The sequence below is a fragment of the Rissa tridactyla genome, chromosome W (genome assembly GCF_028500815.1).
Source record: "Rissa tridactyla isolate bRisTri1 chromosome W, bRisTri1.patW.cur.20221130, whole genome shotgun sequence".
In the NCBI taxonomy this organism is placed as follows: domain Eukaryota; kingdom Metazoa; phylum Chordata; class Aves; order Charadriiformes; family Laridae; genus Rissa; species Rissa tridactyla.
The window spans coordinates 29,425,065-29,569,243 of NC_071496.1; the positions used below are offsets into that span (position 1 = coordinate 29,425,065).

The following is a 144,179-nucleotide window of genomic DNA, read 5'->3' on the forward strand; positions in this document are numbered from 1 at the left end:
GAACATTTTCGAATCTCGGACAAAGAATAGGGCTAAGTATTCTAATATGCTGAATAAGATAGGGTGTTGGGCAAGTAAACAGATAAACCTCACAACTGAAATCATATCTAGCTTGCTTACTGATGCTGATAGCATTCGGCATGCTATGTTGCAAAATCGAGCGGCTATTGATTTTTTGCAGTTAGCTCAGGGTCATGGATGTGAAGATTTTGAAGGTATGTGTTGTACGAACATTTCCGACCACTCATCATCCATTCATAAGCAGTTACGGGAGCTGAAGGATAACACGTCCAAATTAAAAGCGGTCAAAAACGGTTTCGATGATTGGTTAAGCCCATGGGGTATAACGGGATGGTTATCAGACTTACTAAAGCAAGGGCTCATGCTATTGTTGGTTATATTATTATTGGTTATGGTACCCTCGTGTGTTCTCCGCAAAGTGACTGACATGATAGAAAATGCCATGCATAAGGTCTGGCTGGCTCAAGAAGAAAAAGGGGGTATTGTAGGAATGTGTCTGAGAGAAAATGGCCATGTGAGCCAGCCTCCCTACTATGAGAGATTAGATTAAGAGCAAAACAGGTGGTAGAAGATGGAATTAGTACATGGGAAAAACGGGAACTGAGAAGGTAGAAAACATGTTGTGCTAATGACTAAGCAATTGACTATGCGAATTCTTGTAACCAATCTGATGTGTGAACGAACTGCATGGACAGCGCGTGGACAGTGTAACTAGCTAATCAGAAATAAGCGAGTGGCGTGTACGGCTACAACGCAGGGTATAAAAGATGATGATCTGTGCTTAATAAACGGCTTCTGTTGATTCACATTGGATCGTCTGGAGTCCAGTTATTTCTCCTCATCTGAACTATGGTCCAAGTGTCTTCTCTGCCGACAGTGCTGCCTCTTGTGGCGTTGATCTCTCTATAAGGCTGGTTATCAACAGCAGGATTTAGCTCATGATGTTTCATGTGGTGTTTGCTGAGATGTGAGCCTGTGTCCATCATACAGGTTCACCATCCACTGCCCGTACATTATTGCTTACCTGAGGTTGAGACAACTGGTATCTAAATGAGCTGCTTACGATTAGATGCAGGTAACAGGCAGCAATCATTGCACATGCCCTATACATTCATAAGGGGTAGACCCACAAAGAAAGCTGGAGCATATTTACCTTGGGATACACATCAGGCACAGAGAATCCTGACTCAGGAGGTGAAATGACTTTTTTTCCCAACACTGCCAAGTCCCACTGTCCAGCAGCCCTGCAAATAAGACCATCATCCCTAAGATTTTGGGAATGTTAACCTGGAGCAAGCAGAGCATCCAATGTAATCCCCAGGGATGAGGCTCAGCATGTCTGGAAAATGCCAGCCTTACCCACAGAGCCTGAGTAGATAATAAACAAGAAAATAAACAATTTCTAGCAAAGGTGCTTGATGCCATTTTGTTTTTCCTATGATACTGCCACTCTGTCTGGTTACAAGAAAGAAAAGCAAGCATTATATAGTCCTCTGCCTCTCTACAGCATGGCCACCCTTGGGACATGCTGTTCCTTGTAGGATTAGGAGCAAAAACCATGCAATGTTCCTAATTAAGGTAATGCCACCAGGAAAGCCTTGGTTACAAGTAATCCCAGTCTGACTGGGAAAGTTTCTGCTGTTTCTAAGCAGCGCCTGTGATGGCTTGATCAAAGCCATTCTTCAAATCATTTGGGGATGGGTTGCTCCTTTTAAAGGCTCTGCAGAGGGAAGGGGTAAGTCAGAGCCAAGCAAGTGCAGGTTTCCAAAACACTCCAGGTCACCCAGGATCCTCAGCATTGGCTTTGGCCTCTTTTTGCTCTCCCCAGTGAGGTTCCTAACTCTTTGCAAAATACTTTAATTAACTCAATTTCTCTTGCCAAGTGGGTGATTTCTGTAGGGAGAAGATGACCACTGAGTCACAGTCAGGAATTTACCTTTTCCTGCCTCTACCTGTCCTCGATGGCAGGCATCTATCTGGGGCAGCCATGGTACTTCCCATAGGCCCAGGAGAGCTCCCAAATGTGGTTGTTCTTGGGTACCACCATATAACAGCGGGTCATCCCAAGTCATCCAGGCAGAGGCAACAGTGGCTTGGAGAAATGTCTCCAAGCTGTCTCTGCTGCTTCCATCCAAAATGAACATAGCACATGGGGTACATGCACCATAGCTAGGAAATCTTGGAGTCAGCAGTGCCACAGCCTGAGTTATGGTGAGACAAGCCAGAGTTTCCTGCTCAGGTTAATTTGCCTCCTGTGTCTGCATCTGTGGGAGATCATATCTTCTCCATGGAGCATGCACCAGCAGAGACTGACCCACACTGTTCTTGTATGTGTTACACATTTGCCTCCTTGCATAACTCACCCTGAATATCAACTCTCCCAGGATTTAGGGTCCTCTTGTCTTGTTGGAATACTGCTGCAGTTCAAGGGGCATTGGATGACAAGAGGTTTGGAAGACTCCCATCCTCTCAAGTTGCCGTGCCAGCAATTTTGGTCTCTGTCCTAGCTCTAAAAACAGCTGTGAGGGACTCCAACTCCTACCAGAAATGACCCCAGTCCAAAAGAGTAAAAATTAACCAGAGAACTTGGGGAAAGCCATCGTTAGCTGCTCAGACACTGTGGTGATGGGGACAACATTGCTCCCTACCCTGGTACTGATTATTAGACCCTCTCCCTTCAGGGAAGCACAGCATCTAACCTCCCCTGCCCTCACTGCTGGGCCACGTGCTGGTACTGCAGAGCTACCACCCTTTTCTATCCAGACCCCTTATCAGGATTCAAATTCAGGACTAAATGTAGAGTGGGGCTTTTGTAGCACATCTACAAAACCAGACAGTCTAGAAAGACATTGGATGAAGGCAGAAGGGACTTTCGTGTGACTAGCACAGGCACAATTTGCTGTGATGGCCTGAAGTTATCATATCCTGCCATGAGCAAGAACACAGCCAAATGTCTCTTCTGAACAGGAAGGGAAGCTGTTTCTGTGCTGACCTGGGCCCCAGGGCCAGGCAGGCTGTTTCTACCTCCTGCAGAGGGTCAGGACCAGATAGAAATGAGAAGATGCAGTGTCAAAAAGAGGGAAGCTCCCAGTTAAGGCAGGAGGGTTCCCCATGCAGATGGAGCTTGGTGCAAGATGTTGCCCAGTAAGATCACTTGTAGGAACATTACATTGAATCTAAATAAAGCAAGCAGCTTGAGATGCTGTCGCGTATGGACAAACAAGGCTCTGAATAAGTGAACAGGAGCAGACTTGAATGCAGCTCAGCAATAACTCCTTCTTATGAAAAGATCTCCCTCCATCCAAAGGAGCAAGTCCCTCTCTGCTGCCAGCACAGGACACCAGCCCAGGGCCATGGGATGAGGAAATTAAGAACAGCTAGAAGACACTTGCTGTTGTAAGAGGGGTGTGATGACCCAGATGTGTTTGGTCAAAGGCAGGAAATCCAGATGTGCACAGGGAAGCAGAGAGATTGGCACTCTGTTGTCTGTTTTGCCTGACTTCATGCCCAAGACCAGCATGGCAGGAGGTCAGATTTGGGGTTTTTTGCAAAACAAACTGTTGACTAGAACCAACATTAGCTTTATTTTGCCCTGGTCCTCCCTCAAGCTATGATCGTGCGTACTTGGATGTAAAGTTCAGGGACACAAATTTCCATGACGGGTCAGTGGATGTGGCCAGTCTTCCTATGGAGAGGAGGGAGTAGAACAGGCAGAACTGGAGCTGGGTGAGAAGCTACCTGGCAACTGGGAGCTCTGGGTTTATGGAAGCACAATTTCCATCATTTCGGACAACAGATCAGCTCTTATCAAGCTGTGTCATTTTTATAGAGAAGTTAACAAAGCCTACTGGTAACTGCCAGTAATTAGATGGCGAACAACTTGTCAGTGCAAGTACTCAATTGCAAATGCTTCTTGGTCTACACTCAGATTACTTTCCAGTAGCATGGCTCTCCAAGAGTAGTTCCCAGCTGTTGCTTCTGGCAACCACATTGGCCTGTGTTTTTTTTCCCAACCATTGCTGTTTTCTTGAGAATATCTTGGTTTTGGTTGACCAACAAGGCTTCATAGCTTTCTATGTTACTCCGAGGTCCACTTCTGACCAAGTATCTCAGCAAAGGCCTCCAAGGGAGCAGAGCAGCCATAGGAGAAGAAGAAAGGTTTCAGCATGGAAAAACACATGGGCAAATGGTGGGAAGCAGGGGAGATCAGTGAGGTCAACACAAAGCTGATGCATATGGGGAAAACCAGTCCCTGGGGGGGTTATGATGGAGGTCTATAAAATCCAGAGAGGCCTGGAAGAGGATGGATAGGGGCTGACTGGTCAGGGACTGGTCCCAGATGGGACACCAAGGGAAGGCTCACAGTGTGCAGGAGGTGGCTTTGTGCACAGCAGCTGTGCATCCTTGCTGCCAGGGAGAGCCTGCGCAAGCCAAGGGAGGAGATCTGATAGCCACTGAAGAGTTAAACACACCAGGGTCAGGAAATCCCCTGATCAGAAAATAGTTGGAGGCTGGAAAAGTATATAGAGAAATATCAATGAGCTTGGCCTTTCTGCCTCTTCCATGCAAGATGCTTCGGGCTGCCTTAGGAGAGCAGAGCGTGAGGAGTCAGGGAGCAGCCAGCAGCTGTTGGGAGCTGATACATCTCCTGTGTTTCTCCTCCTAGCCTTTCTATCCATTTCACACAAGGGAAACTGAGGCTGTGATCTGCCCAAAGGCATGAAGGCTGTCTCTGAGCTCCCAAATCCCAGATTTCTCCAAATCCACTGGATTGCAGTTGCTTTTTGACACCTAGAAAGCCTTTCCCTGTACGTGCCAGGAAGGTGTCCTTCTCCGAGGGACGGCTCCAGCGCAGGTACGTCTGCAAGGGAGCGGGGGTTCACGGCAAAAAAAGGGCTTTTTACTGAGCTTTCCAGAGCCGGGGAAAGACCGGGAGAGCACAGGCAGCCCGCGAGAGCCGGAAGCTCGCACGAGGGTTGCTGACGAGGCGGGGGCGGGGCCAGCAGTAACAGTGCCCCCCCCACTCCCACAAAAAAGCGGGCAAACAGAGCGTGGTGCGTTAGATAGAGAGCGGCGCGGCAGTTTGTGCTGAAGGGCGTGCTGAAGGGTTGTACCAGCTTGACCAGGGAGCCATGGTATCCACCCGGCAGAAGGCCTTGACCTCCCCAAGCGCTGCGCCCAGCAGGACTGAGGCAGCTTCCCAGACGGAACTCTCGTGGAAGCACGCTGCCGCCCAGGTGTCAGGCTGCAGGGTGTGCTCTACCCTTATGCCAGTATCAGATGGCAGCAGTGAGCATGTCTGTGGGAGGTGCGCGCAGACAGAGGAACTCCTCTGCCTAGTGATGGAGCTCTGGGAGGAGCTAAGTAGATTGAGAACCATCAGGGTGTGCGAGAGGGAGATAGACTGCTGGAGTCTACCTTCCCTGGACCAGGCCCAACAGGCAGGAAGGCCACATGATACAGAGGATTCCCTGTCCTCTCTCTGCCCAGCTGAACAAGGTAACTTAGAGGATAGGGGGCTGTGGGAACATGTTCCTGCCTGGCGAAGCAGATCTGTCTCCCTAGTAACTCCCCCAACTTCCCAGGTACCCTTACAAAATAGGTATGAGGCTCTGCAAGGGGAACCCAATCATGCCAAGGAAGATAATTCAATGTCCACGGAGGTGTTGCTAAGGTTAAGTCAAACCACACCCTGCATCAAAACATCTTCAGTTAAGAAAAAAAGACGGGTCATTGTCGTAGGTGACTCCATCCTGAAGGGAGTGGAAGGCCCAATATGCAGACCAGACCCGCTTCCTGGGGAAGTCTGCTGCCTCCCTGAGGCACAGGTTAAAGATATAAAAAGAAAACTTCCCTCCCTGGTAAGCCCTTCAGATTACTACCCGCTACTAATTTTTCAGATAGGCAGAGATGATCTGTTAACAAGAAACCTGAGGGCGATCAAGACAGACTTCTGGGCTTTGGGATGACTGTTTAAGGGGTCAGGAGTGCAAGTAGTGTCCTCCTCTGTCATTCCAGTCGCAGGGAAGGATGAGGGAAGCAACAAGAAGAGCCAGCAGATCAATACCTGGCTCTGAGCCTGGTGTCAGCGGCAGGACTTTGTTTTTTTTTGATCACAGGATGGTTTATATCACACCAGGCCTGCTGGAGACGGATGGGGTACACCTGTCTCAAAGGGGGAAAAGGATATTTGCACAGGAGTTGGCAGGGCTCGTCGAACAGGCTTTAAACTAGATTTGAAGGAGGAAGGGGATGAAACCAGGCTCTTCGGAGATAAGCCTGGGGGTGGTGCACCAATGTCTGTGGGACAGGATGCAAGTGAGGTCCCTTGGTCTGATGACTCAGTGAAGGCAGGGGATGGAGATTGATGCAGCAGCAGAGACGCAAGGGTCATTGATGGATTAAAACCTATGGCTGCGCCTGGGAATGGACAGGTAGGAGTTAAGGCTTCTCCCAGCAAAAAGGTGGCAGGACCAGTAGCCCATCTGAAGTGCTTCCACACTAATGCACGCAGCATGGGCAACAAACAGGGGGAGCTATGGAAAGCTATGATGTAGTTGCCATCACAGAAACGTGGTGGGATGACTCGCATGACTGTAGTGCTGCGTTAGATGGCTACAAACTCTTCAGAAGGGATAGGCAAGGAAGGAGAGGAGGTGGGGTGGCTCTGTAGGTTAGGGAGTGTTATGAATGTCAAGAGCTTAATGATGGTGACAATAGGGTTGAGTGTTTATGGGTAAGAATCAGGGGGAGGGCCAACAAGGCAGATCTCATGGTGGGAGTCTGTTATAGACCCCCCAACCAGGATGTAGAGGCAGATGAAATATTCTACAAGCAGCTGGGAGAAATCTCAAGATCACTGGCCCTTGTCCTGGTGGGAGGCTTCAACCTATCAGATATCAGCTGGGAACACAATACAGCTGAGAGGGAACAGTCCAGGAGGTTCCTGGAGTGTGTTGGGGAAAACTTCCTGACGCAGCTGGTGAGGGAACCGACTAGGGAAGGAGCCCTGCTGGACCTGCTGTTTGTAAACAGAGAAGGACTTGTGGGGGATGTGACAGCTGGAAGCCATCTTGGGCATAGTGATCATGAAATGATAGAGTTTTCAATTCTCAGAGAAGCAAGGAGGAGGGTCAGCAGAACTGCCACCTTGGACCTCTGGAGGGAGGACTTTGGTCTATTCAGGACTTGGGAGGCAGTCCTGAAGGGCAAAGGAGTCCGGGAAGGCTGGATGTTTTTCAAGAAGGAAGTCTTAAAGGTGCAGGAGCAGGCTGTCCCCATGTGCAGAAAAACGAACCGTCAGGGGAAAAAGACCAGCCTGGCTGAACAGAGAGATAGGGTTACAACTCAGGGAAAAAAAGGAGAGTTTATGGCCTTTGGAAAAAGGGGCAGGCCATTCAGGAAGTCTACAAAGATGTTGTGAGGCTATGTAGGGAGAAAATTAGAAGGGCCAAAGCCCAACTAGAACTTAACCTGGCTTCGGATGTTAAGAACAACAAAAAAAGTTTCTATAAATACATTATTAGTAACAAAAGGAGGACTAATGAGAATCTCCATCATTTATTAGATAGGGGCAGTAACATGGTGACAAAGGATGAGGAGAAGGCTGAGGTACTTAATGCCGCCTTTGCCTCAGTCTTTAGTAGTAGAGTCGGTTGTTCCCTGAGTACCCAGACTCCTGAGCTAGTAGATAGGGGCGGGGAGCAGAATGAAGCCCCTGTAATCCAAAGGGAGATGGTGAGGGACCTGATATAGCACCTGGACATACACAAGTCTATGGGGCCAGATGGGATCCATCCAAGGGTACTGAGGGAGGTGGCAGAAGTGCTCACCGAGACACTTTCCATCATTTACTAGCAGTCCTGGCAAACCATGAAGGTCCCAGTTGACTGGCGTCTAGCAAGTGTGACACCCATCCACAAGAAGGGCTGGAAGGAGGATCCAGGGAACTACAGGCCTGTCATTCTGACCTCGGTGCCTGGGAAGGTCATGGAACAGATCATCCTGAGTGCCACTATGTGGCACATGAAGGACAACCAGACGATCAGGCCCAGTCAGCATGGGTTCATGAAAGGCAGGTCCTGCTTGACAAACCTGATCTCCTTCTATGACAAGGTGGTGGATGAAGGCAAGGCTGTGGATGTTGTGTACCTGGATTTTAGTAAGGCCTTTGATACAGTTTCCCACAGCATTCTCCTGGAGAAACTGGCTGCTCATGGCTTGGATGGGAGTACTCTTTGCTGGGTAAAAAAACTGGCTGGAGGGCTGGGCCCAGAGAGTGGTGGTAAACAGAGTTAAATCCAGCTGGCAGCTGGTCACGAGTGGCGTTCCCCAGGGCTCGGTATTGGGGACAGTTCTCTTTAATATCTTTATCAATGATCTAGATGAGGGGAGTGAGTGCACCCTCAGTAAGTTTGCAGACGACACCAAGACAGGCTGGATCAATGGGCCAAGGCCAATGGTATGAGGTTCAACAAGGCCAAGTGCCGGGTCCTGCACTTGGGTCACAACAACCCCATGCAACACTACAGGCTTGGGGAAGAGTGGCTAGAGAGCTGCCTGGCAGAAAAGGACCTGGGGGTGTTGGTCGACTGCCATCTGAATATGAGCCAGCAGTGTGCCCAGGTGGCCAAGAAGGCCAACAGCATCCTGGCCTGAATCAGGAACGGTGTGGTGAGTAGGACTAGGGAAGTGATCATCCCCCTGTACTTGACACGGTGAGGCCCCACCTTGAGTACTGTGGTCAGTTTTGGGCCTCTCACTACAAGAAAGACATTGAGGTGCTGGAGTGTGTCCAGAGAAGGGCAACGAAGCTGGTGAGGGGTCTGGAGCACAAGTCTTATGAGGAGCGGCTGAGAGAGCTGGTGTTGTTTAGCCTGGAGAAGAGGAGGCTGAGGGGAGACCTTATCGCTCTCTACAACTACCTGAAAGGAGGTTGTAGAGAGGTGGGGGTTGGTCTCTCCTCCCAAGGAACAGGTAATAGGACAAGAGGAAACGGCCTCAAGTTGTGCCAGGGGAGGTTTAGATTAGATGTTAGGAAAAATTTTTACACTGAAAGGGTTATAGAATCACAGAATCAGTCATAGAATGGTTTGGGTTGGAAGGGACCTTAAAGATCATCTGGTTCCAACCCCCTGCCATGGGCAGGGACACCTCCCACTGGTCCAGGTTGCTCAAAGCCCCATCCAGCCTGGCCTTGAATGTCTCAAGGGATGGGGCCTCAACAACTTCCCTGGGCAACCTGTTCCAGTGCCTCACCACCCCCACAGTAAAGAATTTCTTCCTAATATCCAATCTAAATCTACCCTCTTCCAGTTTGAAGCCATTACCCCTCATCCTGTCTCTACATGCCCTTTTAAAAAGTCCCTCTCCAGCTTTCTTGTAGGCCCCCTTCAGGTACTGGAAGGCTGCTATAAGGTCTCCCTGGAGCCTTCTCTTCTCCAGGCTGAGCAAACCCCAACCCTCTCAGCCTGTCCTCATAGCAGAGGTGCTCCAGCCCTCTGATCATCTTCATGGCCCTCCTCTGGACCTGTTCCAACAGGTCCATGTCCTTCTTGTGCTGAGGACTCCAGAGTTGCACGCAGTACTCCAGGTGGGGTCTCACCAGTGCAGAGTAGAGGGGCAGAATCACCTCCCTCGACCTGCTGGCCGTGATTCTTTTGATGCAGCCCAGGATGCGGTTGGCTTTCTGGGCTGCGAGCGCACGTTGCCGGCTCATGTTGAGTTTCTCGTCCACCAACACCCCCAAGTCCTTCTCCTCAGGGCTGCTCTCAAGCCATTCTCCATGCAGCCTGTATTTGTGCCTGGGATTGCCATGACCCATGTGCAGGACCTTGCACTTGGCCTGGTTGAACTTCATGAGGTTTGCATGGGCCCACCTCTCAATCCTGTCCAGGTCCCTCTGGATAGCATCCCTGCCGTCCAGCGTGTTGACCATGCCACACAGCTTGGCATTGTCAGCAAACTTGCTGAGGGTGCACTCAATCCCACTGTCCATGTCAGCAGCAAAGATGTTAAACAGCACCGCTCCCAGTACTGACCCCTGAGGAACGCCATTCATCACCAGTCACCACTTGGACATTGAGCCATTGACCGCAACCCTTTGAGTGCAGCCATCTAGGCAGTTCCTTATCCACCGAGTGGTCCATCCATCAAATCCATGCCTTTCCAATTTAGAGACCAGGATGTCATGCGGGACAGTGTCAAATGCTTTGCCTAAGTCCAGGTAAATGATGTCCGTTGCTCTCCCCTTATCTACTAATGCTGTGGCAACATCATAGAAGGCCACCAAATTTGTCAGGCATGACTTGCCCTTGGTGAAGCCATGTAGGCTGTCACCAATCACCTCCTTATTTTCCATGTGCCTTAGCAGAGATTCCAGGAGAATCTGCTCCATGATCTTGCCAGGCACAGAGGTGACACTGACTGGCCTTTAGTTCCCTGGGTCTTCCTTTTTTTCTCTTTTTGAAAATGGGGGTTATGTTTCCCCTTTTCCAGTCCATGGGAACTTCACCAGACTGCCACGACTTTTTAAACATAATGGAAAGCAGCTTAGCAATTTCATCCGCCTGCTCCCTCAAGCATTGTAACAGGCTGCCCAGGGAAGTGGTTGAGTCACCATCCCTGGAGGTATTTAAGAGACGTGTAGATGTGGTGACCAGTGGGTTATCTCCATATCCACGCAGTAGCACTTTACTGTATCTTTGGGCTTCACCATCTGGATGAAGAAGTTCAGCAGCCGCCTGCCTGACCACGTGCAGCAAAAAATCTCGCCCTCCTTAGATCACAACTCCAGGTCGAGGTTGCCCGAGCAGAAGGCCAGCCAGAAGACCACCTCCCCATGCTGGTTCCTGATGATGAAGCCATCTTCCCACAGGTCCATCAGCTGTCTTGAGCTGCGCTTCCACCTCCTTTCACAGTGACACCATGTAGTAGCAGCAGGTCACCGCCACGGCAATGAACAGGATGAGGCCCAGCACTATAGCCCCAAGCATGGGCCTCTGCTCTTTGGAGGGCTTTTGCTTCACTGGCGTGAAGTTCTCAGGCAGGAAGGTGTAGATGATGCTCTCTTTTTCTCTAGCACTTTTTGCAGAGGAGTGGGAAGAAAGTCTTTGCAGCAAGTCAGGTTCTCTCAGGAGAAGAAAACAGACTGTTAGGAGAGTTCCCACCTCTACCGAGTCCCGGAGCACCTGTCTCTGAAAAAGAAAAGGATATAAATAGTCTCAGAAGAACCTCTGAATCAGGAGACTGCTTGTCATCCCTTTATTGTCTCAATTGCAGCAGCTATTCCTGTCCCACTGCCACTGTGCTGTGACATGCCAGGTGCTGTATGCAGACTACCAGACACCATCTCCAATTACCCCAGGCAGACAACACATGTGGAGAACACCCTGAGACCTACGCGGAGAACAACCCCAGGGCAATAAGTGCTAAATCATTGCCATAATTATTATTTTGGGGGAGAAAGAGGTTCAGCAAGGTAAGAGCGGAGACTGGGAGGGGGCAGCAGGAGTCTAACCAGGAGCTGGATCAGCTCACCAACAGCCTCTTTAATGGACAGGGCTAATTAAGAGCTGTAAAAGACACCACATAATGAATTTCCAGGCAATTTTGATCAAACTGCCTTCCTGGCAGATTTAATTCAGCTCATCTGCAGCGCTGTTCCCTCCTCATCCCCTGCATGCCCTGGCTGCTCCAGCTCAGGGATGCTTCGCAGCGAAGGTGGATAAATCCAAGCTTCTCCTCAGCCCCTGGATGGCCAAATAGGGCCAGGGTAACAGTGGCTTGTGGCCAGTTTTGGGAGGCATGTAGGGGGTGTGCTGTGCAGCAAAGCATGGCTGCAGGAGGTACCACACCAGCAGCCCTGGGCAGGAGGATAGCGTCTTGCTCCTGCCATGCATGCAGAGCCCTGCGACGGCTCTGGGCAGGAGAAAGGCTAATTTTGTTGGGAGTGAGCGGTGCAGGACCTCCATCCAGCATGGACCCAGGCTGCATTTCGGCTCCAGCCTGCTCCCCTCTGTGTGGCCCCAGGGAAGAGGGCTGTGTCAAGAGCCTAATGGCTTTTCCCTGACTGTGGGCTGGCTGGGCTCGGCCAAGCACAGCACCAGGGATCCAGAGGGGAAAAGTAAAGTAAGGACACAGGAGAGTGAGAAACAAACCCGACCATGGGAGGAAGAGGAGCTGCAGATCCACAGATCAGCTGGCTGGTACCTGCTTATCTTCAGAAACCTTGGGCATGCCACCTCCCCAAGCCCTGGGGCTGTAAGGCTGCCGGCTCTGGGGCAAATCGGAGGAAAAACACCATTTTGGGCATGAACAAAGCTGGTTGCATCGATTCCCTCTAAAGGGGTTGGTTTGCTTTTAACAAAAAAGAAAGAAAAAGATCCAAAATGAATACCGAACCCTCTCCCTGCCGCAGGCATGACAAGCTGGAGAACACTTTCCTCTGCACTTTGAACAGATCTTAATCCCCAAAAAAGGACAGGAAAAGCAGAAGGGGGTCCTGAGCACCACCTAAACCCTGCTGTTCCACTATGGGGATGCCTAGGTGTAAACCCAGAACAACACCTGGGCATAGGCTCAAAAAAACATACAGCATTTTTTAATTCATCTTGGGCCAGATGCTGCAGCCTGGGGGACCATTTCATTGCTGGCCAGGTCATTTTAACCTTCCCCTGGGAGCCAGTAACTTTCTAGGCGGCCAGTTGCTTTAAATGGGATTACGGCAGCATTAGGAAGCAATTAGCCTAAACAGGCAACAGGTTTAGCTAAATGGCTTGTCCCCTGGCCAAGTCCCACAGAGCCCTCACTTGCCAGCAGGGACCTCCAGCATGGGATGGGGGCGGCTCTGACCACCCCAACTGATCCTGCCAGATCCTGCCCCCGCCAGGCCGGGAACGGGGCCCTCACCCACCAGCATGTGTGATGCGAGGCTGGCAGAGTCCAGCAAAAATCAGGTATTAAAGGCAGGGAGGAGACGGTGGTGGGTTTGTGTTTGGGTTAAACCTTCATCTCCTCTGTCAATCCCACCTTGGCTTTAGGGTGAACCAGAAGCAGGGCAGGATTGTACCAGGGACAGGGTGGGGAAAAGTTTGCAGAAGGGTCCTGGCCAAAAACAAGAATGATGCTGCAAGTGGCAGGATGCTTCTGGAAATACAGACTGGTATGCTGAGCCCAAACGAGCTCCCTCCCACTTGGCACTGGGAATTTTTGGAATACCAGCAAGAGAGATGCAAATACCTACTGCTACCAGAGTGTCCTGGTTTAGCCTCAGACGGCAACAAAGAACCACGTGACGCTCGCTCGGGCCTTCCCAATTGTTGCGTGAAAAGGGGCAAAGCGATTTTGGCAGAAAATAAACCCCCTTGTGTTCTAACACTCCTCACCGAGGTGGGAGGCCAGGTGCAGCTAGGTTTAAATTCTGAGCGATGCCCAATCCAGCACTATCAGCCCAGTCGCGTTTAATATGTATGAAACTGTTACGATTTGGATACACTAATAGTGGACTGCACCTTCAGTCTAGTCGTGCTCCTGAACTAGCACGGCCACTCTCCAGTCTTTGGTCGCGTTCAGTGAGAAACCGAAACGACTAGCTACTGAAACAGTGCAGTTTATTTGAACAACAGATATACAGGTTCTTAGGATTGCCGGTGATAAATACACTGTCTGCAAAGCACGTGCAAATGAAAGTATTGTTACAGATACAAAACGCGCGACAAAGTTATAAACGATACAGCCTGGCTCTAAATGTAGAAAAGAGAGTCTCTAGAGAAATTTCTAAGTTTCCCGAGGAAGCACTCGGTATAATCTAAGTCTTACCCAAAGGCGTCCCTATGAGGGGGAAGAGAGGCTCAGCCCGTCGACTGACCCCAGAAGTCAGTGATGTATTTCTTTATGATGGTGTCTTCCCTGGGTATCCCCCCTCTCTTGGGCTATTTTTATACTATTTGTTATCTTCAAGGTGGAGTTTGAGTGACTTTAGTCATACATACTTTTACCATGATCGGTGTAAATTTCTCTCGCTTCACAATTAAAGGTATAGTTTATGAGAAATTCAGGGCGCAGACTCAAGAAGGAGTGGTCGCACCATGGAGGCGGGTAGCCTTCGGGACGGAGGTGTGTTTTGGTATTATAATGACATTATAATGAGCAAAGTTCGCACAAAGGACAGCATTTCATCAAAATTTGACAAAATGTTGGCTCTGAGCATCGAGCAGGCAGCTAATTGGCAGCTTATCTGTTTCATGGTACCATCCCATTCCCGTATCTGCTATACATCATAAGGTAAAGCCGCGGAATAATTGCATCCCGTCCCATACCTCATGTAGCTTATCAGGGAACCACAGGTGTTGTCCCCTTCATGCCAGCTGTGGCTATTTTCTACCTCAGAAGCCTCTTGATTTTATACTTTTCCTTAATGTGTGAACAATGCTGTACTTTTGTATTTTTAGCCAATTTAGTATTTATTCCACACCAATACAGGAAGAATCAGAAGAAAAAGGCAGAAGTCTTGGGTTGAGACAAAGGCAGTTTAACAGAACAGCAAAGGGAACAGGCAAACAACAACAATAACACGGATAGATGAATATACAAACACGATTACGGAACCACAGCTCCCTGCCACTCACCGACCATACCTGGGATGCCCCAGCCCACTCCAAGCATCGACTTCCTGCCCCCTCCCCCAGCAGCTCAGGGTGGGCATGGCTCACATGGCATGGAATACCTGTGTCCTGGGGAGAATTAACCTTGTCCCCGCTGGAACCAGGACATTATCCACCCCTTATTCCATACCATTTTTGCCATGCCCAGATCTTACAGGTTCCAATGAATCGCCACCACTTTCCCCTGTCATGTATATATATACACATATATATTCATACAGATATAATGCCCTTAGTCTATGGGCCATCCCTCCAAAGTGTCCGGTGAGTTCTTGTAATCCATGGCTCTGGGCTCCATCTGTTAGAACAGTCTCTCAGGGCAGGCGAGATGCTGGGTGGTGCTGGACTGTTGCATGCTGCATTTTCGGAGCTTGCAGCTGATGTATCCAGTGTGGCTCATGCACACAGTCCGTGGGCTGAAGATGTAGATCTTGAGGAAGTTGCTGGGCACCAGCTGCTGAGGTCAGTGCTGATCCCATCACCGCTGTGCTTTACTCAACTTTTCATCAAAGTCCACCTGTCCTTACTTTGGGTGATTCTTACTGTAATACAGCTGATAGCAATTATAGTAACGAGGGCATACAGTGACAGGGTTATTTAGCAATCAATAATACACAATTTGATTCATTGGCTATTCTCACCCAAAATCAGATCCCCATGAGGTACACATCGGACTTCCCCATCCTTCCACATCACCCACCAAGTGCACCCAGGTCCTTGGGCAAAAGCAATCCCACGGATGGGTTTGCCTTTGCCTGAGGCAGGACTAACCCAGACTGTCTTCCCTGACATATTCTTCATGTGCACTACGGGGACTTTATCCCCTTCTACGGTACGTGGAAGTTTTGATTGGGCAGGGCCAGCCCGATTGGTAGATCCCCTGGTGTTAACTAGCCAGGTAGCCTTTGCTAAATGTGCATCCCAGTGTTTAAACTCCCACCACCCATTGCTCTCAGTGTAGTTTTTAACAGCCCATTGTATCGTTCTGTCTTCCCAGAGGCTGGTGCGTGACAGGGGATGTGATGTACCCACTCAATGCCATGCTCTTTGGCCCAGGTGTCTATGAGGCTGTTTCGGAAATGAGTCCCGTTGTCCGACTCAATTCTCTCTGGGGTACCATGTCGCCACAGGACTTGCTTTTCAAGGCCCAGGATAGTGTTCCGGGCAGTGGCATGGGGCACAGGGTATGTTTCCAGCCATCCAGTGGTTGCTTCCACCATTGTGAGCACATATCACTTGCCTTGACGGGTTTGTGGCAGTGTGATATAATCAATCTGCCAGGCCTCCCCAGATTTATATTTCAGCCATCGTCCTCCATACCAGAGAGGCTTCAAACGCTTGGCTTGCTTGATTGCAGCGCATGTCTCACATTCATGGATGATCTGTGCAATAGTGTCCATGGTCAAGTCCACCCCTCGGTCACGAGCCCATCTATATGTCACATCTCTCCCTTGATGGCCTGAGGAGTCATGGGCCCACCGAGCTATGAATAATTCACCCTTATGTTGCCAGTCCAGATCCACCTGAGCCACTTCAATCCTAGCGGCCTGATCCACCTGCTGGTTGTTCTGATGTTCCTCCGTGGCCCGATTCTTCCCTACATTGGCATCTACGTGGCGTACTTTCACAACCAGATTCTCTATCCGGGCAGCAATATCTTGCCATAGGTCAGCAGCCCAGATGGGTTTGCCTCTGCGCTGCCAGTTGCCCTGCTTCCACTGCTGTAACCACCCCCACAGAGCATTTGCCACCCTCCATGAGTCAGTGTAGAGATCAAGTACTGGCCATTTTTCTCGCTCGGCAATGTCCAAAGCCAGCTGGATGGCTGTCACCTCTGCAAACTGGCTCGATTCACCTTGTCCTTCACTGGCTTCTGCAACTTGTTGTGTAGGACTCCACACAGCAGCCTTCCACTTTCAATGCTTTCCCACAATCCGGCAGGACCCATCAGCGAAAAGGGCATATTTCTTCTCATTTTCTGGCAGTTTATTATATGGTGGGGCCTCTTCTGCACGCGTCACCTCCTCCTCTGGTGACACTCTAAAATCCTTGCCTTCTGGCCAGTCCATGATCACTTCCAGAATTCCTGGGCGACTGGGGTTTCCCATTCGAGTTCGCTGTGTGATCAGTGCAATCCACTTACTCCATGTAGCATCAGTTGCATGATGTGTGGTGGGGACCCTTTCTTTGACCATCCAGCCCAGCACCGGCAGTCGAGGTGCTAAGAGGAGCTGTGCTTCTGTGCCAACCACTTCCGAAGCAGCTCGAACCCCTTCATATGCTGCCAATATCTTTTTCTGTTGGAGTGTAGCGGGCTTCGGATCCTCTGTATCCCTGACTCCAAAACCTTGGGGTCTCCCTTGGGTCTCCCCTGGTGCTTTCTGCCAGAGGCTCCAGGTAGGGCCATTCTCCTCGGCTGCAGTGTTTCCCCATACAATGATGTCATCAATGTATTGCAGATGTTCTGGAGCTTCACCCTGTTCCAGTGCAGTCTGGATCAGTCCATGGCAAATGGTGGGGCTGTGTTTCCACCCCTGGGGCAGTCGATGCCAGGTGTACTGGACGCCCCTCCAAGTGAAAGCAAACTGTGGCCTGCACTCTGCTGCATTCGCTATATCAGCTGTGGCATACCACTTGGCTGCCTTGGACTCCAGTTCATACTGCAGTTCTAGCATGTCCGGCACGGCAGCGCTCAGCGGTGGTGTGACTTCATTCAGGCCACAATAGCCTACAGTTAGCCTCCACTCTCCATTAGATTTTCGCACTGGCCATATGGGACTGTTAAAGGGGGAGCGAGTCTTGCTGATCACTCCTTGAACCTCTAGGTGACGAATCAGCTCATGGATGGGAATCAGAGAGTCTCGGTTAGTGCGATACTGCCGCCGATGCACCGTTGTGGTAGCAATCGGCACCTGCTGTTCTTCGACCCTCAACAACCCCACAACAGCAGAGTCCTCTGAGAGACCAGGCAAGGTAGACAACTGTTTAACTTCCTCCGTCTCCAAGGCAGCTATGCCAAAGGCCCACCGGTACCCTTTTGGGTCCTTAAAATACCCTCTCCTGAGGTAATCTATGCCAAGGATGCATGGAGCCTCTGGGCCAGTCACAATGGGGTGCTTTTGCCACTCATTCCCAGTTAGGCTCACTTCCGCCTCCAGTACAGTCAACTCTTGGGATCCCCCTGTCACCCCAGCAATACAGATGGGTTCTGCCCCTCTATAGCTTGATGGTATTAGGGTGCACTGTGCACCCGTGTCCACTAGAGCCTCATACTCCTGTGGGTCTGATGTGCCAGGCCATCGAATCCACACTGTCCAATAAACCCGGTTGTCCCTTTCCCCACCTGGCATATGAAACCATGGCTGGGTTTGTTTCTCACTCTCCTGTGTCCTTACTTTACTTTTCCCCTCTGGATCCCTGGCGCTGTGCTTGGCCGAGCCCAGCCAGCCCACAGTCAGGGAAAAGACATTAGGCTCTTGGCACAGCCCTCTTCCCTGGGGCCACACAGAGGGGAGCAGGCTGGAGCCAAATGCATTATATCTGCATGAATATATATTTGTGTATATATATACATGACAGGGGAAAGTGGTGGCAATTCATTGGAACCCATAAGATCTGGACATGGCAAAAATGGTATGGAATAAGGGGTGGATAATGTCCTGATTCCGGCAGGGCAGGGTTAATTCTTCCCAGGCTCCGGCAGGGACACAGGTATTCCATGCCATGTGAGCCATGCCCACTCTGAGCTGCCGGGGGAGGGGGCAGGAAGTCGCTGCTTGGAGTGGGCTGGGGCGTTTTGGGTCTGCTGGGGAGCGGCAGGGAGCTGCAGTTCCGTAATCGTGTCTGTATATTCCTCTATCCATGTTATTGTTTCCTTGTTCCCTTTGCTGTTCTGTTAAACTGCCTTTGTCTCAACCCAAGAGTTTTGCCTCTTTCTTCTGATTCTTCCTGTATTGGGAAGGCCCAAGCGAGCGGCACGTGGTTCTTTGTTGCCGTCTGAGGCTAAACCATGACAATCCGTTACTCACTTCTTGCAGAAATGACTTGGAAGTTCCTTCAGGAGGATCAGAAGCAAGATCAGGCCTTCTGCTCTGTCTGGGGAACTGCCCCCTGGAAACTGGGGCAGCCCTTTTCCTGGAAGAATCCCCTTTTGTGGTTGTCCTTCCTTGCAGCTCCTGTACCCGTGTCCGCAGGATCCAAGTAGATTGTCCATCCCACTTCCTCACGTCCTCCCCATGGTCACGCAGGTAGAACCACAGGGTTCCTCATGGTGTGTACTCTCTGTACTCTCTCTCTTGAGTGGGGAAATGCCTGCTTCTAATAGCTGAGACGCTGGCCCGTGCAGGTGGGGAGTAGGAGATATTCTCTTCAAGTTGCTGGACCTTCCGCGACAGTTTCTCCACAGCTGAGACAAGGGGGGAAGAGAGACTTTCTTCATATCGCCAGAGCCGGCCAGCCACCTCATCCACCGTTGGTCCCTCTTCGCCTTTCCATTCCATTACTGCCAGGGAGTTGGCATATGACAGTGGTGCGCTCCGTACAAACTTCCGCCACATGGGCCTTGTGCACTGCACCTCATCAGGGTCTGTGGGTAAGTCTGCATTGTCCAAGTCATAATAAATCATCTCCCGCACGGCTAATTCTCTCAGGTACTGGATACCTCTTTCCATGGTAGTCCACTTGCTTGGGTGACATACAACATCCTCACTGAAGGGGTACCTCTCCCTCACGCCTGACAGGAGTCGTTTCCAGAGGCTGAGGGCTTGGGTCTTCTTCCCAATTGCCTTGTCAATGCTGCCTTCCCTAGACAGGGATCCCAGCTGCCTGGCTTCCCTACCCTCTAATTCCAGGCTACTGGCCCCATTATCCCAGCACTGGAGCAGCCAGGTGACAATGTGCTCGCCTGGAAGTCGGCTAAAATCTTTTCGCATATCCCGCAGCTCACTCAGGGATAGGGATCGGGTAATTATCTCTGGTTCTGCCTCTTCCTCCTGCTCTCGTGATGACCCTGGTTCATCATCATCTCTTACTAAGCGAACTGATTTCTTTGTGTATTTCTTCTTCTGTATGGGGGCAACTGATACTGGCATGGGTTGGTTCCCTGGTTCAGCGGCAGTGGCTGCCACAGAGGTTGGAGTAGCCGCAGTGTCTGTCGCAGGGGTTGCAGTAGCTGCAGTGTCTGTCGGTCTGGTCTCCATCTCTTTCCGCTGAAGGTGCTGCATAACATTGAGCAGTGCCTGGTAGATACTGGCCAGGGCCCAGCACAGCGCGGTGAGTTGTGCCTCTCTGGAGCAGCCACAGCATTTTCCCTTCAGATATTCTACCACTTTATCAGGGTCCTGTAATTGTTCAGGGGTGAAGTCCCAGACCATTGGAGGTGAGAAGTTCTCTAGGTACCTGCCCATGTTCTCCCACATGCCATGCCACCCCTGACTATCCAGCCTCGGGGCAGATCTCCGGGTGGTAGTCTTAAATAGCTGTTTAACCCTAAACAAGACCTGGAACACATTCAGCAGACATAACAATAGGACCAGGCTGGTTTGAGCATCCCAAGGATATTCAAAATTCTCAAAAGCTGTCATACCTGACCCGAAGGAGAAAAGGGAGGCAAAAGAGCTGGGGAAAGTGTCCCCCCCTGTTTCCCCCACAGACTGGGTGTGATTATTAATAAATTCTGAGAGACGGTGCCCAAGGTACGGACAGGACAGCAACACCACATAAACGCCCCAAAGTAACTGTCTAACAAGTGATGTTATCATCTCATAAGCCGATATCGCACAGGACAGCAGAATGATAAGCCTCATCCCTCTCCCAGAAGTAACAAACATCATTGCGGGGAGTACATAAGCCATATAGGAATTCACATAACCCAGCCATGAGAACAAACCAAGCAACATGGTGACCAGCGACTATTTGCCTAAAGGCAGTTTAACAGAACAGCAAAGGAAACAAGAAAACAACAACAATAACATGGATAGAGGAATATACAAACACGATTACGGAACCGCTGCTCCCCACCGCTCATCGACCGGACCCGGGATGCCCCCGCCCCCACCCACTCCAATCGGCGACTTCCTGCCCCCTCCCCCGGCAGCTCAGGGTGGGCATGGCTCACATGGCATGGAATACCTGTGTCCTGGGGAGAATTAACCCTATCCCCACTGGAACCAGGACACAGAGACACGTCTATGTCTCGTTCATGTCTTATCTTGTGCTGGGAAGCTCAAGGAAGGAGAAAAGAAAATACAGCTGCCCACTGAGCAGGGCTTGCAAATTATTTGGGAAAATAATTTTTTAAAGTTTTCATGTTTTCTGAAAAAAGCTCTCATCTAGGGTTTTGTGCTGGTTTTGGCTGGGACAGAGTTAATTTTCTTCATAGTAGCTAGTATGGGGCTATGTTTTTGGATTTTGCTGGAAACAGGGTTGATAGTACAGGGATGTTTTCGTTATTGCTGAGCAGTGCTTACACAGAGTCAAGGCCTTTTCTGCACCTCACACCACCCCACCAGCGAATAGGCTGGGGGTGCACAAGAAGTTGGGAGGGGACACAGACAGGACCAGATGACCCCAACTGACCAAAGGGATATTCCATACCATATGACATTATGCTCAGCAATAAAACTGGGGGAAAGTTAGTGGGGGGGGCACTGCTCTGGGACTGGTTGGGCATCGGTTGGTTGGTGGTGAGCAATTGTTTTCATTTGCATCACTTGGCTTTCTTGGGTTTTATTTATCGCTCTTTGGCATTTTCCTTTTCATTACAATTTGTGATGATGATTTTTATTATTTTATTTTATTTTATTTTATTTTATTTTATTTTATTTTTTAAACTGTTTTTATCTCAACCCATGAGTTTTCTTACTTTTGCCCTTCGATTCTCTCCCCCATCCCACTGTGTGGGTGCAAGCAAGCAGCTGTGTGGTGCTTAGTTGCCGGCCGGGGTTAAACCACGACACCATCACAAGAAAAACTTGCGAGGCCCCTACACCGTGGAAGGAAGGCTTATATGCCAAAGGTCAGGGTGCAGGTTTGCACTGACAGCACCCCCATCCCCCCCCCCCCGCCGCGGGCCTTTGCGAGCAGGCAGACACCTGCCTCCTCCTGCTGTCGGCTGCAGCCTGGGGTCTGCGAGACAGGGCACCACCCTGCCCTCCTCCAGCTTCCCCGCCCCTCCGGGAGCCCGCTCATCTCCCCCCATGCCGGGGAATGCACACCCCAAACCTGCCCCCGGAGGCTGCAGCATCCTTTCCCGGGGGGCAGCCCCGGGAGCCGGCAAACTTACTGGCGATGCCGGGCCACGGCTGTGCTCTGCTCGACACCGAGGACAAAGCGAGGAGCACCGGGGTTGAGTGCACCAGGAGCGGGCCTGTGCGCACCCAGCGGCCCACAGCAGTTCCGGGGTTGGGCGCATACCACCGCCCCAGCCTGGACACCCCCGGCCCAGCGCTATGCGTGGGGAGATGTAGTTCGGCCCCAGCCTGCTCCCCCGGCGGCAGCAGCACCATCCCGGGCTGGTGGTGGCAAGACCACTCCAGGGGGTTGGAGCTGATGGTGCTCCCCGGGGTTTGGTACCACTGGGGATGCCCAGGTGCCCTTAGGGGTTGGTACCCCTGGGGCTGTGCTGGGAGCACTTGGAGTTTGGCGGTGGTAGGCCTGCACTGGGATGCCCTGGGTCATCCAGCTGCCTCATGGCTTTCCCTGCCCCATGTGGGGTTCAGGTGCAGCTCAGGGTGGGCAGAGCTTGGCAGCAGTGCTGCCACATGGGGACATGGAGACTCAGATGGCTCCATGCTGGAGCATCCCTCCCCTGAGGACCACAGCCCTGTGGATTTATGATCCAAAGCATATGTGGGAGGCCCTGGGTGGTGTTCCCTGCTGACACGGCTCCCAGACCTTCCTCTGAGAAGGGCATTTCATGCCTTCATTAATTATGTGCTGCTTTCAAATCCCCCTCCTTATTTGGCCTATGTCAGTGCTCAGCCTCCCAGATCATAGAATTGCCCAGGTTGGAAGGGATCTTTAAGATCATCGAGTCCAACCATTAACCTAACGCTGCCAAAACCACCACCAAACCATGTCCCTAAGCACCACACCTACTCGTCTTTTAAATTCCTCCAGGGATGATGATTCCACCATTTCCCTGGGCAGCCTGTTCCAATGCTTGATAACCCTTTCGGTGAATAAATTTTTCCTAATATCCATCCTAAAGTTTCCCCGGCGCAACTTGAGGCCATTTCCTCTTGTCCTATTGCTTGTTACTTGGGAGAAGAGACCAACCCCCACCTCGCTACAACCTCCTTTCCGGTAGTTGTAGAGAGCGATAAGGTCTCCCCTCAGCCTCCTTTACTCCAGGCTAAGCCACCCCAGTTCCCTCAGCCGCTCCTCATAAGCCTTGTGCTCCAGACCCCTCACCAGCTCCGTTGCCCTTCTCCGGACACGCTCCAGCACCTCAATGTCTTTCCTATAGTGGGGGGCCCAAAAATGAACACAGTACTCTAAGTGGGGCTTTACCAGTGCCAAGGACCAGGACAGTCTCAGTGCGGGGATAGGGATGGGTGGCTGCGGCAATGCCACAAATACAGATGCTGACAGAGGGTCCCTTCACCACTGTGAGGGGGAACACAGGATGCAAAAGGGGGGATGAACAGAGCCACTCCCACTACCCTCAGGCCCCTGTCCCCATGGCCCATGGGGATGTGCCCTGTGTGATGCTGGAGGGGATGGTTGGGACCTCAGCAATACCTGGTCCAGCCAGCGGGGTCGATGGCATTCCTGCAGTACTCTTGCATTGCTGCCTTAATCATCTGCTTGGGCTGACCTTGGCCCCCCAGATTTTGCACCAGGGGTATTCCTAATCCCTAGAGACAGCAGTGAGAGGGTAGAGATGCTCAGGCCATGAGGCAGTGCCTGCCTTTGCAGGTGTTGGGGCACACAGTAAAGCCAATTACTGGGCAGGGTTTAACACTGGAGACCTGCTGCAAGTGCCAAGCCCCACTCCTCTGCAGTGGGTGGTCATGGGGGTTGTAAAAGCACCATGATTTCCTGCAGCCCTCCCAAAAGCTTCCCACTTGCCCAAAACCGGGGGACAGAGGATGGCCAGGCATTGCTGGCTCCTTTCCTCCTGCACCCATAGGCATCTGGGTGCTTTGCATAGCAGGAGATGGGCTGGGTACACCGTGGCTGCCAGGTGTGGGGCCAGCAGAGGTTGAGAAGGTAGTTACAGGATGTAGCCAATCTCCTGCAGCTGACAAAGACCAAGAGGGCTGAGGTCTTGCTGGGCAGACAAGCGCCCTGGTTGCATGAGCCATTTCTGTCCCTGCACAGCAGTGACATCCCCCTCCATGCTTTCTGCTGGCTCCCTCATTATAATGCACAGGCTAATGAGGCTGCAAGAGATGAGCTGGATTGCAGCGTGCTTCGCATCAGAGCCTGCATGCTTGTTAGCCCATGTAGGGAGAGCTGCACGTCCACAGCATTGTCACGTCCTACTCTCGGGAAAGGGGGGAGGGTAAGTGACTCAGATTTGTAAATCCCCAACAGTGCAGACTAAGGTGAGACAAATTTCAAGGTCCATACACAAACATTTATTAGATTACTAACTAGGTCCACAATAATTGGTTAGGCATATAACAAATTATGGCAAATGGTGAGCCATGCATTGCATTACTTAGCAACAGGTATGCAATGAATTATGGCAAGCGGTATGGTATGCCTTGTGTTACTTAACAACTCTAACCATTACTTAACAACTCTAAGAGAAAAAAGAAACCAAGGGATAGAGAAAGGAAAAGATGGAGAAAAAGACAGAGATAAAGAGATCAGAGATCACCAGTCCTGGTTCCATCGTCTTTTTCAGGGAATCTTCCCAGGCATAATCTTCTTCTTTCTTGGGAAAAGTCTTCCCAGGCACGGTCATCTTCTTTGTTTCTCTTTGTTCTCTCTCTAGGGGCACTTATTTTCCCCTTTTATGTTTGCTGAATTAGTACAGTCAAGGACAGCCTCATCTCAGGTTTCTCCCTTCTCCCAGGTGACGCGTAGCATGATTTGGGTGGAGAGACGAGTGCCACAGTCATACATGTTTAGCATGATCTCTATAATCTTCATTAGCATATGCAGGGGTGTGCGCTTTCATATGCATTTCCTGGATAATGAAGCAAAGGTCACTTATGGACACAATGGTCTTGAGAACAGAGAACTAGCAAGCTCACCACACGAGTGGCAGAACTATCTTGTCTTCACAAGACAGTCCTCCCACTGCTTTTCAGGTGCCTTTTAGCCTTATCAGTTCTTCGAAGACCAGGCCTGCATTATTTATTTCCTTGTGAGTGTTTGAGGCATTCCACTGAAGGCTTGGAGGGCCTTCTCCCCTTCATTGGGGAATTTACAGGCCATCTCTCACAAGCATACGTGCTATGTCCCACGGACACCCCCCCCCCACACACATAGTGAGGCCTCAGCTCAGGGATTCCTCCAGGACCAGGGCTGGAGGCCTCCCTCCAGGGCTGGAGGCCTCCAGGACTGGCCTCCCCCCCAGCCCCCACAAGGTCCCCCTGGCACAGAGGCCCCCTCCTAGTAAGAGCTGAGCCAAGCATACAAGCTGTGTGTTGGAGCAGCTCTCAGAGCCACCTAATCTGCTCCCCCATCACCATTGTGTCATGCGTCAGCCCTGGGCCGAGCCCTGTGCTGCTTCAGTTTCCCCTTCCTCATCAAGATCCTGTCCCCTGCACACTCTGAAACCTACTGATGGACAGGGGTGACATGTGAGAACTTGTACTGGTGACTGTCTGCCCTGCAAGCCCAAAGCCACTGCAGGGTGCAGCTCCAGGGAACAAGAAGCCAGCAAGCACAGGCCATGGGGCGTCAAATGCTTTGCTAACCAGGGAACATGACCCCTCCTCCTTCCCCCCATACAGCAAGGCACCCCATGAGTCCTCATGCCACCTGCCCAGCACCAAGCATCCACAAATGGGTTGAGGTAGAAACCCCAAGGTTTCCTCCTCCCGTGGCATTTACCTGTGTTACAAACTTGTTTTCTTTCCAAAGCTGCAGTGGAGCCTTCTCTTGGATGGTCTTTTTAACAGAGCATGGCAGGCAGTAGGAGTCAGTATAAGTGCTGATGAGGGTCTTGGGTTTTTGGGCAAAGAGGAACATGGTGCAGCAGCCCACTGGAACAGGAGCACTCAAAGTCCTGGAGGGTCCCAGGGTGCCTCACTGGACCAGCAGCACTGCGTGGGGTTGGAGGCTCCCAGCCTACTCAGGAAAGGGAAGGGAACATGGCTCTGGTGCCACTGCTCTGCCAGCCCAAGGCGGTACTTATGCCATTGATGATGTCGTAGTGTGAGAGCAGGGAAATGTGGTGGCTGTCAGCCTGTAGCTGCACTCCCAAGAACAGCAGGTCCCAGGCTAGGACACAACAACTGCTGCCTGCATTACTGCCTACATCACTCCATAAGCACAGCTGCACCCTCCTGGCTTTGTCCTGGCTCTGGGTTTCCTCCCCTCTTGCAGGCAATTAGCTTAACAAAGGTAGGAGACAGATTCAGCTGGTTCTAGTCAAAATAATTTTATTTTGGGAGGTGCAGGGCCAGCAATTGTTGCTTTTCCATCCCCTCTCTCCCATATTTCCTTGGAAATCCTACAGTGACCCAGCTGTGTGCACATAGCACAGCACCTGTACAGCCAGTGCCCAGGCCACAGCACCAGGCACTGCTGGCCCAGCCTGCTGGGGTAGCAAGGGGAATTACCGCCTGCTCTGTCTGCTCTTTTTAATTAAAAAGCTGGGTTTAGGTGACCCTGTGTGGCTTGTTTGCTCTCTCTCCTCTTGAGTGCTGTGATGGGCTCTGCAGTTGGAGTGAGCAATCATCATCTATCTCAGGGCAGAGGCAGCTGGGTTATGCCAGGGAGAAATTTGCATGAGCCGTGTTTGCTTTTCTATGAGACAGGGAGCTGAGCAGAAACCTTGCTCTGGCTTGCCCTGTTACACAGTACTGATTCAGAGCTCAACTCTGCTCCCAGCTCTAGCCCCGTGAGGGCTCTCAGAAGCTTAACACCTCTGCTGCCACGTTTTTGGGGATGGCTAATGGTCTGAGGTTCAACAAGGCCAAGTGCTGGGTCCTGCACGCTACAGGCTTGGGGAAGAGTGGCTGGAAAGCTGCCCGGCAGAAAAGAGCCTGGGGGTATTGGTAGACAGCCGTCTGAATGTGAGCCAACAGTGTGCCCAGGTGGCCAAGGCAGCCAACAGCATCCTGGCCTGTATCAGGAATAGCGTAGCGAGCAGGACTGGGGAAGCGACTGTCCCCCTGTACTCAGCACCGCTGAGGCCGCACCTCGAATACTGTGTTCAGTTTTGGGCCTCTCACCACAAAAAAGACATTGAGGTGCTGGAGCGTGTCCAGAGAAGGGTAACAAAGCTGGTGAGGGGTCTGGAGCACAAGGCTTATGAGGAGCGGCTGAGGGAACTGGGGTGGCTTAGCCTGGAGTAAAGGAGGCTGAGGGGAGACCTTATCGCGCTCTACAACTACCTGAAAGGAGGTTGTAGCGAGGCAGGGGTTGGTCTCTTCTCCCAAGTAACAAGCAATAGGACAAGAGGAAATGGCCTCGAGTTGTGCCAGGGGAGGTTTAGACTGGATATTAGGAAAACTTTTTACACCGAAAGGGTTATTAAGCATTGGAACAGGCTGCCCAGGGAAGTGGTAGGGTCACCATCCCTGGAGGTATTTATAAGACGGGTAGACATAGTGCTTAGAAATATGGTTTAGTGATGGTTTTTGTCAGAGTTAGGTTGATGGTTGGACTCGATGATCTGAAAGGTCCCTTCCAACCTAGGCAATTCTATGATTCTATGACCCGTATCCATCTTGGCATGGTGCATGCCAGCCCATCCACCTGAAGGCTGCTGAGCCCTGCTCTTTTTGTTGCAGGGGACAATGGGGCTGGGCAGCCTGAGGCACCTGAATGCATCCAGGCAAATGTGATTAATGTGCCATTGAAATGAAGAAAACAAGTTGCCATTGATTTTTACAGCCCCGCTGGTCTCTATTGAGCCAGGCTCAGGCTCTCCATCAGCCCTGTCCCCTCCTGGGAGCCAGTGGGAGGCTGGGGGTGGGAGGGTGGACACGAGGATGTCAGTGATGTCTCCCCCTCCACCCCCATGGCCTCAGAGCACCCTGGGGCACAGATCTGGGGAGCACCACTCTGCAGAGAGGTGGGGTCTGAGCCTCTTGGTTGGAGGGGGGCTCACCCTGCACTGGGTCAGCTGCCAGTGTGAGCCAGTGGCCCCCCGTGGCTGTCCCCTGTCCCCAGCAGTCCCTGGGGTTTCCAGCTGCTGATGTTGGACTCTAAAATCAGTGCTCAGCTCTCGTGCCAACAGCTTTAAAGGGAAATGGCTGCAAGGCTGGAGAAAAGATTATTTCATCCATTGATGTTGTATAGACACAGCACTTCCTTCTGCTTCTGTCACTGTCAGGAGGAGAAGCATAGCCCAGATGCAGGGGCTGGGTCCTGCCTGATGTGTCTTGCCGCTGCCTTGAGGAGAAGCCTTCCCAAATGCTGGCTGGGGGCTGGCCAGCCCTGGCGGGTTTAACTGTGCCGTATGGCACAGCTCCACACCAGCTGCTTCTACTGGGCCCAAGCAGGCTGGTATTGGCCATGGTGTGAAGGGTGGCACCCCCTGATTTCAGTATCTGTGATTGCTGGGGACTCAGAGGAGATGGTGTGGTTCATACCGTCTCACCAGGGTTCACTCCAATGACAGTCTGGCAGGCTGGTTTTCATATGTATGCTTTTTAATATTAATTCTGTTACACTACACACAAGCAGTAACAATGATAAATACTGCAATGGAAATGTTAAAAAAATATTATACATGTTTCATGTTTTTCAAAAAAACCCACATTTTAAAATAAATTAATGCATAAAACTGATGGTAGAAAAAAGAAAATCCAAAACAAACCACAACACAACTGATCTGTTTAAGGCAATACTCTATGTGGACGAGAACGGAAGTACAACAGCATGCTACATGTTCTGAACAGGAAAAAAGAAAGAAAAAAACACCCCATACAAGATGCAGATTGATGCTTTGTGAGTGAAAAAACTCCCAAACCCAGATAATAAAACCAATGGCCAGGTTAAGTGCAGCATCAATACACTCTGCATATCAAATGATTAGCAGGTTCCTAACATGGACTAAGGTTAAGCTACAACAAATTTATCTTCTTAATTAAAAGGTTATTCAGATCAAACCCTACATTTAACTGTACTTTGCATTTGGCTGTTTCAGCTATGTTTCACTATATGCAAGGACAGCTGGAAATTCATCTCCTGCACTGAGATTAACGCAAAGGTCAGGAGGTCTTTCCTCCTGTAAGTTATTTCCATTAAATACATCCAAAAAGGATCTCACTTTCAGTGACCCCCAAACGCCTCCTGCCATCCCCTCCCCTGGGGTGCCAGGCACCACATGGGGAAAGGAGACCTGGGAAGCATTTGCTTGGGTTGAGTTTTTTCCAAGCTGAGGACACAAAATGGAAGTGCAGCTTTGATCTGGACTCTGAGGAGTGCTATTTCCCTGTCTGCCAGAAATGGCTATCTGGAGTATGCTGAAAGCACTTTGCCACCACAGGCAAAACCCATCTCGTATCCAGGCTCTGGATATAGTCACGGTGTTTGCTATTAAGGTTGGTGTGAAGCTCCATACCCGCCCAGACAGCCAATTAACCCCAGTTATTAATGCAGCCCAGAACTTGGACACTGGAAGGTGGACAATACTCATAATGCCAAAAAAAATCCCCCCCCCCTCAAAAAATAAAAGAAAGGGGACAGTAGCCACTTCCTGCCAGCTTCCCCTGGTGGATCCCCATCAGCTGCCACCTATGCAAGATTGGCAGTGCCAGATCTCACCAGCATTGACCCAGTACATTCCCAGTAAGGTGCATGTCTGCAAGGTGCTGCCAGGGGGCAAAGAAGCTTCTCGGGACATGGTTGGAGCCTCCTGTACTGCCCTGCTAAAGTGCATGGGGAGGAAGCTATGGTACATGAGGAAAGAAACCCAAGTGGAATTACTAAAAATTAAGACTTGTAATGGCCAACAACTGTCCGGACTGCCTTGGGTTCGGGTGGGAGAGGGGGATGCAGAACTGGGTTGAGTCACTTCGGTGCAACTGCCTCTGATGCTCATTACTAGTGCATGGGGCGGGGGAAGACAATAGCTGCTTTGAGAAAAGAGGAGTGGAAGGAGGACATGTGCAGTATAACAAGGCTTCTGATTCTAGAACTAGTCACTGGACACAGATACTGAAGTTTACCTGTGACACCTAGCTATCCTTCTATTGTCACTGCTGCTTTTCCCCCCTTCCTGGTCTGATTCTTCTTCGGTTTGGAAAGCTGTGGCTGTTTGACATGACAGTCAGTGCTGACTCTCCCATTCAGTCTCCACAATGTACATGGTGACTCAACTACAGGATATACAATGAGGTCTGGAAGTTGCATGTTAGGCACAGACCAGCTCTGCATGCAAGTGGTGCCTGCTTTCAGAACCCTTCAGAAAGCTATTTAATGGTAGCTCATTTCCTTCTTTATTAAACTGAAGGTTCAGTAACCCCTGTGGAAGGAGTAAAAATGGTTTAAAATGTGCAAAAGGGGGGAGAAAAAAAACTTTCTGAATTTTCTCCCTTGCAAAGACTTCATCCTCTGCAAGAGTCTTTCTCCCTGCACAACTACAGCCCTACCATTGCGTCTCACAGTGCCTTGCCCCAGGATGGCAAGGGCACAGCCGACAGGCTTCCCACCTGTGCCTCTGCTGCAGGTCTCCAGTCTATTTGCACATGGGCTGGCAGGCCTGGGACCTGGTGCTTGGGTCCTAGACCTCCCACAGCACTGAGCCTGGGAGGGTAAAGGTGGCTGGCTCGGCTTGCTGGATCACACCAAGGTTTTACACTAGCCTGGCTAACCCTCAGCCCCACTGCCTTCAGGTGGGTGAAGAGAAATCCCAGCCTGCTCTCTGTCTCACCCACTATTGCAGTTGTTGGATCTCTTGCTGGTCTGATGTTTGCCTTGGGTTTGTCTCAGGACAGAGGCAGCTACAAGCCGAACTCAGCTGCTATCCCAGCTTTTCCGTGAGAAAAACTGAGCAGAGAAATCAGTGATCTGGGGATGGAGATGAAGGTGATAAAAAAATAGAAGGGCTGTTGTAAAGAGAGCTTGTCCAAGTTTTCCAGCTCTCTCCATGGGTCTGTATTACATCTCCCAACAAACTACACATCTCCCAAATCATGCGGGCTCAAGGAAGGTGGGTAACAAATGGAGTCACAGCTCTTTTGGGACTAGTGCAGAAGGGAGAAGGCAACCCAGGTGGAGAGCAGTTCTTCCTGGTGAGCTCATCTGGGGCAGCTGGATGGGCAACTAGGGGAGAAATGCTGCTTCAGGAGGGCAAACATCTCAGCAGATAATGGGACTTAGCACAGCCTTTCGGTGGCCTTTTCTTTTCATGGTGCCTACTGTGCTGGTTTCCAGTGACATGTCTGAGGCAGTCACATTTTAATAAGGCTGCTTTTGTACTTTCCACTCCCTGATGCAATCCTACCATCTGTATCCCCATTTGTTACTATGGAATGGCTCCGCAGACCAGGCACAACCAGTGAGATGGTCTCCTTCCAGGAGCCAATCCATTTTTTGCTGGAGCAGCTTTTTACAAAAAGAGAAAGGCTTGGAGCCACCACCAGTTTCTGCTGGCAATGGGTTTGGGGAGCAATGGGAAGAGCTGCTCTCTGCAGGCACCAGGGAAAGCTGCAACCTGTCCTGCTGGTGTCCACACCGTTCTGCAATGTGGCTTGCTGCATGGTCGCATGAGCCACAGTGCTCTGCTCCATGTAATCTCAAATAGTCCTTGGCCTTTGCCTTCTCAGCAAGCTGTCAAAGGAGTGCTCAGCCAGGCAGCATTTAGCTGCCGTGATCCTGGGATTGCCACCAATGTCAAAGGAGCCAAAGGAGGGGATGTAGCTGTAATTTTTTGGAAGCAATGCAGCAGCTCAGCTGCACAATACAGGGACTTAAAATATGGATGCCAGCCCCTGTGAGAAACCTGGTTAGTCTGGCATTAATCTTCTGTAGGTAATCCCAGGTCACAACCTCTTTTTCTATGCTAAGTTGCTGGCCCTTCTGCTTCAGGGCTTGTGTGGCTCTGTAACAGAGGTAGTTTTGTCTGATGAGATGTGGTTCAAGGTTTGGAGCAATCCTTCAAACAGGAAAGCCTTGAAAGGAAGTGACAAGGATGCCATGTTCTCCTAGAGGTGAAAAGCACCTTAAAATGAACACTTTCCCATGCCTTCCCCTAAGGCTCAACCTAGCCCAGCTTTCCCTGTGGCACTGCCCATCTATGCAGATGTTTCTTTTGAGACATAGGAAGTAGAAATAGGAGGGTGATGTGAAAAGTCAGCTTTGAAGGGTGTTAGAGGTCAAAGCCAGGGTATATTTACAGTGGCACATGCAGCCTGTGCTTGCTGAGCCAAGCAGCAGCCAGGTGACAAAGCCTGCTGCATTCTAGGTAAGAGTGGCCATACCCATGTGAGCTTTAAGGGAGAATGGTAAAGGAAGAGCCCAGGCAAAAGTGTCAGTTTATACCCTCAGATCATTACATGGATGATAAAAGTAAGAGCATGAAACTGCTGTGGGAATATCCCAAAGGAGTCCTTCAATGCTCTCTTCCCTCCCATCAGCACTCACTATCCCAGTTGAACTCCTAAGTTCCTTAACTCCACTAGCAGGGGATGGTGCTGTTGGGCCACCAAATCTTCTTACACATTCCCTGTGGCAGCATGCAGATTGAGAAGCCAGTTGTGCAAGAGCCAGCTGCCAAATAACTGGGAAACACATCCTTGCCAAACATCTGCCCCCAAAGCTGTTTAATCTCTCTACCAACCTCCACCCTGCAGCCTTCTGGCACATGCAAGCAACATCAGAAGGTGGTAAACAGAGGGAAAGCAGAGTTGTGCTGCTGTTCTTTGTAGTACTTTGAAAATACACATAAAACTTCTATAGTATGCTTTTTGCATCTTGCTTGCAGAGCTATCCTATCAATGGTGCCTGCCACACACTTGGCAACATCCATTAGATGCCCGTTAGAGCAAATGTAGTATGTGCCAACAGCAGCAAGGGACCCCAGATCTCATTTCTGTGCTCTAACAGTCCAGCAGACTCTCCACAGTAGTATTTGGCTGTGGTGCCAACTCAGGGACACAGCGTTTCTGGTGTGTGCATCTGAAAGTGAGCTTTGCTCCCTGCTGGTATCAGCGCTGTACTGAGATAGATTAATTTGAACAACTGGGATCTGCCCTAGGCCAAGACAGTACTTGGCAACCTTTCTAGTTACTGCTTGTTTTCCTTTTCCTGTCATTCCATCTGGTGCCCAGCTGGGTCCTTCCTTTCTTCAAAAGCATCTTCATGTTTCTGTTGAGTCACATACAGGGCGCTGTACTTTTCAAGCCTCCTGCATGCCATCGTATGGCTTGCAGGCCAGACCAAGGGCAGACTCTGCATAGAGAGGAAAGAATTCTACTCAGGATCACAGACCAATGTGTCAGCCAGCACACAGCTGAGCCTCCTTTTGAGAAAGAAGCCAGAGAGCCAAACCAGAAGCAGCTGAATCCATCCTGTCCGTGGGGGAACACAGCATCCTGAAGTCCCTTTCGAAGTCCGTACAGCAGGCTTGGCTGCCTGCTTTTGCAGTTGCAAGGCATCTGCAGGCAAGACAGCCAGAATAGAATAGCAGACCCAATGGCCAAGCATACACGTTGAGGTCATGCAGCAATGTCAGATATGATCCAGTGGCTCTTCCAAGGGTTGGCTTCAAGATATGTCTGATAAGACATCAAATGAGCCTTTGAGATGGTCATCTGGATCTCAGCCTTATTTCAGCCAAAGGTTATTATACGACCACCAGAAAAGCAGACTAGACCATCCTATCTAGAGACCTTCCTCAACACTAGGAGGATATTCCCCCTCACACAGACATCTGGAAATAGGGAGTTTGTGGACTGACTGCAGAGACAGAGTTGAGTGCTGAGACCCTTGAGTCCAAAGTCAGCTCACATTAAAGGGCAAAATTAACATCTGATAAAAGGAAAGGATTTGCTTAAACTCAGGTAATTTGGTGACTAAAATTACATAAAATCCTAACAAAAAGCTTTAGGAGGCATCAAATGCAAATTCCTTTGTGGAGGCACCAAATGCAAATTCCTTTGTGGAGGCACCAGCATCAATATAAGGAAGCTATCCTATTTGCAGGGTAATTTAGATGGGCAGTGGTGCAGCCTTTCATATTCCGTGGCGCTCCTCCCCTTAGTATTCTGTATGACTTTGGACTGAAAATGGGGCCTGAGAAGATCATCTGGTTTGGTGCATGACTGGAGCAAGGAATGATTTGCTTTATTGTAAGCAATCTGCAGTTAGGAGAGTGCCCAGCAGCTCTGCAGATTTTAGGACTTTATAAAGCTGTCACAGAGAGTCAGGGTCTGTGCTCTTTCCTTCTCTTCTCTGGGCCATAGCAGCAGAGACTGGTTTAAAGAGAGCAGTGCCAGAATGGCCACATATCTGTACACCTTCCTGGGAAGTCACCACAGCATAACCTCTAATGAGGGCACAAGCAAAGGTCTGAACATGAGACCAGATAGGGAAAGCCAGCCCAATCTGTGGTTAATACATACCATCAGACTGTCCATCATATTTCATAACAAGCCAACAAACATGCCCCATGGTCATAACCTTCTTAAGGGACTGTGTTTCAGAAGGGTTAGTGTATTGCCTTAATCCATTCAGCCTTCCTGATAATGACCCTAAACAGGTAACTACTTTTCCCCACCCTTTCTACTTTATTCCTCTAATAAAATATATAAACACAAAGCTTAGAGAGGAGAAGCCAAAAAATTGCCATTTTATGGTCCTGTACTGCCATGCCCAAACAGCTATTTGTGCAATCAACTCCTCCTGTGTGCAGTGAAAAACACTTGGCTTGTGCTTCTGTCTGTATTTGGAAGAAGCACTGGGTGTAGTTAACATTTAAATTCATCTCCCTCCCAGGGACCCTAAAGGGTTGTGCTGGAAGCAGGTGCACATCACACAATGCAAAGGGCTGAGGGCACCTGTAGGGTTGGGGAATGCCTCAGGGCACATGGCAGGCAAAAACCAGCAATAGGGGCAATAAAAGGACTTGGTTGTGGTGCCATGGGGCAGTGGTTATCAGGGAAGGTCTGTCCTTCATAGGGGAGGCATTAGCCCTGGGAGATACAGTCTCAGCAAGCTTCATTCTGTCTTTGACTGAACATGATAGTAGCATGACGGAGACCTGTGAGACCTGCAGTCTCCTATGGCTGATCCATGTAAACAGATGCCTCGTTGCTCTAGCAGGCACACTGAAATGCTCTGAGCTCCTGAGCAAGGGCTGTGGGAAAGGCTGAGTATGTGCAGCCCAGCTGGAAAGCACAGAGACTGACCCAGGAGGATAAATGCGATAAAGTTGTTGCATGGCACCAATGCTGAACTGCAAAGTCCTGCTTTAGAAGAGTGAACATTTAAAGAGAGTTGGCCATGTCCTACAGGATTTGGTTTGACCATGGGGTTTCTGTTAGGTTTTGACTACATTCTCCATTTAAAAAAAAAGACTCATTTTCCCCTTTTATCTTTTCTCCCTACACAGTGCTGTTAGAGCTCTTCTCCCCCCTCCAGACAAGTTGCTAACCTCACACCTGAGCTGGAGAGGAAAGCAGGCACACAAAGGAAGAAGCGAAGACTTGGGGACCTGATGCTTTGTGCTTCTTTAGAAACATTTTGGAAATATTCTCAGCATTACCAAGCAATGAGAAGGGGAGAGGAATTCAATTGAGAAACGCTCTTCCTAGAGGAGTTGGCAAATTAACCAGCACTTCTGCACAAGGAGGCAGGGATGCTCAGTAAACAGCACCACTCAGTACTCTTTCTGTGGCCTGGAGCCAGGGTGGCAGTGCCCTGTTTTAGGGAGAGGGGGCAAACACAGCTTTAATGTTGCCCACAGCTAGATAGTGAATAATAAAGCCCAGGAGTCCTCTGTGCCTGCTCTTTTGCTCATGCTGTGGATGACACTGTGCCTTGCGCTGAACACAGTGAAAACCCACGATGTTAAATCCTCCTAATCACAAAGAGGACTTCTTAAAGACTCAGCTCACTATGTGAAGATTTCAGACAGGGGATCTGTCCTTCAGGGTGGAGCTCAGGCTCTGTCTTGCAACTCAGGGGAATTCTGATGGGAAGCTCAGAATTGCCCTCACTTTCTCCTTTTCCCAGGCTCTAAAGCAAGTGCTTATGTAAGGCAGGCGGTCCTTCCTCCTGGCAGAGCAGGAAAACACACAGTTGTGCCTGTGGCAAAAGATTTTATCTCCAAGAAAAATGCCAGGCCATTCATCACCTGAGTCCTGTGTATGCTGAAGCCAGCAGTGTATAACTGGCCAGGGAGAGGATGTTTCCTAATTCCAGAAATAATTTTGCATTCAAAACAATCTGCTGGTGAACTGTCAATTCAGTCCAGCCACCTAATGTAACACCAGGTTTCCCGACTATTCCAGCACCAAATAAACACAATTGCTCCTGACGTGGGACATCTCTAACACAGACCAAGCCTGGTTCACAAGTGGGCAGAGATGGGATAAACATTAGTTTCCTCTCATGGTTTTTTTTCAGCTGAAGCTGTTCATAATCCTGCTATTGATGAACTTCCCCCCTAAAGTCTGACACCACCACAGAGATGCCTTCAGCATTAACAAATCTCTCCCACAGGCACCAAGAGACGCAGCGTCAAGAGGATATCAACAGCCAAGATCTGTAAAAATGTGCTTTCTTTAACTAGCTTTTCTGGCACTGACCTTCAGACTGCACAGCTCTAGTCCTGTCTTGTGCAGGACTCAGTTTTTCTTAGTTGAACAAACTTTAAGATTTTTGGAAGCAGATGGGTCTCACAGGAATGAAATATAGGCTGAAGTCAGTATATGTGACTGGACTGAACTCAGGAGTATGTTATTCTCAGGCAAGGACTGAATCCCTGAAGAGCATGGATGGATTGCAGATCGAATCTGATGTGTTTGCTGATAATTTAATGTGGAGCTAAGGATAGGTTGCATTGGATATGTGACACAACAGCTCTAGCTAGTACTGACTCACAGTGAAATGTCACCTATTTGTCCTCTTCGCAAGTGAATGAATTGTGTCATGCTAGTCATGGCTAGCCTTGCCATATGAAAGGATGCCCTGCTCTGTTCCCATTCCTGTGCCCTGGTTATGGTATAATTTTGGTTACACAAACGAATCAGGTTTAGTGAATGAATGAAGAACTGACCTCCTCCCACAGGTAAAACCCCCTAACACCTCAAACTCACCCCTGATCTTGTAGATGGATTGGTTTCAGTGAGCAGGAGTAACTGCAGCCCCATCTGACCCTTTCCATTCTGGAACAGACACCTTACAAAACACAAATCAAGGAGGTATCTCTGGACCCTCCTGCATTTGCTCTCCAGACCAGTCAGTTCTGCCAGGCACTGCCTGGCACTTTGATCAACTTCTCTTTTGTTTAACCATAGTTTAAAATAACTTCTTAACCAATCATAAAATTAATTTTTTGGTTTCTCCTGGCTCCATGAACACAAAGAGGTGCACGTCCTACCATAGGAGGAAGCAATGGCTGTTAAGTTTTACAGTTATAGTGGAAAGCACTGATCACAGCCTGCCAGCCTCACTACTGGATGTGACAGGCGGTAGAGGAGGTGGCTTGGCAACACATGCAGGTAGGGTTGACTGATTTAGGGGGGATTAGGTCGAGGTCCTCGTCATCGGGGATCTCATCTAACCGGTACCCATCCTTTAGCAGCTGGATGTTCAAGTCTTGGTTGATCTGCTACAGACAGAGAGACAAACAGATCAATGAAAGAGTCCCAGTTTTTGACCACAGGTGAGGGCTTCCTTCTGTTGTTCTAACTTCTTCCAAAATAGGAATATCTAGAGTGAGATATTCCAGAGTAGCAAGTCGATACACTATTTTATTTTGGAATAATCTTTCCATGAAGACAAGTCCTCATTTAAAGTCATGTAATAATAATGATAATAAACTGACTGGCAGCTGGGCAGTCCCTCCTCTCAGTCTGGGGCACTATAGCAGTTGAAAGGTGGGTAAAGCCTATTGGCTTTTGTAATCTCAGATTCAAGTGCTGTCTAGCCAGATCTGGATGAACAACACTTCATCAGGGCCCAGAGATGGCCCAGATCATTTGATCCGGTCCTTGCTCTTGGCCGTTTTTTTGCATTTCAGAGGTATTTTGCCCAAGGACGGGATAAAAGGGGGAAGAGTTCCCAGTGGCTTGTGTGCAGAATGGCTGCTCAGCACCCTGGATGTAAAATCAGATCCCGCAGAAGCAGTAGCCAGAGTCTGAACAACTAATTCACAAGAGAGCTTGGGAATATATTCAGAAACAATGCAGAGGGATTAACAGGCCTGAGCTTCCCTGCCTTTTCTCTTTGAAAGGGCAAGAGTTCATATCTGCAAGTCCTCCCTGGAATTTCTGGTGTTCCAAGTAAACACGCACTGGGTGACTCTGACCCCCCCAAGAACCGGAAATCACAGCACATCCTCAGAGCCTTTATTTGTGTCCTTGGCAAGTAGACGGTTGCTGAGCTGCCATGACAGACAAGTTGATGCTTTTGCATCACATGGGCCAACACTGCAGGACTGAGCAGAACTGGGAAAAGCTTGAGTGAAGCCAAAGGTATCTGTGAAAACAGCCAACGGGCAGATCTGTGTCTGTGTCATGGAAGTGTGGGGACAGAGCCAACTGGATCACCATGAAAGAAAGAAACATGACACAGTTTCTGCCATGGCCCCTTCCAGGCTCACAGAGTCTACACCACTGGTAAATTCCTTGTGGAGCTGTTTCTGGCAGCACAATGCCACTCTAAATCATTTCTGGCTGCTCTACTATTAGCATTCACGGCAAGGATGGCAGCAAACTCACCTCAGCTGAAGAGTATCCCGAGGAAGTATATCTGGACATGTCAAAGTCATCATCACTACAGGGAAGGACAAGATACAGCAAAGAAGGAAACAACAATTAGAGAGACCTGTATTCCCTGTTTAGCCCCATCTTTCTTGTGCCATGAAGCTGTACCTTAGGAACAGAGAAGTTACGACAAGGGAGTCTAGAGAGCAACTTTTATCTGTGACCCTCAGACCTTTCCATCAAAGTGCTCTTTACTCACGTCTCTTCCTACTTGTTTACACACATATGCCACTACGGCATATGCCGAAGGGCACAGCAAAGATGAGTGCGAGTGGCCTGAAAGAGTAGTTTTAGCAGGAATTAGCTTCAGTGCTTCACTCTGGCATGAAAACTTGCTTGCACCGTAATATATATCATCTTATTAACACTTTGCATACCTGTCCGTATCCAGGGCTACCAGTGGCTTTTCATCTGGACTCTGATCTAATGATGAATAGCCCTTATTGGGAACGACGAGCCTGAAATAATTAAATGTTGCCCATTAACCACACAGTAAAGCTCAGTACCACACATACTCTAGAGCAAAACCATATGATAGTTAGGCTTTCCGCATTTAACTTCCTTGCAAGTCCTCCCTTATTGGTGAAGACATTTAAATGGGTGCAATTCAGAGGAAGCAGGCTGTGTCTCTGGGTAGTTCAGAGCAGTTTCACAGGGACGAACACTGGACATGCCTTGGGAACACACTCCTCCCTGGAAGAAAAAACAGTTGGGACACTCCACACTTCATTCTGGTGAACCTGTTCAGATAGCACTGCTTGTCATATTTGATTGCTCATTTTTGTGTTGCTTCTTTTCCCTAGCAATAAGTACATGACACTAGCAATAAGTAAATGGGAGGAGGCTAAGGGAAGGCAGAGGCTCAGTGCTCCTACTATTCTACTGTTGGAAATCAGGGATTTGGTCTTTCTGTATGAGTCCCTACCCAGCCCCTACAACATAGCACTTTTGAGATCTCACTCCTAAATTTAGTAATATGAGAAATATGAGCTGGTGGGTGCAGCGTAAGAGTCCAGTCAGACTAGCACTTTTAAAATCCCATTATTTTATAATGACTTTCACTTCATCAGAAGTATTACAAAGGCTGACGATGACTTTGCATCTTTAATTGCCTGAGAGAATTTGTGTAATGGAATACAGGCTTCAGAGCTTCTAGGATAAGGAAAATACATTAATTCAATGGTATCCAGTTCACAACAGAGTTCTTTTATACACAAAACTGCACAAAGACTTTGGTTCATATTTAAAATAAGATCAACCAAACCAAGCAAATGGAAGAAGATTCTACATTCAGCAGGTGGAAACAGTAAGAATGATGAAAATCTCCTCGTTCAGTGAGTTAACTCAGGTTTTCTCCCAAATGAAGAACTGGTCTTTAACAACACAATGATGCTTCACAAAGAGTTTAGAAAATATAAATCTAAAGATGATAATCCATCTCATCCACGCTCCAACTGCACTCTAACTACCTGCAATGTTCTTCTGCTTCTGCTCAGAAAATTTCAGGAAGCCATTACAATTTTAGTGATACAAAGGCCTGCAGGCTCAGGGAGAGTAAAATATATCAAATGTTATCACAAAGCAGATGTATAGGCTCACGACTAGTTGTATTTTCTTATTGTGTTCATTGAAACACAAGATTAAAGAAATTAATTGTAAAACTGATGCAGAATTTCCCACCTGCAGCACCAGGGAACTGGAGAAAATAGGATCCACTTGCAAAATTCAATACCTCTTCCCATAGCACTGAGACACTGCTCCTAAAGCATATAGGAAGGAAGTCAAGAAGATGTCTGGAACTAAAACTGAAGCTGTGATCTGGCAGCAGCAGCTTGTTCACACACATAAGTACTGACTTCCATGCTCATTCTCCAGTTTTCAAGTCAGTGCTCCATATATACTCACTGACAGTTGTTACTATATCATGAGTGAACAAAGCACCATCAGGGGATCTAGAAGAGCCCTTTGTGGTGCTATTTAATTGATTAAAAAAATATTACTACATATTTTTCTTGAGAAATGTATTTTTTCTTAATAACACAGAACTTCATTTTTTCTGCAACAGACAAAAACTGTGATAATGTCTTTGCCCCTGATCTATATCTTTCCCTTGCATCCTGATTGTCCTTATTTTTGCTTCCCACTGTCCTTGGAACAAAGCCAGATTGCAGACATAGCTGCTTTCATCTGCAGGTGTCCTAGTATGAGCTTCTTGTCTTGGTGGTTTTGCTCACTTAACATGAAATATGTTATGACAAAATCTGAGTTTAGGTTATCCTCAGAGTGGGCTACAATATCTGGCTGTGTGGAAGTGGTGCGGATGGTGTTGTAGGCTCTGCCTGTGCTCATAGTGAGTATGCCAGCAGCACCCCAACCTTGTTCATATTTTATTTGCTCTTTGGGAGACTGAGCATGTTATGGATTCAGATCCTTTCACCTCTAAAGCTGGCTGTGCCCCTGCCCCAGGAGAAGACTGAATAGCGAAGGCAACCTGGTACTAGAGGCTGGATGTCAGAAATTCATACAGGTAATACAGAAGAACAGAAGCCTTGGGGAAGGAGGGGGAGGGGGAGTAGAGACTAGGAGAGGCAATGTAGCTTGCCTGAACGAAGGAAAACATATTTGATGAGAAGAGCAGAACTGTTAAAAAAGTGGAAATGGCTTTAGCTTATTCTCCTCTTGCAGAGACCAGAGGAAGCCAACAGTTCAGACTTAAAGAACTACCATAACCTGGATGTTTTGCAGTGTATCCCACTAGAGTATCTCCCATTGTACTGCAGCCGTTATCTTGTGAAAATAAGTTGCTTGAACAAGGTTGTGGCATTTCTGCCTTCCCAGGGTTGCCCTGTCTGTGGCAAGACAGATCAAACCATTCTAAGGTATTACTAAGGCTGTGCTTGTGGTGCTGCTTGGTTCCCAGAAAGACAAGGGAACTGGGAGATGAAGAGACATGGGCCAGTGAGACCCTGTGCCAGACACCTCCCAGCCACATGGGAACAATGGAGCTTGGCTACATCTGTTATTAAAGCAATGGCTGCAAACCTCTGTTTTGCAGATCCCAAGGGATGCTTCTAAAAGCTTTGTGAAAAGTAACTAAGAAAAGCAAGTCTACTGCCAGCAGGCTTTGCTTGGCTGTGGAGGCATATACATGTCCTCTGAACAGTGCTCAGGTGTCCACAAATGGAATAAAACTGAGATGGTTGTTTGAAAGTTTTTGTCAATGGGTGTCACTACTCTGCCCTTCCCCACCCAAATTACTCTTCTTTCCATTGGCAGCTCGGAAAGAGCAGTCTCTCCAAGCAGAAGTCACTAATTTTACAGGTAGGCACCTGTACTTATCCCATCTTCTCTCCCTTACCATCTTCCTCCACTAATTTAAGTGTTTCTAAATTTGTCAAGCAGCAAATCTGCTACCATTCCTTTTGAGAAGCTAGCGTGCAGCCTATTGCCAAAAGAAACCAAGTTTTTCCAGCTTGTATTTGTAAGACAAGGAGAAGCATGGAAAAGCCAGCTGAGAACATCTGCTGAATTTCTTGCTGCCACTAAGAGCCTGGCCCCTTTATATGGTCTCAACAACTAAACACAGAGCTGTGACCAATGCAGTGTATTCCAACAACATTGCAAGGGCTTACAAATAAAACTTGACAAAGTCCTGGCATGATTTATGACTACTATTGTGGGTTTGGGGAATTAATGTGAACAAGGAACCTCATCTGTCAGATGTATTGCATACAGAGAGGCTCTGACCTGCAGCTCCTGTTCTACTTAATATATGGCAATCCATGCAACTTTCTCATTCATCAATAAACACCCATCATTCATGCAGATTCTGCTGTCATTCTAAGTGAGGTCCTCCACTAAAAACTTCCACCTTTCTAGTAGCATGCAATCCCATGGACTCAGGGGAGTTCCTTCCTCCTGAATGCGAGTGATACACTGGTGTACTGAAGCTTGCATGGAAAAAATAGAAATACTCTAAAGGAAAGTATTCAGCCAAGAACATCTTTTTTTACAGCGGTTTGTAGCACTGTCTGATACTGTCAAACAGAGATGTACCAAAGCAGCTCCAGCAAAGTATGACCATGCTGTTCAAAGTGCAGAGGAGGTGTATAGCAAAGCACACAGAGATGGATTATTCACGAGCCTTTGTTAAGTCAATCAGTATGGGGAAGAGGTCATCATCAAAAAGGAAAAGGGGAACTACTGGGATAAAAGCAGCCAAGGCAGAACTAAGCTCTAAACCAGTTTGCGTTACATGAAGCAGCATCGTACACTCTCCTGCTGGCAGGATTATATGTTATGTGAGGCTACCCAGAACATGCAAGACAGCCATATTGAACCCCTGATTTTGACCAGGCTGGGCTGTCTCTGCCTCCTTCAGGCTGCACTGTCACCAGTCCTGAGCCCAGCTGTCCCTGCATTTCCCCAGGGGATGGGATGCAACGCAGCACAGAGCATCTGGGCCTGCCAGCTCTGGGAAGGGCCATCACTGCTCTCGCAGCATGTTTGGCAGTAGGCAAATAGCAATGAACATCATCCTTGCCCATCCTAAGGTCATTAGGGATTGCAGTTTAGAGCACAGCTGAGTGCTTTTTCAGTCCTTTACCTTGTTCGTGCCATCACATTGTTCTTCTTGGGCTGCTGATTAACTGGGCTTCCCATGTTGCCATTCTTCAGGGAGCCCTTCCGAGCCAGTTCCCTCTGCTTCTCTGCATATGGGATACAAAGGGGAAAAGCAAAATTAGGGCAACAGCCTGGCTGACCGCCATACAGCTGCAGAAACCCAGATTTGATAGCAGCAAAAGGTATAGCAGAATTAATAGCAAAGGACATGAGCTCTCCATCTCCCACACAGGGACACTGCAAAGGCCGGACAAGCTGTGTCCCATTGCCTCCAAGGCCACCAGGGGCTAAAGCTGACTCACAGCAGCTTGTTGACAACACCACACTAAGATGGTCATGGAGCTTCTGGATGAGAACCAGCTGAGGCAGAGACAGGGCAGAGACCTTGCCTCTATCTGCACCTGGTTGCTGCATGGATTCTAAGATTGTGCTTTGTGCTGGGCAAGAGAATTTATCCTTGTACTTTTTCTCCTCCTACTGAGGCTGCCACTGAGGGGCCCAGTGGGGATAGAAAAGAAAAGTGTCTCCATCAAAGCAGCACCACCATTTAGTGTTAGTCCAGCCTAGCTTGACGCCAGGCCTGAGTTATTACCATTTCCCTGGACAGCAACTCAACAGACTAACACACCTCACAACAGAAAATGTTGCTGCCTCCCTGCTTCTCTTCCTGGCAACCTGTGATGTCCCCCATGCGTCTTTCTCTTTTATCTCACATTGATTCTTGGGAGCTTGCTTTCTTTATTTAAAAAAAAAGTGAAACATTTTTCAGATGTATTTTTAAACAGTATATTGTTTGCTTAAATTTTCAGAGGTTGTTCTACTCGCTGCTGAAATGTACCTTAAAACGTGGACAGTACATCGAGCTTTCTTTGTGTATTCAGTGCAAGAAGGGATTTTAAATAGCTCCTCATTTAGGAGAGACTATTTCTCTTAATAACTTCTCACCACAGCATCACAACTAGAATTCAGGTCTAAAAGCTAAGTCTTATGTAGGTATGCAGTGTTTGTGCTGTATTAATATGTCCCTGCTTCCAGTAGGGATAGGAGCCTATGTATGATGGGTTATCATATAAACTGACATTCAGTTTTCTGATTCAAAGTCCTTCCTTGTTTCTTGTGGGAAATCAATGGGGTTGAGTTAGCAATTAGCCACAAAAGTTGAGCTAACTGCCCCAATCTCATCCTGCAATGCCAGGCAAGGCTTGTAGGGAAAAGCCGAATGTGGGGCCAGTAAGGCAGGAAAGGGCATGGTTAAAAACATTCTCCAGAGTGAGAGAAAATGTTGGGAACTATTTTTGTGCCATGACTGAATAATAGGGGTTTACCAGACTGCTGGCTGAGGAACCTGAATAGTGAATTCATTTTGCTTCTGCTTCCCCTGTGGTGTGTGAAATGCGCCGATACATTTTTTTTTCTCTTGCAGATTTTATTCCCCTTGGAGAGAAAAGTGCCTTTTCCCACTTGTCTTGGGAAAGTGGCGTGCCTACCAGGGTGTGTAAGTGCAAGATGGGCCAACTCTGTCCTTTCCACACCGGTAAGAGCAGGGGAACACATGTCCAAGGCCGCCTTTTTTGAGGGACAAATAAGCAGCAGAGATGCCTAGAGATCGTGGTGATGAGTGTGGCTGAGGAACCTTCAGAGAAGTCATACAAACCATGCTCAGCCCTGCTCCTGCCGATGGCAGAGGTGAATAAATGCTCATTGAACTTGGCAGGAAAAGGATCGGACTAAAAACTCTGGCATGAGCAACAAAGACTGATATAGGATCGAAGTAAAAACATTAAATCAGAGTAATTTCTCAGGACTGGAACTTGAAAATGCATTGGTTATCTTTGTCTCCAGAATAAAAGGCTGGTATTTTGCAGGCCACATGAATTTTGCTATTCAGACACAGAGGGATAAAGTGGGGTTTAATGGAGGCAAATGTTTACAACCCTAAATACAAACTGACTTCCACCCATCTACACCAGAAGCTCTAGCGCTGACCACAAATACACAGCACTGAGACAAGCTACCAATACTTTAAGAGGCTGTATAATTCACAAAATGCACCTGACTCAGAAACAAGGTTACAGGTTTCATTTTCTGTCAAGGCAGTTAAGGCTTGCCTGAGACTTTTAAATGGACCGGCGCTCTCTGCTTTCTATCAAATGCTCGGTACAAGCACTAATGCTCTTCTCCAACTCAGATTACTCATTCAGTCAATTATTCTGAACTTTTGCTAATTGTCTTTTTCCTCCACTAGGTCTCCCCATTACTATTTCTATGCTCTAACTGAGGGCTTTTGCAACGTGTGGGTCTGAACAATACAAGATTTCTTATTTAACCCCTTCTTTCACTTATTTAGTGGCTTGGAGTGAACATTCCCAAAGCAATGTAAGCATGGTGGCATGCTGGCACTAGACTTGGAAAAGATAGGGGGCATAACCGGGCTCCTTAGGAATAAGTCTGGGGGTGGCAGAATTTTGGCTCCCTCCAGTAAAAAGGAGAAAGGACCAATAGCCCAGCTGAAGTGCTTATACACCAATGCACGTAGCATGGGCAACAAACAGGAGGAGCTGGAAGCCATGGTGCAGCAGGATAATTATGATGTAGTCGCCATCACAGAAACGTGGTGGGATGACTCACATAGCTGTAGTGCTGCCATGGATGCCTATAGGCTCTTCAGGAAGGATAGGCAAGCAAGGAGAGGCGGGGGTGTGCCCCTGTATGTCAGGGAGTGTTATGAATGCTTTGAACTAAATGATGGTGATAATGGGGTTGAGTGTTTATGGGTAAGAATCGGGGGCAGGGCTAACAAGGCAGATATCGTAGTAGGAGTCTGTTATAGACCGCCCAACCAGGATGAGGAGGCAGATGAAATATTCTATAAACAGCTGGGAGAAGTCTCAAGATCGCGAGCTCTTGTCCTCGTGGGGGACTTCAATTTGCCGGACATCTGCTGGGAATACAATACAGCAGGGAGGGAACAGTCTAGAAGGTTCCTGGAATGTACTGGGGATAACTTCCTGACGCAGCTGGTGAGAGAGCCAACTAGGGAAGGTGCCCTGCTGGATCTGTTGTTTGTAAACAGGGAAGGTCTTGTGGGGGATGTGAAGGTTGGAGGCTGTCTCGGGAACAGTGACCATGAAATGATAGAGTTTTCGATTCTGGGAGAAGCAAGGAGGGGGGTCAGCAGAACTGCCACCTTGGACTTCCGGAGGGTGGACTTTGGGCTTTTCAGGAGCCTGGTTGACAAAGTCCCCTGGGAGGCAGTCCTCCAGGGCAAAGGAGCCCAGGAAGCCTGGATGATTTTCAAGAAGGAAGTCTTAAAGGTGCAGGAGCAGGCTGTCCCCATGTGCGGGAAGACAAGTCATTGGGGAAAAAGACCGGCCTGGCTAAACAGGGAGCTAGTGTTGCAACTTAGGGAAGAAAAAAGAGGATCTATGGCCTTTGGAAGGAAGGGCAGGCCACTCAAGAGGACTACAAAGAGGTAGTGAGGCTATGTAGGGAAAAAATCAGGAGGGCCACAGCCCAGCTAGAACTAAACCTGGCTTCTGTTGTCAAGGACAACAAAAAAAGTTTCTGTAAATATATTAGCAATAAGAAGAGGACTAAGGATTATCTCTGTCCTCTAGTAGATGGGGCCAGTAACATAGTGACCAAGGATGAGGAGAAGGCTGAGGTACTTAATGCAGTCTTTGCCTCAGTCTTCAGCAGTAGGACCAGTTGTTCCCTGAGTACCCAGACCCCTGAGCTAGAAGACAGGGATGGGGAGCAGAATGAAGCCCCCGTAATCCAAAGGGAAATGGTGAGGGACCTGCTTCAGCACCTGGAGGTGCACAAATCTATGGGGCCGGATGGGATCCACCCAAGGGTATTGAAAGAGCTGGCAGAAGTGCTCGCCAGGCCACTTTGCATCATTTATGAGCAGTCCTGGACAACCGGGGAGGTCCCAGCTGACTGGAGGTTGGCAAATGTGACACCCATCCGCAAGAAGGGCCAGAAGGAGGATCCAGGGAACTACAGGCCAGTCAGTCTGACCTCGGTGCCTGGGAAGGTCATGGAACAGATCCTCCTCAGTGACATTACACGGCACATGCAGGAGAACAGGGTGATCAGGCCCAGTCAGCATGGGTTTGTGAAGGGCAGGTCATGCCTATCAAAGCTAATATCCTTCTATGATAAGGTGACCCACTTAGTGGATGAGGGAAAAGCTGTGGATGTTATCTACTTGGATTTTTGCAAAGCTTTTGACACTGTTTCCCACAGCATTCTCCTGGAGAAACTGGCTGCTCATGCCCTGGACAGGTGTACTCTTCACTGGGTAAAAAACTGGCTGGATGGCCGTGCCCAGAGAGTGGTGGTGAATGGAGTTCAATCCAGTTGGTGTCCGGTCACAAGTGGTGTCCCCCAGGGCTCAGTGCTGGGGCCGGTTCTCTTTAATATCTTTATCAATGATCTGGATGAAGGGATCGAATGCACCCTCAGTAACTTCGCAGATGACACCAAACTAGGCGGGAGTGTTGATGTGCTTGAGGGTAGGTTGGCTCTGCAGAGGGATCTGGACAGGCTGGACCGATGGGCTGAGACCAATGGTATGAGGTTCAACAAGGCCAAGTGCCGGGTCCTGCACTTGGGTCACAACAACCCCATGCAGCGCTACAGGCTTGGGGAAGAGTGGCTGGAAAGCTGCCCGGCAGAAAAGGACCTGGGGGTGTTGGTTGACAGCCGGCTGACTATGAGCCAGCAGTGTGCCCAGGTGGCCAAGGCGGCCAACAGCATCCTGGCCTGTATCAGGAATAGTGTGGTGAGCGGGACTAGGGAAGTGATCATCCCCCTGTACTTGGCACTGGTGAGGCCCCACCTCGAGTACTGCGTTCAGTTTTGGGCCCCTCGCTACAAGAGGGACATTGAGGTGTTGGAGCGTGTCCAGAGAAGGGCTACAAAGCTGGTGAGGGGCCTGGAGGACAAACCTTATGAGGAACAACTGAGGGAGCTGGGGTGGCTCAGCCTGGAGTAAAGGAGGCTGAGGGGAGACCTTATCACCCTCTACAACTACCTGAAAGGAGGTCGTAGAGAGATGGGGGCTGACCTCTTCTCCCTGGTGACAAGTGATAGGACGAGAGGAAACAGGTTCAAGTTATGTCAGGGGAGGTTTAGATTGGATATTAGGAAACATTTTTTCACTGAAAGGGTTATTAAACATTGGAATAGGCTGCCCAGGGAGGTGGTGGATTCACCATCCCTGGAGGTGTTTAAAAAAAGGGTAGATGGGGCACTTAGGGACATGGTTTAGAAGTGGCTTTTGTCAGGGTAGGTTAAAGGTTGGACTTGATGATCTTAAAGGTCCCTTCCAACCTCAGCAATTCTATAATTCTATGATTGTATGGTAGGAACATCCATGCCTGTGTCCCCAGCCAAATTTCTTAAGCATGAATCAACAGTTCAGCTCCCTCTTGGATGCTATGAATCCTGAGTCCCTGGTGGCCAAAAAGAGAGTGCTAGCAGGAGGAATGGGAAGTCTACCCAGCCCTGGGGTGTTAGGACAAGCTCCTAGAAAGTGGTGGAGATGCACGTGAGTCACTTCAGGCTTTGAGGCAAGGAAACCTGCTTTCTGAGCCTTACAAGTATTATGAACTACTGCTACTTCCACCATCACCCAAAGGAGCTGTTTGGGTGCCAATCTCCTGAAGTAATTCTGGGCTATAAAATCCAGCACACCAACCATCAGGTACATCAGAATGAGGGAATGAAGTTTTCAGCGCCCATTTTCTGCTCAGTGCTTCCTCCTGGCATAGCAGATGGAGTTTGTGAACTCCATTTCTAGGTAGTGAGCTCTTTCCCAGGCTTCCAGCTCTTTTGGTTTTGGCCCCCAGACGTTTCTTTGAAGGCCAAGGCCCCAAACTCTAAGTACCTAAGTTCCTTCTAGAAATGTGACTGATTTTAGGCACTTTTGAAGATGTTACTTTTGGGGTCCAACATTCTAACAAAAAACTAATTTCACAAATTAAAGTAGTTCTCATAGAAGCTGCGATCAAACACATAAACACAAAGCACAGTAAAGAGAAGGTGAGAGAAGGAACCACAAACTAGCCTTGATAAGTAAATGGCATTCTTCTTTAAAGTCTTCCCCATATTTTCTGATGCTACACCCAAATGATCATGAATCCCAAGATCACAACCCTCCACTGACCCAACTTCACTAACCTTTGTGTGAAACCTGGGAACTATGCACCTGGGCAATTCTCAGGACATGAAAAGCTAAGATGCTCTTTCCTTCTGAGTCATCCCAGTCTCTCCAGTATGGTAGTCAAGTATTTCCCACTGGACTTAGATGAGACCTTTGTTTCCACATGTCTCCCCCAGCCTCAGGGCCACTGCTTAGCTTGAGACATTGGAGGCATGGTCCCACCAGAGAGGATAGGCATAGTTTGTCCTCAGCATTTGTCAATTTCTGGCTCTGGCTATGAAAAGGCTCTTGTCCTGGTTCTGGCAGGGATAGGGTTAATTTTCTCAAGGAGCTGGCACAGGCTGGGTGACCAGGCAGGAAATCACCCCTAGGGAGTGGGCTGGGGCCTTCCTGGGACCTGTTGGTGGTACATTATTCCTTCCTCTATCAGTATTATTGTTGTTGTTTTCCTCTTTCCTTCACTGTTCTGTTAAATTGCCTTTATCTCAACCCAAGAGTTTTGCCTTTTTCTTCCGATTCTTCCCCCCATCCCACAGCTGTGGGGGGGTGAGTGAGCGGCTGCATGGTTCTTTGTTGCCGGCTGAGGCTAAACCACAAGAGTCCTTTTTGGTGCCAAACGTGGGGCTCGAAGGGTTGAGATAACAACAGATCCAACCAGAGCATGTTAAAATGAATTTTTAATATGCATTTATTATATTAGTTAAATAGTCACTGGTCACCATGTTGCTTTGTTTGTTCACATGTTTGTGTTATGTAAATTCTTATATGCTCTATGTACTCCCCACAATGCTGTTTATCACCTCTGGGAGAGGGATGAGGATTATCATTTTGCTGTCCTGTGCAATATCAGCTTATGAGATGATAACATCACTTGTTAGACAGTTATGTTGGGGTGTTTATGCAGCATTGCTGTCCTGCCTGTACCTCGGTCACTGTCTCTTGGAATTTATTGATAATCACACCCGGTCTGTGGGGGAAACAGGGGGGGATACTTTCCCCAGCTCTTTCACCTCCCATTTCTCCTTCAGGTCAGGTATGACAGCTTTTGAGAATTTTGAATATCCTTGGGATGCTCAAACCAGCCTGGTCCTATTGTTATGTCTCCTGAATGTGTTCCAGGTCTTGTTTAGGGTTAAACAGCTATTTAAGACTACCACCCGGAGATCTGCTCCGAGGCTGGATAGTCAGGGGCGGCACGGCATGTGGGAGAACATGGGCAGGTACCTAGAGAACTTCTCGCCTCCAATGGTCTGGGACTTCACCCCTGAACAATTACAGGACCCTGATAAAGTGGTAGAATATTTGAAGGGAAAATGCTGTGGCTATTCTAGAGAGGCACAACTCACCGCGCTGTGCTGGGCCCTGGCCAGTATCTACCAAACACTGCTAGATATTATGCAGCACCTTCAGCGGAAAGAGAGGGAAACCAAACCGACAGGCACTGTGGCTACCCCTGCAGTAGGTACTGCAGCTACTCCAACCCCTGCGGTAGGCACTGCGGCTACTCCAACCCCTGCGACAGACACTGCGGGTACTCAAACCCCAGTGGCAGGCACTGCAGCTGAACCAGAAAACGAACTCATGCCAGTATCAGTCACCCCTATACAGAAGAAGAAATACACGAAGAAACCAGTTCATTAGTAAGGGATGACAACGAACCAGGGCCATCACGAGAACAGGAGGAAGAGGCAGAACCAGAGATAATCATCCGATCCCTATCCCTGAGCGAGCTGCAAGTTATGAGATATGTGAAAAGATTTCAGCCACCAGCCAGGTGACAATCCAGGTGAGCACATTGTCACCTGTCTGCTCCGATGCTGGGATAATGGGGCCAGTAGCTTGGAATTAGAGGGTAGGGAAGTTTTGCCTTTTTCTTCCAATCCTCCCCCCATCCCACAGCTGTGAGGGGGTGAGTGAGCGGCTGCATGGTTCTTTGTTGCTGGTTGAGGCTAAACCATGACAGCTCTCCATGTCCAGGACTGCCTGTGCTGCCTGCAGCATTCCAGTACATGCAATGAACTTTCAGGAAGGCAACGCAGCTTGATGGAAAATCAATGTCGACCCTAAGACAGGTAGGCTGTCAGCCTGACGCACTGGGGAATTTGGCTGCACCAGTTCCACTTAAGTTAATCCTGGACATTGTGTCAGAAGAGGAACATGGGAAGCAGCTTGTATGTGTTCCTGTGTGTGTGTATGTGGGAAGGGGGTCCAGGATCCTTCTGACACCACTATACTACTCTGAACAGCATGAGGGACATCTCTTTGTCTGGACCTGCCAACCACCACATCACATCTCGCCCCTCCTTTCTTATCTCCATTGTCACTCTGTTGTAGTAAAATTGATATTAACTAGAAAAATGAAATGTAACATGTAATCAAAGCAACCAAGGGAATCTGCCACTGCTGCTAAAAGTCCTCTATACGGCCCCGACCATATTTCATTAATTATAGAGAAATAGTAACTAGACATGATTAATCTAAGATTGAATTAAGCAACTAACTACTAGACAATGTAGCTTTGTTAATAAGCAGGATATTTCTGTCAAGAGAGTGATGAACTGTAGGCCTGGTCAGTAAACCAAGAAAACCACCTGGAACTGCCCAGATTAGAGGAGAAGTAGGTAAAAGGTAATTTCGGCAGGGGGAGATCGCCGACCACCGACTCATTGACCACCTACCCAAATGATACCACCTACTCAAAAGAGAACAATGGACAAAGAAGACAGAGCCTGTGTACTAATTTACATAGGAAGCGAAGAAACCTTGACCAATCATTAGAGAATAACAATGAATATGCATTAATTGTTAGAATATGTAATAATCAGTGTATAAAAAGGGAAATTTTTGAAACTAAGGTGTGCTCCCTTGGGACGAGCACCCCATTTCTGCGCATTAATGGAATAAACTTGGAAATACCTCTGCTCTGTGTGTTATTGGCTTGCACACAGGGTAAAGAACCCAGATTTGGGACAACATCTCCATCTTTAAGGCAGAAGATAAATCCACTCAACAAGCAAGCTGCTACCTTTGTGCTAGCCTCATGCTAACCTGTTCTGCTTGCTGACCCCATCTGGGCTGTTCAGCATCTGCTCCAAGTGCTGCTTCAATGTAAGCTCTACTGGTGACAAAACAACAGCCAAAGAAACCCAAGGAGCTTTCAATAAGGCAGGAATAACACCTAAGTATAAAGGAGCAAAGGAAATACATGCTGCAGACACGATCAGGACCATAATCAGCCCAGCCCTGCGTCCTGCCTGGCAATGGTCTCATGTTATAGCTGCATGCAAAGGTCCTCAATAAGATGGTGCCGCAGCATGTTAAGCACTCAGCAAACCATTCCTGCCCTGGTGTACTTTCACCTGCCTGTTTTAGGAAGTGTCAGAGGATGGGCAAATAACTACATGTTGACAAATGGAGAACACATTCCCATGGGGAACTTCAGTTAAAGTCGTGTGTAAGACAAAAGGGGCTGAATTCTCCCCTTACTACTGGGAACAGTATTAACTCAGTGCAATTTAAAACAGTTACCTGTTCAGCTGGCTGGATGTGTCTAGCTGCTTTATGATGAGAGAAGATAGCAATGGAGCATGCAAAGCAGAATGGACTTAACGTGAATGTGTCTATGTTAAAAATCGATTTGAATATATCCTTACAATTATTCCTCTGTTTTCAGTGAAACAAAATCATAACCAGTTTTAATAACGTTTTCCTGTTTTTTTTAAAATTAAATGCTGAACAGCTTCTTTGGTAAATGTTGCTATGTGTGGCATTGGTTTTGCCTGCATGCTGCCCAAAACCAGAAATGGCAAAAGTAGCCATACGCTTTGGTCTCCTGCAAAACCGCTCCTTTTGTGATTTCAGGCAAAGCAGACAAGCCAGGAATTTGGTGAACATCACTCTGTGCTATGCTGAAGAGCTATTTGGAGGGTCAGACTGCCCCCCAAATCCACAGTTTCCATTTTTCCCAAGATAGTGAATGACTTTGGCTATGGTCGGACAGTGGTGGGCGGAAAGTGGTTTAGGATGCCATCACCTCTCACTGCCACCATGCTTGACCGTGTGCATTCCCCTCATTTGATGCAGCCTGATCGGCACAAATGCCATTTGGTGGCAGACTAGGCTGATTTGCTTCCTTTGCACCACAGGTTGGAATTACGCAGATGCTGACTGCTCCTGTCTCTTTACTGAGAGCCAGTGGCTGAATCTCGTTAACTCAATTGCTTTTGAACCTGCCTAACTAGGAGGAGACGGAGCTTCCTGCTGTGGGGACATTGTGGTGTGGGTCTATGGGATTTGCTGCAGTGAGAAGACAAAGAAATTAATCCAGTGTGACAAAGTTGTATTTTTCAATCTTCAAGTTCTTCTTTGTCCCCCACTGCCAGCCAAGACCATTTCAGAGGCTGAGGACTGCAATTCCCTGATGAATTCTACCTTCTCAAGCAAGCTGAGAGTTTAAATTACAAAGTAAATAAAAATAATCTGTCTGTTCACATCCTGCTGAGTGATCAACAGAGTCTTGAGCAAACGGAGGGAGAAAGAACAAAGTGCTGACTACAACTTCCAATTCAAGCCCAAGTCCCAATTTCAGCTCACTTGCATCATTTAGCTCAGGGACATTAGCATGCTTCTAGTTAACACTGAAACTTTCACTACCTTTCACCTCTGACAGAGAGTATTTGTCAGCGAGGACTGTGTCACTTCTTGGAGAGATTTCAGGGTATGTACATCAATAGGGGCTTTGCCTGCAGGCTATATAGAAAGGGAGGTATAAGAATGCTGTGTGCTGTGGCCATGATGATCCCGATGAGGGCTGCACTCCCCGGGGAGATTTGGAGAGCGTAAGTGCAACCACATGGGTGGCATTAGTGCAGCTGATGGCTGTGCCTCCCTGCAATGGAAAGAAAGGCAAAAGAAAAGCAATTTTTACTAAATGGGGTAGCAGAAATTAAAAGGATCTGTCTGTGGCCAGCCCCCTGCTCTGAATACAGGGAATATGGTTTAAAGCCGATACGCGCTGGGCACCAGTGTTGTTTATTCAGGACAGGCCATCTGAATCAGGATTGTTTCACCCAGCTTCAGAAAAGACTCTTCAGATAAGCAAGGGTCAGATAGCTAAATTGTGGCAGATCTACGAGCAGAGGCCTGCATATGGCCAAAGACACAGTGAGCAGAGCACACAGAAACAGGAAGGCAGATGTCGATATGGATGGAATGAAGAAGAACTGGTCCAATATAAACATGGAACAAGAAATCAGCTTCGTGTGCTTATCTTAGTGGGAACTGAATAAGGCGACTGGGTTAGTGATCTGAAATATGTGTTTACTTGTCCAGCAGGTGCATGGAAAGTTTTAGAGCTCGGGTATAAAAGCCGAGGCTTGAGAAGCAATAAATGATTTCATGCTTATCACAGCCAGAGTCCGTGCCCTCATACACCACACTAAGTCATCCAACTACCAACTTGAGCAAGTTGTACAAGACTATTTTTAGCTGAAGTATGTTGTTTTTGCTGACCCAGTCAAACTTGGGGAAATTAGTGAACTACATCTAATTGTGAGAACTGGCTAGCAAAAGCAGGTGTATAAATCTGTCTTCCAAGGTCCCTCTTAGACCAGGTTTTAAGCATACAAGTAGCTGCACTTTCTTATGTTTTGTTGATCTGGCTGCTGCTCTGTCCCTTTGGCATGGCTGAGAGCTGTCACAAACACCGACAGGCTTTGAGTGGTTTTAAGCTCCTCTGAAAGCCTGACCAGGCACAGAACTGGTAAATGACCTAGGGAGTACAAAGACAGTGTTTGTATTTCTTTTCTGAGGATACAGCTCTTTACTTCTTGTATAGGAGCTACTGCAACAAGCAGTCAGTGCATTGCATGCAGAGCAATGCAGGGCTCATTCTGTGATAATGCTCACCAAGAGTGCTGGCTGCACAAGTTACAGAGAGGTTTCTGATCGTCAGGCTGATGTTAATATTTGCGTTTCCCTTCAGAAAGCACACACCAAACAGAAGCGCCACGCTATTCCTTAGCACAGAGGAATACAGGTAAATGACTGCTCTGGGCCTGACCAAAGCTATCATCCACTTATACCATAAGCGTCTCCAAAAGTGGCTTTATGTTCCAGCAGCATGTCCTCATCCCCTAGACACACTGTCTCGTCCCCAAAGCTCATTTATCTGACCTTCATGTGATTATAGGAAGGAACAACTTCTCTGTTTATATCCACTATTGAGCTTTGATGCATAGGAGGTCCTGGCAGACAGGTAAGTTCATCTGGGAACTTTGGAGTGGGAGGCTGCAGAAAGAGTTTAAACTCTAACACAGAGATTGGAAGTCCAAGTGGGTTCGAGTCCCACTTCGGAAGAGTGCTCTAGGTAAGAAGGAGTTCGAGTTCCCTGCGTCTGAGTGTGTTCAAGTCTCACGTTGGAAGTCTGAGTAGGTTCGAGTCCCACTTCGTAAGAACGCTCTAGGTAAGAAGGGGTTCGAATCCCCTGAGTCCAAGTGGGTTCGAGTTCCACTTTGGAAGCGCGCTAGGATAAGTGTGTGCATCCTGGTCAGCGTAAGGCACACAAATTTGGCATACAGATATGGGGAACGTACCCATCATAGAGAAGGGGACACCCTTGTCCGAGGTACTAGAAAACTGGAGGAAAACAGATGGCACTGTAGATCTATCAAAAACAACACCAACCAAAACAAAAAAAACCCAAACCCCAATGAGCAATATATTGTGTAAGGAAAACTGGCCAGCACTTAGAGGAGCAGGGGTATGACCCCGCAAAGGATCCTTCGAATTAAAGAAATTGGCTACACTCCAGAAAATTTTAGAAGATGAAAAACCTCAGCAAATGGATTATTGGTATGTATGGGGTAATTGGGCATATGACCACCATAAAGAAGATGGTTGAAAATGAGTACAAAAACTTTGAGGAAGAACTTGCTGCTTGATGCAGCAATTGTGAGTAATTTAACTGAGGCACCTGCAGAGCCTGTCTCTACACCACCCTACACTTCTCCCTCTGTCAGCCAGTGGTGTGTGTGTGTGTGTTTGTGAAATGTTGTTACATGTATACACCCATCACCCCTGGAAACCTGGACATTTGGTTACGTGGGGAAATCAAATGCCCAGGTTAAGGGAAGATGCAGGTTGATGTGCACCGTTATTTTCTAATATTTGTTCAGGATATAATCCATCCAGGGCAGATGTTAATCTGTTATTGAGAGAGTTGTTCTGTCCAGACAGAAAGATAAGATAATTGAAAATAATGTGGAATTAACCCTACAGGCAGGGGGAAATTGGACTTTCTGGCCTCAGGTTGATCCTGTAAAACAGATAGAGATAGTCGCCAAACAGTGGTAAGAAATCTAATAACTGTGTTTAGTTAGAGTTTGTGAGGACATAAGAGCAAATTGAACTAAAGTACAGAAATGTAGACAGGAGCCAGAGGAACCACCCCAGTGACTACTGGGGAAGATTGCAACAGGCTTTGTTGACGTACAGGGGTATGACTCACCAGAATTTTAATAATGAAATAGCAGCAAATGTATTTATGGATCAGGTGGCCCCAGACATCCATAAATATTTTAAGAAACATTTACCAGGGTGGCAAGGTTGCAAAAGATACCAAGTGTAGCTACATTCGTTTATGATGGAAGGGAAGACAGACAAAAACCAGAGGAGCAGAAGGAAAAGAGAAAGTTAAAGGAACAGGAGGTGAATTTATTGGCGGCAGTGTTGGCAAAAAATTTGTGGGGCAGAGATAGAGAGCAGGCTCCCCAAGGAACGGGGAGAATGGGACCATACTGATGTAGCGCTGCGCGCCCCACACCAGGTCTGCAGCAAAGATACTCGGGGGAAAGCCGAGAATGTTATTTTTGTGGAAACCTGGGACATTTGTGATGGGACTGTCCTCTGACCCCTCATGGAAGGGGATCAGACAGACCAACAAATCAATTTGATCAGCATCTCCGAACAAATTCTCAGTGACTAGAAGAAAGACCAGAGGAGGTACTGATTGTGTACTTCCCTCTGGAAAACAAAATTGGATCAAGAGGAACAAATAATGGGGAAAACTGAAGGTAGAGAAATAGTATTTTTGGTAGACACCGGTGCAACTTTATCACTTTTTGTCCTAGTTTGGGGTAGAGCAGAGCCAACTTTCTGTTCAGTGAGAGAGGATCTCGCTCTTACTCATTGCTGTGGCAACCAGGGTCAGCTGACCTGGTTGTTTACCCTGTGGAGGGGTCACACCTGTGGGGAGGCGGGGACAGGTCAGGTGACCCAAACTGACCAATCGGGTATTCCAGCCCATCTGCCACGCTCAGTATAAAAGCTGAGGGAGCAAAAGATTAAGCTCTTCTCCAATGGCTCTTCTTCAGTGGGTGGCTTCTTCAATGACTCTCTTTTTTCAATGACTGATGTCTGAGGAGGGCCCTGTCAGCTCATCTGCCTTTTGATGCTGGTCAGGGTGTTTCAGTTCCCATTTGTCACTGAGTCCAGTCTGGAATTTTCCCAGTGCCTGCCAGTGACATCTTCCTGGGAACTTGATCTGGTTTTGTATTTATTTATATAGTATCTATTTCATTATTTCCTTTTTTATTTTATTATTAATATTTCATTAGTTTAGTTTTTTTCTAAACTCATAAATCTCTTTATCTCTCTTCTTCCTCTCCTTGGAGTGAGAGGTGGAGGAGAGCATCTGGTGTCTTGTCGTTGGCCAACCTGGCCTAAACCATGATACTTTTAAATTATGTACCCAAAGGGCCTTGTAGAAAAGATTGAGTTTTGGTACAGAGTGTAGCAGGAGAAGCAAAGAGAACTCTGATTAAACCATTCTTGATAACTATTAGAAATAAGAGTGTATCTGTATTAGCAGAAGACTTGATGGTGTGTCTCTTGGGAAGAGACCTTTTGCAGGTTTTGGATGCGGAAATAAAGTTAGCACCAGAAGAGAGAGATTTAATTATTATGGGTATGAATGTGATGAAAGAAAAAAATAAGGAAGCCATAACCAGAAATGAATTTGAAGTACCCTCAGAATTGAAGGAAGTTCCAAAAATATTGTGGAGTTGTACAAGTACAGATGTAGGATTATTAAAGTCAGCACAACATGTGTAGATAAAAACAAATGAGGGTGTTTCACCAGCAGTAAAACAGTAACCAATTCTAAGCAAACCACACCATAGTATTCAGAAACAGATTGATATGTTTTTAAGGGATGGCTTTCTATGGGAATGTGAAGTAAAATATTTGGGATTTATTTTAAAAGAAGGGTAGAGGTTAATAGATACAGAGAGAATTGAAGCAATCATTAACTTACCCCAGCCAGTAACAAAAAAGCAGTTCAGATGTTTTTTTAGGACGAGTGGGATTCTGTAGACCATGGATTCTGGGACTCAGAGAGTTAATTAAGCCCTTAACTGATGCCACCAGACAGGAACAGTTAGAACCCCTGTGGTGGGGCCCAGAAAGAAGGCAGGCATTTAAAACTGTAAAGAGAGCTTTAATGACTGCTCTGGCATCAGTCTTACTGGATTACACTAAACCTTTTAATTTGTATACTCATGAGAGAAAGGGAGTAGCTAGTGGAGTGATTATGCAGAAACTGGGACCACATCAGAGGCTGTAGCATATTACTCAGTCAAGTTAGATCCTGTTATAAATGGTACTCCTCAATGTATTAGAGCAATAGCAGAGATAACAAAAAAGCTGTCCTTTGATTTTAGGACATCAGTTATGTTTGTAGCACACGAGGCAGAAATATTATTAAAACAATATGCAACTCAGGTCCTATCACCACAATGAGCCCACAGATGTGAACTTATTTTATTGATGGCAAATAATAAAGTGTGCCACATTCTTGCTGTTGCCAGAAGACAGCACCCCACACCATGACTGTGAGAAAGTCATTATGACTTACTAGTAAACCACGAGAGGATTTAAAGGATGAACCCATGTTAAACCCTGATTTAACTTTATAAGTGGATGGATCTTCATATTACCAGGATGGGAAATGCATGACTGGATACACAGTAGTGGATGATAGAGTGTGAGAACCAGGAGCTTTACCAGCAAAAAAAGTGTGCAAGGAACAGAACTGATAGCCCTAATGCAAGCAACAAAAGGTAAAAACAAAGGAGTAAATATTTATACTGACTGATGATATGCTTTTGGAGTGTTTCATGTTATAGGAATGATGTGGAAGGAGAGAGGATTTCTGACTGCTGCAGGAAAGGAAGAAGCAAATGGAAAGGATATAAGGAAACTACTAGAGGCTATACACTTGCCAGAACAAATATTGGTGATACATTGCACAGCCCATACCCTGGAAGATAATCCAGTCGCCTGGGGAAATGCCTTAGCTGATGCCACAGTGAAAGCAGCAGCCAGACAACAGGTGTCATTTTTATGCTTGTGACTCAAAATCCAGAGGGACTGAGCTTACCAGATATGACAGAACTATACAGTGAGGTAAACCTGGAAGAAAAAAGCAATGAAGGAAAGTGGGAAGCGATCCAAGAAAAAGATGGCATATGGACAATAGGGGGAAAAGCCTGTTTTACTGAGAAAATATTTATTGGTCATTGCTAGATGGTTCCATGATAAATCTCATGGTGGAGCAGAAAACATCACGAACCTGGTGCTGCCCACATTTGTTGCACTTGGAATTTATGCTGCTGCAAAGAGGACTGTAGGGGGATGTAAGACTTGTCAACTAGCCCCTGAGCATAAAGGCACATGACCCCCAGCATGCTTTCCTTTTCAGAAGTTATGGATTGATTACACAGATATATCATCATTAGGATATAGGCATTTGTTGGCAATAGTAGACTATTGGGGTGCATAGAGGCTTTTCCTACCCAAAAGGCAGATTCAGGAACTCTGGTAAAAAAAACTTTAAGGAAATCATTCCTAGATATGGAGTACCAGAAGTAATAGATTCAGATAGGGGCTCACATCTCGGGGCGGCTATATGCATTGAAGGCACTGGGGATCTTGCAATGATTACATACTCCTTACCACCCCCAATCGTCAGGGAAAGTAGAGAGAATGAATAGAACAATCAAAGAAAAATTAGCCAAAGTATGCATGCATACAGGGTTAAAATGGCCAGAGGCTCTAAATCTAGTCTTACAGGATATAAGAAATACACCTAAGAATCCCATAAGACTATCTCTGGCAGAAATATTTGGCAGGCATTTTGCAGTACCCAAACTTATATCCCAACAAGGACCAGCCTATTAGATGGAGATGAATGAGTGACATAATATGTATTAAAGGTTTGTTGCACCTATGAAGTTTATAGGTGACAAGCTTATTGGTATCAGAGAGTGCCACTTGAAATAAAGGTACATGACATTCAACTCGAAGATTGAGTATGGGTAAAAAATTATCAGAGAAAAATAAATTTGAACCAAAATGGGAAGGTCCTTACACTGTATTATTGTCTACTTACTATGCAATTAAAGTTGCAGGAGAAGATTCCTGGATTCATCATTCACACATAAAAAAGGTGGAAGACGAAACAATTTGAATCTATTGCTCTCACCTAAGAACCACAGCTGATCTAAAATTGGAACAGGGTCGTTTGTGCTGTCAGCAGCTTTCTGGAATGGATCCAAGCCACATACATGTCCCCATCAAAAAGGATGACCTTGACCCTTGGTTATCACAATTTGACATGTCGTTGCAAAAAAAAAAAAAAAATATTCGTCCTTTACATGATCAGCTAAAAGCTCAAATACTAAAGATTCAAGACTTAATGAACCACAATGTATTTGAAATGTTACAAAAGGATTTCTCGTGGGTAAATCCAAAGAAATTGGCTTTCTGGGCTAAATTTAGGAATCTGGGTGTTTATTGCCTTAGCAGGGTTCTTTTTGATTCCGTTTTTAATTGTGTTTAGTATATAACCCGCTAAGAACGTCACAACAAGGATAACATGTCCAAATTAAAAGCGGTCAAAAATGGTTTCGATGATTGGTCAAACTCATGGGGTATAACGGGATGGTTATCAGACTTACTAAAGCAAGGGCTCATGCTATTGTTGGTTATATTATTATTGATTATGGTAGCCTCGTGTGTTCTCCGCAAAGTGACTGACATGATAGAAAATGCCACGCATAAGGTCTGGCTGGCTCAAGAAGAAAAAGGGAGTATTGTAGGAATGTATCTGAGAGAAAATGGCCATGTGAGCCAGCCTCCCTACTATGAGAGATTAGATTAAGGGCAAAACAGGTGGTAGAAGATGGAATTAGTACATGGGAAAAACGGGAACTGAGAAGGTAGAAAACATGTTGTGCTAATGACTAAGCAATTGACTATGTGAATTCTTGTAACCAATCTGATGTGTGAACGAACTGCATGGACAGCGTGTGAACAGAGACTGTAAGCCAATCATATAGCTGCCGCTAGCGTGTGCTCTTATTGCCTGTCTATATATACTCTGTGAAAACTTGAATAAAGGGAGAACGATCATACTCATATTGAGACTCCATCGTTACTCTGGGTCCGTCTCCCACTCCAACAGAACCCCTAATCTTGCATGAGAAATCAACAACAGGGAAGCGAAACAAAATTTAATACTTATGTATTGTATGTGGACTGAACCTGTCCTGGTTTGAGGTAAAACAGAACCAATTTCCTTTTCAGTAATTTTACTTTTTGGTTAAGTCTCTTATAACTGCACTCTCTGAAATTAACAGCATATTTTTCAGACAATGCCAGCTTCTAGCAGATAAGGCCTGATGCTTACAGTTAATACCAAGGGATGGTATGCAGAGAGGCTCCTGCTTATACTTATTGCTATAACAACCAAGGTCAGCTAACTTTGTTATGTACCAAGTTGGAGGGCTGGAAATGGAAGAGTGTAGAGGGGTCACACCTGTGGGGAAGAGCGGACAGGACAGGTGACCCAAAACTGACCAACAGGGTATTCCATCCCATCTGCCCCACGCTCAGTATAAAAGCTGAGGGATCAAAGGGATCAGACTTTTTCTTCAGTTGCCGGTGTCTGAGGAGGACCCTGTCTGTTTGTCTGCCTCTGATCCTGATCTGTGCATTCCAGAATTCAAATCTGGAATCCAGTTCCCACCTGTCGCTGAGTCCAGTCTGGGACTTCCCCAGTGCCTGCTGGTGACATCATCCTGGGAGCTTCATACAGGTTTTGTATATACTGTATGTATTTCATTATTTTCTTATTAATATCATTATCTCTTCTTTCTATTATTAATATTTCATTAAAGTAGTTTTAGCTTCTTCTAAACCCATAAGTCTCTCTCCTCTGAAGGGAGATGCTTTCCCTTCTCTGAAGGGGGAGAGGTTAAAGAGAGCATCTGTTTTTCATTTAGTGCCCAGCCCAAACCATAACAGAACCATATGCTTACTTCAAACTAGAGTGTAACCAGGGTATAATTATTTTTACTACTTGTGTCTGTTTGTTCTTACTGTTAACAATAGTGTGAAAACCTAAATTTTAATAAGGTAGTGTTAGACAGCCTTTACTTGCTTTACAATCATGAAATTATGAATTCTGGAGCTCTGTCCATGGTAGAATCTGACCTGGGCTTGGCCAGCTAAAAAAAAAAGATAGATGAACCCGAGTGGATGAAAATTGTCAAAAATAAAAGGAAGATAATCTGCAAAGGTTATGAGGGAATAGCTGTTCTAATCTACAAGGAAACAAAAAGAGAAACTCTTGCTTTCTGCTGTGAGACAGATACAGCTCAGGATTTACTTCTAGTAGAACAAACTAGTGGAGAAAAATAACAATGTTTTGATAAAACCTCTTGCTGTATAACATTAGATTCTAAATGTTATGTATGGATGTTTCCTAGAATAATGGCTAAGAGAGTAGCTAACAATGTATCTTGTGAGATTGTGATGTCAGTAATAATGACAACTGTCTCTTCAACTACTATGTTACCAACTACAACTCCCTTGAAAATAGAGAAACTGACCCCACAAATATCCGAAATTGGGCCATATGCTATTAAAAATGTGGGTCAGCAACAAGTATTACAAAATCACAGAATGGCAGGGGTTGAAAGGGACCTTTGGAGATCATATAGTTCAACCCCCCTGCCAAAGCAGGTTCACCTAGAGCAGGCTGGACAGGGATGCATCCAGGTGGGTTTTGAATGTCTCCAGAGAAGGAGACTCCACCACCTCTCTGGGCAGCCTGTTCCAGTGCTCTGCCCCTCTCAAAGTAAAGAAGTTCCTCCTCATGTTGAGATGGAACTGCCTATGTTTCAGTTTGTGCCCATTGCCCCTTGTCCTGTCCCTGGGCACCACTGAGAAGAGCCTGGCCCCATCCTCCTGACACCCACCCTTTAAGTATTTATAAGTGTTGATAAGGTCCCCTCTCAGTCTTCTCTTCTCCAGGCTAAAGAGACCCAGGTCTCTCAGACTTCCCTCATAAGAGAGGTGTTCCAGTCCCTTGATCATTTTTGTAGCCCTCTGCTGCACCCTCTCCAGCAGTTCCCTGTCCTTCTTGAATTGGGGGGCCCAGAACTGGACACAATACTCCAGATGTGGCCTCACCAGGGCAGAGTAGAGGGGGAGGATGACCTCCCTCCACCTGCTGGCCATGTTCTTTTTAATGCATCCCAGGAGACCATTGGCCTTTTTGGCCACAAGGGCACATTGCTGGCTCACGGTCAACATGTTTAATCCTTCATGGTCATTAAAATGAGTAGAATTGTCAATGCAGGTAAATGTTGCCTCCATTAAACCAACCTGTGCACCATTCATAGGTATGTCCTCCATGAGATAGCTGGTTTGGCTACATGGATGAACTGTCCTCTGTCAAATGAATGAAAAGAAGGTATGACTAATATCGGCTCAGGATTGGGAACAAGACTTGAAATACTTAATGGTATAGATGCTGAGATACTTACAAACAAACTCAGTACAACATTTAGCTGGATAAACTGGAACAGCTGTTAAGATCCTCTCTATTAGCATTAGGGACTAATCAATGGTGCACATCTGACATGATGCCTTAATGGAGAAAAATTAACAAAAAAGATAACCAGTCCATTATAGATGCACTTGTAATAGTCTAAAACACTGTCTCATTAGCTCTTAGCTTATACAGGTGGAATTATGGATGCAATCTACAGTGGCAGCAATAATAAGAGAAGAGGAAGGTATTTTACCCACTGAGATCTGAAAAGTAATTTGAGATAATGCAACTAAATTCAAAAGAGAGTTTTGATTGTGGTGGTATTTAGTTAATTTCACTTACAACCCCATCAACCAAAAAGCTACAGCCTTAGTATTAACAATATTGAAAGTGTCCTGGTTTGAGGTAAAACAGAACCAAGTTTCTGTTCAGTAATTTTACTTTGCAGCTAAGCCTCTTCTAACTAACTGAACTCTCTGAAATTAACAGCATATTGTGCAGACACTGTTTGCTCTCAGATAGATAAGACCTGATTATTTATAATTTATGCCAAGGAATGGTATGCAGAGAGGCTCCTGATTATACTTATTGCTATAACAACCAAGGTCAGCTAACTTTGTTATTTGCCCTGTTGGAGGATCAGAAGCAGAAAAGGGTAGAGGAGTTGCACCTGCAGGAAGGAGCAGACAGGACAGCTGACCCCAAATTGACTGACAGGGGTATTCCATCCCATCTGCCCCATGCTCAGTATAAAAGCTGAGGCACCAAAGGGTCAGCTCTCTTCCTTCAATGGCTGGCATCTGAGGAGGAGCCTGTCTGTTCATCTGCCTTTGATCCTGATCCGTGTGTTCCTGACTCCAGATCTGGAATCCAGATCCCATCTGTTGCTGAGTCCAGTCTGGGACTTTCCCTGTGCCTGCTGGTGATGTGATCATCATCCTGGGAGCTCGATATGGTTTTGTATATCATATATATTTAATTATTTTCTTTTTATTATTTTATTAATATTTTCATTAAAGTAGTTCAGTTTCTTCTAAACTCATAAGTCTCTCTCTCTCCCTCTTCTCCTTGGAGAGAGAGAGGTGGGAGAGAGCATCTGTTGTTTGTCTCAGTGGCCAGTCTGGCCCAAACCACAATAGAAAGCAGCTGTACTTACTACATATCCCATCATAGTGTTAGGGTTAAATCATGAAAAAAAAGTACTTTTTCCAATAGAACATAGAGTATCAGCCCATCGAAAAGGGGATAAATGGCAAACAATTGATGTAGATGCATGTGTTATGTGAGAACAACAGGGATTTATATGTGAGAGTAACACCATCAGAGCCCAAGATATTTGCCTTAACACTGAACAGAATACTTGTCATTTTGAGATGCATCCCAATGAAACCCCTGAAATAGTACTTGTATCTATTGGGAAAGGATGTGTTTGTATGAGAACTCTTTGTGGGTTTATATTCATAGATACTATTACTGTAAATACAAATAACCGCTCAAATATCTGCATTTGTAACTTTACTAATATAGAAGGCTGTGATTTTAATTATTCAGCTCCTACTGCTTCCTACCAGTTACTATGGTCCAATTATACCCTGATTAATGATTTATTACCTACCTCTATGAGAATGAATCTTACATTCGTAAGAAAGCTGCTACAACATGGTGACCTATATCACCTACTAAGAATATCCAGAACAGTGGACAAAAAAATCCCTGATCACCATACATCATGATGCAGAAGAAATACATTGTGTTTTGGAGAGAGTAAAGAAAGACACAGAACACCATTGGTGGGACGTTTTCTCTGGGTGGTCACCAACAGCCATGAGAATTTTTAATCTCATACTCCATCCTGTGGTAGTCTTGTTAAGTTTGATTCTGTTATGTCTATCATTCACAATATTATATGTGAGAATGTTGACAATGAGTAGGCATTTTGAGAAATTCTGAGAACATCATTTAAAATATTAGCAGGTATGCTGAATAAAACAAAGGGGGACTGTTGGGGATTAAAATAATTTACTTATAGAATATTAGAATTAATTGTGTGATCACTTAAAATTAGGTTGAACTGAAACTTGTTTTGCTTTGCTTAGCATGAGTGACTGGACTGCAGAAGCCTTAGGCCACAAACCATAACTGAACTTTAGTTGAACCTTTGCTTACTCAAAAAGGAGAAACACTGTGAGTCTTGCACAACTGAACCAAGCCTATAATTCAAGGAAAGGACCTTCAAAGAGAGAAACTATTCCATCTGAAGTCAACAGTAGACAGATGAGACCCAAGCGTGGATAAGAGGGGAGGATGATGAAACTGCATGAGTAGATAAAATTCAGAAGATGTTCCAATCATTGTAGAGGAAAAGTGTCTATTAAACAAATTGATTGGACAAAATGTCTGTGCATGTCATGTGGACAGGTGCATGAACACCTTGTGTAGTAGATAGCGAGGCCTTAAAAGGCACAGGAAAATAACCAAGGGAGTCCCTCCTTATTGGAGGTACCCAGCTCGAGCTGAAATAAACTGACTCTGTGGCAGAACCTAGGGTCCAAACTCTTCTTTACAGTTGGAAACTAAGACTGGATCCAGATGCACCTAGACTCCTTTCTGAGAAGTTTAGAAAACAAGGGGGTCCAGTCTGCACCTTGTGACTTGGCGGGAGGGTCTTCTAGGACTTTTCTATAGCACTCTGGCTTTATGTCCTTTGCCACATGCTCTGAAGGACAGGGCCTGCCAGGTGCTGTGATCTGCTCCTCATAGGGTGCCCTGGCAGAGGGGGCAGGATGCTGCTATCTTCCTCGTCCAGCTTGGAGCCTGCTTTGGCAGAGAAATCAGAACTGGTTTCAGGGATTAGTCCCAAACTATCATAAATGATTAAACCTTTTCCCATCCTCAAGGGATCCCCTGTCTCCTTTCTCAGGTAGGGCTGCTATCTAGCAGTGTTAGGCAGTAGAGGAATGGAGGAGGGGATGGTAGGCTGCCATTGACAGCTATTTCATGTTCCTTAGTGTCCTCTTCCTTCCGTTGATGGGATGCAGGGCTGAGGGTTTGGCAGTTGCATTTTCCTTCTACCTCTTCAAGAGGACTGGTGGTAAAATACAGCCATGCCTCAAATGGCAGAGGGAAACAGGACTTGGCCAGAGAAAGTTGATGTCCCTGCCGAAACCCCTGAGAAAGGAGCTTGAAAGACAAGATGAAAGGGGCTTTCTGGGCCCCGGGTTGCTGGCTGCAGCTGCTTTGAGTGTTGCAAGAGGGAAAGCAGGGCTGGGGGATGAGATGTCATCCACAGAGCCCTGCAGCTGAAAATCAGATGTGTGCACTACTGAGCTGAAGCCTCTGTCAAAGGAGTGGCAGGTCTGGTCGCAGGGAGAGTTCAAAGGGACTCATGGAAGAGCCTCACTCACGCTGAAGATAACAGTAATGTACAGGTAAAGATGATGACAGTTCTTAATATACAACTCTGATGTCAATGAAACATGATTTAGTATTTTAATGCTGATGTATTTTACATCTTTCTTACCCTTTGTCAGGATAGTGTGTGGGGCTGCAATGCTCAGAAGCAGTTTGCTAACACAAGGTGTCATGTGCTGGCATGCCTGTTCAGGGCTGCGGTTATGGCAGTGCCATCCCAGTGCCGCTCACTGCTGGACCAAAGGCAGCCTTGACAGAGAGAGGATGGGTGCTAAAGCACTGCTGTCCTGAGCAAGGTTTAACACTGCTTTTTGGGGGGACTGTAAAAGGGAGTCTGGGTGAAGGGGAGGCAGGTATAACCTAGACTCTAAATGTCAGACCCTGTGTCTCACTCCACATGTTACTAATCTTTTTGCAAAGACTCCTGCTTTTCTGTCTTGCCATAACTAAAGGCCTGATGAGATTTCATTGATTGGCAAATGAGCCCATCTCCCCCAAACAGCAGGCAGGGGAGGTTGCCCACCTCCCAGCTGCCTGCTCTCACCACTGTAGCATTAAATGAGATCGCTGGCAACACTGCAGCTGCCAAGTCCCTGCTATCTGACCCACTCTCCTAAATGACCCAGTGAGGCAGAAATTCTGGCGGACTGACATTTTTACCTCCCTCCCCAATGGCCATCTGTATGCACTGAAGGGAGGAAAAATCCTAGCTTAGATTTGCTTATCAAAAGACCGTTAGCTAAGGATTTTCTACAGCATTTCTAAGACAAAAGGGAGGAGACAAGCAAAAGCAATACAAGAATTATTTTAATTTCTGTGCCCCATGCATGCCTGGGTCAGGTTTGTGTTGGGCCACAGTGCGTGCATATTCAGCTTCACTCAGCACATACATTTTTGTGAGCTAAAATTACCAACTGCATACAAACATAAGGTTTATTGGGGTATAGTTACCTGTTTGGTTGCCTGACTGGAGCTGGAGGTGAGATGAGAGGAACAGAAGAGTTTTAAGAGTAGAAGGAAAGAGGAGAGAAACAGCCTGAGGGTCTCAGCAAGCAAGGCTTTATTGCAGCAGCACTAAGGGACTAGTGAGTCTGTATAGAAGATATGTAGTTCCTTGCCCGAAGAAATTAAGACAGAAAACAGACTGTACACAAGGAGTACAAGCAGCTTGTGATGGATGCGCTTGACCCCTTAACCAAACCAGTGTTAGTTTGGTACAGGCTCCAAAGGAGGTAAAGGCCTGAGCTGTAACCGGGCAAAGTACTCCTCTAGTTTCAACCTGTTCTTTGAAAACCCACAGAGGAACAGAGTGACACAGTAAACATCAATACATATGAGTTTGGAACACTGATCGTGCAATTAACACTTAAATAACAGGTGGCTTTTCCAAAAGTCATTTATCAAAAAACAAAGTAAGTTGTGGTTACAAGGAGTCTCATGCCTACCTTTCCATTGCATGTGATTTGACTATGAGCCAACCATTTTATTCCATAAACATAACAGCCTAAGTGAGCCTTCTTTGAGCTCTCCCTGCTAGGCAGCATGGCTGTATGGTGGCAATCTCCCCTTAAGCTGGGACGTCTCTCAAGGTTGCTCCTCAAGGCAGAGAGACCTTCTACCAACGACAGATCATTGGATGAGCCCGATTTGAGCTCCCCCTGAATTGCAACTAGACTGCTGCCAGGTGACTCTCCCCTTGAGCAGGGACACCTCTCAAGGTTTGAGATTCCTCACCTGAGACTCAGAGATCCTTCCTTGCCTGAGGCAGAGAGTTCCCTTACTCCTCAATGTTGAGAGATTCCTTGCTGTAACAGATCTTCAGTAAGTGACTAATAGCTTGTTAAACTTTGTAAATTTTGCTAACTCAACTTTCCTTTGTATGTTTCTTCCATGCAGTAATTAATAAGGTGAACCTTGCCATCAAACTTATTGAACCTTAGTAAACCACTGTCAAACATTGTTAAATTCTATCAAATTTACTGAACTTTGTAAAAATATTATTTTACCACAATAAAACATATTGCTGCTTCTCTCTTTTGAGTGAGGTGCATTCCACTCATCTGCGACACAGCTAAAATGGTAGGTGTTTCAGTGATGTACAGTTCCTTGTGGTTCCAACTTCAGTTTGAATTATCTTTCAATAATTAAGATGTACAACAGGCTTTAACTTGTACACACAGCAAAAACCGGCTGAATATGAAACAGCAGTGTGCCCAGGTGGCCAAGAAGGCCTTTGTGGCTACTAACAGCTGCACTTGCGAGGTGAACAGAAGGGTGACACCAAGCCTTGGGGAATAAAAAACCTCCAGATCATCACCAGTAGAGATGTGGAGGAAGTCCAGGGACCGACAGCCTTGTCCTTTCCAGGGATGGCACTTAAGCCAAAATTTGGGGGCACTGGGATCTTCTGAACCGTCTTCAAGAATCTCTCCTCAGGCAGCATGTGTGTTGGGGGAATGAGAGGAAGAATCATAATTTTACGATCACCCAATACACAACCCAGCAAAGCCAGCTGAGCGAGGAGACATGCCCTGACTTGGAGCCCACAGGGATAAAAAATTAGGAGAGCCAGAAACACAACTCAAGCTGGCGTTTTTCTATCCCCTGCATCTGTTCCCTGGGCACCTTAAGTCACATTGGCTTGGCCAAATGACAGGAACAAGGTTTCCTCCCACCAGCTCTTCAGGGGCCAGTAACATAAGCTAGAGCAAGCTGCATCTCCTCTCCTGACCATGCTGTGACAAAGCTGTCAGAGCAGCTCTGACGGCACCACCTCTGCAGCAATGTCTGGTGGGAAAGGCACGGAGACCCATCGCTCTTCAACATCACTCTGGAGAGGATGGTATCGGAAACTGGGGACAGAAAGTCTTTTCTTCTGTAAATTGCATCAATTTGATGCTTAAAGGCAGCAAACTGGAATAAACAGGAACCCCAACAAAGTGCCTCTGCTCTTTCTGTGCTGGTGAGGGCGCTTTGCAACAGCAAATTCCATTAACACAGAGAGGTAAATTTTGGGGTTAAACCTACTACACTTTGCTCAGTGGGAAGGCCTCGGTGCCTGGGACACTGACTGTATGGTTTTCTTACTTTACTCGCAGTGTTAAATGCACTCTGCTTACTTTGGTTGACCTTGTGAAAAAACATACTTTGGATTCACCACTAGCTCCATAATCTGGTCATCTGCACAGACCTCAGAAAGGTCAACAGACATCTGCCAATAACAGTACAGGGCATCACCCTGAGACTGGGAGAGAGTGGGAGACTTCAACCTACCAGATATCAGCTGGGAACACAATAGAGCTGAGAGGGAACAGTCCAGGAGGATCCTGGAGTGTGTTGGGGACAACTTCCTGACGCAGCTGGTGAGGGAGCCAACTAGGGAAGGAGCCCTGCTGGACCTGCTGTTTGTAAACAGAGAAGGACTTGTGGGGGATGTGACAGCTGGAAGCCATCTTGGGCATAGTGACCATGAAATGATAGAGTTTTCAATTCTCAGAGAAGTAAGGAGGAGGGTCAGCAGAACTGCCACCTTGGACCTCTGGAGGGAGGACTTTGGTCTTTTCAGGAGCCTGCTTGACAGAGTCCCTTGGGAGGCAGTCCTGAAGGGCAAAGGAGTCCGGGAAGGCTGGATGTTTTTCAAGAAGGAAGTCTTAAAGGTGCAGGAGCAGGCTGTCCCCATGTGCTGAAAAACAAACCGTCAGGGGAAAAAGACCAGCCTGGCTGAACAGAGAGATAGGGTTACAACTCAGGGAAAAAAAGGAGAGTTTATGGCCTTTGGAAGAAGGGGCAGGCCACTCAGGAAGGCTGCAAAGATGTTGTAAGGCTATGTAGGGAGAAAATTAGAAGGGCCAAAGCCCAACTAGAACTTAACCTGGCTTCGGATGTTAAGAACAATAAAAAAAGTTTCTATAAATACATTATTAGTAACAAAAGGAGGACTAATGAGAATCTCCATCATTTATTAGATAGGGGCAGTAACATGGTGACAAAGGATGAGGAGAAGGCTGAGGTACTTAATGCCGCCTTTGCCTCAGTCTTTAGTAGTAGAGTCGGTTGTTCCCTGAGTACCCAGACTCCTGAGCTAGTAGATAGGGGCGGGGAGCAGAATGAAGCCCCTGTAATCCAAAGGGAGATGGTGAGGGACCTGATATAGCACCTGGACATACACAAGTCTATGGGGCCAGATGGGATCCATCCAAGGGTACTAAGGGAGGTGGCAGAAGTGCTCACCGAGACACTTTCCATCATTTACTAGCAGTCCTGGCAAACCGTGGAGGTCCCAGTTGACTGGCGTCTAGCAAATGTGACACCCATCCACAAGAAGGGCTGGAAGGAGGATCTGGGGAACTATAGGCCTGTCATTCTGACCTCGGTGCCTGAGAAGGTTATGGAACAGATCATCCTGAGTGCCATTATATGGCACATGCAGGACAACCAGACAATCAGGCCCAGTCAGCATGGGTTCATGAAAGGCAGGTCCTGCTTGACTAGCCTGATCTCCTTCTGTGACAATGTGACCTGCTTGGTGGATGAGGGAAAGGCTGTGGATGTTGTGTACCTGGACTTTAGTAAGGCCCTTTGACACCATTTCCCACAGCATTCTCCTGGAGAATCTGGCTGCCCATGGCTTGGACGGAAGTACTCTTCGCTGGGTAAAAAAACTGGCTGGAGGGCCAGGCCCAGAGAGTGGTGGTGAATGGAGTTAAATCCAGTTGGCGGCCAGTCACGAGTAGTGTTCCCCAAGGTTGAGTATTGGGGCCAGTTCTCTTTAATATCTTTATCAACGACCTGGATGAGGGGATCGAGTGCACCCTCAGTAAGTTTGCAGCCGACACCAAGTTAGGTGGGAGTGTTGATCCGCTTGAGGGTAGAAAGGCTTTGCAGAGGGATCTGGACAGGCTGGATCCATGGGCCGAGGCCAGTGGTCTGAGGTTCAACAAGGCCAAGTGCCGGGTCCTGCACTTGGGTCACAACAACCCCATGCAACGCTACAGGCTTGGGGAAGAGTGGCTGGAGAGCTGCCTGGCAGAAAAGGACCTGGGGGTGTTGGTTGACAGCTGGCTGAATATGAGCCAGCAGTGTGCCCAGGTGGCCAAGAAGGCCAACAGCATCCTGGCCTGTATCAGGAACGGTGTGGTGAGTAGGACTAGGGAAGCAATTGTCCCCCTGTACTTGGCACTGGTGAGGCCCCACCTCGAGTACTGTGTCCAGTTTTGGGCCCCTCACTACAAGAAAGACATTGAGGTGCTGGAGCGTGTCCAGAGAAGGGCAACGGAGCTGGTGAGGGGTCTGGAGCACAAGGCTTATGAGGAGCAGCTGAGGGAACTGGGGTTGTTTAGCCTGGAGTAAAGGAGGCTGAGGGGAGACCTTATCGCTCTCTACAACTACTAGAAACGAGGCTGTAGAGAGGTGGGGGTTGGTCTCTTCTCCCAAGTAACAGGCAATAGGATGTGTAGATTAGATATTAGGAAAAACTTTTACACCAAAAGGGTTATCAAGCATTGGACCAGGCTGCCCAGGGAAGTGGTTGAATCACCATCCCTGGAGGTATTTAAAAGACGGGTAGACATAGTGTTTAGAGATATAGTTTAGTGATGGTTTTTTCAGTGTTCGGTTGATGGTTGGACTAGATGATCTGAAAGGTTCTTTCCAGCCTAGGCAATTCTATGATTCTATGATTCTTCAGGATGCATTTTAACTTTCTCCACCTAAAAACCGTTCCCCTGTCCTACAGAAAAAATGCATGGGATGCAAATAGGAAAAAACATTGATGGGAGGATTCACCCACTTTTTTACTTTCTTCTGCCCTTTCTCTTAATTATTTATGGCATGCAGCAGGTAGGGATCTGTGTGTGACAGCCAGCCTCTGGGTCATGATCTTTTCCTGCAAAGTCCCCTTAAAAATGCAAATTACAGCAGAGAAAAATCCCTCTGTTGATCTGAGACTACACTGCCTTTTCCAATGGCTGCCTGAGACATCACCAATGCCAAGAGCAGCTTGAATTGGTCTATGAAATGGAGCCGTTATACAGCTGCCTTGGCGGCTGCTTGTCTGTCACCTGCACCACACCTCACATGAACACTTGCACGACCATCTTGAATTTGGTTCTGCTTTGTAATATTCCCTTGCTACACTCCATGAATGCTCTTGTTTTGCTAGGACATTGTGGGTACAAGAAATCAGCTGCTTGCTGGTACGCAAAGATCACTCAGCATTGAGAACCAATGATAAAATGCAAGTCAGGAAACACATCTGTAAAAGAACAAATTTCCCTGTCTGTGCACCAGAGTCAGTAAGAGGTACAAGCAAAGGAGAAAATTAGTTTTAATATGTTCTTAAATTCAGTCACTGTACAATCATGGAGGTTTGGTGAATTAAAGAGAAAGAACAGAGAGCAATAATTAAAATTTAAAAAGAAAACCATTTGTACAGAGTGAAAATCAAGTAGCAATTTGGTTTCTCTTGTTTACCAATAGATGTACCAGTGCTTATGGAAGAGGACTGCTCCGTGCCAGTGCACACAAGTTACCTAAGTCTACCTTTGCAAATCCTACCATGTTTGTGTTGGGATCCTAAGAGAATAACTAGATAGGACTTAGATAGGCTTTTTCAGTAGTGAGTAGAAAGCATATGACATCTAAAAAAATAACTGGAGTCTTAACTAGGAATAGGATCATAGGATACTTCAAGTTGGAAGGGACCTGAGGAGCTTTCTAGACCGATGTCCTGCTCAAAGCAGGATCAGCTATAGGATCAGACTGCTGCTTTGAGCTTTATTCAGTCAGGTTTTGAAAACCTCCAAGGACAGAGATGTCACAACCTCCCTGGGAAAAGTTTTCCAGTGCTTGACTGTCCTCATGGCAAAAAAGGTTTTCCTTAGGGTGATTAAGGTGAGAAAAGAAACAAGTTGGGAATGAAGTACCCACTAGATGCTACAGGCAATTTACTGCCAACTCAGCCATATTGATATCATTCCTCACTAGCACAGAGGAAGTTTCATATGAAGCCTTTCCACTCCTCTTACAACTCTCCAGATTATCCTGGTCATCACTATTCTGATGGTCATTACCAGGTAAATGCAGACAACTGGCACTGTCTTTTTCCCCTTTATTCCTGCCCTTTTACCTTTCTCTCCCTGCCCTGCCCTGAAGCAGAGGAGGTTACAGCCTGGTTCTAGCTCAGATGAATGTCCTGGAGACCCCTTGGAGGTGCTTCAATTCATCTAGTCAATGAGATCCAAAGCAGCCGTAGCCTTTTCTAATGCAGCCATGACACCACTTTCTAGGGAGGTGGAAACTCCCAGGTATCCCTGAATCTTTAACTGCGGTTAGAAAGAAGAACATTGGCAAAAAAGGAGCTAAGATCACCTCCTTGTGTTACTGATCATCCCCAAATCCAAGGACTGTTGTGTATCATAGCTCTTCTGCACATAGGCAGAAGTGAGTAAGCTATGTGAGCTGGGAGGCACTAAAAACGTAACATATGCCTGCACAGAAATATCTATGTCAAAGTTTTGTTTTCACATTTTGCAATTGCTTCATGCCCTGCCCCACAGGTCAGAGGCTGCATAAAGCCACATTTCAGCCTGGTAGTTAAAACATACAGGCAGAGAAAGGAATTGAACTTGAGTCTTCCATGTTCTGGCTGAAAGTCTGTATCTAAAAAAGGCACAGCTGTTTTGTGACTTGAGCCTCACAAACTTTTTATAGCCAAAACCACCTTGTAAATTAGACATGAACTTGTGAATAGTTTTGGAATGACCAATTACATATTCTTTAACTTAAAAAAAAAATAGTGCTAGGGTTTTACTAGGGATTTTAAGCACAAGATACCTCTTTGTTGGTTGGTTTTTTAAAAATTGTAAACAAAGCATGAAAATCTTCATTTTAAAAAGTGGCCTCTGTTCTGGACTCAAACTACCCATGCCTGACAGCATCGCTTTAAAAATTAAATATGCTAGCCTTGTTCAAGACATATTTTTAGTACAGTGTCATTTAATATGTCAAACACTGTTTCTCAGATCAACTTATACAAAGTACAACTGTCTCACTTGTAATATTCATCTTTTCTCCCAAATTGCTAGTCCTACAACCAATATTTAAAATAAGTCATATAAAATCTTTCTTTTTTTAAAAAAATCTGCTCTTACTTTCAGGCTGGGTAGTGACAGGGGAAACTCAGAAAGGGTGTTATCTGGCACAGAGTGGCTGGCGTTACTTGGGAGCTCCATTGTAGTGAAGGGGCTGACAGCAGCCTGCAGCTCTGAAACACCTTGTATGATTAAACTCTCTTCTCATAGCCAGTTCACCATTTACTCATGTCAGAAAGCACTTTTAAGCTAGTGAACTTCAGACTATTGAGCTATACAGAACTGCATCATTCCTCCAAGAGACATCAACACCTGTCTTGATTGTACCAGTTCCATAGCAGAGAGCTAGGGTTAGGCTTTGCTAGACCAGGTAGTTTTTATTCTAATCACTACAGAATCACAGAATGGTAGGGGTCGGAAGGGACCTTCAGAGATCATCTAGTCCAACCCCACTACCAAAGCAGGTTCACCTAGAGCAGATTTGACAGGAACGCATCCAGGCGGGTTTTGAATATCTCCAGAAAAGGAGACTCCACAACCTCTCTGGGCAGCCTGTTCCAGTGCTCCACACTCTTTTTAATGTACCCCAGGAGACCATTAGCTTTCTTGGCCACAAGGGCACATTGCTGGCTCATGGTCATCCTGGTGTCCACCAGGACTCCCAGGTCCCCCTCTGCAGAGCTGCTCTCCAGCAGGTCAGCCCCTAATCTGTACTGGTATATGGGGTTATTCCTCCCTAGGTGCAGCACCCTACACTTGCCCTTATTGAATTTCATAAGGTTCCTCTCTGCCCAACTCTCCAGGTCTCGCTGTATGGCAGCACAGCCTTCTGGTGTGTCAGCCACCCCTCCCAGTTTTGTGTCATCCACAAACTTGCTGAGGGTACACTCTGTCCCCTCATCCAGGTCATTGATGAATATGCTGAATAAGACTGGACCCCGTACTGACCCCTGGGGAACACTGCTAGTTACAGGCCTCCAACTGGACTCTGCGCTGCTGATCACAACCCTCTGATCTCTGCCATTCAGCCAGTTCTCAATCCACCTCACTGTCCACTCATCTAACCCACACTTCCTAAGCTTACCTATGAGGATGTTATGGGAGACAGTGTCAAAAGCCTTGCTGAAGTCAAGGTAGACAACGTCCACTGCTCTCCCCTCATCCACCCAGCCAGTCATTTCATCATAGAAGGCCATCAGATTGGTCAAGCATGATTTCCCCTTGGTGAATCCATGTTGACCACTACTTCAATTACTGAATTTTTCCCTCCTTCTATCAGAGAATCTAAATATTTTGCTTAATTTGTTCTGCTTCACAACCTTCTGCTCTTGAAATAAACAGGAGATATCTGAGCTGCTTCTCGTATTTGAGATGACAGATTATAGTGGGTCAGGACAGTGCAAAGAAGAGAACCTGTAACTTACAGCTCCGGTCTCCTGCTTCAGGCACAAACCCCCCATTCAGACTCCAGATGCTTTGGCCCATTCTCATTACAAATGAAAATAATTTGCATATGTCCTGGGTTGAGCAACACAGGACTAATTTCTCTTCTAATGCTGGGGAAAATTTCACTTTTAGAAGACTCCAGTGTCTGAATTCGTGAAAATATTTACTTTATAGCCAGCTAGGCTATGTGGGATTCAAGGTCTCAGTGTTTTCGAGCCTTGCCAGGTGCAGGGATGAGGAGGAGCAAGGCCTGGGCATTTGACCCAGGCTGGCCAACAGGATTATTTCATACCATGAATGTCACATTCAATATAAATTAGAAAGTTTGCTGCGTAGTTTCTCTCTCCCTTGATGGCAGCAGTCTAGAGAACTCCTTGCCCCAATGCTGGACCCCTGAGGCCTTCCCTTCCTCCTGAAGCCATTGCGCTCACAGTGTCCGACATTTGCTGTCCGCTGCTGGGAGTGCACAGCTTCCTACTGATAGAATTGGCTGAGTATAATTCTTGTATATCTTATATTAGTATCAGGATTAATACTGGTTCATTAGTATTATTGTTAATTATTTAGTTTTATCCTATTAAATCTGTTTATATTTCAACCCTCGTGTTTCCCCAATTCCCCTTCCTGGGTGAGGAGGGGTCATCGGGTGATAGAATAATTGTCTAAATGACAATAAATTGTTATGGGTTTTCTCAAACCATAACTGTGTAGAAGCAGATCTTCAGGATTAGCTCACTTTCCTAGATTATCAGACCTGTAGGTACTCTAGAAATTTGGAGTGGCCAAAGGATGGCCAGATAACGCCTATCAAAATGATTCAGCTACCTTACAGCCTCCTCCTTCTTGACTTTTTATCTGAAGGCATATTAGCCATGAGTGGTGTGTGCAACACAAGATGCGAGTGGGTGTGTGCATCTATCAGCTTGTGAGGTATGTGGGTACCCAGTAACTTGTCACGGGAGAGGTGCACATATGATGGTGGAGGGCTAGGAAGGCCAGTAAAGCCCTGGTGGGGTGGCATAACAAATCAAGCAAATTGCAGTGACAGAAAGACTAGGCACATTTGGTAAACATCATACTACATCATGCTCATATTTATGTGCCCATGCTTTGCTCTTGTGCTTTGATGACTGGTACCTCCCTTCCCTCGATCTCACCCACTTACACACTCCCTCCTCCCCAGAGCTCTCTGCTGAACTCCAGTGAATTGCTCTGTTTCAGTTTCTCTTAATGGCTTTACTGTTTACCAGAGCCTTTGTCAGCTACAGTGTTTCATGCACCTCTTCCCTTCTGCCCCTCTATTTCTCCTCTAACTAATCTGCAATAATATGCCTGTCACAACAGTTTTTCTGCCCTCATCTTTGCTGCTCTGTCTGCAGACAGCCCTGCTGCCCTTAATGTGATCCAGCTGTTCACTCTCTCATCCCCTCCAAAAAAGAGCCTAGAGATATCCTACAGGAAGGATGCTACAATAAATGTGCATACGCAATTTCTCTTATAAATGTAAAGAGTAATAACACATGAAATAATGCTTAAATAAATTCCTCCCAAGCCCCAAGAGACCTCCGAGTGGTAGGCTGCACTTATATCTTCATGAAGAAAATCAATAGCAGTGCTGTATTGCCACTGCACTCTGTCTTCCACATTACTCACCCCACCTGTACAAAGCAGACTGTGTTCAAGGAAACGGGTGCTCCCAGGGGAGGAAAACATCTTTTTGCACTTAAGGTAACGATGTCACTTGAGGTCGCCATGCAAACAGTTATGGATATGGATATCTGCAGTTTTGTCAATAGAGCTGGAACCTGGGGACCTAGCTTAAGAGTTACAGCTTTTTTATGAAATGTTTCCCTAATATACCTACAGAGCTTCTTCCCAGAAACAAGCTGCTGCACCTAATTAGCATTAATCACCTTGTTACAGAAGAGCAACTGTGAATAGTACAGTACTTGAGGTACTGACAAAAGCATACACTAATGGCATTGATTTGTCCAGTCTACTTCAACCTTCCCTTATTATTCAGTTTTCTGTATGAAATGCTTAGAAGTCACAAGCTGTGAAGCAGACCGGGAAGAGATGATGCAGAAAAGGAGCCACAGATGCAGGCAGGTACCGAGCCATTCAGCCTATGCAAGATGCTCGCTGCCTGCTCTGTTTGGGACTGCATCTCCCAGCATCAGTTTTTCATTTTGACCCATGGCAAGAGCAGCCCTGGGAGGGAATCTCTGAGCGAGGCATCCTTTTGAACAGCACTGGGATAGGTTGCTCTGCTGTGCAATTTGTGGCTCTTTGACAGAGATGCTCTAAAAAACAAGCTCTGAACCCACACCCAACCCCAGGAGGGGGGGGGGTTAAATAACTACACAAATTGAAAGATCAGTTTCAGGAGCAACATGGGGAGATAAAGGCAATCTGTTCTTTACTGGGATTAGAGACCATCTGTAAAATTTCAACCACAAATATACCAATTTTGTTATGTTGAACCCTGAGGGCTTTGTAGTTCTCAGCTCACTGACTAATATTCCCAGTACTACTCCTCCCTGACTGTATGGCAGTTTAATATCTGCCATGAATGCACAGCAGCAGGCTGGAAGGCAGGAGCTAACACCACAGCTTGTGTTGTCAGCCTCTGTCCCCAAATGTTCTCCTCTGTTCACTCCAGTCTCCAGCAAAATGGGGTCCAGCCATAAATTAGATCCTCAGTTTTGTCCAAGTCAAGCACACCAGGGAACAACATGCTATATTTCTTTGTGACAGGGTTTCTGCTGCTGTCTTACTGCTACCAGACTCGCTTGCTCTAAGTGAACATCATTCCAGTTACTTGCTTGAGGTTTTTGAGAATCTTGTTTGTTAACGAGCAGGAATTAATCAAATAGCACAAGTAATTCAGTGCTTGGAAGTGGATGCGCTTAATTGCTGTCCCCAGGCAGAATCCTCATCCCCAGCTAGAGACTCATGGAAGCCAGAGATATGAACTCCTCTGCTGTTACCATGTAAAATCTTCGGATGTTTGTACATGGAGGAGCACAGTGATGGAGTAATAAGCAACAGTTAGGGATTGGGCCCATTCCCGCAGGGCATAGCTTTACACTGCCACCGTTCATGTCTCCACATGCTACTCTCCAGCTCTGGGTACCAAAGGGTTCCCTTCTGCTGATCAACAGCAAGAATCTTAGCTTACGCAGAACCGGCAACAGCATCTTGCAAAATTCAAGGACAATCCCTGTCAACATCTCACATGGAGAGGTGTGACTGATACGAGAAGCAGCAGCAGCAGACAAGAAGCCTTGGTGGTCTCTCCTTGAAGGGTGAGCACTACAGTTATTTGTCAGAGAATAGTTTTTTCTACTGAGACTTCTTTAACCTCTCCCTTGAGCCATCTGCTTGGTTCAGGCCCTGCTATGGCCATTCAGTTGCTCTCATCTCCTTCCTGTCACACAGAAAGCCAAAAGGCCAGGCTGGAGTGACTCAAGAGGTTTTTATGCCTACCCTAGCAATAGGTCCAGGCTCCCAGCAAGCAGAATTTCCTTCTCAGCAGTAGCTGGGCTATGGCTGACCTGCTCTAAGAGTGATCTGTACTGTGTCTCCTAGAGGAAAAAAAAGCAACATCCTATAATGCAACTGGCAGGAGGAAAGTGTTAGTACCCTATAAATTAATGAAATCTCTCTGCTCTGTTAGTGTTGTGACAGCTTCCTGCCTCTTGAAGCAAGGAAAGTTTCTGATTAGGATGGCAGATTATATAATTGAGCTACAGCAGCTTACACCCAAAGGCAACTTTATGACACATCTCCTTATGGGGCTGACTAGTATCAGCCACTATGTTTTTTGGTATTAAGATAAATACCAGCACGAGATGCAAGCTGGGAGGGGAACAAAACAGTAGCTAGGAAAGCAGGAAAATTATCTGCTACATTTGCAATTCAGGTGTTTTGTTTTTTGTTTTTTTTTTGCAAAGAAAATCTAAAACAAAAACCATAAACACTTTCAAGCCTGCATCAACATGAACTAGGCTTCCTCTTGGTCATATGGCAGGAGACCTCATCTGCATGTAGTTTACTCAGTCTTAAGGTGGGATCCAGTTTGCTTAGCTTAGGCACTCTCTTTTCACATACATTTAGGTACCCCACTGAACAATCTTCCAAAAACAATGCCTTATTCTCTATCTAGTTCAAGGAGAGGAGGCGCTTACATCTAAGGCAACAGGTATCTCAGAGGGACAAAGGCTGCTACAAGTCTGTCTGCCTCTCCCCCATATGTTTGTTCATTTGCAGATGGGGATGCGGGAGATTTACTGCCAAGCTCCCCATGTGGTGGATGTGCTGATGAAGATGCCACTGCCACAGTCCCTCATCAACACAGTAGCCTGTTCTGCAAAAGTCCAACCAATTGACATGTTGCCCGTTTTGTTTTAATGCTGTCACATCATTGACTGCTAGGTCAATTCCCAGACTGGATGGGGATTTCAGCACAGAGAAAGGAAATTAAGAGTGCAAAATAGAAAAACAGATGGCATAAGCTTCATTAAAATAATATCTTATCTCCTGGGGATCACATGGAGATCTGTTGCCTTCCAGTGGATGCGGAGCCCCTGAGATTTACACTTGGGGATCATTCTGTTCCTCCCTCTCGTTATCACAACTCTCTTCTGTTTTCAAAAGGCTTGCTCCATCTAGATATGCCTCCTAATAAGGACTAGTGGACACCCAGCCCCCCACAGTGCTGTCAGGAGCCTCCTTATCAAGTGATTTGCCAGAAAGAAAGCAGCATGGCTGAGCCCTAGAGTTCCTGACAGAAAGACAAAGCAGGAGTGTTAGAAAAGTAAGAAATAAATAATTAATATGGATATAATATCAATAAGGGTTTAAGATTTTGAACTACACAAACTGGGAGATGTTATTTCCCCTTTGTGTGAGGTTCTCCACTTTGTTGATGTGGCCCCAGCAGCAAGCTAAATGTTTTACTATTCCACTTACAAACTGGGTGTAATCTTTATGAAGTCACAAGAAATATAAGCCACCTGGTTAGTTTCTCTTGTATCTAACTGACCCCCAAGCAAACACGTGGCAATGAAATGTATTTATTCAGAGGTGGAGAAACAACCAAGGAAAAGACCATTCAAGCAGCGGAATAAAATCTGTGTTCAGTGCATGCAGCACAGCACATTCTTTCTGTCACACTTCAGTCACTGTGGACTCTGGAAGCAAAAGTTGTATTCCTGATGGGTTGGTATTTAATTGAGCTCATTTGAACCAAGCTTACAGCAAGCACATATGACAGATTTATATATGAATCTTCACAGAGTAAAAAATGACATTTATCAACCTTCCAGCAGAGCATCTGACATTTGAACAATTGATTCTGATTTAACAGTGAAAAATGCCACTATCCATATGGAAAACCTGCATTAGGATTAAACCCCCAGTCACTACCATCCCCAACAATGGCTCTGCCAGTTAAGCCATTAAACATTTATGTACTACCTTAACTTTGCCTTGGTTTAAAGAAATTAAAAAAATAATCCAAATCCTGATGAGTTTAATGCAGAAGAGACAAAAGATCGAGCTAGAGGAACAGGGGCCAGAGCCAGGAGATACAAGCCATTAAACTGCTTGAAAAATGTAACGGCTGGGCAGATTTTAAAATTAACATCAGCAGGAGCTGATGTGGATTAAAGGCATGTTACACTGGCTACAGACAACACCATTAGTCTCATTTTGCCCCAGGTAATCTAGAGCTCATCTGGGTATGGCTAAGAGTAGAGAGTCAATCCAAATGCCACTAGATACGTGTTCACCTAATTAAAGGGGCATGCTGTATCCACAGGCAGAGACAGGTGCTTGAGCAGACTTCTCTCCGGAGACAAGGCAGGAAGATGCTAGTCAGCCTTGTCAGACAACTCCTCTTAAGCAGGCAGATTTCACCCACTACTACCTTCATAGGCATATTGTGGTCAGCACTGAATATTCACTGGAAAGATGCACTAGCTGGAAAGGAGGTCCTGGCAATGGTACACCTCTAGCTACTGGAAAAAACTATTCAGACTCTTCCAATACCTCCCTTTGCCTCTTTACTGGTGGACAGTAGCATTCAGCAGTGGCTAAGTGGAATAAAATTTTCCCTATGTGGAAAATCAGAAGTTCTGGCAGAAGGACTCATTCTGTTGTATCTGATCCTTGGAAAAAAAGTGCTAACCTCTGTAGAAGTGTGACTATGGCATATTTTCATGTATTAGCGTCCTGGTTCCAGTGGGGATAGGGTTAATTCTCCCCAGGCTCACGAGTATTCCATGCCATGTGAGCCATGCCCACCCTGAGCTGCCGGGGGAGGGGGCAGGAAGTCACACTGGGAGCAGGCTGGGGCGTCAGGGGTCCGGTTGGTGAGCAGCAGTTCTGTAATCGTGTTTGTATATTCCTCTATCCATGTTATTGTTGTTGTTTTCTTGTTCCCTTTGCTGTTCTGTTAAACTGCCTTTGTCTCAACCCAAGAGTTTTGCCTTTTTCTTCTGATTCTTCCTGTATTGGGAAGGCCCAAGCGAGCGGCCGTGTGGTTCTTTGTTGCCATCTGAGGCTAAACCACGACAATTAGCCATTTTAATAATTACTTACCTTGCAATCAACTATGTAACAGTCGCCTCCAGCTGGTAAATTCCAGTTTTCAGCAGATTGAGTTTCTCCTGTCATATTTTTCTCATCTCTATTATTCCAGTTTTCATGTTTTCTCTCTATGGCATTTCTGAGTCTTTGTTGAATTGATGTCTCCCAAATATAGAATCATAGAATCATTTAGGTTGGAAAAGACCCTTAAGATCATCAAGACAAACTGTTAACCTAACGCTACTAAGTATACCAATAAACCATGCCCCAAAGTGCCAGGGCTACCCGTCTTTTAAATACCTCCAGGGATGGTGATTCAACCACTTCCCTGGGCAGCCTGGTTCGATAACCCTTTCCGCGAAGAAATTTTTCCTAATATCCATCCTAAACCTCCCCTGGCACAACTCGAGGCCGTTTCCTCTCGTCCTATCGCCTGTTACTTGGGAGAAGAGACCAACCCCTGCCTCGCTACAACCTCCTTTCAGGTAGTTGTAGAGAGCGATAAGGTCTCCCCTCAGCCTCCTTTACTCCAGGCTAAGCCACCCCAGCTCCCTCAGCCGCTCCTCATAAGCCTTGTGCTCCAGACCCCTCACCAGCTCCGTTGCCCTTCTCTGCACACGCTCCAGCACCTCCGTGTCTTTCTTGTAGTGAGAGGCCCAAAACTGAACACAGTATTCGAGGTGCGGCCTCAGCGGTGCTGAGTACAGGGGGACAGTCGCTTCCCCAGTCCTGCTCGCTACGCTATTCCTGATACAGGCCAGGATGCTGTTGGCTGCCTTGGCCACCTGGGCACACTGCTGGCTCACATTCAGCCGGCTGTCAACCAACACCCCCAGGCTCTTTTCTGCCGGGCAGCTTTCCAGCCACTCTTCCCCAAGCCTGTAGTGTTGCACGGGGTTGTTGTGACCCAAGTGCAGGACCCGGCACTTGGCCTTGTTGAACTTCATACCATCGGCCTCGGCCCATCGATCCAGACTGTCCAGATCCCTCTGTAGAGCCATCCTACCCTCAAGCAGATCGACGCTCCCGCCCAACTTGGTGTCGGCTGCAAACTTACTGAGGGTGCACTCAATCCCCTTGTCCAGGTCGTTGATAAAGATATTAAACAGGACTGGCCCCAATACTGAGCCCTGGGGAACACCACTTGTGACCGGACACCAACTGGATTGAACTCCATTCACCACCACTCTCTGGGCCCAGCCCTCCAGCCAGTTCTTTACCCAGCAAAGAATACGCCCATCCAAGCCATGAGCAGCCAGTTTCTCCAGGAGAATGCTGTGGGAAATGGTGTCAAAGGCTTTACTAAAGTCCAGGTAAACAACATCCTCAAACCAGGACAACAGCTTTTCCCTCATCCATTAAGCAGGTCGCATTGTCACAGAAGGAGATCAGGCTAGTCAAGCAGGACCTGCCTTTATAAACCCATGTTGACTGTGCCTCATCACCTGGTTGTCCTGCATGTGCTGCATAATGGCACTCAGGATGATCTGCTCCATAACCTTCTTGGGCACCGAGGTCAGAGTGACAGGCCTGTAGTTCCCCAGATCCTCCTTCCAGCCCTTCTTGTGGATGGGCATCACATTTGCTAACCTCCAGTTAACCGGGGCCTCCCCAGTTAGCCAGGACTGCTGGTAAATGATGGAAAGTGGCTCGGTGAGCACTTCCACCAGCTCCCTCAGTACCCTTGGGTATATCCCATCCAGCCCCATAGACTTGTGTATGCCTAAGTGGTGTAAGAGGTCACTAACCGTTTCCCTTGAATTACAGGGGCTTCATTCTGCTCCCCATCTCCGTCTTCCAGATTGGGAGGCTGGGTACCCAGAGAACAATTGATCTTACTATCAAAGGCTGAGGCAAAGAAGGCATTAAGTATCTCAGCCTTTTCCGCATCCTTTGTCACTATGTTCCCCCTGCATCCAATAAAGGAGGGAGATTCTCTGTAGCCCTCCATTTGTTGTGAATGTATTTGTAGAAACATTTTTTATTGTCTTTTATGGCAGTAGCCAAATTAAGTTCTTGTTGGGCTTTGACCCTTCTAATTTTCTCCCTACATAACCTCACGACATCTTTGTAGTCCTCCCAAGTTGCCTGCCCGTTCTTCCAAAGGTCATAAAGTCTCTTTTTTTTTTTTTGCCTGAGTTCCAGCCAAGCTCTGTTCAGCAAGGCCGGTCTTCTTCCCTGCTAGCTCATCATTTGACACATAGGGATGGCCTGCTCCCGCACCTTTGCCCTTCAGGACTGCCTCCCAAGGACTCTGTCAAGCAGGCTCCTAAACAGGCCAAAGTCTGCCCTCTTGAAGTCCAAGGTGGCAGTTCTGCTGACCTTCCTCCTTGCTTCTACGAGAATCAAACAACTCCCTGTGCAGGAAAGCCTCAAATCTCTGCTGAGCACAACTGTATGGACGTTTGTGAATAAAAGGGCTGTGTCTCAGAGTTTGCTCAGAGCCCTGAGTGCCTTACAGATTGGCCAGGAAATAACATTTCACATTCAGTCCTTTGTGGCTATTTGCCCTCAAGAGACAAAACCCTGCATAGCAGCTCGAAGCCAGAACCAAGGCACAGAAATACCACAATCAATCAGCACCAACTTTTTACGTCAGTTTTTTTTCCACACAACACGCTGACCCAGCCTTCCTAGACTCCTCTGCCCTTCAGGACTCTTGTCAACCAAGCTCCTGAATAGACCAATGTCTGCCCTCTGGAAGACCAAGGTGGCAGTTCTGCTGACCTCCCTCCTTGCTTCTCTAAGAATTGAAAACTCTATCATTTTGTGATCACTATGCCCAAGATGGCCTCCAAACAACACATCACCCACAAGTCCTTCCCTGTTTGCAAACAACAGGTCCAGCAGGGCTCCTTCCCTAGTTGGCTCACTCACCAGCTGTGTCAGGAAGTTATCCCCAACACACTCCAGGAAACTCCTAGACTATTCCCTCTCTGCTATATTGCATTTCTAGCAGACATCTGGTAAGTTGAAGTCCCCCATGAGAACAAGTGCTAGCGATCGTGAGACTTCTCCCGGCTGCTTATAGAATATTTCATCTGTCTCTTCATCCTGGTCGGGTGGTCTATAACAGACTCCCACCATGATATCTGCCTTGTTGTCCTTTCCCCTGATTCTTACCCATAAACAGTTGACCCTTTCATCACGATCATTAAGCTCTAGACAGTCAAAACGCTCCCTAACATACAGGGCCACTCCACCGCCTGCAGCACTCCGCTCCATTGCAGCAATCCAGTTGTGCGAGTCATCCCACCATATTTCCATGATTACAATTATATTGTAGTTTTCCTGCTGCACCATGGCTTCCAGCTCCTCCTGTTTGTTGCCCATGCTGTGTGCATTAGTGTAGATGCACTTCATTTGGGCTATTGATCCTGCCACCTTTTTTTGGGGAGAAGCCCTAATTCCTACCTGACTGTTCTCAGGTGCCTCCGTGGTTTCCAATGCATCAACAACCCTTGTGTCTTTGCTGCCTCGTGGATCTCCACCCCCTATCCCCACTGAGATGGCTAAGGTTCTGCATGCATTAATATAGAGACATTTCAGATGTGCTCCAGTGTACTCAGCACATTGTGCAGCAGACTGAAGGACCTTGCATTAGCCTTGTGAGGAAGCAGAATATCATGCTAATATGATGATTCTGCTTCCAAAACTTAAAAAATATCGCTCAGAAATAGCACAAGTATTTCTACATGAATCTTCACAACCCTAACAAACCCTCCACCTCACGGTAATACAGCTCTATCTTTTTCTGGTAGTCCAAGCCTCTGATCCTTTCCCTTGTGTTTGCAGTTAATCCGTCTTCTCTTCCTTTTACAGTCCCTCTATATTATCTTCATTCTTTTTCTGGCCAAGCCTTGATCTTAGCTCGATAAAAATCTGTACGTTTAAAAAGCTATGCCTTCCTTTCAAGGTATAGCTTCCTTCCTCTAACACAGCCCAAGATAAATGGTCCTTGCATGTTTGTAGGTCAGTTCCCTGAGCAGCAGAATCACACTGAAACTGCTCTGTGAATTATCTGAGCTGAGCTAGCATGCTCAGCCACATGCATGGAGATCTGCATATGATCCCATGAGCATCTCGCCATATTTCAGACCTTTTCACTCTCCATCAGCAGAGACTCACCTAATTTCACTCGAAGTGGGGATGGCTTATAGTTCATGGCTACAGTCTCTCCCTCTCTCGTATCACAATCTCTGTCCGAAATAGATGCAGCTGTTGGATCCTGTTAAGAAAGAAAATGAAACAAAACAGAATGGTTTAGCTAGAAGTTATGCAGTCTCTTCTCTGTCTGTTAGGTGAGTCTATTCCCACCTGCATTCAGAGGGAACAGAGAACATGCTGGTGTTTTGAATGGCTGAAACCTAGGGGCAAAACACAGAACTTTGGAAGCAGGTTTAATATGCTAAAAGTACCTCTGGAAATACCAGATTTCAACATCTGACTTATACGATGGATGATACTGGGAATATAATATGGAGGGTGGGTCACCAGTTCAAATTCAATCTGGGCTGACAGTTGTCTGAAACCATTTCCATGTGATGACTCTTCGGGGTGTTGTATGAAACACATTTACAGTTACAGCTGAGTTCTAAGCAGACCAGTCAACCTCATGATTAAAACTAAAAAGCTCATGACGAGCTGCGTGAAAGTCCAGCTCAGAAGAAATTAGGACTGAATTTTCCTACTCATTCAATCTCTGTTCCATCTTGGAGAGGAACGAAGAAGTCTGTACTTCCCAATCTGGCCTATTTTGTGGATAACCGGAAAGATTTAACTTCAGTATCTATCAGTACAGCACCTTTCACTGTCACTGAAGTCCCCCTGAAAACCAAAGCTCCCCAAACACAGAGTCCACCCCATCACGCCTACTTGCAGACAAGCTAATCCAGGTAGTGTTGTACTCTATGGTACAGCACATCAAAGGATTCAGATAGACAAACTACCAATTCAGTCAGCTCCAGCACTGATGAAAATATTTGAAGTCCTTTCATGGCAAACTTCAAACCTGTTGGAACTGTCTCTATTTAGCACGATAGTGAAAATTAAAATTGGTTTTCAAACACATTCACTTCTTCCCACCTAGAAGCTAGAAACTAAATTGAACATGCATATATATACACACACGGGATGTTTAAGGTGGTAAGTGGCAGGCCACCACCCGGGTCCAGGCTTCCCAGATGAAAACCTTTTCTCTGACAGTCTGGGAAAAAGCAGGATACAGCCATTTTTAAAGAGCATGACTCCAAGAGCTGGATGCTTCCTAGTGATACTGAACACAACCAAGTCCTTGGAGCCCCAATCTGCTGGCTGCAGGAAGGCATGGGAGTAGACATGTTATAGTAAAGGACATGGTGCGATGTCCAGATACTGCCTCCTGTGCTGGTGCAGTCCAGCACTTGAACACGAGCTCCCACATGGAAGGAACCCACAGCCAGCACTTCACATGGCAGGGAAAGGGCCTGGTCATCTGGAATAACTCAGATTCAAACTATTAAAATTATACTTAAGCTCTTTAAATCAAAACCAGACCCTGCTTTTCTTGGAAGCTGATGTGCTGACAGTAGCTTCTCCTTGTGGGTAACCTGCCAGTGACATTAGACACCCATTTGTATGAACAGCGGGAGGGGAGAAGTGTTCTGAGGTGCCTATGAGGATCCGGACTCTGATCCTGGACCAGAGGACTCAACTAGAGCAACCTCAAAGCTGGGCCCTAGACCAAACAAATAGAAAAGGCTTCGTAGATCACCAGAGAAGAGAAAGATGGATTTTCAACGAGCGATTAATTCCATCCTGTCTTAGACACTCATCTTAAAAGGAAACAAGTCCATCCCTGGAGATGTGTCTTCCTTTCCCCCTACTGACTACAGAGGAAGCCTGGCAACTGGTGAAGACTGCACCCCTGCCCCTGACACTGGAGGTGGGGATGATGAAGGGCACACCATCAGAGTCCATAACAATGCCAGTCCACACCACTCCAAGGTTTGGAATGATGTTTTTTCTGCCTCAGCAGCACTGCACCTCTACAGCAGGCCCACAGGAGAACACATTACTGCCACACAACAGACTCGTGACTAGCACAGAGGGATCACAAAGCACCAGCAGAGTCTGGGCAACCACCACTGCATGCATGGGTCAGGTTCACTCCCTCCAAAGAGTAAAATGGAATCAAAAAGAAACTGAGCTGGGCCAGAGACAGCATCCCCAGTGCCAGCATGTATCTATCCCTGGCCCAGGAGCATCAAGGCACTGTCATATTTCCCATCCATCACTTCATATACGTTCTGCAGCAATGCACAGGACTCCATAGTAAAAGACTCCATCTGCAAGAAGACAGCATTCCCACAGCAGCTCAGCTGGAGCTGCCTCTTTGCACAAACACACTTTGCTTCTGTGCATACTGAATGGGTGCATTTCTTTCTCTATAGCTCATCCACCCAAAAAAACATTTACTTGACTAATTAGCCTTTTGCTTGTGAATGCCTATGAGCACACTGAGATTCACCACAGGCTTTCACTATTGGAATTCACTTGGCAATTTTGTCCTTTTTTACAAGCTTCCCTAGACTGATGCATTCAGCTCTGACCCCAACATCAAAGTCTCAGCTACACGGTGTGACCAGTGTGTGAATAGAATAGAATATTATATTTCAGTAGGAAGGGATGGGGCATTGACTACCTCTCTAGGAAGCCTGTTCCAGTGTTTGACCACCCTCTCGGTAAAGAAATGCTTCCTAATGTCCAGTCTAAACCTCCCCTGGTGCAGCTTTGAACCATTCCTACATGTCCTATTACTGGATACCAGGGAGAAGAGATCAGCACCTCCCTCTCCACTTCCCCTCCTCAGGAAGCTGCAGAGAGCAATGAGGTCACCCCTCAGACTCCTTTTCTCCAAGTTAGACAAGCCCAAAGTCCTTAGCCACTCCTCATAGGACATGCCTTCCAGCTCTTTCACCAGCTTTGTTGCCCTCCTCTGGATGCATTCAAGGACCTTCACATCCTACTTAAATTGTGGGGCCCAGAACTGCACACAGTACTCAAGGTGAGGCCACACCAACGCTGAATACAATGGGATAATCACCTCTTGACTGGCTGGTTATGCTGTGTTTGATGCACCCCAGGATGTGGTTTGCCCTCTTGGCTGCCAGGGCACACTGCTAACTCATATTGAGCCTGCTGTCAACCAGCACCTCCAGATCCCTTTCTGCAGGGCTGCTCTCCAACCACTCCTCTCCCAATTTATACTGGTGTCCAGTGTTACTCTATCCCAGGTGCAGAATCTGACATTTTGACTTGTTAAATTTCATCCCATTAATCATAGCCCAATGCTCCAATCTATCTAGATCCTTCTGCAAGGCCTCTTGTCCCTCAAGAGAGTCAACAGCACCTCCCAGTTTAGTATCGTCAACAAACTTGCTAATGGTGCGTTCAACTCCTGCATCCAGATCACTGATAAAAATATTGAACAGAACTGGCCCTAGAATTGAGCCCTGAGGAGCACCACTGGTGACTGGTTGCCAGCCAGATGTAGCCCCATTCACTACAACCCTTTGAGCTCTGCCCTTCAGCCAGTTCTTCGTCTAGTGCACTGTGAACCCACTCATCTCACATTTGGACAACTTGTCCAGAAGGATGTTGTGAGGGACAGTATCAAAAGCCTTACTAAAATCCAGAGAAACTACATCCACCGCCTTCCCTTCATCCACTGGGTGGGTGACCTTATCAGAGAAGGATATCAAATTAGTTAAACAGGACTTTCCCTTTGTGAACCCATGTTGACTGTGCCTGATGATTGCATTATTCTTTAAATGCTTTTCAGTAGTACTCAGTATAATCTTCTCCATAATTTTTCCAGGTACTGAGGTTAGACTAACCGGTCTGTAGTTCCCTGGGTCTTCCCTCATGCCCTTCTTGTAAATTGGAATAACCTTGGCTAGCTTCCAGTCAGCGGGGACCTCCACAGACTCCCAAGACCTTTGGTAGGTGATCGAGAGGGGTCCTGCCATAACATCCACTAGCTCCTTCAGTACTCTGGGATGAATCCCATCAGGCCCCATGGACTTGTGAACATTCAGCTGATACAGCCAGTCCTTTACAATTTTAGTGTCCACAAATGGAAAAATCACCGTTCCCACAGTCATGGTCCTCCAACTCAGGGGACCAGGGAGCCCAAGGTCTGTCAGTATTATTAAAGACTAAAGCAAAAGTCACATTGAATGCCTCTGCTTTTTCTTCATCCCTATTTGTCAGGTCCAATGTTTTCTTTAGACCTCCTCTTGCTATTAACATACTTAAAAAAGCCTTTCTTGTTATCTGAAACAACACTGGCCAGTTTCAACTCTAGTTGAGCTTTGGCCTTTCGTATCTTCTCCCTGCACATAGAAACCACAGCTCTGTAATCTTCCTACGAAGCCTGACCTCGCTTCCAGAGATCGTGCAATTTCTTTTTCCTCTTGAGCTCCAAGAGGTACTCTGGAACTTCCAGGGTACTCTGCTAAATTGCTCCCTGAATAGCTTAAAGTTTGCTCACCTGAAGTCCAGGGTAGCAACTCTGCTAACCTTTTTTTTCATTCTACTGAAAATTTTAAACTCAACCATTTCATGATTACTGTGGCTGAGACAGCCACCTACCATCACATCTCCCATGAGTCCTTCACAAACAACAAGTCTAGGAGGGCATCCTTCCTAGTTGTCTCACTGAGTACCTGTGACAAGAAGTAATCTCCTACTGTCCTGGTTTGAGGTAAAACAGAACCAATTTTCTGATTTGTAATTTTACTTTTTAGCTGGGCCTCTTCTAACTGACCAAAGTCTGAAATTAACAGCATATTGTTCAGACACTGTTCACTCTCAGAGTGATAAGACCTGATTATACCAAGGAATGGTACGCACAGAGGCTCTTGCTTAGACTTATTGCTATAACAACCAAGGTCAGCTCACTTCGCTGTTTTGCCCCATTAGAGGGTCAGAAGCAGAGAAGCGTAGAGGGGTCCCACCTGCAGGGAGGAGCAGATGGGACAGGTGACCCAAAACTGACCAACAGGGCATTCCATCCCATCTGCATCACACTCAGTATAAAAGCTGAGGGATCAAAGGGGTCTCTGGCTTGTTTTTTCTTTAATGGCCAACGTCTGAGGAGGACCCTGTCTGTTCGTCTGCCTTTGATCCTGATCTGAGCATTCCTGACTCTAGTTCCAGAATTCAGCTCCTGTCCATCGCTGACTCCAGTCTGGGACTTTCCCTGTGCCCGCTGGTGACGCAATCGCCATCCTGGGAGCTGGATACGGTTTTGTATATACTGTATGCTTCTTTCCTTTGATTTTTATTATTCTATTATTATTTACTATTTTCTTATTTGTTATTAATTTCATTAAAGTAGTTTAGTTCTTTTTCTAAACTCATAAATCTCCTTATCTCTTCCTCTCCTCTCTGAGGAGAGATGGGGGGGGAGGGCCATCTGTCATTCTGATCGGCCAATCCGGCCAAAACCACAACAGATTTATTGGCGCCCAATATGGGGCACGATTGTGGCCCAACTGTGGTACTACCAGAGTTCTGATAGATGGTCTGAATAGTTTGAATTCCAGTTTACTCAGAGATTGATACAGACAGCTCACATCATGTCGTTGCTAAACAGATTATTGTATCGTCTCTTTGTAGCGATTACTTTAAAGTTAATTGATATAACAACGCTTAGCTGGCCTTATGTGCTGTATTGCTTGCTTGCTCTTTCTGTCTGTATACGGTGGTTCAAACGTGCTATTTTGCTGCTGTTTCTAATTGTGATCCAGGCTGTGGTTGAATGTATAGCTTCTTTACCTTCATACCTTGGGCATTACGTAATGGATTCTGTTACTACTTACGCTAATTATACTTTGAATTTTACCATGGATATGTTTACTTCGCCCTTTACTTCCTATGTCAAATTGTCACCATCAGAGCCAGGAGAGGGATCTCCTTTGGGTACCGTGACTGACAGTTACATTCCTAAAATCATGTTTTTGGTGTCAATTTTCCTGCATGGGGTGCAGGGGTGATTTCTCTTTAAATCTTGGTGCAAGAGCAGGTGTTGTACGATATGCACTACTCGAACTCCTTCGGCACCGGTACAAGTTGCCCCGGTGACCAGAAGGAAAGAGAGGAGGTCAGTAAGTTCCTCTGTCCCTTGTGACAAAGACCAAGTAAGGCCAGATAGCAGGGGGGAGGACTCTTCTGATGAAGATCAAGGAAAGAGTTCTTCTAAAGACGATAGGGGAGAGGCTCCTGCGTCAGCCCAGGAGGAGGAATCAGATACAGAGGTAATCATCAAATCCTTCTCTATGAAGGATCTGCGAAATATGAGAAAGGATTTTACCCGTAATGATGGTGAGACACTTGTCTCCTGGTTGCTCCAATGCTGGGATAATGGGGCTGATAGCATGGAGTTAGCTGGTAGCGAAGCTAGGCAGTTGGGAAACCTGGCCAGAGAGGGCGGTATAGATAAAGCTCTTGGGAAAAAGTCACAGACTCTCAGTCTCTGGAGGCGACTCATATCAGCCGTAAAAGGCAGATATCCTTTTAAGGATGATATTGAATGCCACCCGATTAAATGGACCAGCATAGAGAAAGGTATTAAGTACCCGAGAGAAATGGCTGTGAAAGAGGTGATTTATGGTGCCTGGGAAGTGAATGTAGATCCTGATGAAATGCCATGCAGACGACCTATGTTGCAGAAATTTGTACAGAGTGCACCACCAATGTATTCCCATACCTTGTCAATGCTGATCTGGGGAGGATGTGATGATGGTTCACTAACTGTAAATGAAGTGGCTAACAGAATGCGACAGTATGAAGACAGTCTCTCTCGTTTAAGAATTGGCCATTCTGCTTGGCCAATCCGGCCAAAACCACAACACCTACAGACTTCAAGAATTTCCAAGACCTGCTCATCGCAGCAGTATGATATTCCCAGTTGATGTCTGGGAAATTGAAATCTCCCATAAGGACTAGGGCTACCAATCCAGAGATTTCTCCTAATTGCCTATAGAATAACTCATCAGTGCTTACATCCTGGCTGGGCGATCAATAGTAGACACCCACTATGACATCTGCTTTGTTTTCCATCCCCCTAATCCTCACCCAGAGGCTCTCAACCACATCATCCCTGACTGTAAGGGCTATACAGTCACACCTCTCCCTTACATACAATGCAACTCCTCCACCTCTAGATACCACTTCTAAGGTCCTTCAGCCTCTAAATACCACTACAATATAAACATGAAATATCTATAAACATAAAACTTAAAAAAAAAAACACACTTTAAAAAAAACAAACTTAAAAACACCACTGAGAACCAAGATGTGCATAGTCTGTCTATCTATGTGTATTGGGTTTGCGTGGCAAGGCTTTGGTAGCAGGGGGGCTACAGGGCTGGCTTCTGTGAGAAGCTGCTAGAAGCTTCCACTATGTCCGATAGAGTCAATGCCAGCCAGCTCCAAGACAGACCCACCACTGGCCAAGGCTGAGCCAATCAGCGATGGTGGTAGCACTTCTGGGATAACAGAAGGGGGGGGGGGGGGAACAAACACACCTGCATGGCAGCAGCCAGAAGAGAGGAGTGAGAATATGTGAGAAAAATAACTCTGCAGACACCAAGGTCAATGATGAAGGAGGGGGAGGAGGTCCTCCAGGTGCCAGAGCAGAGATTCCCCTGCAGCCTGTGGTGAAGACCATGGTAAGGCAGGTTATCCCCCTGCAGCCCATGGAGGTTAACGGTGGAGCAGATTTCTACCTGCAGCCCATGGAGGACCCCACACCAGAGCAGGTGGATGCCCCGAAGGAGTCTGTGACCCTGTGGACAGCCCATGCTGGAGCAGACTCCTTGCAGGACCTGAGACAGAGGAGCCCACGCTGGAGCAGTCTATTCCTGAACGATTGCACCCCATGGAAAGGGTCCACACTGGAGCAGTTCATGAAGAACTGCAGCCTGTGGGGAGAACTTATGTTGGAGAAGTTCATGGAGGACTGTCTCCGATGGGAGGGACCCCACACTGGAGCAGGGGAAGAGTGCGAGGAGTCCTCCCACTGAGAAGGGAGGAGCAGCAGAGACAACATATGATGAACGGACCACAAACCCCATTACCCATCCCCCTGCACTGCTTGGGGGGAGGAAGTAGAGAAATCGGGAATGAAGTTGAGCCCAGGAAGAGGAGGGGGGGTAAGGTGTTTTAAGATTTAGTTTTTGTTTCTCATTACCCTACTCTGATTGGATTGGTAATAAATTAATTTTTCCCAAGTCGAGTCTGTTTTGCCTGACGGTAATTGCTAAATGATCTCTCCCTGTCCTTATCTTGACCCATGAGCTTTTCATTATATTTTCTCTCCCCTGTCCAACTGAAGAGGGGGAGTGATACAGTGTCTTTGGTGAGCACCTGGCATTCAGCCAGGGTCAACCCACCACACACTGACACTTACAGTTCTAATATTTCAGCCGCTACAGTTACTACTGGAAAAGAAACATCTAGTAGCCCATGAAAGTTTGGTGCAGTACCAAAGCCAGCATCTAGTATCTGAGACTGAGTAAAAACTGGACTGATGCTCAGTGTCTCAAGTAAGAACTAATCACAGGAATCTCCTTCTTATAAGGAGTAGTTACTGGGCTTCAACAACCCTAAATAACATGTAAGATTAATTTTCTCTCCACTAGCAGCTGTAAGAATCTCAACCATTCCTTCATACCAATCTGGTAATAACACAGATTTCAAGGAAAGATGCTGCTCATCCCATAAATCTACCAAAGTTTGGAACAAAACCAAAGGATACAGGTTTCTCCTTTACCTCTTATTTCTCAATTTGACTTCAGGGGCAGGAGTGGAGGAAACCATACAACAGCTAGTGGGAGAATTGTATCAACACTGGAGAGGCAAGGCCTCTATACAAAAAGGGATAAAACAAAAGGGTTCTTTGGAATAAAAATGATACCAAAGCTAAAACAGCTGGTCAAAACACTGACACATCATGGCTTGCAACAGCAGAGCAAGATAGTCCTGACCTTTCACAAACATAACTGTACAGCTAATAGGAAGTCCCCTGCAACAAGTATCTAAGAGACTGGCACAATATGTTACCTTGCATGTGCACAATATCTTTCCCACAGAGTTGACCAAGTTTGATTTGAGACTTCTTAAAGCCTGTTTTTAAGGCTGAAAACAGGACTTAGGACTTCAACGTTTGTACTTGGCATATAGACACACACAAGTCTATGGGGCTGGATGGGATACACCCAAGGGTACTGAGGGAGCTGGTGGAAGTGCTCACCGAGCCACTTTCCATCATTTACCAGCAGTCCTGGCTAACTGGGGAGGCCCCGGTTAACTGGAGGTTAGCAAATGTGATGCCCATCCACAAGAAGGGCTGGAAGGAGGATCTGGGGAACTACAGGCCTGTCACTCTGACCTCTGTGCCCAAGAAGGTTATGGAGCAGATCATCCTGAGTGCCATTATGTGGCACATGCAGGACAACCAGGTGATGAGGCACAGTCAACATGGGTTTATAAAAGGCAGGTCCTGCTTGACAAACCTGATCTCATTCTATGATAAGTTAACCCGCTTAGTAGATGAGGGAAAGGCTGTGGATGTTGTGTACCCGGACTTTCGTAAGGCCTTCAACACCCTTTCCCACAGCATTCTCCTGGAGAAAATGTCTGTTCATGGCTTGGACAGGCATACGCTTCGCTGGGCAAAAAACTGGCTGGATGGCCAGGCCCAAAGAGTGGTGGTGAATGGAGTTAAATCCAGTTGGCAGCTGGTCACAAGTGGTGTTCCCCAGGGCTTGGAATTGGGGCCAGTCCTGTTTAATATCTTTATCAACGACCTGGACAAGGGGATCGAGTGCACCCTCAGTAAGTTTGCAGCCGACACCAAGTTGGGCAGGAGCATCGATCTGCTTGAGGGTAGGATGGCTCTACAGAGGGATCTGGACAGGCTGGATCGATGGGCCAAGGCCAACGGTACATGATTCAGCAAGGCCAAGTGCCGGGTCCTGCACTTGGGTCACAACAACCCCATGCAACGCTACAGGCTTGGGGAAGAGTGGCTGGAAAGCTGCCCGGCAGAAAAGGACCTGGGGGTCCTGTGGCTGAATATGAGCCAGCAATGTGCCCAGGTGGCCAAGAAGGCCAACAGCATCCTTGCCCATATCAGAAATAGTGTGGCCAGCAGGACTAGGGAAGTGGTTGTCCCCCTGTACTCAGCACTGGTGAGGCCCCACCTTGAGTACTGTGTTCAGTTTTGGGCCCCTCACTACAAGAAAGACATTGAGGTGCTGGAGCATGTCCAGAGAAGGGCCTAGAGAACAAGACTTATGAGGAGCAGCTGAGGGAACTGGGGTTGTTTAGTCTAGAGACTCTCTTATCTCTCTACAACTACCTGAAAGGAGATTGTTGCCAGGTGGGTGTCAGTCTCTTTTCCTAAGTGATAGGATGAGAGGAAACAGCCTCAAGTTGCACCAGGGGAGGTTTAGATTGGATATTAAGAAAAATTTCTTCACTGAAAGGTTTGTTGAGCATTGGAACAGGCTGCCCAGGGAACTGGTTGAGTCACCATCTCCAGAGGTATTTAAGAGACATGTACACATGGTGCTTAAGGACATGGTTTAATGGTGGACTTGGTAGCATTAAGTTAATGGTTGGACTCTATTTTAAGGGTCTTTTCCAACCTAAATGATTCTATTCTATGAAAGGGACAATTCCTGCCAGTCAAGCCTCAGTATGGATTTTTCATAACACATTTTCAAGAAGAGTTGGACTTCCTGTAACTCCTTTACCATACCCATTACCCTTTATACTAGCATAGTGATTTAGATTCCAGTTTTGATCAAACTTTTGACACACACAGATTCACAGAAATTGAATCACTAGCTATAAGTTTCTCCCAGGCTTTTCAACTGCCAACAACCTAAAGTGAAGTGCAGCTTTTACATGCTCATGGGCTAGGTGACCTCCACCTTCAAAGCCTGTGAACATGCTGTTCCTACAACTATTTTAAGGACTGCTATTCACAAATTTTTTTTGTATATAAAGGGAAAATAAGATTACAGAGATCTAGACAGACCCACAGATCCAGAAGAGGTTGGTAGGGGTAAAGAGGAACAGTTTAGTCTTTCCCTGGACTACAACACAATTTTGCTGCAAGATTCTTTGAAGTTTAAGAATCCTAAACTTAGAAAGAAAGTTTTTCCTGCTGTTTCCATATCACATGGATTCTGTGAAACCCATTACACATTCCCATTCCCATCCTGTTCACGTACCCCCCCAAGCTTGTCTCAAGAAATATACTCAGCTTTCTCATATTCCATATGTATTCCACAGCCAGCTGCCACAAACAAGGTTCAAGTATTGTGCATTCCCTTGTGCTTTCAAAATAAATCCACATTTGCAACCATTAAGGCTCAGTGCTACAACTAAAAAGACACTACAGCATTTCCAAGACCCAGGCTTTACTTATGCAAAATCAATTTTGCCACTGGAACAAAGCTGTCCCACAGATAATACTGGAAGTGTTGTTGCAGAGGGGAAGCTATCCTGACAGAGCTGATCCCTATACAGACACAGGAGCACTGTACGTTTCTCTGTACACCCAAGACCCCTACTCCAAACAAGCCAAGCCAGCAGGGGTGAACCTTCACTACTTTTGTACCATCTGTGTGATCACCAGCAGAGACCCCTTTCCATGCCCCAACTGACACAGCAGTACCTGTAGAAGCCCTTTGACTCTGTGGTGCTCGACTGGAGGGTCTGCTCTTGCCATCAGAGAACGTATTTTACATTAGCATCACATGCATGTGGATGGGACAAAAATCATGCTTTCATACAGAGGGGCGTATTGTTTTTAGAAGCACCAGTCACAAGATCCAGACAGACAAAAGCTTTACAATGCCATTTGTCCTGGTTCAGGGTGGAACAGAGCCCACTTTCTGTTCAGGGAGAGAGGCTCTTGCTCACACTTGTTGCTGTGGCAACCAGGGTCAGCTGACCTGGTTGTTTACCCCATGGAGGGGTTGCACCTGTGGAGAGGAGCAGACAGGTCAGGTGACCCAAACCTGACCAATTCCATCCCACCTGCCATGCTCAGTATAAAAGCTGAGGGATCAAAGGATCAGATTTTTCTTCTTCAAGAATGATCAATGACTGATGTCTGAGGAGGACCCTGTCTGTTCATCTGCCTTTGATCCTGACCCATGCGTTCCTGAAGCTAGATCTGGAATCCAGTTCCCATCCGTCGCTGAGTCCAGTCTGGAACTTCCCCAGTGCCTGCCAGTGGCATCTTCCTGGGAACTTGAAACAATATATATACACACAAAACCATATCTATTTCATTATTTCCTTTTTATTTTATTATTAATACTTCATTGAAGTAGTTTAGTTTTTCTAAACTCATAAATCTCTAACTTTCTCCTTCCTCTCCTTGAAGCAAGAGGTGGGGGAGAGCATCTGTTGTCTTGTCATTGGTCAGTCCAGCCCAATCCATGACAGGTCAAGAACACTCCTATTTGTTTTTTCTTCTCAATTAAGAATATGCACCCTGTGCAATGCAGACACCTCTCCCTTTCTCTCCTGTTTCTCAGGTCAGTCTGCTCAGACAGCTCCTTGAATGTTCAGGTTCTGCAGACTTCAAAAATTTGTCTTTTGCCACATTTCAAGCTACTTGCAACAACCGACCACAAAACAAGTTTCAGATTAAAAGTTAAGCCCCACAATCGAGTCACTACCAATGAGGATAAACCCTTTCTTCACTCAAGAAGAGATTTCCAGACATACTGACAGAACAACTACATATAAGACTTTGTGCAAAGAAGTGGAGAAGAAACAGCGTGCTTGCAGGGACAGTGCCAGCCAGAACATGCTCCTGTGTCCTGACAAGTCATCCTCTAGCAACAGCAGCTGCATCCCTCACCACAGCCATTCAGGAGCCTGTGCTGGAATCACTGCTGGAGTTTCTCCCTGGCCTGGGGGGGATAATAAAAATGCTCCTGTACCTCTGCACCTAAGGCCTGATACAGGGTAGGGGAGGGACAAGACAACCCCAATGACAGAACTGAGGTATTGTTATGTCCCGGTCTGACTACATTGGGCCCAGGAGAGGTTCGCAATGATTCCAAGTGTGAGATTAAGACACAAACAAGGTCAGATGCCGCTCACTGCAGGTTTATTGTTATTCCCCAGCAATAGTCACTGAGATGAGCGATAGAGTAAAGGCAGAAAGGAAAAGCAGTATTACAGAGCACAGCAAGAGTATAGCCACCACCACAGGCCTGAAAGCATCCCGACGGTCCTCTGGAGTTCAGCAGCATCCCATTGATCCATGGTTCTCAAGTTGTAAAGGTGGTGGGGGTCCCAGTTCCAATTGTGGTGGGTCAACCGCACCAGTTATAGTCCAGGTCAGTCTGTAGCTTAACCAATCAGGGTGACAGTGGCCTTTGCCCAGCTAATCGTCATTTGACGCGGTCACCATATGAGCTCTTCCTGCCCACTGTTGCCCAGGCAAGCCCTGGGGAAGATGGGGGGGGGGGGGTGTCTGGCCACTCTGATAACCAAAGGCCTACACCCTTTTCAGCTGGTGACAGTCTTGGATGGTGACTGATAAGCAAAAGAATGGTCTGCAGAAAGTGCTAGATAGACACAAGCAAGCTTCTTATCGGCCCACAAGCCTGCCACCAATTTGCAGAAGCTTAAGCAAGCTTTGAGACAATTATTTTGAGGTTCCAGTCTCTCACAGGTATGCAGGGAGGTCATTTTTAGGCTACTGCTATAAACGACACAGCAGCGCATCAAAACAGGCTGTATAACTAAAAGCAGCACTATCTGCATTAGTTCAATTTCAGAACCCACAGTACTGACACTTGTAATGTCTCATGCATTGTAGGCATTTACAAAACATATAGCTGTGTAACCCATGGGCTACAATACAATGAATATACATAGGGATGACATTTTCATTTTAGAAGCTTTTTTCCTTCTAGAATCATAGAATGTGTTGGGTTGGAAGGGACCTTTAAAGGCCATCTAGTCCAACCCCCCTGCAGTCAGCAGGGTCATCTTTAACTAGATCAGATTGCTCAGAGCCTCATCAAGTCTAACCTTGAATGTCTCCAGGGATGGGGCCTCCACCACCTCTCTGGGCAACCTGTTCCAGTGCCTCACCACCCTCAGTGTAAAGAACTTCTTCCTAATGTCTGATCTAAACCTGCCCTGCTCTAGTTTAAACCCATTGCCCCTCGTCCTATCCCGACATGCCCTTGCAAACAGCCCCTCCCCATCTCTCCTGTAGGCCCCCTTCAGGGACTGGAAGGCTGCTATAAGGTCTCCCCGGAGCCTTCTCTTCCCCAGGCTGAACAACCCCAACTCTCAGCCTGTCCTCATAGGAGAGGGGCTCCAGCCCTCTGATCATCTTCCTGGCCCTCCTCTGGACCTGTTCCAACAGGTCCATGTCCTTCTTATGCTGAGGGCTCCAAAGCTGGACATAGTATTCCAGGTGGGGTCTCACAAGAGCAGAGTAGAGGGGGAGAATCACCTCCCTCAATCTGCTGGCCACGCTTCTTTAGATGCGACCCAAGATGCAATTGGCCTTCTAGAAAGAAGAGTTGTGTTTCTACACTAGAGACCTAATTTTATATTAACATACTCTTTCTAAGCCCTACAGGTATAACCTTTCTTTTTGCTTCTTAGTTACTCTTGCTTTTCTGTTTTCAGGTTTTTCCCTATTTTAAGAATGCATCAGACAAAACCAAAAAAATCTTAACACATAGCGCAACTTCCCTAGGATGAGACAGTCAATATTTTCCAAAAATAAAGAATGCAGATTTTATAAGCATGCTGAATGCTCATACTGTCCACTGACTAAAAAGATAGTTCATTTTTTTTTTAAAAACTATGCATCCAGTAGATAGTCTAGTTTTCTGTTTTTTCTTTTCTAATGTTCAAAAGAAAGCTGTACAGAAATGCATCTTCAAAGTTTCTGGAAATTTTACACCTCCAGGACCAGCATAGATTTGACATCTCAGCTAGAAAGCCAACGACCTCACTATAGGATGTGGCTAAGCAAAATCCTTAGGTTGGCTGTAGTCATCACAACTGGAGCTACCAGCCTGAGGTCCCACAGCCTGGCAAATGCATCTGCAAGGAACCAGCCTGGCCACAATGCTTCAGAACAAGATATAAGAACCATCAACCCAATTTCTCTAGAAAGAGCTCCCATTTTTCACATGGGCAGAGAATTGGGAAACTAAAATACTGTGTTACACCTGCCACTTTCAGAAAGCAAACCAAAGTCTCAGGAGTTTGTGGCAAAGGCTTCAGACTACTTTCCAAGAATCACTTCCCTTCAGCATTTAATAGCCATACCTGTCTCTTAATTTTGAACATTAGCAGATCAGCAGGCCTGTTTGTCTGATGGTTTCTAGGTAGATCTCTGGCAGTTATCCTAGAGTTCAGCATGAAGACATCAAAAGCTAAGATGATACTTTATCTACGCAGATAAACAGGACATTCAAAAGCGTGCATGCTGGTAAAGAACACAAAGTTTTTAAGGATGTCGAGAAAAGCCCAGCTTCACAAACCTCACTTAAGGACCCTTCTCAGACTGCCAGGTACTGGCCAGACTCAGAAGGAACAGTGCTCTCCTAGGACACCCTCCAGTCTAAACAGGATGAAAGAATAATTTCTTATAGCGTATGCATTTCAAATCAGGCAAGGGACCTCTTCTCTTCTCTATTTGTTTCAAAACAGTCTTTGATAGCTTTAATGGCAGTTCACAACAGCTCTCAAGTTACACCTGGAAAACAAACTTCTACATCAGCCCTTTGGATATGAAAAACACTGCCAGACTCCTTTGGCCTTCAACATCAGATGACCCATCTGTCCCCAAGACCACCATGCAGAACTGAAAGCTTTTACACTGGGGGGGGGAGAGTCCCAAGATGCTAAGGCTATTCTGTACTTGGAAGTGTGCGATGGATGGGGGAGGGAAGGGACAAATGGTAATTGTAATAGAACAAAGCAGCAGTATTGGGCAGAATTGTGTTACCCAAGCAAACTACTATGGTAAACCCCAGCTGGCTTCTGAACTGCAAGGACTCCTGCAAGCTGACATGGCTGCCAGGCAACGGTCCTTCCTTCATAAGTGTCATTTCAGAAGCTACCAAAAGCCCAGGACCACTCTAACTGCCCATTTATGCAGCCACAAAGTCCCAAAAGTCTGTATACTTCCTTCTCTAGCAAAATTCCCCATAGTCCCATGTAGCAGTGTAACCATTATGCCAACTTCTTCAGAGCTCATTAATTGAGTATAATTGCATCTATAAAGTGAAAAAATCATCCTGAAATGAAAAACACACGCCCTGACATGGGAAAAAAAAAAACAAACAACAAAACCAAACACAAAACACAATCCCTCACAGATTACTTTCTTACATAAAGAATTTTATGTGAGCAAAACTGTAATTTGACAGAGATGTTTCTTTGCAAAACACCTAAATTTTTCACACAACGAGTATTTAATAGCAGTTTTGCACCAAGAGCAATGGCTATAAAATCAGTCACAGAGAGCATCCTACAGCTTCATACAACTCACGCCAGACACATGTATTTGACACCAATCCCGTGCAGATATCCCGTCCCTGGGGAGACCTCTCAGACCAGACTGCGCACAAACACTGCCTAATTCTTTCCCCAGATCTCACGTATACTCTAAGCGTCAACTAAAACCCCACCAGTCCTCTGCACCTCCAGATCAGATGCTCTATCTGCCCGTCCTTCCCTGAATGAGCTCCTCAGTCTTACCGCTGCTTCCCATCCCCCCAGAGCACTCCCCTCCCCGGCGCTGGAGCCCACCGGCCGAGGCAGCAGGAAATATCCGCCCCATGCGCCGGCCAGGCCGGGGCGCTCCAGGACGCCGCTGCGTTTGGAGAGGCAATGTTTAAACCTAGACAGTAGCAGAATCGCTGCCGCCCGCCTGCCCCCGCCCACCCCGCGGGTGGCTTCTGCCGTTATTACTGGCAGCACCCAGTGAGATGCCGGGGGAGGAAAAGAGCAGGAGGGAAGATCCGGGCAGACAGCCGTGACCACGGGCGCCCCAAGATGACACAGCAGCCACCACTGAGCACGGTAGTTAGATAACGATCGCGACACGCGGATCCCACCTCAGCGCTGCTGCCCCCACAGCACCAACATCCCCTCCCAGCCCCCTGGCGAGGCGGCGGCTCCCAGGGACAGCGCAGCCCCACCCGCCCCTCACCAGCGGCTGCATCTCGGCACGAACGGCGGGCACCTGGAACCGGTCTATCTCCTCCATCATGATGGCGGAGGCGAGGTGAGAAAAAAGAGCAAACGCAGAGAGACTCCTCAAACGCCGAAAGACAACACCCACCACAGGTTCTGCCTCATCGTCGCTGCCGAAGTGACTCAGCTGCGCCGCTTCCGGGCCTGGCTGCCACCGCCCCGCCCTATATTTGCATATTCATGAAGAGGGTGGGGTCTCTGGGAACAATTCTCTGGCTCGGTTGCCCGCGGTTCTTGCTCCACTGCGCCGGGACGTAGCATTCCCTCCCTCTGAAGGGGAGGCACACCCAACGGCGCACACCCGCTTCCCGAAAGTAGCTGATTCTATACTCTTCTGGTTCCCGTATATGTGTCAATCCTGGTATATTCTGTGTCTGAGCGACGTGTTGCTAGGGGGTCGGTCTTGTCCCGCCTCCTGGTGGTCGTGGGGCTGAAGGCTCCTCATCTTTATCAGTGTCCTTGGGGAGACTCTTTTCAGCTTGTCTCACAACTTAGCTCTTCCCTTTGAAGTGTTAAAACACACCAGATGCCTGTGATTTAGGCCTTGAGGTGTCAAAGTGCCCCAGGCAGCACACCGGATGCCTGTGATTTAGGCCTTGAGGTGTCAAAGTGCACCAGATAGCACACTGGATGCCTGCGATTTAAGTATGTGAAGAGTCGAAACAGTGTAAGTTTTCACCAGCCTTTAAGAAAGCCTGATTTGATTAACAAACATGATTCTATTTATTACAGGTGGGCAACAGGTACCGGGAGTTAAGGGTCTGTCCCGAGCGGGCATCGTAGCAGGGCGGCGCCGCGCTCTCTTGTGATAGCGCAGCGGTAACGTCACTACCGGCGCCGTGACGTCACCCCCTGGATAGCGTCACTGCAGTGCCTAGTGCTGCGGGGGGATAGAGGCTCACATGAGGGAGCGTCGCTCTGTGGCCCCGCTCTGGCTCTGCTGCCCTCAGCTCCTGCTCTGAGTGGGCGCCACAGTGTCACTGGTGTGACACCAGGCCCACAATGACATCACCATTCCCAGCACCACCACACGTTATATTACCAAGTATAGCCCAAGCTCATTTCCCTCTAGGGTGCCCCACGGAGCTGTAACCCTGTAGGGCTGGGTGGGACTCAGGGACTCAGCACAGCACCTTCTTGGCACTGCTTGCTGCGTGGTTACGACACACTCAGTCATGAGTGGTGTTCCCCAGGGCTCAGTATTGGGGCCAGTTCTCTTTAATATCTTTATCAACGACCTGGATGAGGGGATCGAGTGCACCCTCAGTAAGTTTGCAGCCGACACCAAGTTAGGTGGGAGCGTTGATCTGCTTGAGGGTAGAAAGGATTTGCAGAGGGATCTGGACAGGCTGGATCCATGGTCCGAGGCCAATGGTCTGAGGTTCAACAAGGCCAAGTGCCAGGTCCTGCACTTGGTTCTCAACAACCCCACTGCAGCACTGAAGGCTTGTGGAAGAGTGGCTGGAAAGCTGCCTGGCAGAAAAGGACCTGGGGGTGTTGGTGGACTGCCAGCTGAATATGAGCCAGCAGTGTGCCCAGGTGGCCAAGGCGGCCAACAGCATCCTGGTCTGTATCAGGAACAGTGTGGTGAGTAGGATGAGGGAAGTGATGGTCCCCCTGTACTTGACACTGGTGAGGCCCCACCTTGAGTACTGTGTTCAGTTTTGGGCCTCTCACTACAGGAAAGACATTGAGGTGCTGGACTGTGTCCAGAGAAGGGCAACGAAGCTGGTGAGGGGTCTGGAGAACAAGTCTTATGAGGAGCGGCTGAGGGAACTGGGGTTGTTTAGCCTGGAGTAAAGGAGGCTGAGGGGAGACCTTATCGCTCTCTACAACTACCGGAAAGGAGGTTGTAGCGAGGCAGGGGTTGGTCTCTTCTCCCAAGTAACAGGCGATAGGACGAGAGGAAATGGCCTCGAGTTGCGCCAGGGGAGGTTTAGGACGGATATTAGGAAAAATTTCTTCGCGGAAAGGGTTATCGAACATTGGACCAGGCTGCCCAGGGAAGTGGTGGAATCGTCGTCCCTGGAGGTATTTAAAAGACGAGTAGATGTAGTGCTTAGGGACGTGGTTTAGTGATGTTTTTTGTCAGAGTTAGGTTAATGGTTGGACTCGATGATCTTAAAGGTCCCTTCCAACCTAGACAATTCTATGATTCTTTGTTGCATTGCTCTGTCCCTGAACTGAGGTGTGTCATCACCCTGCCAGCAAGACCCTGGATGTTCCATGGCACTTCTGTGCATTGCCACCCTACTCAGCATGTCTCAAAGCTGAAGCACCCCACACTGTGTCACTGTACTGTTGCATCCCTGTGAGACTACAAAGGTCTTTGGACATTATTATGTCACACAATTTCGTCGCTGTTACAGAATATGACACTTCCCTTCCAGGGCAGGTTTTAATGCACTTGAGAAGATGTCCCCAGTCTGTCAGAGAATCTTTAAGGGATGCTGAATTGACAGTTTGAAATCCCTGTTTTTAAAAAGTTTTTTTTAAAATGCTTTTAAGTATACTTAGCTGTAACTTTTGTCACTTTCCTTTTGTTTTACCATTTGGTCTTCTCTCAGTTCAGACAATTAAGTGAGGTCATCTGTTAACCTTCATGGCCCTAACCCTACTCTGGGAGCAGCAGTGTGGGTGGCGTGTGTCTGTGAGACCTCACTGTCTGCCTTCGGGCTCTGCGTGGGCATCTATGCATGCATCCTCTCACAGGATGAAGTGCTCAGTCAGATTCATTCATGGATCTCATCTACTACTGGAGTATCAAAGTATTTGATTTAAAAGCAGAATCTGACCTGGCAAATAAAACCTTTTCTGTAAAAGGTTTAGGTCAATCCCAATGTATTTGATCTTTGGGGTGGGGGAAAGAGGGTTAGCATAGGTGGCCCAGAAGTGACTGAGAACAAGCAGCCTGCTTCCTCAGTCTAGAACACATGCCAGAAAGCCATAACTGACCAAGGAAAGCAGAAGGAAAAAAAGAGGGACCTACATGATGATTCAGAGCTGTGAGATGGTAGCTGAGGTCCCTGGACAATCCCAGTGGTCTGTCAGGGGTTCCAGACAGCAGGAGCTCTTTCAACAATGAGGGAACAGCAACCCTTGCTGATCATCTGATTCTCATCTAGTTACCCAAGGGTGATTCATTTGGACTCTGGTTTATCCACGCTAGGGCTGTATAGATTCTGTACAGACCTATGCCACTTCTGAAGCCTGAGCTAATAAACCCTGCTAAGTGTTAGCCGACTCTGCAGAGCCAGATCAGATCTCCCTGTTCCTGCAACCAAGAGTGAGCCTGAAAACCAGAAGTACTGAAATGGTTCTGCATGGGCCCGATGTTTTTGGGAGCCATCTGGGTATTTCTGCACATGTGGTAGAAGGGCTTGTGGACTTTAGATTAGGCAAGAATAAGAGAGAGAATCACTGTTACATTGCTAATGCTTCTACTAAGAAGTACTAGTAATTATCAAGTTGCAAAAGGCTTTATAAAGTTTGCAAATGGCACAAATTCAGAACCAAAGACCACATCCAGTCCTAGATAATGAAGATGTTTATGCTAAAATTGTAAAACCCGTTAATAATAATAATGATATAAACTAAACCTGGGATGAAATGTTTGCACTGAATTTCAGTTTCTTTTATTTTTAGAATTTCCATGTAAATATTTTTTATTATTTTCAGTAGCCATTATCTCAGATATTCTGAAATGGAGAGGCTTTGATTCACGTGTTATTTGAAAAACTTAATTAATGTGCTGTAAAGGCATTAATTTTATTTTAAAGCTCTTGAAACATCATAAACTGTTTAAATTATTTGGATTTTTGTCTTTTCACATAACTTTCATTACACTAATTTAAAAGAAAATAATTTTAATTTGTCCTGTATTGCCTTTTCTATATTTGCCTCGAGCTTGTTAAATCTGATTGCTGTTTCATGTCCTTTTATCTACTAGAATATTCTTGCAGTGGAGGAACTGTGTGGATGACTAGCTGGCTCTGGAGTCCAGAGGCTTTTGCCTCATTTTCCCTGACTCAAAATATAGCCCATGTCTCAGCAGCTTTGAGAGTCCAGGGAGTGGATGGCTGTGCCTTTGCACTACTCTCTGCCCAATCAGGGCCTGATGATTAGTATTTCCTGAACCCTGATGACCACTGTAAAATTAATTGGTGAGTCAAGGTCTAGATCACAGTTCTTGACAAGAAAAATCTCCTTTGCAAATAAGTAAGCTCCTGCACTTCTGTCATATATGTTCCTCCTCTCTGCCAGTGTTCACAGTGAGGCAGGAAACAAGCCTGCTACTTGCCAGTGAGGCTGTTTTTACTGCTGAGCATCATTTCCATAGGCTTTCCATCCTTGTCCTTTTCATTGCAAATTCTCCTCTAGCACTATGCTCTTTTCACCTATCCCCATGCTTTTCATTCCTCTATTTCCTATGTATTGCTTTGTTCTGCTCTGTCTCCTTGTTTTTTCGTTGCTGACTGCTTTTCCTTTGAAAATTTTCTTCCTGAGATTGTTCTCAAAGCCAATATAGTTACATGAACACTATCAGGTCCTTCCCTTTTACCGCATGTCACTTCCAGCTGCTCCTTAGCTTTCACAGCTGTGTGTTCAAGTGCTTTGTGATCAATTCTTTTTTCTTCTTCTTCTTTTCCCTTACAGGTGGTGGTTGCCTGCCCTTCTTCTGTGCCTGTCTTGTATCTGCCTTCTCCTCTGACATCAGTTTCTTGCTTTATTTAGCTCTTTATTTCTTCATCTGGATGACTTCAGCCTCCAGTTCAATCTCCAGCCACCTGATGTCTTTTTCTTTCTCTTTGAATGGAATCTTCCATATTCTTGTGTGAAAATATGTCAAAAGCTGGTTGGCCATCAGAGATAAAGGTAGTGGCCTTCTAGATGAATCATTAATTAAAAGCATCTTTAGGCTCTTGTATGTTTGTGTACATTAATAAGAAATGTGTTTCAGTGTTCAGTCTGTTAAAATAATTGGATGTGCCTGGATCTTTGTGTTCCTAATGCAGCTTTGTAAATAATAATACTTATGTATGCTTATGTACTTCAGTAACATACTTTCTTTCAGGTCTGAAATGTGTTATGCAAAATTGAGCCCCACAGCATTTTGGGAAGATGCAGAATTATGTAAAGGCATAAGCCAACATCCCTAAATCAGACCAGAGAATGGAATAATTAGATTCTCAGCTCTCCTGAAAATGAGGTCTTGAGTATGACAAGAAGGACACCCAGAAGTGTAGTATTCTTTAAAAACACTGACCTGTGTGGCATGTACAAGAATGTGCAGGAAGTTGTTGATAGGGCAGGGAACAGCACCCCATTAGCCCCGTGTCAGTCCCATTTGTGGTCCTGGGTGGTAAGAGGAAGTGGCCAACAATTTTGAGATTTATAAAAGCAGTTATTTTAAACATGGTTATCAGGTATGCTGTTGTAGGTGTTGGTTACAGACTTCCGTGTCTTTGCTTTGTGGCTCAAAAGCCTCTCCTATAGGCCCCCTTTAGGTACTGGAAGGCCGCTATAAGGTCTCCCCAGAGCCTTCTCTTCTCCAGGCTGAACAACCCCAACTCTCTCAGCTTGTCCTCATAGCAGAGGTGCTCCAGCCCTCTGATCATCTTTGTGGCCCTCCTCTGGACCCGTTCTAACAGGTCCATGTCCTTTCTGTACTGAGGACTCCAGAGTTGCACGCAGTACTCCAGGTGGGGTCTCACCAGAGCGGAGTAGAGGGGCAGAATCACCTCCCTCGACCTGCTGGCCACATATCTGCTAATATCTGAATGCTTCTCTTTGAGATGCTAATAATAGTCTGTTGACTTAATTATGTTTTTCTGTAGCTAATTATGTAACAGTAAAAATGCATGTCCTGGTTTGAGAACCAAGTTTCTGTTCAGTAATTTTACTTTGCAGCTAAGCCTCTTCTAACTGAACTTTCTGCAATTAATGGCATATTGTGCAGACACTGTTTGTTCCCAGAGAGATAAGACCTGATTATTTATAATTTATGCCAAGGAATGGTATGCACAGAGGCTCCTGCTTATACTTATTGCTATAACTACCCAGGTCAACTAACTTTGTTATATGCCCTGTTGGAGGGCTGGAAGCGGAAAAGCATAGAGGGGTCGCACCTGTGGGGAGGAGCAGACAGGACAGGTGACCCAAAACTGACCAACAGTATAAAAGCTGAGGGATCAAAGGGTCAGCCTCTTTTCTTCAATGGCCAGTGTCTGAGGAGGACTCTGTCTGTTCATCTGCCTTTGATCCTGATCCATGTGTTCCTGGCTCCAGATCTGGAATCCAGTTCCCATCTGTCGCTGAGTCCAGTCTGGGGCTTTCCCAGTGCCTTCTGGTGATGTGATCATCATCCTGTGAGCTTGATACGGTTTTGTATATATTGTATATATTTCATTATTTCCTTTTTATTTTATTATTGATATTTCATTAAAGTAGTTTAGTTTATTTTTTTAAATTCATAAGTCTCTCTCTCTCTCTCTCTCCCTCCTCTCCTTGGAGAGAGAGAGGTGGGGGAGAGCATCTGTCATTCGTTTCAGTGGCCAGTCTGGCCCAAACTAAGACAATGTGCTTGAATTTTAGAGATGTGTATGAAGGCCAGTCCTTGTCATGAGCATCATGCTAGTGAATATACAATCGTTATGTTGATTCACAGTTATAGTTTAGTTATTGTTTGCATTGTGGATGCATTTGTGCCCCCTTCCCTGTTATACAAACACTGTATGATGTGGAACAAAGAAATAGCTGCCAGAGCAAAAGGATTACATATTAAATAACAGTTTATGGATAACAGATTCATATAGTAAAAAGAAGAATGAGGAAGCATTGGCCATCATTCTGAGCTGTGGTGGCAGGACACCAACTACCTGCATACTGTTGAGGACTCTTTACAGCTAATGTGGCAGAGAGGAGTTTTAAGGAAAGGTATGAAGAAGGACAGTATGCTGGCTTTGGAAAGATTTACAGGAAGCAGGAGCTTGCAAAAGAAATAGCAAAAGGACAAAGTGCAGACACACCAATAAAAAGAAATATTAGGACTGCCTTTTTCATCAAGGGGCACAGCAGTAGACTTTATGCTACTATCTGAATCAGGAGGTGGTATAAAAGGTTATTCTTGACTGACCTGTGTTTGTTCCCCACCTTGCTGCTTTTAATAGTTTTAAACAGATCTACTAGTTTTGATGAGTGTTAATATTGTGCTAATATTGCCAAAATATTAGCATCTTATCTCTTCGTGTTTGTGTCACCTTCCAGCTGGATTCCAATAGTTTTAGGTACTTTAGCATGAACCTTCTGTCACCTCAGGCACTTTGCTAGCATAGGCTACAGCACAGGAACGATGCTTCCAGCCCGAAGGCTGCCTTCTGCTTTTTATACTGGCTTCTGTAGAGTATCGAGTCAAGTAGAGTTGCAGTTTTACCTTCACTGGCCAGAGTCCAGGATATCCGACAAATATGATATTCAACTTTTGTCATTGTTGAAATAGGTCTCTGTGCTGTGAGGGATGGTTTCTTTAGGCAGGAGATGAGAGTTTTGCTGAAGGACCCTGGAACAAACTAAGGACCAACATCCTCCTAGTCCCTACTACCACCTGCCAGACAAACCTGCACTCACTTGCTCTAGGTATGTCTGTCCTGTCTTTGTGAACCACATGTGGAAGAAAGCCCAGGGCCTACAACGGTCAGTGGACACTGGTTCCTGTCTTTCCTCCTCAGGTTTAGCATTCTTTTGGAGTGGGCTAAGTCTGTCTGTACTATGCAGCACTTGTCCAAGGATCTGTGTGGTAGCCACATAGACCAAAGACATAATTTTTAGGGTTGGAGGGGGGTGGTTGGAGTTTTTTTTTAGTTCAAAATACCAGAGATTATAAGTGTGGGGCCAGTTCTGTTTAATATCTTTACCAATGATCTGGATGAGGGGATTGAGTGCGCCCTCACTGAGTTTGCAGGTGACACCAAGTTGGGCAGGAGTGTTGACCTGCTTGAGGGTAGGAAGGATTTGCAGAGGGACCTGGACAGGCTGGATCTATGGGCCAAAGCCAGTGGTCTGAGGTTCAACAAGGCCAAGCGCCGGGTCCTGCACTTGGGTCACAACAACCCCGTGCAACGCTACAGGCTTGGGGAAGAGTGGCTGGAAAGCTGCCTGGTGGAAAAGGACCTGGGGATGTTGGTGTCGTGGTTTGGGCTGGACTGGCCACTGAAACGAATGACAGATGCTCTCCCCCACCTCTCTCTCCAAGGAGAGGAGGGAGAGAAAGAGAGAGACTCTGTGGAAAAAGACCTGGGAGTCCTGGTCGAGGGAGGTCATCCTTCCCCTCTACTCTGCCCTGGTGAGGCTGCATCTGGAGTACTGTGTCCAGTTCTGGGCTCCTCAGGTCAAGAAAGACAGGGAACTGCTGGAGAGAGTCCAGCAGAGGGCTACAAAGATGATCAAGGGAATGGAGCATGAGGGAAGTCTGAGAGACCTGGGTCTCTTTAGCCTGGAGAAGAGAAGACTGAGAGGGGACGTCATCAATGCTTATAAATATCTAAAGGGCAGGTGTCAAGAGGATGGGGCCAGGCTCTTTTCAGTGGTGCCTGGAGACAGGACAAGAGGTAATGGGCACAAACTTGAGCATAGGAAGTTCCATCTCAACATGAGGAGGAACTTCTTTACTTTGAGGGTGACAGAGCACTGGCACAGGCTGCCCAGAGAGGTGGTGGAGTCTCCTTCTCTGGAGACATTCAAAACCCACTTGGACGCATTCCTGTGCAACCTGCTCTAGGTGACCCTGCTCTGGCAGGGGGGTTGGACTAGATGATCTCCGAAGGTCCCTTCCAACCTTCGGCAGATTTAAACGAGGCATAAACACGCCAACTGTCACTTGCCGAGGAGATCAGCTCCAGTGCAGGTAAGTCCGCACTGGGGAAGGGAATCGCAACAAAAAAGGGTCGGCTAGGGGCTCGTTTTCGAGGCTTTTCGAAGCCGGGAAAAGTGGCAAGCCTGGGCCGGTACCCGGCACTTCCGGGGGGCGGAGCCAGGACCCGCGGCGGCAGGTCTGAACGAGGAGGGGGTGGGACCACTCCCCTCTCATAAAAGAAGCCCGTTGGGAGAACAGCAGCCTGGTCGCTACGCACTGAGCAAACAAGCAGCGAGTGGGCGCTGCCTGGGTGTCACCCGCGGAATCACCTGGGTGCACCACGACAAGGGTGTACTTCCTGGGATGGTGAAGAGGGCGGCCAAACAGGCGCGACACAAGAGGCTGGTCACAGCGGTTCGCACGGCAGTTCATGCTGGAGAGCACCGAGAGACTGCCAACCCAGCCAGGAAGCAATGGTATCTACTCGTAAGAAGACCATGACATCCATGAGCTCCACAACCACCGGGTCTGATGCAGCCTCTCAGGCGGAGCTCCTGTGGGAACATGCTGCCACACAGACATCAGGCCGTAGGGTGTGCCCTGCTCTTATGCCGGTCTCGGATGGCAGTGGTGGGCACTGTGGGAGATGTGCCCAGGTAGAGGAGCTCCTCTGCTTAGTGATGGAGCTCAGGGAGGAGGTAAGCAGGTTGAGGACCATCAGGGAATGCGAGAGGGAAATAAATGCTTGGAGCAGAATCCTGCATACCATGACAGAAACCCAGCAGGCAGACAGAACCCCTGCAGCAGAGAACTCCCTGTCTTCTCTCCCCTCGACTGAAGGTGGTGACTTGGAGGACAGGGGGCAATGGCAAGAAGTTCCTGCCCGGCGCAACAGGTGCCACATTTGGGACTGCCCAGCAACTACCCCACCTTCCCAGATGCCATTGCATAACAGGTACAGTGCTCTGCAAGGGAACCTGGATGATAAGCATGATAGTTCTACCTTGGAGGTGTCAGCGAGGTCTAGTCAGACTTCCCCCTGCATCAAAACCTCTGCGGTAAAGAAGAAAAGACGTGTCCTTGTCATAGGCGACTCCCTACTGAAGGGAGCGGAAGGCCCCCGGAAGGCTGGACCCGCTACATAGGGAGGTCTGCTGCCTCCCTGGGGCCCGGGTCAAGGACGTGAAGAGGATGCTTCCTTCCCTGGTACGACCTCAGACTATTACTCACTTTTGATCTTTCAGGTAGGCAGCGATGAGGTAACAAAAAGAAGTCCAAGGGCAATGAAGAAAGATTTCAAGACCCTGGGACGGCTGGTCAAGGGATCGGGAGCGCAAGTCATGTTCTCTATCCCCCCAGTTGTGGGGAACAATGAGGGGGTAAATAGGAGGAGCCAGCAGATCAATGCCTGGCTCCGAGCTTGGTACTGCTGGCAGGACTTTGGGTTCTTTGATCACAGCCTGATTTACAAGACACCAGGCCTGCTGGTAACAGGCAGGAATACCTTGTCTTGCAGGGGGAAAAGGGTTCTAGGACAAGAGTTATCAGGGCTTGTTGAGAGAGCTTTAAACTAGATTTGAAGGGGGGTGGGGATGGTACTGGGCTTGCTGGTGAGGTGCCAGGGCGTAGTTGCTCAGCGCTCATGGGGGACTGTGCCAGTATTTCTGAGAGCCAGAAGGCACACCACATCTCAAGGGTCAAAACTACACACACAGCTCCCTCTCTGAAATGCTTATACACCAATGCACGCAGCATGGGGAATAAGCAGGAAGAGCTGGAGATCTGTGTGCGGTCGCAGGGCTACGATCTCATTGCAATTACTGAGACGTGGTGGGACAGCTCACATGGCTGGAATGCTGTCATGGATGGCTATGTCCTTTTCAGGAAAGACAGGCCAGTGAGGCAAGGTGTTGGAATTGCACTCTATGTGAGAGAGCAACTGGAATGCATCGAGCTCCCACTTGGGGCAGATGAAGAGAGGGTCGAGAGCTTATGGGTAAGGATTAAGGGGCAGGCAAATATGAGGGACACTGTTGTGGGTGTTTATTACAGGCCACCTGATCAGGATGGGGAAGCTGATGAGGCTTTCTACAGACAGCTGAAGGTAGCCTCACAGTCACAGGCCTTGATTCTCATGGGGGACTTCAATCACCCCGATATCTGCTGGCAAGACCACACAGCCAGGCATGCACAGTCCAGGAGGCTCCTCCAGTGCATTGATGGTAACTTTTTGACACAGGTGGTGCAGGAGCCAACAAGGAGAGGAGCACTCCTGGACCTGGTACTGACAAACACAGGGGGACTGGTGGAGGACATGAAGGTTGGGGGCACCCTAGGTTGTAGTGATCATGAAATGATAGAGTTCAGGATCATGGGTACTACGCACAAAACAACAAGGAGTAAAATTACAACCTTGGATTTCAGGGGGGCTAACTTTGACCTCTTCAAGAAACTGCTTGGAGAGATCCCGTGGGCTGGGGCTCTGAAAGGCAAAGGGGCTCAAGAGAGCTGGTTGGTATTCAAAGACCACTTCCTCCAAGCTCAGGATCGGTGCATCCCTAAGAGAAAGAAATTGGCCAAGGGATGCAGGAGACCTGCATGGTTGAGCAGGGAGCTTCTGAAAAAGCTCAAGTGGAAGAAGGAAGTTTACAATAAGTGGAAGAAGGGACTGACCCCTTGGGAAGATTACAAGAATGCTGCCAGAGTGTGCAGGGATGAAACGAGGAAAGCCAAGGCCGCCTTGGAATTAAACCTGGCAAGGGATGTCAAGGTCAACAGGAAGGGTTTCTTCAAGTATATTGGAGGCAAAAGGAAGACCAGAGAAGTTGTAGGCCTGCTGTTGAATGAGACAGGAGCCATGGTGACAGAGGATGCAGAGAAGGTGGAGTTACTGAATGCCTTCTTTGCTTCGGTCTTTACTGCTCGGCCCAGCCCTCAGGAGTCCCAGGCATTGGGGGAAGTAACAGGGAAAGAAGACGACTTCCCCTGGGTTGAGGAGGATCAAGTGAGGTATCAGTTAGGTCAATTAGATATTCACAAGTCCACGGGCCCCAATGGGATGCACCCGAGAGTGCTGAGGGAGCTGGCAGAAGTCATTGCTGGGCCACTCTCCATCATCTTTGAAAGGTCCTGGAGAACAGGCGAGGTGCCTGAGGACTGGAGGAAAGCCAATGTGTCTCCAGTCTTCAAAAAGGGCAAGAAGGAGGACCCAGGGAACTACAGGCCGGTCAGCCTCACCTCCGTTCCTGGAAAGATGATGGAACAGCTCGTTCTGGGCATCATCTCAAGGCATGTGGAGGAAAAGAAAGCTATCAGGAGTACTCAACATGGATTCACCAAGGGGAAATCATGTCTGACCAATCTGATAGCCTTCTATGATGGCATGACTGGATGGAGAGATGAAGGGAGGGCGGTAGATGTTGTCTACCTTGACTTCAGCAAGGCTTTTGCCACCGTCTCCCACAGCATCTTCATAGGGAAGCTTAGGAAGTGTGGGCTAGATGAATGGACAGTGGGGTGGATAGATAACTGATTGAAAGACAGAGCTCAGAGGGTCGTGATTACAGGCACAGAGTCTAGTTGGAGGTCAGTGACGAGTGGTGTCCCCCAGGGGTCAGTACTGGGCCCAGTCCTGTTCAATATATTCATCAGTGACCTGGATGAAGGGACAGAGTGTACCCTCAGCAAGTTTGCCAATGACACAAAGCTGGGGGGGGGGGTGGGTGGCTGACATGCCACAAGACCTGGCCAGGCTGGAGAGTTGGGCAGAGAGGAACCTTATGAAATTCAACAAGGGCAAGTGTAGGGTGCTGCACCTGGGGAGGAATAACCCCATGCACCAGGACAGGTTGGGGGCTGACCTGCAGGAGAGCAGCTCGGTGGAAAGAGACCTGGGAGTCCTGGTGGACAACAGGATGACCATGAGCCAGCAATGTGCCCTCGTGGCTAAGAAGGCCAATGGCATCCTGGGCTGCATCAAGAAGAGTGTGGCCAGCAGGTCGAGGGAGGTCATCCTCCCCCTCTACTCTGCCCTGGTGAGGCTGCATCTGGAGTACTATGTCCAGTTCTGGGCTCCCCAGTTCAAGAGGGACAGGGAACTGCTGGAGAGGGTACAGCAAAGGGCTACCAAGATGCTGAGGGGACTGGAGCACCTCTCTTATGAAGAAAGGCTGAGGGACTTGGGTCTCTTCAGTCTGGAAAAAAGACGGCTGAGGGGGGACCTTATCGACACTTATAAATACTGAAAGGGTGGGTGTCAGGAGGATGGGGCCAGGCTCTTTTCAGTGGTGCCTGGAGACAGGACAAGAGGTAATGGGCACGAACTTGAGCATAGGAGGTTCCACCTAAACATGAGGAGGAACTTCTTTACTTTGAGGGTGGCAGAACACTGGAATGGGCTGCCCAGAGAGGTGGTGGAGTCTCCAACTCTGGAGACATTCAAAACCCTCCTGGACGTGTTCCTGTGCAACCTGCTCTGGGTGACCCTGCTCTGGCAGGGGGGTTGGACTAGATGATCTCCAGAGGTCCCTTCTAACCCCTACCATTCTGTGATTCTGTGAGGTAGCCCAATCCACAGGGTCATAATTATCATTTGGAAGGTCTTGGATGACCACTAGTTATTTTTGATATAACAGCTGAAATTTGAATGCAATTAACCTTCACATATGCAAATAACCTTCACATTATCTATGATTCTATGATTGTTCACCTGTTCCTGGGCATCCCAAGGAGTGGATGAATTGTTACCAACTTCCTCATCTTCATTCTGCTGTTTACATCGTATTGGTATTAAAAGCAAATAGTAAGAATGAACAAATGAGTACAGTTCTGGAAATGAATAACTAGTTGACAGGATTCATCCTGGGGGACTGTCGTGGTTTAGCCTCAGACGGCAACAAAGAGCCACGTGCCGCTCGCTCGGGCCTTCCCAATACAGGAAGAATCAGAAGAAAAAGGCAAAACTCTTGGGTTGAGACAAAGGCAGTTTAACAGAACAGCAGAGGGAACAGGCAAACAACAACAATAACACGGACAGAGGAATATACAAACACGATCACGGAACCGCCGCTCCCCGCCGCTCGCCGACCGGACCCGGGACGCCCCAGCCTGCTCCAAGCAGCGACTTCCTGCCCCCTCCCCTGGCAGCTCAGGGTGGGCATGGCTCACATGGCATGGAATACCAGGAAAAATTAACCCTATCCCCGCCGGAACCAGGACATTATCCACCCCTTATTCCATACCATCTATGCCATGCCCAGCAGGTTCCAATGAATTGCCACCACTTTCCCCTGTCTTATATATATATATATACATATATATTCATGCAGATATAATGCCCTTAGTTTATGGGCCATCCCTCCAAAGTGTCCGGTGAGTTCATTTAATACACGGCTTTGGGCTCCATCTGTTAGACCAGTCTCTCAGGGCAGGTGAGATGCTGGGTGGTGCTGGTCTGTTGCATGCTGTATTTTTCGGAGCTTGTGACTGGTGCACCCGGTGTGGCTCATGCTCACAGTCCGTGGGCTGAAGATGTAGATCTTGAGGAAACTCCTGGGCGCCAGCTGCTGAGGTCAGTTCTGATCCCATCACCCCTGTGCCTTACTTGTAGTACAACTGATAGCAATTATAGTAATGAGGACATACAGTGACAGTGTTACTTAGCAATTAACAGCACATTATTTTATTCATTGGCTATTCTCACCCAAAATGAGATCCCCATGAGGTGCACATCGGACTTCCCCATCCTTCCGCATCACCCACCAAGTGCACCCAGGTCCTTGGGCAAAAGCAATCCCACGGATGGGTTTGCCTTTGCCTGAGGCAGGACTAACCCAGACTGTCTTCCCTGACATATTCTTCATGTGCACTACGGGGACTTTATCCCCTTCTACGGTACGTGGAAGTTTTGATTGGGCAGGGCCAGCCCGATTGGTAGATCCCCTGGTGTTAACTAGCCAGGTAGCTTTTGCTAAATGTGTATCCCAATGTTTTAAACTCCCACCACCCATTGCTCTCAGTGTAGTTTTTAACAGCCCATTGTATCGTTCTGTCTTCCCAGAGGCTGGTGCGTGACAGGGGATGTGATACACCCACTCAATGCCATGCTCTTTGGCCCAGGTGTCTATGAGGCTGTTTCGGAAATGACTCCCGTTGTCCGACTCAATTCTCTCTGGGGTACCATGTCGCCACAGGACTTGCTTTTCAAGGCCCAGGATAGTGTTCCGGGCAGTGGCATGGGGCACAGGGTATGTTTCCAGCCATCCAGTGGTTGCTTCCACCATTGTGAGCACAGGGCGCTTGCCTTGACGGGTTTGTGGCAGTGTGATATAATCAATCTGCCAGGCCTCCCCAGATTTATATTTCAGCCATCGTCCTCCATACCAGAGAGGCTTCAAACGCTTGGCTTGCTTGATCGCAGCGCATGTCTCACATTCATGGATGCCCTGTGCAATAGTGTCCATGGTCAAGTCCACCCCTCGGTCACGAGCCCATCTATATGTCGCATCTCTTCCTTGATGGCCTGAGGAGTCATGGGCCCCCCGAGCTATGAATAGTTCACCCCTATGTTGCCAGTCCAGATCCACCTGAGCCACTTCAATCCTAGCAGCCCGATCCACCTGCTGGTTGTTCTGATGTTCCTGCGTGGCCCGATTCTTCCCTACATTGGCATCTAGGTGGCGTACTTTCACAACCAGATTCTCTATCTGGGCAGCAATATCTTGCCATAGTTCAGCAGCCCAGATGGGTTTGCCTCTGCGCTGCCAGTTGCCCTGCTTCCACTGCTGTAACCACCCCCACAGAGCATTTGCCACCATCCATGAGTCAGTGTAGAGATCAAGGATAGGGATCGAGTAATTATCTCTGGTTCTGCCTCTTCCTCCTGTTCTCGTGATGGCCCTGGTTCATCATCATCTCTTACTAAGCGAACTGATTTCTTCGTGTGCTTCTTCTTCTGTATGGGGGCAACTGATACTGGCACAGGTTGGTTCCCTGGTTCAGCGGCAGTGGCTGCTATGGGGGTTGCAGTAGCCGCAGTGGCTGCCACAGGGGTTGCAGTAGCCGCAGTGGCTGCTGGTCTGGTCTCCATCTCTTCCCCTTGAGGGTGCTGCATAATTCTGAGCAGTGCCTGGTAGATACTGGCCAGGGCCCAGCACAGCGCGGTGAGTTGTGCCTCTCTAGAATAGCCACAGCATTTTCCCTTCAAATATTCTACCACTTTATCAGGGTCCTGTAATTGTTCAGGGGTGAAGTCCCAGACCATTGGAGGTGAGAAGTTCTCTAGGTACCTGCCCATGTTCTCCCACATGCCGTGCCGCCCCTGACTATCCAGCCTCGGAGCAGACCTCTGGGTGGTAGTCTTAAATAGCTGTTTAACCCTAAACAGGACCTGGAACACATTCAGGAGACATAACACTAGGCACATGCTGGTTTGAGCATCCCAAGGATATTCAAAATTCTCAAAAGTTGTCATACCTGACCCGAAGGAGAAAAGGGAGGCAAAAGAGCTGGGGAAAGTGCCCCCCCCCCCCCGCTTCCCCCACAGACTGGGTGTAATTATTAATAAATTCTGAGAGACGGTGCCCAATGTACGGACAGGACAGCAACACCACATAAACACCCCAAAGTAACTGTCTGAACAGTGATGTTATCATATCATAAACAGATATCGCACAGGACAGCAGAATGATAATCCTCATCCCTCTCCCAGACACGGTAAACAGCACTGCAGGGAGTACATAAGCCATATAGGAATTCACATAACACAGCCATGAGAACAAACCAAGCAACATGGTGACCAGCGACTATTTACCTAATACAATAAATGCATACAAAAAAAAAATCCGTTTTTCCACGTTCTAGTTGGATTCTGTCGTTATCTCAACCCTTCGAGCCCCACGTTGGGCGCCAAAAAGGACTGTTGTGGTTTAGCCTCAGACGGCAACAAAGAACCACGTGCCGCTCGCTCGGGCCTTCCCAATACGGGAAGAATCGGAAGAAAAAGGCAAAACTCTTGGGTTGAGACAAAGGCAGTTTAACAGAACAGCAAAGGGAACAGGAAAAACAACAACAATAACACGGACAGAGGAATATACAAACACGATCACGGAACCGCAGCTCACCGACCAGACCTGGGGCGCCCCAGCCCGCTCCAAGCGGCGACTTCCTGCCCCCTCCCCCGGCAGCTCAGGGTGGGCATGGCTCACATGGCATGGAATACCAGGGAAAATTAACCCTATCCCCGCCGGAACCAGGACAGGGACTTTATTTGGGATTTACAGTGGGTGTTTGCAGTGCATGGAGGTGTTGTCTGGGCAACAGATGACAACACACCTGTATCATGCTTTTTTCTTTGAAAGCTAGGAGTTGTCCTAGTCACAGTATATGTATTGCCAGAGATATAAGCAGTTACTGCATTGGTTTTAGGGTGGGGTTTGTCTTCTGGATATGCAATTATACACAAGCAGAAGCCTTTTTTTTTTTATGCTCCAGTTTAGTGGAGTTAAGCATTGCAACTGGCCAGCTGCTGAGAGGCAAATGTGAAGCAAATTAGCGTTAATGAATAGTAGAGCAGGACCAAGACATTTATTTTCAAAGTACTAGCCCATTATCTATCTTAACATATGATTCCATTAACATTATTGCTGTTCTAAAAATAACTTATGCACAGAAATAAACAAAACAAATTTGTTAGCTGATGAGCTCTTATTACATTTGGCTAGTTAACCCAGAGTTGGCCTACAAAGAAAAAATGAGTTTCAAACAGATCTTTAAAAAAAAAAGAGAAATTAGGCCTATCACTTCACTGAACATTTATTTCAGTAACATACGGAATAAATCAAACCTGAAATAGGACAGGATGCAATGAGAAAATAACTTACTCTGATCCAATTTAATGCCAAAAATATAGTTATTCATGGCTTCATTGCTAACAGCATAGCTACCTAACAGGAAAGCTGGCTTAAAGCTTTTTCAATTTATCTGGAGTTTCCTGCATTGCAAGAAAAATTCCATTGAATAATACATTGTTTCTGTATTTAGAGGTGGTGTTTTTGTTTAAAGCCTGCTTTCAACTGACACCAAAAAAAATTTATAGATGATGCAAGATCTAGCATTCATCTTTGATAACACAGTAAAGTAAGCCTTATCTTCTGATCTTCAGCCCAGAATGATGTCTCAAGGTTGGAAATTCAGAATGATTGAAGTGCAAGTTTCCTTAGATGTGTAAGAGAACAAGAGCCACAGTCATGCTAATGTCTGTAGGGTACAGCACTGTCATTCTTCCCCAGCTCCTTCCAGTAGCAGATGAATGTTAAAATGAAAGAGAGATTTTTGCCTGTGTAGTAGGTGAATGGAAGGCAGCTTAGCTAACGCACCTGATGAACCAGCATAACTCCAGAGGATCTGTTCATTATGCCTCATCACTATGACTTTTACAGTGTTGGAGAGAAAAGTGTTTATTGCTCCTCTCTTTTCCTAATCAAATTGTAACCTTTTCAGCTGTCCTGGTTTGAGGTAAAACAGAACCAACTTTATGTTCAGTAATTTTACTTCTTAGCTAGGCGTCTTCTAATGCTCTGAAATTAACAGCATGTTGTGTCGAAAACGGTTCCTTCTCAGAGTGATGAGACCAATGTTTACAGTTCATGCCAAGGAATGGTACGCAGAGAGGCTCTTGCTTATACTTATTGCTATAACAACCAAGGTCAGCTGATTTCATTATTTGCCCCATTGGAGGTCAGAAACGGAAAAGCGTAGAGGGGTCCCTCCTGCAGGGAGGAGCAGACAGGACAGGTGACCCCAAATTGACCAACAGGGGTATTCCATCCCATCTGCCCCGTGCTCAGTATAAAAGCTGTATGAACTAGATTCCAGATCTGGAGTCAGGAACACACGGATCAGGATCAAAGGCAGATGAACAGATAGAGTCCTCCTCAGACACTTGCCATTGAAGGAAGAGGGCTGACCCTTTGATCCCTCAGCTTTTATACTGACATTTGCTGACACTGCACAAGGTACTGCCCTGCTGGAAGATGCTGTTTGCACTCAATCCAGAATTACAGTTGAGTGGCCGTGGTTGTAGCAAGGATCACAACAGCTCCTTTGCGGAAGCTAGCTCATAGTAAAAGGAAGCAGGCAGGGATTTCAGAAAAAGAAGCCAAAGCAGAGATGAACAGTGGAAGATTAGGGTACAGCTAGTGCCTTTATGGGAGCAACTGGTTTGTTACTTTACAGCATGCAGGTATCTCAAATGCTGAATGTTAAAGAAACAGAGATAAAATGAGCAGGCTAGGAACCTGCTGACTCGCACAAGGCAAACAGGACAACAGACCAAAGGCATTCAAAGGGCATGCCACATCAGCCCTGCTGTGAGGGGACTGGGCAAGCAGGTCCGATAAGCATCACCCTCCCTATAGCAATTGCCTCCCTCAGCAGGTACTTCCCTCCTGGATGCAGGTGCTGGTGATAGCAGCCACTGCAGAGCAGCTCTCCTGCTGGCATACAGATTCCAGCCACTGTGACATACTTAGTCTCGATGTTATTTTGCAAGAGTTTTGCTGTCTCTGCCTAGCTCCCTCTTGAAAGGCCACATCTAGCTCTGGGAGTGGCTTGAGGTGTCCTGGTTTGAGGTAAAACAGAACCAACTTTCTGTTCAGTAGTTTTACTTCTTAGCTAGGCCTCTTCTAATGCTCTGAAATTAACAGCATGTTGTGCAGGAAACAGTTTGTTCAGAGTGATAAGATAGTTGGTGCCAAGGAATGGTATGCAGAGAGGCTCTTGCCTATACTTATTGCTATAACAACCAAGGTCAGCTAATTTCATTATTTGCCCCATTGGAGGGTTGGAAGCGGAAAAGCGTAGAGGGGGTCCTACCTGTGGGGAGGAGAGGACAGGACAGGTGACCCAAAATTGACCAACATGGGGTATTCCATCCCATCTGCCCCATGCTCAGTATAAAAGTCGAGGGATCAAAGGGTCAGCCCTCTTCCTTCAATGGCTAACGTCCAAAGAGGACCCTGTCTGTTTGTCTGCCTTTGATCCCGATCCATGTGTTCCTGACTCCATCTGTGGAACCTGGTTCCCACCCATTGCTGAGTCCAGTCTGGGACTTCCCCAGTGCCTGTGGGTGACATCATCCTGGGAGCTTAATACGGTTTTGTATATACTATATCTATTTCATTATTTCCTTTTTATCTTATTATTAATATTTCATTAAAGTAGTTTAATTTCTTCTAAACTAGTAATTCTCTCTTTATCTCTCCTCCTCCTCTCCGTGCATGAGAGGCTGGGGGGGAGCATCTGTCGCTGGCCATTGGCCAATTTGGCCAAAACCACGACGTGAGGTCACTCCTCACTCTGGGCTCCTGCTTTCTTGTTCATCCTTTGTCTGCTTTTGGACCATCAGCTTTTTGGTGTGAGGACTTGGTGCTTGGTAAAATGCATTTACAGGACTTAGATGTTGGTTGGGAGTTGAAACTTAAGGACTGAGAGTTTTTATACTAACAATTGTGTTGTGCAAAGGCTGTGAGGATAACAGCATTTTTTTGAAGCCTCTCTGTCACTGCAACACGGCTGATTTACTTCAGATTTATTCACCAGGACCTTTTCCTTAATTGTTGGGTTTAGATTTTAAATATTTTGAGGATCCCTCAGATGAATACAAAGACCAGCAAGGAACCCTCCTCCCACTCTGGAAGTTCCAGTATGAAAAAACCAAGAGACTTGCAGTTACTGCCATCTCCTGGTAAGTCTCTTTATTGCAAACTTACTCGTGCCTGTTTCGCAGAGAAGTGGAATTGAATGTCATGGCACTTTACAAGGCAGTGCTGGTTTCTCTGGGAACACTGTTTTGAATAATTACAGTCAGCTACTTTGTCAGCACCTAGACATGCCAGGTGCTTCTGGGTGGAAAGCACCTTGTGTGAGGCTGAATGTGCCAGACTGGATCTGTCGCAGTTTGGACTGGGTTGGCCAATGACAAGACAACAGATGTGATATATGAAGGCACAGACTCCGGCTGTGATGAGCACTAAATCCTTTATTGCTTCTCAGGCCTCGGCTTTTATACCTGAGCTCTAAAACTTTCCATGCACCTGCTGGACAAGTAAACACATATTTCAGATCACTAACCCAGTCGCCTTATTCAGTTCCCACCAAGATAAGCACGCAAAGCTGTTTTCTGTTCCATGTTTATATTGAACCAGTTCCTCTTCGTTCCATCCGTATCGACATCTGCATTCCTGTTTCTGCGTGCTCTGCTCACTGTGTCCTTGGCTGTATGCAGGCCTCTGCTCGTAGATCTGCCACAGACAGATACTCTCCCCCCCACCTCTAGCTCCAAGGAGAGGAAGAAGAAAGATAGAGTTATGAGTTTAGAAAAAACTAAACTATTTTAATGAAATAATAATAAAATAAAAAAAGGAAATAATGAAATAGATGCAATATATAAATATATACAAAACCACAACAAGCTCCCAGGGAGATGTCATCAGCACATACTGTCAAAGTTCCAGACTGGACTCAGTGACAAATAGGAACTGGATTCCAGAACACACTGATGGGGATCAAAGGTAGACAAACTGACAGGGGCCTCCTCATGTGTCAGTCATTGAAGAGAAAGAGCTATTAAAGAAGCCAAGCCACTGGAGAAGAGCCAACCTGATCCCTTTGATCCCTCAGCTTTTATACTGAGCATGGCACGTGGGATGGAATACCCTATTGGTCAGTTTTGGGTCATCTGAACTGTCCACTCCTCCCCACAGGTTCGACCCCTCCATGGGGTAAACAACCAAGTCAGCTGACCCTGGTTGTCACAGCAATGAGTAAGAGCAAGATCCTCTCTCAATGAACAGAAAGTTGGCTCTGCTCCACCTCAAACCAGGGCAATATTGAACAGTACTGGTCCCAATATGGATTCCCGAGGGACACCACTTGTCACCCCTCTCCATCTGGACATTGAGCCATTGACCACTACCCTCTGGATGCAACCATCCAGGCAGTTCCTTATCCACCAAACAGTCCACCCATCAAATCCGTATCTCTCCAACTTAGAGAGAAGGATGTTGGGGGGGGGACCATGTCAAAGGCCTCCAGAGAGATGACATCCGTAGCTCTTCCCTTGTCTACTGATGCAGTCACTCCATGGTAGAAAGCCACCAGGTTGGTCAGGCAGGACTTGCCCCTGGTGAAGCCATGCTGGCTGTCTTGAATCACCTCCCTGTCTTCCATGTGCCTTAGCATAGCTTCTAGGAGGATGTGTTCCATGATCTTCCCAGGCACAGAGGTGAGGCTGACAGGGTGGTAGTTCCCAGGGTCCTCCTTTCTACTCTTTTTAAAAATGGGTGCAATGTTTCCCTTTTTCCAGTCACCAGGGACTTCACCTGACTGCCATGACTTTTCAAATATCATGGAGAGTGGCTTGGCAACTACATCAGCCAATTCCCTCAGGACCCTGGGGTGCATCTCATCAGGTCCCATGGACTTCTGTACGTTCAGGTTCTTCAGGTGGTCACGAACCTGATCTTCTCTTACAGTGGGAGTGACTTTGCTCCCCCAGTCCCTGCCTTGCGGTCCATCCACTTGAGAGGTGTTGGGAGAAAGGTTGCCAGTGAAGACTGAGGCAAAAACGTTGTTGAGTACTTCAGCCTTCTCCTTGTCCGTTACAAGTTTGCCAGTCTTGCTCATCATGGGAGGTACGCTTTCTTTGGCCTTCCTTTTCTGGCTGACAGCTGTAGAAGCTCTTCTTATTATTCTTTGTATCCCAGCTCCAGCTGTGCCTTGCTCTTCCTGACCCTGTCCCTACACGACTGGGCAGTGTCCCTATACTGTTCCCAGGATACCTGTCCCTGCTTCCACTGCCTGTGAATTTCCTTCTTGCCCTTTAATTTGACCAGCAGGTCTTGACTCATTCATGCTGGTCTCTTGCCTTCCTGATTTCTTACTTTTAGGGACTGAGAGCTCTTGTGCTCTATGGAAATCATCCTTAAAGGTCTGCCAGCTCTGTTCTGCTCCCTTGTCCCTGAGGGCGATTTCCCAAGGGGTCCTATTGACTGACTCCTTGAAGAGCTGGAAGTTTGCTTTCCTAAAATTCAAGGTCCTGACTTTACTCTTCGCCTGACCCATATCCCTCAGGACTGCTAACTCCACCAGTGCATGATCACTGCAGCCAGGGTTGTCTCCGATTTTGACATCACCGATTAGCTCATTTGTGTTGGTGACCATCAGGTCCAGTATGGCATCCCCTCGGGTAGGGCTGTCTATTACCTGGTTTAAGAAGTTATCTTCAATGCACTCCAGGAGTCTCCTGGATTTCCTGCATCTCACTGTGCTACTTTTCTAGCAGATGTTGGGGTGGTTGAAGTCCCCCAGCAGGATGAGAGCCTGCGAGCACAGTGCCTCCTGTAGCTGGAGTATAAACAGACTAGGACTCTTATAACAGACAAGGGAGAGTGAATTGGTATGGGTCTGTGATAGTGTGCTCCCCCTCCCCAGGCTCCAACTTGATCTTCATCTCCCATAACCCTGCCCAAGCGATAACCACCCATGGTGGTCATAATGGGTGCATCTAGTCATGATGGCTGCATCCAGGGCTCAACGTGATTTCCAGGGAGACAGATAACAACACAATAGCCAAGGGCTAACTTGAGCAATACTGGTCGATATGCACATATGACTATAGGTTAGTCATCTTACCTCCATAAATAGTGAATAGCCCAAGAGCCCTTTGAGCTCTCTTGAACAGCAATGGGCTGCACACCAGGATCTCCCCTTGAGTAGGGACGCTGCTCGAGGTTACTTCTCAAGATTCAGAGATTCCTTGCTGCAACAGATCCTTGGTAAGTGACTGAGAGCATGCTAAACTTTGAAATCTTAGCTGAGTGAGATAAGGATTGATTGCGCATATAGAATCCTTTAGACATAAACCGTTGACCAAGTCTGGGACTAGGAGTGGATCCAGCCGCACCTAGACTCCTCTCTGAGACGGAGTTTAGAAAGCAAGGGAGTCCTTTCTGAAACCTCGACTCAACGGGAGGGTCTCCCTGACAGTTCTGTCTGACCCTGTCCTCTATGCAGTAAATAACCAAGTGTGCCTTGCCATGGAATCTTGTTAAAACACTGTTGCATTTAATATAAACTTTGTTAAATACCTGTTTTATATCAACAAATGTATTACTGCTTCTCTCTACAAGTGAAGTGCATCACTCCATCTGCGACAGGATCTGTAGAACACTGAGTGGCATGGAGAAAGTGAAAGGGGGTCAAATGTTCATTATTGTTCATAACACAAGAATGAGGGAGACATTATGAAATTATTGAGTAGCAGGACTAAGACAAATTTAAAACAGAATAATAATTGTGGAACTTTTCTTCTTGTCCTTTGTGATCTGGAAGACAAAGATATACATGGATTCAAAATGTGTTAGATAAATTCACAGAGGGCCAGTTTGCTGTTGGCTATTAAGAAGGACAAACCATCTGATTCAGTAAGTTTATAACTGCAAGTTGCTAGAAGCTCTGAGTATGTACAAGGGGATAGACCTATAATTGCTGAGGTTCTTATGGTCTTTAAGCAGTTGCTACTCAATACCCTTGGAGAGAAGATACTTGGCTACAGGGACCTTTGGTGTGGTCCCAAATAGTAATTCTTATGTATTTCTCTGTGATATGACAATAAAACCAGATGGGTTTTCTTCATTTACACTAGTTAGTATTGCATTCTGCTTGAAATATTGCAACATTTCATTTTCCTCTTAAAATGACATTTTTCTCTTGAAGTTCACTCCATCTGAGCCCTAGTAAATGTTCCTGTTAGTTTGCCAAGAAGCCTAAATTGGCCCGGCGATCTCTAATTCAGCAGGCAGCAGCTGTTCTAAAGAGCAGATTAGGATCAGCCTTTGCAAAAGAAAGCATGGTGAGGAGTGCTCAGGATATTCCTTGCCTTGTACAGCACAGCAAAATCTTATTGTGCTCACAGCCCCTGTTCTCAGAGAGTGTAGGAATCAGGCAGAGCCTTCCCACTGCCTTGCCACCCAGGAGCAAAAGGAAGTGATACAAGCTCAAGGATGATAACCTCCCTGCTTAGCCTGTTCAGAAAATTGTTCTAACTCATTACACTAAGTAAGACCCTGACATGCGCTTTCTGGGTTGTGCAGAAGTATTTGTTGTTTGCGTTAGTTCTGTCAGGGTTCATTAGAGGAAGGCAGACCCTAAGTCAGTAGCTTGCTGTCGTGGTTTAACCCCAGCTGGCAACTAAGTGGGCAAGAGATCCAGAAGACTTCTTATCCCATTTTTATAGCAGACACAGAGGGCAGAGTTCATCTCAGCCAGCTGTGGCTAGCTTCCCCTTTAGTCAGCAGTGAGAGATCAGCACATCCAGAGGCCACCCATCCTTCTCTAAGGGTGGTGTCCAAGAGAGGAGCTAAGTAGCCCTCTGGAAGGGGTGGTCTCTCCCCATGGACTGTAAAGTGAGCCTAGGCAGAGCATCTAGACTAGATGCCTGTCTCTTAGATGGCTAAAGTGAGGAGAGATGAATCCTGGCCAGAGGAAATAGTCCTGGAGTCACGCAGGGGTTGGGGTAGAGCCAGAAACAGAACCCAGATCTTTGGATCTGTGGTGGCCATAATTACATCACTAGTCTTTTGTGCAGCATGCATTTGGGAGCACTGCCAGGATATGAGTAACACATTTGTCCTACTGCCCAAAGTATACTTTACGAAACAAAAGGTTCCTTGTTTACTGCGGGTCCATTTCACTCCAGTGTGGTGAGTTCTTTACAAAGAGGGCCCTAGCCTCTCCCTTGCTTTTGTATCCTATTTCTGGAGTTTTCACCAGTGATTTATTTGGATGGGGTTTTTGATGCTAATGGTGTTTCTTTGGCACAAGACAGTCTCTTCTGAATAAGGAAATATCGTCGTCATAATTTGCAATTCAAGATCTTTGCTGCTTGGCTGGAATTAATTTTTATTCCCACCAGAAGGAGCTGTCTTTCTGGTTTTGTTTTTGCATAAATGAGATTGCTAGGTTTCTGGCTAGACTGACAGCCTGCAGTGCAGGGTTCAGAGAGGCTGTGATGGGTGTTGGGCTTGTGTTCTGCCTTGCTGATGGGAGCACCATGAACACAAGCCCAGGTGTTAGCAATCACCTCAGTTTATGTTCCAGAAGTAAACGTGCCTCAGAGATGGCTTTTTATGTGCAGCTCCATCTGTCAGCACATGAAGTGAGTAGGGAAAAACAGTATCTGTATGGACAAAGTATTTTATCCTACTTTTTCTTTGCACTCAGCGGATGTAACTTGCCAGTCACAAGGATGGGTGAGGAGTATGGACTCACGCCCAAAGCACTGGCAATCTGAGGTATCTGGCAAAGGTATCTATCTACTCCTCAGTTCTTCACAGTGCTGGGTCTGAAATGGCTCTGGTTAACGGGGCCTCATATAGACAGAACTAGACCACATAAAGATGCCTCTACTGCTCTAGCTTTCTTGTGTAAAATCAGAATGAGCAATGCTAGTACAGGATCCTTATACTGGTGTGACTGCATCTGAAGTAAGAGTTGTTATGACTCTGTGACTGAACTAAATTGGTGTAAAATCTGTGCCAGAGCTTTCACAGGGATGAGCTGGTATTTAATAGATGTCCTGAGGTTCCCTGGTGCTGAGGAGTCATGGTTGAACACTGAGACCACAGGCCAGCTCTTGTTGCACTCTTCTACAATGTAGTGTCAGGTAAAAACAGGGAGACTGGGTGTACTAACTGGACAGTCTTGTATTTTCCCATTTCTCAAATGCACTGTGCAATGAACATGGACAATCTTTTATTTACTGCCCTCCACTGATTGAGGCTGATGGATGATCATTGCAATAAGGATATTCCTGAATGGGGCACGCTCAGGGTGCTTTGGAGGGAACAGGGAGAGGAGAAAAAGAGCCAGGTGGCTTTAACAGCAAGGTACTGCAGCTTCCTGTTCACCTTATGTGCTTCACAGGCATTGCTTGCTCTGCTGGAGGTCTCATCCCTCAGCAGTTCTGCCGCTCTTCAAGTCAATTGAATCTATTAATCCTCAGTACTCCATGAGCACTTAGCACTAAAGGATGAAGTACAGCTCCTCAAGGAGTTAGCTCCTCAGTAACATTGAGAAACATTCTCTCCAGGAAGGGTAGTGAAGACAAGATAGCAAGATGAATGTCAAATAAGATTGGCATGGTCAAGGAACGTGCTTCTCTTACCTTGCAGACAGCTTCTCAGCAAGGATCTGATCCTGCACAGACAACTGAATGGAGGATTCATTACTACACGCCATAATTGGTGATGAATATTTGCGGAATCAGGCATTTAAATTGGAGATTAAAGAAAATGACTCGTAACAAAATTAGCTCATTTCTAGAGGGTAAAAGTCATCCTGCAGGGACTGAGAGAATATGTTTGGAGATGTGCCATTTTTCTCTCTCTCCTTTTGTGTAAGAAGCCTGGGCCTCCTCTGTCTAGAAAGCAAGTAGAAAAAATAATTAATAGAGAATTCCCAATCCACTATTCACTCCAAAGATTTCATGAAAATTAAGATCAGCTCCATATTACACACTACTTAGGTTCATACACAGCCTGTTCCAGGCCCCAAAGACTTCTGCTAGACCAAATACTTTGTTTTCTAGCAAAATATTTCTCTGCCAAATATGAATCTGAGAGGCACAAGTAAGGAATAGGAGAGGCCAAGGTACCCCATATCCAGGTTCTTCCAAGGGAAAGAAATGTATTAGGCACCCTGTACTCTGATGGTTTCAGAGGGTAGTTCTTACCTCATGATGTTGTAGAGAGACATTGAAACCTTGTCAGTCTGAGTTAGGACAGATACTCTCTGACATAGTGTAACATCCTGAGCATGTAAGCAAGATGCTTGCGCCAGGCATCAGAAGGAACTTATGGTCTTGCTGCAGAATTGTGCCCTGCCCTGACAAGTTCCTTCTCTTTAGCTATGGACAGTTTGTTGATTAAGACAAACTTGCAAAAAATGCAAATCTGGGAGCTGGGTTATGTATCAGGAAAACATTCTTTCCTGATCCCGATAGAAGAGCAATCAAAGCATTGAAGCATAAGCTCTGATCATAACTCTTCTAAGGCAAGCCTATAGGTGTTCTGAGCATGGGGAGGGCAATCTTCTTGGAGTCAAGAAAGTAAGTAATGGACAACAGGGCTGGATCCCATCCTACCTTTGCTTGCTGGTTGGAGGATTTTTCTTAAAAGCTGGATCAAAGCTTTTAGAATGATGCTCAGTTTCCTTGTCAAAACTTCATCTGATGGTGAGTCCTTCACCTCCCCTGCTATACTGTTCCAACTTTGAATTGGTCTTCTCCCTGGTAAATGGTATCTCATTTCAAGGTTGAATTTATCTAACTTAAATTTTCAGCCATTGAAACTCATTATTCTCTTGGCAGCAAGTTTAAAAAGCCTTTCCAGCAAGTCCTTTCTCCGTAAGTGGTGTAAGTGCCCATATGCATTGATGAAGACATCTCTCATTTTTTCACTTCTTTCGGCTGAACTCATTAAGCCATACTCAAGATTTGTTTTCTATCTGCCATGTTATTTCAGTGGACTTTCTCTAACCTTTCTCCAATGTATCCGCATTCTTCTTGAGTGCAAACGCCATAACCAGGTATACTGATCTAGTTTCTCTCTTATGCATGCCACTCACTGTTGTCTAATCTTCAGGCTTTCTCAGCAAACATTTTATATCATTATGTAGATCAAAATAAAAATATTAACCAGTGCTGGACTAAGAACTGATGCCTGGGCATCTGCATTAGAAACCACCTCTGTTAATTTCGCTTTCAGTTTAGGCTCTGGCAGTGAACCAGTTTTTAATCCGTCTAGTATGTGCTCTGCTAATTCCATGTCATATAAGTCTTTAAATCAAATATTATGATGTACTTAACTGAATGCTGAAGGAATACACAGATATATTCTTGTTAGCACAGTTACTTCATCAGTCATCCTGACAAGAGGGATGGCAGCTTTGACAAGACATTTACCCTCTCTATAGGTCTGGTGACCTAAGTAACGGGAGATAATTCAGCAGGACTGGGATCCTCACACTGAAAGAATCTCACTGCACACAGATAAAGTCTGTGATCATTAATTCATGTTAACTACTTGTTAGAAGCTATAATGCTTTATCTGATCTTGAAATGTAGATAAATCCTTCAAGTTTTCCATGAGCTCTCAGTCAAATTATGGAAATAACTTATGAAGCCAAACTCTCTGAAACTCACAGATACATTAGAAAATCATAGAAAATAGAACTGAAAAGGATTTCAAGAAGTTATTAGTCCATCTCTGTGCAAGATAGTACTTTATTTAACCATGGGTTTGAAGGCTAAACAGTCCCACTTAATGAAGATTGCATGCAGTGTAATTCCTGGCACAGTTGAGCGCAAAGCCCCATAGGAAATCCCCATGACAAAGACAAAAGTGTATGGAGAGTCAGTGTTAGAAATTGTACCAGATGTTTGTTTGTAGGTACTTTTCTCTGCAACGATAGATTTAAAGATTGTGATGCAGCATGTGGAAGATAGCCTGGACTGGATTTACATAACAAGCTGCTATTAAATTTGCTATTTTCCAATGAATGACAGAAGAGCTTTAAGTAAAAGCACTAAAATGATTGAATACTGCCTAACAAATTCAGATCTCTGAACCAGCTCACAGAAAGGAGCGGCATTCCCTGCTAATCTTTCTCTAAGCTACATTAGTTTATTTTTATATAGAGAATATGGAGACTGAAGACCGTCAGAGAGAGAAAAAGCATTTTAGATTGCTTATATGAAATTCCTTGTCTTGTATAAGGCTGTGTGCACATGAGATTCATGTGAGGCTGGCAGCTCCCCTGTCACATAATGGCCTGTGTGCTGGACTGGGTCCAGCAGAGAGCTTCAGCCTTTTGGGTCCCCCCTGCAAAAAAGCTACTCCATTTTTCTGAGTGCAATACCACAAAAGGCTGACAGAGATTAATGTGGCCCACAGTAGCATGCACACACCTCAGAGAAATTCATATTTCAGTCTGGATTCAGTTTGCTCTTTGGCCTTTATTTGTATAAAGCACTAAAATGCCATAACAGATCCCAGCTTTGGGAAAATGTCTCCATGTCTGTTCAGAGGCATGTGCCCAGCACCGGTCTGAAGTTGCTAAAATGAAATAAGTCTTCAAAGTTAAAAGACCCAGGAGGATCATTCTGACTTTTTGGTAACAGGTTTGAGAACTGTGTTGTGCCAACATGGCGGCTGAATGTTTTCTTTTAGCTGTGAATGTATTGTTTGTTGATGTTTTGGATATTTATACTGTAAAAGTTGAAAGACTGTCACCATTTGTGAATGCTGATAATGCCAGTTATTAGTGGTAGTTGATTTAATAGTTAGTGATATCTAACTATTAGTACTGAATTTATCTTGAGGGGGGAAAAAAAGAGACAATCTCAGAATAAAACATAATGGTTGCATAGTTGCCAGTGATTTTAATTGATTATATTTATTATATCAGGCAGACCAAAGCCTCACTAAGTAATATGTGAAGTTGCTACTGTAAGGGAATATTACAATACAGAAAACAACCATCAACCAAATAAGCAAAGAGAAAAAATTAAAAGGGAATATGTGAGTCGTATTTGTGAATTGTTGAAGAACATTTTTATGGACACTCAGTGCCCCCACAATCAAAAAGGAAGACCCTGGAGGACATGGGCCTGCTCTGTATTAATTTATGAGTGCTATGTGACTTTTTAATAGCTAGAAGGAGGTTTCCATGACTACATTGTATTAATTAAAAAGAGGTTGCTGGGTAGGAAACAAAATGTAGTGATCAGATGCCTCTGAGGCAAGCATATCAAAAGCTATTAATAACTAGATCTAATGCTAATCTATGTTTTCATCCATGAAGAAGTAGTAAACAGAAAAATCATTACTGATAAAATGTTTTGATGAGACAAATATCTGAGAGGTGGTAAGAAATGGAACAATCAGATCAAAGAGCAGTTTAGATCCCTTTGTAGCTGAGTACAAGGCATTGCATTACAGTGTCCAAGTGTGGGAAAGTAACAGAAGATTGGCGAGGAGGATTGTAAACACGCTCAAGTGATTCACACCTGGAGTGCTGGGAAATACATATATCACACTAATTGTTGTTCAGTCTTATGTGCTTGCAAGTAAAACATCTGCACTTAGATACTGTAAGTCTGTGATGGACTCAGGGACACCTTATCTAGCTGCTTGAGAATCCTGGCCTGTTGTGGAAGAAGATCAAAGCACAGTGGGAAAACTAGGCCTGCTTGAACCCTTGAAATACGGGCAAGAACAGGGAGTCTGAGCGCTCTCGCTCTCTCACCCTCTTTCTAACAAGGACTCTCTTGCTAATAAGGACTCTCCCTCGCTCCACAGTGGCTGTGTCCCCTGCTTGCATGCCTCTGCCTGGGTGCTGCTTCAGAGATTCCCCAATCCATGAGGTATCGAGATTAAATTTGTTCTTTGCCTTTCATCCATGGTTTTGTGGTTGTTCCTGCATCCTGCCTGCATTGGCTCACACATTTGGCATAATCGGTAGACCCAGAAACACCCATGTCATGGCTGATAAAAAGTTGGGAACTGGGGCGGCCACCATGGTGACTCCCCCTATTCCAAGGTGGCCCAGTACTGAGCACTGGACCCCCATGGCCACTTTCCTGGCTAAATTGGCTCTGCCGGAGGCATGACCTGAAATAGATGACGGGGCGGTGATTACCCCCCCAGGCAACTGAAATGGCTATGCGTGGGTTGCCATGGAAAGTGGCATTGGATTCTTCTTGCAAATTAGCAGGGAGATTGGGATGGCTGTTAGCTACCAGACTTAGAGCTCTCGGCCGTGAAGTTGTTGCATTACGTAGTAAAGTGAGAGAATTGGAAAAGGAAAACAGGAGTTTACAGGATGCAAAGGCGATTGTGCAAGAAGTAATTACTGTTCAAGCAGAACGGTGCTATGAGCTGCAAGATAATGTAGACCAGTTGTTAATGTGTATTGTTAATAAACAAAGGGACAAATATGGGAAAAGTAAGCTTTCGATTTCCCAAGTTCATGCTCTCACTACAAAACGGTCATGGGAACCCAAGGAATGGGATGAAAATATTTGGGGTGAATCCTCAGACTCTGAGATTGAGTTTGAATTTGATCTGGACTTAAAAAGCAGTGAGGTGGTGGAAGCGCCGTCGTAGAATGAGGAGAAATAACTGGACTCCAGACGATCCAATGTGAATCAACAGAAGCCGTTTATTAAGCACAGATCATCATCTTTTATACCCTGTGTTGTAGCCGTACACGCGACTCGCTTATTTCTGATTAGCTAGTTACACTGTCCACGCGCTGTCCATGCAGTTCGTTCACACATCAGGTTGGTTACAAGAATTCGCATAGTCAATTGCTTAGTCATTAGCTGTCGTGGTTTAGCCTCAAACGGCAACAAAGAACCACGTGCCGCTCGCTCGCGCCTTCCTAATACAGGAAGAATCGTAAGAAAAGGCAAGACTCTTGGGTTGAGACAAAGGCAGTTTAACAGAACAGCAAAGGGAACAGGCAAACAACAACAATAACACGGACAGAGGAATATACAAACACAATTACGGAACCGCCGCTCCCCCGCCGCTCGCCGGCCCGGACCCGGGACGCCCCAGCCCGCTTTTAAGCAGCAACTTCCTGCCCCCTCCCCCAGCAGCTCAGGGTGGGCGTGGCTCATATGACATGGAATACCAAGAAAAATTAACCCTATCCCCACCGGAACCAGGACATTATCCACCCCTTATTCCATACCATCTATGCCATGCCCAGCAGGTTCCAATGGATTGCCACCACTTTCCCCTGTTATGTATATATATATATATATATATATATATATATATATATACACACACACACACACACACACACACACACATATAATGCCCTTAGTTTATGGGCCATCCCTCCAAAGTGTCCGTTGAGTTCTTTTAATCCATGGCTTTGGGCTCCATCTGTCAGAACAGTCTCTCAGGGCAGGTGAGATGCTGGGTGGTGCTGGTCTGTTGCATGCTGTATTTTTTCGGAGCTTGTGACTGGTGCACCCGGTGTGGCTCATGCACGCCGTCCGTAGGCTGAAGATGTAGATCTTGAGGAAACTCCTGGGCGCCAGCTGCTGAGGTCAGTTCTTATCCCATCACCCCTGTGCCTTACTTGTAGTACAACTGATAGCAATTATAGCAATGAGGACATATAGTGACAGTGTTACTTAGCAATTAACAGCACACAATCTGATTCATTGGCTATTCTCGCCCAAAATCAGATCCCCATGAGGTACACATCAGACTTCCCCATCCTTCCGCATCACCCACCAAGTGCATCCAGGTCCTTGGGCAAAAGCAATCCCACGGGTGGGTTTGCCTTTGCCTGAGGCAGGACTAACCCAGACTGTCTTCCCTGACATATTCTTCATGTGCACTACGGGGACTTTATCCCCTTCTACGGTACGTGGAAGTTTTGATTGGGCAGGGCCAGCCCGATTCTTCGGTACGTGGGCATCTACGTGGTGTACTTTCACAACCAGATTCTCTATCTGGGCAGCAATATCTTGCCATAGCTCAGCAGCCCAGATGGGTTTGCCTCTGCGCTGCCAGTTGCCCTGCTTCCACTGCTGTAGCCACCCCCACAGAGCATTTGCCACCATCCATGAGTCAGTGTAGAGATCAAGTACTGGCCATTTTTCTCGCTCAGCAATGTCCAAAGCCAGCTGGATGGCTGTCACCTCTGCAAACTGGCTCGATTCACCTTGTCCTTCACTGGCTTCTGCAACTTGTTGTGTAGGACTCCACACAGCAGCCTTCCACTTTCCATGCTTTCCCACAATCCGGCAGGACCCATCAGTGAACAGGGCATATTTCTTCTCATTTTCTGGCAGTTTATTATATGGTGGGGCCTCTTCTGCACACGTCACCTCCTCCTCTGGTGACATTCCAAAATCCTTGCCTTCTGGCCAGTCCATGATCACTTCCAGAATTCCTGGGCGACTGGGGTTTCCCATTCGAGTTCGCTGTGTGATCAGTGCAATCCACTTACTCCATGTAGCATCAGTTGCATGATGTGTGGTGGGGACCCTTTCTTTGACCATCCAGCCCAGCACCGGCAGTCGAGGTGCTAAGAGGAGCTGTGCTTCTGTGCCAACCACTTCCGAAGCAGCTCGAACCCCTTCATATGCTGCCAACATCTCTTTTTCTGTTGGAGTGTAGCGGGCTTCGGATCCTCTGTATCCACGACTCCAAAACCCTAGGGGTCCACCTCGGGTCTCCCCTGGTCCTTTCTGCCAGAGGCTCCAGGTAGGGCCGTTCTCCCCGGCTGGGGTGTAGAGCACATTTTTAACATCTGGTCCTGCCCGGACTGGCCCCAGGGCCACTGCATGGACTGTTTCCTGTTTGATTTGTTCAAAAGCTTGTCGTTGCTCAGGACCCCATTTAAAGTCCTTCTTCTTCCGGGTTACTTGATACAGAGGGCTTGCAATTTGACTGTAATCTGGGATATGCACCCTCCAAAAACCCACAATGCCTAAGAAGGCTTGTGTTTCCTTTTCACTAGTTGGTGGAGACATAGCTGCTATTTTGTTGATCACATCCATTGGAATCTGACGGCGTCCATCTTGCCATTTTATTCCTGAGAACTGGATCTCCTGCGCAGGTCCCTTGACCTTACTTCGCTTTATAGCAAAACCAGCGTTCAGAAGGATTTGGACTATTTTACTCCCTTTCTCAAAAACTTCTTCTGCTGTGTTTCCCCATACAATGATGTCATCAATGTACTGCAGATGTTCTGGAGCTTCACCCTGTTCCAGTGCAGTCTGGACCAGTCCATGGCAAATGGTGGGGCTGTGTTTCCACCCCTGGGGCAGTTGATTCCAGGTGTACTGGACGCCCCTCCAAGTGAAAGCAAACTGTGGCCTGCACTCTGCTGCCAAAGGGATTGAGAAGAATGCATTGGCTATATCAGCTGTGGCATACCACTGGGCTGCCTTGGACTCCAGTTCGTACTGCAGTTCTAGCATGTCCGGCACGGCAGCACTCAGCGGTGGCGTGACTTCATTCAGGCCACGATAGTCTACAGTTAGCCTCCACTCTCCATTAGATTTTCGCACCGGCCATATGGGACTGTTAAAGGGTGAGCGAGTCTTGCTGATCACTCCTTGAACCTCTAGGTGACGAATCAGCTTATGGATGGGAATCAGAGAGTCTCAGTTAGTGCGATACTGCCGCCGATGCACCGTTGTGGTAGCGATCGGCACCTGTTGTTCTTCGACCCTCAACAACCCCACAACAGAAGAATCCTCCGAGAGACCAGGCAAGGCAGATAACTGTTTAACTTCCTCCGTCTCCAAGGCAGCTATGCCAAAGGCCCACCGGTACCCTTTTGGGTCCTTAAAATACCCTCTCCTGAGGTAATCTATGCCAAGGATGCATGGAGCCTCTGGGCCAGTCACAATGGGGTGCTTTTGCCACTCATTCCCAGTTAGGCTCACTTCCGCCTCCAGTACAGTCAACTCTTGGGATCCCCCTGTCACCCCAGCAATACAGATGGGTTCTGCCCCTCTATAGCTTGATGGTATTAGGGTGCACTGTGCACCCGTGTCCACTAGAGCCTCATACTCCTGTGGGTCTGATGTGCCAGGCCATCGAATCCACACCGTCCAATAAACCCGGTTGTCCCTTTCCTCCACCTGGCCGGAGGCAGGGCCCCCCTAATACTGGTCATAGTATCCATTACTCACTTCTTGCATAAATGACTTGGAAGTTCCTTCAAGAGGATCAGAAGCAAGATCAGGCCTTCTGCTCTGTCTGGGGAACTGCCCCCTGGAAACTGGGGCGGCACTTTTCCTGGAGGGATCCCCTTTTGTGGTTGTCCTTCCTTGCAACTCCTGTACCCGTGTCCGCAGGGTCGAAGTAGGTTGTCCATCCCACTTCCTCATGTCCTCTCCGTGGTCCCGCAGGTAGAACCACAGGGTGCCTCGTGGTGTGTACTCTCTGTACTCTCTCTCTCGAGTGGGGAAATGCCTGCTTCGAATAGCTGAGATACTGGCCCGTGCAGGTGGGGAGTAGGACATATTCTCTTCAAGTTGCTGGACCTTCCGCGACAGTTTCTCCACAGCTGAGACAAGGGGGGAAGAGAGACTTTCTTCATATTGCCGGAGCCGGCCAGCCACCTCATCCACCGTTGGTCCCTCTTCACCTTTCCATTCCATTACTGCCAGGGAGTTGGCATATGACGGTGGTGCGCTCCGTACAAACTTCCGCCACATGGGCCTTGTGCACTGCACCTCATCAGGGTCTGTGGGTAAGTCTGCATTGTCCAAGTCATAATAAATCATCTCCCGCACGGCTAATTCTCTCAGGTCCTGGATACCTCTCTCCATGGTGGTCCACTTGCTTGGCTGACATACAACATCCTCACTGAAGGGGTACCTCTCCCTCACGCCTGACAGGAGTCGTTTCCAGAGGCTGAGGGCTTGGGTCTTCTTCCCAATTGCCTTGTCAACGCCCCCTTCCCTAGACAGGGATCCCAGCTGCCTGGCCTCCCTGCCCTCTAATTCCAGGCTACTGGCCCCATTATCCCAGCACCGGAGCAGCCAGGTGACAATGTGCTCGCCTGAAATCTTTTCGCATATCCTGCAACTCACTCAAGGATAGGGATCGGGTAATTATCTCTGGTTCTGCCTCTTCCTCCTGCTCTCGTGATGACCCTGGTTCATCATCATCTTTTACTAAGCGAACTGATTTCTTTGTGTATTTCTTCTTCTGTATGGGGGCAACTGATACTGGCACGGGTTGGTTCCCTGGTTCAGCGGCAGTGGCTACCACAGGGGTTGCAGCAGCCGCAGTGGCTACCACAGGGGCTGCTGGTCTGGTTTCCATCTCTTCCCCTTGAGGGTGCTGCATAATTCTGAGCAGTGCCTGGTAGATACTGGCCAGGGCCCAGCACAGCGCGGTGAGTTGTGCCTCTCTAGAATAGCCACAGCATTTCCCCTTCAAATATTCTACCACTTTATCAGGGTCCTGTAATTGTTCAGGGGTGAAGTCCCAGACCATTGGAGGCAAGAAGCTCTCTGGATACCTGCCCATGTTCTCCCACATGCCGTGCCACCCCTGACTATCCAGCCTCGGAGCAGATCTCCGGGTGGTAGTCTTAAATAGTTGCTTAACCCTAAACGAGACCTGGAACGTATTCAGGAGACATAGCACTAGGAACACGCTGGTTTGAGTATCCCAAGGATATTCAAAATTCTCAAAAGCTGCCATACCTGACCCGAAGGAGAAAAGGGAGGCAAAAGGGCTGGGGAAATTATTAACAAATTCTGAGAGACGGTGTCCAATGTACGGACAGGACAGCAAAACCACATAAACACCCCAAAATAGCCGTCTGAACAGTGATGTTATCATATCATAAACAGATATCGCACAGGACAGCAGAATGATAATCCTCATCCCTCTTCCAGACATGGTAAACAGCATCGCAGGGAGTACATAAGCCATATAGGAATTTATGTAACACAGCCATGAGAACAAACCAAGCAACATGATGACCAGTGACTATTTACCTAAAAAACCAAAACCGTTTTTTCCACGTTCTAGTTGGATTCTGTCGTTATCTCAACCCTTCGAGCCCCACGTTGGGCGCCAAAAAGGACTGTCGTGGTTTAGCCTCAGACGGCAACAAAGAACCACGTGCCGCTCGCTCGCGCCTTCCTAATACAGGAAGAATCTTAAGAAAAGGCAAGACTCTTGGGTTGAGACAAAGGCAGTTTAACAGAACAGCAAAGGGAACAGGCAAACAACAACAACACGGATAGGGAAATATACAAACACGATTACGGAACCGCCGCTCCCCCGCCGCTCGCCGGCCCGGACCCAGGACGCCCCAGCCCGCTTTTAAGCAGCAACTTCCTGCCCCCTCCCCCGGCAGCTCAGGGTGGGCGTGGCTCATATGGCATGGAATACCAGGAAAAATTAACCCTATCCCCACCGGAACCAGGACATTAGCACAACATGTTTTCTACCTTCTCAGTTCCCGTTTTTCCCATGTACTAATTCCATCTTCTACCACCTGTTTTGCCCTTAATCTAATCTCTCATAGTAGGGAGGCTGGCTCACATGGCCATTTTCTCTCAGATACATTCCTACAGTAGAAGGCCACCAGATTTGTCAGGCATGACTTGCCCTTGGTGAAGCTGTATTGGCTGTCACCAATCACCTCCTTATTTTCCTTAGTAGAGATTCCAGGAGGACCTGCTCCGTGATCTTGCTGGGCAGAGAGGTGAGACTGACTGGTCTGTAGTTCCCCAGGTCGTCTTTTTTCCCCTTTTTGAAAATGGGGGTTATGTTTCCCCTTTTCCAGTCAGTGTGAACTTCGCCAGACTGCCACGACTTTTCAAATATGATGGATAGTGGCTTAAGGAACTTCATCTGTCAGTTCTCTCAGGACCCATGGATGCATCTCATCAGGTTCCATGGATTTATGCACCTTCAGTTTCCTTAGATAGTCTCAAACCTGACCTTGTTCTACAGTGGGCGGTTCTTCATTCTCCCAGTCCCTTTCTTCTGCAACTTGTACGGTGTGGTTAGAGCACTTGCCAGTGAAAACTGAGGCAAAAAAGTCATTGAGTACCTCAGCCTCCTCCATGTCCTGGGTGACCAGGTCTCCTGTTTCCTTCTGTAGAGGGCCCACATTTTGCCTAGTCTTCTTTTTGTCACCAACATATTTATAGAAGCTTTTCTTGTTGCCCTTGACACCCCTGGTCAGATTTAATTCTAGCAGGGGCTTTAGCTTGCCTAACCTGGTCCCTGTGTGCTTGGACAATTTCTCTGTATTCCTCCCAGGGCTACTTGTCCTTGCTTCCACCCTCTGTAGGCTTCCTTTTTGTGTTTGAGTTTGTCCAGGAGCTCCTTTTTCATCCATGCAGGCCTCCTGGCTTTTTTGCCTGACTTCCTCTTTATTGAGATGCATTG

At 47.0% G+C, this 144,179-nt stretch overlaps 1 protein-coding gene across 8 annotated transcripts; it reads right to left on the bottom strand.

The window, feature by feature from the left end:
• Positions 1-33,124: 33,124 nt before the first annotated feature.
• On the bottom strand, positions 33,125-105,564 carry LOC128901979 (protein FAM219A-like). 8 transcript variants are annotated; one of them, XM_054184205.1, is made up of 6 exons: positions 105,262-105,564; positions 88,116-88,215; positions 43,359-43,461; positions 39,130-39,210; positions 38,708-38,762; positions 33,125-37,596 (listed from the first exon to the last, which is right to left on the bottom strand). In XM_054184205.1, exons 1-6 carry the CDS (start codon positions 105,319-105,321, stop codon positions 37,438-37,440), a joined length of 558 nt encoding a protein of 185 aa, XP_054040180.1. In that variant the 5' UTR covers positions 105,322-105,564; the 3' UTR covers positions 33,125-37,437. The 8 variants fall into 8 exon arrangements, with proteins under 8 accessions (XP_054040180.1, XP_054040179.1, XP_054040178.1 ...); XM_054184204.1 differs by lacking the exon at positions 105,262-105,564 and adding an exon at positions 94,345-94,471 and having other exon boundaries at positions 33,125-37,593; XM_054184203.1 differs by lacking the exon at positions 105,262-105,564 and adding an exon at positions 94,345-94,470.
• Positions 105,565-144,179: the final 38,615 nt, after the last annotated feature.

What these genes read in the sequence shown, in the direction of transcription:
- LOC128901979 (XM_054184199.1), bottom strand. Translation starts at nt 105,321, where the DNA reads ATGATGGAGGAGATAGACCGGTTCCAGGTGCCCGCCGTTCGTGCCGAG. An exon ending in CCCACTTCGAGTGAAATTAG is followed by an intron (nt 43,462 to 88,115) that starts GTGAGTCTCTGC and finishes TCCCATATGCAG; the next exon opens with AGAAGCAGAGGGAACTGGCT. An exon ending in GTAGCCCTGGATACGGACAG is followed by an intron (nt 38,763 to 39,129) that starts GTATGCAAAGTG and finishes CCTTCCCTGTAG; the next exon opens with TGATGATGACTTTGACATGT.